The 138,998-nt window shown below is 56.5% G+C and overlaps 3 protein-coding genes across 5 annotated transcripts; 2 read left to right on the plus strand and 1 right to left on the minus strand.

Annotated features, from left to right (window-relative positions):
- Positions 1–27,193: 27,193 nt before the first annotated feature.
- Positions 27,194–86,722, plus strand: MAP3K1 (mitogen-activated protein kinase kinase kinase 1). The gene is made up of 20 exons (XM_037038551.1): positions 27,194–27,568; positions 57,652–57,802; positions 59,526–59,721; positions 62,434–62,639; positions 62,982–63,098; positions 63,674–63,822; positions 64,175–64,296; positions 65,058–65,139; positions 65,252–65,420; positions 65,935–66,207; positions 68,892–69,013; positions 70,397–70,488; positions 70,761–70,950; positions 71,207–72,455; positions 72,826–72,978; positions 73,589–73,751; positions 78,978–79,109; positions 82,304–82,446; positions 83,007–83,138; positions 84,217–86,722. The coding sequence occupies exons 1-20, from the start codon at positions 27,225–27,227 to the stop codon at positions 84,364–84,366; spliced, it is 4,335 nt and encodes a 1,444-aa protein (XP_036894446.1). The 5' UTR covers positions 27,194–27,224; the 3' UTR covers positions 84,367–86,722.
- Positions 86,723–99,331: 12,609 nt separating this feature from the next.
- On the plus strand, positions 99,332–105,571 carry SETD9 (SET domain containing 9). 2 transcript variants are annotated; one of them, XM_037038507.1, is made up of 6 exons: positions 99,332–99,483; positions 100,875–101,242; positions 102,423–102,546; positions 102,765–102,880; positions 104,064–104,169; positions 105,243–105,571. In XM_037038507.1, exons 1-6 carry the CDS (start codon positions 99,386–99,388, stop codon positions 105,328–105,330), a joined length of 900 nt encoding a protein of 299 aa, XP_036894402.1. In that variant the 5' UTR covers positions 99,332–99,385; the 3' UTR covers positions 105,331–105,571. The 2 variants fall into 2 exon arrangements, with proteins under 2 accessions (XP_036894402.1, XP_036894403.1); XM_037038508.1 differs by having other exon boundaries at positions 104,068–104,169; positions 105,243–105,329.
- A 6,534-nt stretch (positions 105,572–112,105) lies between these two features.
- Positions 112,106–131,736, minus strand: MIER3 (MIER family member 3). Of its 2 annotated transcripts, XM_037038481.1 has the most exons (14): positions 131,651–131,736; positions 130,714–130,738; positions 127,740–127,882; positions 125,266–125,400; positions 124,686–124,757; positions 123,697–123,817; positions 122,642–122,727; positions 122,380–122,452; positions 120,615–120,766; positions 118,705–118,786; positions 117,177–117,271; positions 113,156–113,283; positions 112,932–113,074; positions 112,106–112,842 (listed from the first exon to the last, which is right to left on the minus strand). In XM_037038481.1, the coding sequence occupies exons 1-14, from the start codon at positions 131,657–131,659 to the stop codon at positions 112,385–112,387; spliced, it is 1,722 nt and encodes a 573-aa protein (XP_036894376.1). In that variant the 5' UTR covers positions 131,660–131,736; the 3' UTR covers positions 112,106–112,384. The 2 variants fall into 2 exon arrangements, with proteins under 2 accessions (XP_036894376.1, XP_036894377.1); XM_037038482.1 differs by lacking the exon at positions 124,686–124,757.
- Positions 131,737–138,998: the final 7,262 nt, after the last annotated feature.

Below are 138,998 nucleotides of genomic sequence, written 5' to 3' on the forward strand. Positions count from 1 at the left end.
AAGCAAGAGCCGAGCGCTGAACTTTAGAGGAAACGACCCTGCCTCTGTTTTGCTTTGTGCTCGCTCGTGGGGAATCTCCTTAGATGGCGAGTGGGCCAAGACGAGGGGCCCGGGAGGGTGGGCCGTGGGTGCAGATGCAACCCTGCAGGCCAGGCCTTGGTGGCTGACGGCCACTCGTGGGAGGTCCTCGTGCCGGTGGGGTCCCTCTCTCTGCCTCCCCTGCCTGCCAGTCTCCTTCCCGGTGAGAAGTGACCTCCAGACCGTGTGGCCTCAGCTCCCGTGCTTCCTCGGCCTCCCCTGCCAGCACACCCTCGCCCTCCCGACTCCCAAGCTCCAGGGCCGCCTCCCCACCTACAGCAGCCTCCTTCACAGCCAGAAGGTGCAAGTGTTCCGCCAGGGCCCATCTCCCTCCTGAAGCTCCCCCACGCCTCGAGGGGTGCTCTGGGGCCTCCCGAGCTGCCTGTCCACAGCCGTGGCACACCGGCAACTCTACTTGTCACCTTGTCACGAGTGTGGTGCTCTCTGCAGACCACACTGCGACCTTCCTCGGGCAGGGCCCTGCCTGCCCACGCTTGTACTTCCTGGGCCCAGGATTCTCTTGGAAGATTTGTCACTGAGGCCGACGAAGCCCAGATTCCCAGAAGTTTCCACACGCAGACAAGACTTCCTGCTACGGACCGATGTCCCCGCCCCCCAACGCCTTCGATCCCACTCTGGTCCGGATGTGTGCCATCCCAGGGCACCGAGCCCGCTGCTTCCTCAGTCCGGGCCACCTGCACCCAGGTGGACCCCGGGGCTGCGATGAGCACCCAGTTCAGCGACCGCACCCTCTGGCCGGCGCAGCGCCCACTCCTTATAAGGAAGGCGAGGCAAGGCCTCTGCCTGCTGCTCTGAAGAGAAAAACAACAGGGCGTGGTCGGAGAAGCGTGGAAACCCAGCCAAGCCAACGTCTCCCAGAGAAGCCACTCCTGCAGCCGGACAAGCAGGTGTGGCCACCCCAGCCCTGCATGGAGCTCTGCCCAGCAGACCACGTGCAACCCAGGGACCCGCGCCACGTTGCTCTGTTGGGGGGGATGCTTGTCCAAAAACACGAGTGAGACGATGGGAACTGCAGCTGTGCCCGGCAGAATGCCCCGTGGGGATGCTTCGACACGGAGCCCTGTGGAGTGGCTGGGGAGCCTCCGGGGCGCAGGCGGCCCTGACACGCGACGAGAAGAAGCCGGCGCGTGTGCTGCATGTCTCCCGTGCTCTGCCCCACACCCAGGGAACAGACTCCGCCCCCTGCTACCCTCCCCCACGGTCTTCTCCCCGTCCTTCCTCCCACCTGGCAGGGCAGGGGAGGCGGGAGCAGGAGGCTCCGCAATCACACTGCTCATTGAAGCAGGGCCTGCAAGACCGGTTCGCAGCATCGACCAGCAGGCGAGGCCCGACCGGAGGCCCAGCCCTCGCCTGCGTCAGCCGCGCCTTTCCCTCGGAGTGGCGGCTGTCCGTCCCTCTGAGCCAGCCCCGGAATGCCCTCGTCCCCACGCTGTTTTCCCAGTTGTCTGCTCCGTTTATAAATTGTCCATTTATAGAAATCCGGCACCTGCCGCGAGCCCCTCAGCCGCTAAGTGCTGGAGCACGTCTCAGAAAGGGCCGCTCCTCGGCCCTGGAGTTGGGGGATTTGCAGAGAAATTCTGACGGAGGACACGCTCTGGAGGGAGAGCCGGCCAGCCGCCCAGAGGCAGCATTTTGCTCCACTAAACGGGGAAAATAGGAAAATAGGGAAATCGCCGTTCTCTTGGGAGAGACTCTGACATAGCTTTTCGGCTCCCTTGCCAATACTACCACTTAGCAGAGAAGGCCACCTGCTCCCCAAAACTTTGGTGTAAAAGACATTTAAAGACCTTTCCAGGGCAGGAAACCCAATATATCACTGTGTTGGTTGGTTTTCTTTCTCTTGCCAAGTATCGGTTTGCAAAGCGCCGAGAATTAATTCTCAACATTCCACCCTTCCCCCACCCCAAGACGCTTCTGCTCCTTGGGTCCTCCACAAAGCAAACGAAAATCGACGGCACACACAGAACACTCGTGGAGTGTGCCTCAAGGTTCCCAGGAGGTCAGACCAGGGGCCGTGACGGGCAGAAATGGACGGTGACCCTGGGGACGTCAGGCAGCCCCTGGAGGCTCCCGTCCTCCCCATTGTAACCCTTCTCAGCAGTAAGACCAGTGCCCTTTCAAAGCCGCAAAGGAAACCCCGATTGAGACCACGTGGAGGAGGCAGCTGGGCCAAAGGGGTGGGGGAGGACATTCCTGGCCCCCAGCTCTGCACTCAGCCAAACAGGAGGCCCCATGTGTCTGTTGGGGGACTGGAGGCTTAGTATTGCTTTTCAAAGAACGTTGGGCAGTCTGGGTATAAAGGCGCGCTGTGCAAGGGAGGATGTCATTATCCTCCATCATCACTGGAGGTCCAGCAGAGCTGGGTGGTGGTGAGGCCCGGTGAACGGAAGCGACGGAAGAGACAGAACTGGCGGACGTGAAATTAAACACCCGTGGAGTTACGAAGGCTTGCTGTGGGAGCGGGGGTTCCTTTCCACATCAGCACCCCCGCAGGGTGCAGCGCGAGGCTTCGCTGCAGTTCCGGGAAGGACGCCGGCCGTAGATCACAGGGGCCCGTCGCTTCTTTCCAAGGTGGAGTTGCACTGAGTCCCTGACATGCCCTCCAAGAGGAATCGTCCTCGTCACCTACTTTCCAGTCCCCAGGGGCCGTGCGTTCGCCAGCCGGGACGCCTCCACTCCACGTGGAGCCAGAGCGGGCTCTGTGGCTGGGATGGGCGCTGGCAGCCCCTGCGGCAGAAGGGGACGTGCCAGCTGGGAGCCTGCAAGTCCCTGTGAAACCCAGGGTCACCCCCCACAACCCCATGTCCTCCCTCCAAACGTCAGTCTGGAGGTGCCGATGGCCACGGAAAGCGGCAGCCCTGCTCTTCGGGGCTGGGGTTCAAGTGAGAGGGGAGACACGGGTCTAAATCCTCGTCTGCTTCCAGAAATAGAAAAGAGGAAGTCTTTGAAGCCAGGGAGTAACTGTCAGCACAGCGGGAGCGGGGCAGGAAGCGGCTGGGGGGCACTGGGAGGCAGCTCTTTCCCCCAGGGGCCTCCACACCCACCCGTAAGCAGGCGGCCCATGGAGACTCCCCTCGGTGCTGAGGCAGGCCTCGAAGTCCCCCTTCCAGGCAGCCCTGGGGCGTCCCCCCGGGGTCTCGCTCTGTCTGCAGTGAGGCTGGGCACTGAACCCTGCTCACTCTCAGAGCCTCAGCAGGAAACGAGTGGCTGAGCAAACATTCGTTTCCTGTTTTGCTTTTGATAATTTCACACTGCAGTGCAACCCAGCTTCTGTCCTTTTCATCCTCCTACGGTCGGTCCGTCGTGAACATCAGCACAGCAAACCCTTCACGACTGTCTTTCCCACTGGGGCTTCAAGTGGCGTCTCGTAGAGGCTGTTCGAGTTGGAAGGGGCTCCTTGGGAACACAGGGGGAGGGGACCTGGGGTGGCCAGTGGGACAGCTGGAGAGGCCCCCAGGGGACAGTCTGACAAGGAGAGGGGTCTGGTAGGGGGCGCGAGGCAGCCCAGGAATGGAAAAGAGAGGATGGAGGGAACACAGATGCGAGGGAGACAGTGGAGCCTCTGCTAAGCATCAGCCCCCAGGAGGGGTCCTGGCTGCAGCCCCACCTCACTCAGACCTCGGTGGGTGCCCCCGGGCAAGGCCCAGTCTGTGCCCCCCCAACACGGGGCCCTGAAACACACGCGCGGGAGGTGGGAAGGCCCACATGGGGAACTTCAGAACGAGGAGATCCTGTTCTGGTCCCGCAGCCTTGCAGGTGGGCCACCGGAGGAAGGTTGTCGACCTTCACTTCTCCAAACCAGCCACGCGTCTGGAAGCCCCGAAGAGAGGGTTTCGTCCGCAGTTGGCCTCGGAGGACACACATGCTGCTGTCCACTTGCGAGAGCCCTGTGTTTATTTCCTCTAAGAGTGACTTCCGGGTGGGCACAGTCTGTGTTTGTTTGTTGGGGTTGAGACCTGGCCTCAACTCGGATCACAGAGACTGGGTATTGTGCGAGCCCAACCCTCTGCTGAGAGCCAAGTGCCTTTGAACTCCACGGGATAAACGCTCTCCGCTGCCCCAGCGCCAAATTCCGGATGTTTCCGTGAAACGACTGGTCAAACTTCAGCCACAAGGAGAAATGGAATCACCGTCACCAGGCCGACAGGCTGCTTTTCCCAGGTCAGGGCCTCAGTCTGCCCAGGTTGGGTCCGTGAGTGACACTGTGGGGAGCAAACATGAATCGGGCTGAAACCAAACTCTCCTGGGAAGCTGAGGATGGAGAAAAGCAGGAGAGCGTAGCACTCCACGCCTGTTGTCGCGAGGACGATCCCTGTTACTGCGGAGCAGATGCCCCGCTCTGGTGGGGGCGGCTGGGGTGCGGAGCAGGGTGGACGGGACATCTCCGGGGGCCGCTCAGTTCCGCTGCAAACCTAAAGCTGCTCTCGGAAACGAGGCCTGTTGGCGCCACACAGTCAGTAAAACTGCCTCATGGGCACAGAGAATGGACTGGGGGCACCAGGCAGTGCCGGCGGGATGGGAGGAGGTGCCCCACTGGCACCCATGTCCAGCCTTGCAGCACGTGGACGTGAGCAGCCTGGCGGCACCGCCCAACCAGCCCGCTGCCCCCGCCTGTCCCTGGGTGGCCTGTGCCCCGCACCACTGGGTGTCACCTCTCAGTCCTAGTCTCTCCTGCTGGCACCTGGCGGCCTGACGCGAGTCCCTCCAGGTGGCAAACAGAGGTGGTCCCCGGCGGGGGGGCGGTGGCGTGCTCAGAAGGAGCTGGAAGAAGCTCGGCTTGTCCCATCCGTGGGCGTGGGCAGCGGCATGCCGCTCTTCAAGTCCTCGGAGAAGCCCTCCGTGCGGAATCTCCGCTCCTCCCCCACGCGTCCCTAGTCAGGTAATTAGATTTTAATTGGGCCCAGGGGGCGCAAGAGGCCTCAGCATTTCACACTCGAAGTGTGATCAGCATTTAATTTGTTTCTTCACGGAGTTAAATGAGGAGACGTCACATTACTCAACTGCGTGGTCAGGATGGGTTTTTTAACCATTTCCCTCTGTTGCTGAGGGAGAAATAATACCATAAAGTGGCCGTTGTAACCCATGGCCCGAAAGCTGGGCAGAACAGCCCAGCTGGGGAGTCCCCTGACGTGGCGACTTACTGTCCTCGAAGCCGCCCCTCCCCCCGACCTGCGCAATCTGTCTCTCCCCACTGGGCCCCGGGGGACGGGAGAGGCCTGAGGCCAACACTGGGTGACTTCCCTCCATCAGGCCAGCACCTCCTAGTAACCAGCACTCCCTGTGCCCCGGGCGACCTCCAACGTCAGGGACCTGATTCCAGGACAGGAGAGGAAGTGAGAGCGTGACAGTGGCCATCGCCGCCTCCGTGGAACCAGGGAAGAGCCAGCCTGGGCAGCAGAGGGCAGGTCCCAGCGGTGGAAGCAGAGTGGCCGGCTGGGGGAGGAGAGAAGGGAGGGACTCCGTAGTGAGGTGCCTGGCGATGAAGACAGAGGGCAGGTCCCTGTCATAGTGACAGGGGACCCAGCCCCTGGCAACCCTGCCAGCCACGTGGGGCCGCCGGGTCACTCACAGCTCCCCAGCAGGGTCAGAGTGGAGGGCGTGTCTTGTCCCCCCCCCGACCCCCTCCCCCGGGGAGACCGGCATCCTCGCACCTGAGCTGGAATTCTACCCGTTATTTTTCCCCAAAAGGCACAGAACCTGTCCGCTGGGTTCTGCCGCGCGGCCAGCCCGCCCGTGACAAGGTTTTCTGGCCTGTGGGCCGCAGCCCCAGGACGGAGGAGGCCACGCTGTGGGTTGTGACCAGTGCTTTTCTGTGAGAGGAAGAAGCACAGAGACCGTCAGAACGCACTGGCTGAAGTCAGGGCCCCGGGCCTCTGGTTGCTGGTGAGCACACGCGGTCGAGTTCTGGTTCTGGAGGTTGGATCGGAACCTCCACGCAGCCAGTCCACAGAGAGGCCATCACCCCGTAATCTCGTCTCCGGCCCATCAGTTCGTGGCCCCACGGGCACACGCCCACATCCTTAGTTCCTGTGGCTGGAGACCTGTTCGGATGACGACTGTCCTGGCCGTCTACCTCGCAGTTCACACACGCCTGCCCCACCTGCCCCGGCCACACGGGAATCTCTTGTGCACAGTCACCACGAACTTTCTGACAAATTTCAGCACATTGGTGCCCCAGTAAATTAATGTTTAAAATTTCAGCAGATCTGTCACTTGGCAAAGGAGTCGTTTGGTAAACTGACTCATAGCAAAATGGCCTCTGACCAACCATGTCCAGTCTTTCCATGCGCAAGCCCCCCTCCGCTGGCCCCTGTGCCTGTTCTCTCCGGGCCTCTCTGTGTGAAGCTGGGACTTGCCGAGTCTTCTCGGACCCTCTGCACCACAACATGACATCGGAGCTCGTGAGGGTGAACACACGGCGTGAATACATGGAGTGCAAGCTTCGGAGATGAAGGGACCAAAACCTGGCCACCCCGAAGCTGCTCCTGGGGACACTGATTTTAAACTGATTATTGAGAAACAAGACTCAGAAAGAACCTTTGACCCCCCTTCCCTGGCAAGAGATTAAGACAGATGAACCTGCTTCAGGAGGGGGGGCCGGGATGTGCCTGAGCCTCCCTTGAGGTGAGCAGGGCCCACGGGAGGACGCCCCGGCCCCGCGGGTCCTCCAGCACCTCCAAAGGTGTTTGCTCTCCACTGTTCTCAACTACCTGCCCATCGCCCGTTCAAACCCCCGAAACCTGAGACCCGTTCCTTGCCTCCATGGTCCTGCGTCCAGAAATGTCCCATGTGCCCGCTGTCGTCTCATGTCTTCGGCACTTCCACACCTGTGTGAGCTCCCTGTGCGCACAGGCTGAACCTTGACTCTCTCCTGTGAACCTGCCTCTCTGGGCTTGGTTATTGGCCCCGCCCAGGAGGACTGCAGGCTGGCGAGGGAAGGGATCCGTATTTTTGGCCCCCAAGGCGCAAGGCTGCCTGTGCTGGGGTCTGACTCTGCATCTCAGGGGCCCGAAGCCTTGGACCAGGCCCTCAGTCTCTGCGTGCTCTGCTCTCCCTGGTGCCCGCCAGCGCCGTGGGGGGCCTGCTTCCCGGGGTCAGGGAGCAGAACGAACGGACTCACATGTGCCAAGTGCTTAAAGTAGTGCCTGGAGCACAGAGAAGACCGAGTGCCAGTGTGTCCCACGTGTCACTTGGGCACAGAAACCCCCCGTCACACGCTTGCACAGAGAGCAACTTCGGAACCCTGGGTTTGCGTTTCTTTTTGCCGGTTGCTATTCACACCTGCAGCCCGATTTTCCTGCCCAACGTCATCGATTTCCTGCGCTGGTTTGGAGACACTCGCTTACAGCCCCAGCCCGTGGGCCGGGCAGCGAACATGGCACAGAGCACAGAGCACGGAGTGTGTGGACTCACAGACCTGGGGCCGGGGTGAGCGGGGCAGCCGGGCGGAGTCAGGCCACGCGCTCAGAAGACGGCGCGGGAGGGAAAGCCGCAGTCCCGGGCCGGCGGGCAGTGCACTCGACCTCCCATCAGCGCCTTTTCCTCGGTGGCCACGCCGGCCTCTCCCTCGCCTCCAGGCTCCACGCTGCTCCAGGTTTCCGGGAACAGACTCCTCTCCCCTCTCCCCCGCTCCCCATCCCCAGCTTTCCTGGAAGAATTCAGTGGTTCCAGATTTTTGCAGTTGTTTCCTGGGGTTTTCCCCCATGTTTCTTTCCTTTTCTTACTTTTTTCCCTTTCCCTTCCTGCCTTTTTTCCTCCCTCCCTCTCCCTTCCTCCCTTTCTCTAACTGGAGCTATAAAAGCCGTCTAAGGAGGCACACGGTTCCCTACATTTTGTTACGAGCACAACGGTTCCTTAGCTGGACCCCCACAGTCCCCCACTGAGCTCTGTCCCCTCTCCTAGCGGTTCGTGCTGCGCCTCTCCTCACGAGTCTCGAGTCTCGTGTGCTGTGTGACTGCCCCTCGACCCAGGGCAGAGACCCTCCTTGATGTCGCCCCCAGTGCAAAATAGGGTTTAGCCCCTCCCCCTCCAGGCTCCTCCCTCAACCCCACCCTCCCAGCCGTCACACGGCGACCTAGATCGTCTGGCAAAGGTCAGTGTTCCGGCTAATGTGACTGCCCTGCACAGCTCACCTGTGGGAAACCATCATCTCCCCAAAATCGGGGTGTTGCTGTGCTTTGGGCTCTAAACGCCCTCACCCAGCCCTGCTCCTCAGGGCCAATGAAGCCCTCCCCTAGAAGCTCGGGGTTCACTTCCCACCTCCCCCCACACCGCCAGTTTGTTCCCGGGAATGTGCATCCGTCCAGGTTATGACATAACCGGTCCTTTCAAATGGGGACAGCGGACGTCTTGTGGTGTCTTCTCCAGAAAAGGAGGCGACCACGCATGTTTCGACGCTCAGCCTTCCCAGGTGGTCTGCACCCGCAAACGTCCTCCCTCGTCCACCTGGGGAACCCATCGGGCACTTTGTCACCTGGGCCTCACGACACACCTGCCATCGGACAGCCCCATCCGATGTGCTCTTGTCAGTCTTGTCTCCAAACCTGCCCCGGTGCCAGTGACCCCTGCTCTCGCTTCACCTGCCGCCGCGGCCACCTGGAACCACCTGGATCCACCTGGAACCACCTGCTCCCCGACAAGGCTTTCCAAAGACTGACGCTTGGTCGGGTCCTGGGGGAGATAAAAAACTGAAACTTGTGGGGATGTCCCGCCCGCCCGCCCGGCAGGGTAACAGTTCCGCACCTGTCCAACAGATACCATTTAAATGCCTGGTCAGCATCCGCCTGGGAGCACGCAGGAAAAGCAATGTCGTGCTGATGACATTTCTTTGTGCAGAGAGACTGCGTGTGTTTCTCCGTCCATCCGCCGATGGACATNCTCCAAACCTGCCCCGGTGCCAGTGACCCCTGCTCTCGCTTCACCTGCCGCCGCGGCCACCTGGATCCACCTGGAACCACCTGGATCCACCTGGAACCACCTGGATCCACCTGGAACCACCTGGAACCACCTGCTCCCCGACAAGGCTTTCCAAAGACTGACGCTTGGTCGGGTCCTGGGGGAGATAAAAAACTGAAACTTGTGGGGATGTCCCGCCCACCCGCCCGGCAGGCTAACAGTTCCGCACCTGTCCAACAGATACCATTTAAATGCCTGGTCAGCATCCGCCTGGGAGCACGCAGGAAAAGCAATGTTGTGCTGATGACATTTCTTTGTGCAGAGAGACTGCGTGTGTTTCTCCGTCCACCCGCCGATGGACATTGGAGCGGCCCCACCTTTAGCTGTTCTGAGACACGCTGCTGTGAACACGCACGCACAGTTTTTGTGTGCATCCCCCAGAGCGGGATTCCAGGGTCATGGGATGGCTCTGCCCTTAAAACGCTGAGGAACTGCCCCAGGATTTCCCAAAACGGCTGCACCGTGTTGCGTCCCTGCACTGCGGGTCCTCGGGTCCTCGGTTCTCCGTGTCCTCGTCAGCACACCAGTGTCTCACACCGTGGCTGTCCCAGTGGGCACGAGGTGACCCTTCCCTGAGGCTTTGGTCTGCATTCCTCTAGTGGCTGATGACACGGAGCGTCTCGGTCGTGCTCATGGGCCACTGGTTCGCCTCCTTTGAAGGGCCTCAGGAGCTGAGTCTCTGCTCATTTCAGTGGGTCTTTGAACAATAATAGACTGTCCTTGTTTGAACACCGCCTTTTTCCACAGTTACATTTTTTTGTCTCCATCTTCTGGTGACAGTCTGCTACGGGGTGGGTGGGGTTGGTAGGCACACCGGCGGGGGGAGGGGTGGTCTGTTTGCTCCTGCAGGGCCCCGGGAGCCAGCCTTCCCCTAGGGGTCTCCACACCCTCTGATGGTGGTAGATCCACGCTGGCGCCTGCCCAGTGGACGACCAGAGCCCCCCACAACCCCTCCTTTCCTACTCAGGGCCTAAGGGAAAGGCCAGCATCCTGGGCAGAGCTCTCCTCACCCCCTTCCCCTGAGGGGCCCCACATGGGGGAAGGGGTCTCGGTCTCAGGTCCCCAACCCCTGAGGGCCCAGGCCACACCTCTGTCCCCACCAGACTCGGCATTGTCCTTGCCATTACTGTCCTGCCCAGGGGTTCCCAGGTCAGCGCCGGGTGAGAGCCCCCCAAGTGGCCGGTCCTCAGGCCCCACCCTAGGCCTTCTGTGTTGGAACCTGCCTGCTCAGGGGAGTTCCACTGAGCACGGAAGCAACCTCTCCAAGACCCTGTGTTGCTGAGAGGCGCTTGGGCCTTGGGGATGCTCTGCAGGTCCACTCAGCGGCAGGACATTGCCGTTCCTCTGCTCTGTCCAGGACGACACCTCTGGAAAACGGCGCCTGTCAAAAGGGCTTGGCAGTGACTCAGCTCAGTGAGGACTTACTGACACGGTCCAGAAGGGAAATGAGGACAGACAGACAGACAGACAGACACAGCTCTCAGAGAGAAGCAGTGGGTCCCATGGGCATGTCCGACGGGCGTGTCCAGGACAGTGGCCGAGACCTCCGATTGCGCAGAAGGCTCCACAGAGCAGCACGGCTCAGCCTCGTCGAAACACGCAGTACACACAGTGTGCATGTGGTTGACATGTATGCTCAGTGACATCACACACAACTGTGTCAAAGCACAGATGGCAACGTCTACAAAATCGTCCTTCACTTGAAAAATAACAAAGCAACGGAAATGATAAGTTTCTAATGTGTTGGACCAATGAAGCAGTATTTCGATGAACCCGCCATCTCACATTAAGTTCACCACTCGGTGTGCGAAAGCAGTTCCACGGGCATCGTTTTGATTCGGGGGCTCCGTGCACTTTCCCCTGCGCACGGAAGGACCTGGTGTGGCAGGGCACAGGCTACTGGAGTGTGTGCTGGGGTCTCGGTTCCCCGGAGCTCGTACAGCTCCCGGCACGGGGAGGAATTTTCAAGGCTCGGCTAACATCTCCTCGTGCTGGGCTGTGCCCCGAAAAACGAGGGAAGGACATGCACGAGTCCCCCAATCTCGGGCCAGTGTCAGTCTTTCGTCTGGGACCAAGCTGTGGCTGGTGGCAGGGTGACTGCACACAGGGCACCAAGACCTGACATCCGGCCCTTGTCACAGGAGGCAAAGCCATCGTTCACCACAGTTTTTATCTGTGCTTCTTATCATTCTTTTTTTATCCTGCAAGTATCCAGGCTAAGTCTGCAGGAAATAAATTTCCCATTGCCTCCAAGGCATGAGGGCAGATTCTTTTTGTTTAGTTCGTTTTACAAGAGAAAACACAACTAAGGCTCCTGAAAGACACATTGTTTCCATACGCAAGGTTGACATTGCCGTCTTCTGCTTGGGAAGGGCTGAAGGGGAGGAAACCCCTGGGCAGCGCAGCGCTCCTGGGGGCTTGGCTGACAGCGCTCCTGGGTGGGCTCTTCTGTGTCCGTCCACCAGCGGAGCAATGCCGTCCCACAGGAAAGTCAGAGAACGTCTCTGCGGGCAGGAGAGCTTCTTGTCCCTGTTTCCAGGACACTCAAGTTTCAGTAGCTGTTGAGCAGTTTAGGGGACCCCAGCCATCCCTGCCCAGGACGTCAACACTATGTTTTCTTTCATCCAGCTGTCCCTCCAACAGAGCCTGGTGGGCGCCTCGCACGCACCCAGGGCGGCGCTCAAGGCCACATCACCAAAGAAAATCCCTCAGTCCACAGACACACGGGTCTGCGTTCCCGCAGGTGAGGCCAGCACTCAGAGCAGCGCTTCCATGTGGTGACACGCATGTCCTTATGCAGGCATCATGGGAAACTCACGCACAGGGGTCCCTGTCACTCGCCGATGAGCAGCACAGTAACGTGCCAGAGCTTCAGGGCTCCCGGTGAGCGTGCGTCTGGCTGCGTGTGTGCGCGTCCCTCCCCTGTGTGGTTGGGTCAAGTTAGGTGACGGGTCTGGGGCCTTGGTCGCCACCGGGAGGTGTAGATGATAATCACACCTCCCGCCAGAGACTGACCCCAAGGTGAAACAGGTGACCTCTGGGAGCTCTAGCACTCACACACGCTGTGCACACGGCGGTTGCAGTTGTCACGCCCTGTTTTCAGGACAGACGCACCATTCCCTTAGCGGTGCACCGGGAACACGAAGAAAATCCTCCATCTCATTTATTTTTCTTACTCCTTTCACTGCCTATTTCTGTGTGCCTTACAGACAGGGTCTGGCATACATAACGCCCCTGTTTATGACAGAATCTTTTATTACAAAACCATAAGCATGTAATTCTGTAATATTGCAATGCCACAGTCAAGCATGCCGTGTAACAGTCACAAATGTGTCATACTGGTATATGTCACAGGTGCATCATACATGTGTGCCATGCATGTATGCCATTCATGTGCCCTACCGACCACACTCCAGCAAGCCTCACCTCTGCAGACCCCGTGTATTAGTAGAGAAGTCTACATACACGTCATGTCGATGAATGCATAAACACGTGTACAGACACGCGGTGAACGTGCATTTCTCTTACTGGCACGCCACCAAAGGCCCAGCGGCGCCTGAGTCACTGAAGGCCACCGCGTCCCCCGCCTACAGAAGGGACCTCGACGTGGCACTTATGGTGCGTGCGCTGCGTGCCTGACCTCCAGCGCCGGGAAGACACCCTGTGCCGTCCACCAGCTTCTGACTCTTGCCCCTGGCAGGCGGACAGAACCGACGCGGCGAGCACAGACCTCCCTGAGTTCAGGACCTGGGAGAGCAGTGCTCGCGCCTCTGACCAGGCCCGGATGCAGAGAAGCTGCCTCTGGTCCTCCAGCCCAGGCGCGTGTCCCAGCTACGGCTCGGCAGTGACGCGTCGACGCTGATGAGAGGCGTCGGAGCAAACGCAGCCCTGGCCCACACGGTCTCCTCCGTGGGATGGCGAATGAATGGTCTTTTCTGGTGTTTACGTCTCTGAAGCTCCAGAGCTGCCACCAGACGGGCGCATGGAAGCATCCGCTGTGCAGAGCAATCTGGTCCTCCTCGCGACTGACTCGCTTCCAGGTTCCTCGAGAGGAGAAGCCAAAGGTGCCACCAAACAGCAGCTGCTCAGCTCTAAGTCGCTGCAACAAGCTCCCTCGCAAGATCTCAGTGGGAGGGAGCTATTTAAAGCCGTCCACAAACTCACAGAGGATTTCACTCCACACAGTCTCTCTCGAGAGAGCCTCTGGAGGGTTACTCAGGATTTCTTTTGCTGAGAATTCGCAGGCTAATTTACATAAGCCAAAAGGAAACCCACGTTTGCTAGAAACTCCATCAGAACCTGCTCCATGAAAAGCAGAACCCGTGGGAAGGGAGTTGTGTTCCATTCTCACTGGCCAGTGAGACAGCAAGTATGGCAGGCCAGGCAGGAGCCACAACCCCAAAGGGCGGAAAGACTATTAGCGTATGTTCTCAGCTTAAAGCAATGCCTGCTCCTTTCATTCCCGCTTGTTTTTCTAAACCCAGTCATTGGCTCCTCTGCCTTTCTTCTGTATTTCTTGATGTGTAAGAGACAACAATCCAAAGTGTCTTTGCATGGTGTCCGCTCTGCATCAGTGCCGACTGGCGCCTGCCTGGGGCAAGTCTCGCCCTCCCCTCCCTCACTTTCCCTGTCCACAGAACGAGGGTTGTCCGCAACGCTACGATGCCCGCCTCACCAGCTTACCGTGGGCATCCACTAGCCGATGCTGGTGAAGCGTTTCTAAAGATGCAATGTTCTGGCTAGCGTTGCTTTGGGCATACTCAGTTATATAACTGGGGACACACTCGAAATTGTGTAATGAGAATTAATAAACCTAAGGTTTCTCTTCTCTCAACCGTGTTTGTGTCGACAGATCTGTCTTCTCAGAAAAACACTGACTGAGAACCACTGGTTTGTTTGTCAGTGCGGTGTGCCCGCCCCTGGGTGTTTAATGACAGATGACTCCTGTGGTATTCATCGTCACCCAGAAGTGTTGGGAACCATGAGGGGACAGATGGGCTCCTTATGTCTTTGTTCTTTTTGAATTTTTGAAGATCCAGGACTTTCTCCTCCTTGAACAAAACAAAACAAATGTGGGAAACTGGAACCCAACTGCCAGTCGCTTTTCTTCCGTGGACACCTCTGCGATCGTCTCCAGAGCCAGGGATATTCCTCCTTTTCCCCAGAGTGTTCTGGTGGTGGTCGCTGTTCTTTGTCTGGTTAGGAATTCTGGAGCCGGACGACACGCAAGCAGAGTTGATCTTCTGTGAATCGACCAAGACGTGGCCAGCGTCTCCTGTCTCCCAGCCCTGGCACAGGGTCTGTGGGCTGTCCAAGGGCCCAGGAGCTTGCGGGCAAGGCCAGTCCTCGGGCCTCGCCCGGGGCCTCTGGGAACAGGGCCAGCAACCTAGAACGCCCCCAGCCTTGTGGGCGACTCCGATGCTTGCTGATGTCATGGGAGCCCTGCCCTGGAGGGACTGAAGTTGGCTTGTCTGTAACGTGTGAAGTGTCCACATAAGCTCGTGTCACTGGCCTCTGGCCCANCGCAGGCAGAGTTGATCTTCTGTGAATCGACCAAGATGTGGCCAGCGTCTCCTGTCTCCCAGCCTTGGCACAGGGTCTGTGGGCTGTCCAAGGGCCCAGGAGCTTGCGGGCAAGGCCAGTCCTCGGGCCTCGCCCGGGGCCTCTGGGAACAGGGCCAGCAACCTAGAACGCCCCCAGCCCTATGGGCAACTCTGATGCTTGCTGATGTCTTGGGAGCCCTGCCCTGGAGGGACCGAAGTTGGCTTGTCTGCAACGTGTGAAGCGTCCACATAAGCTCGTGTCACTGGCCTCTGGCCCAACAGCGTCCATTATGCTACCTTGTACACAGGTGCATGCACCCACTAATTATTACCTGTGTTCCTGGGTCTGGGGTCAGAAACCCTGGAGCATCACTTCTGGCCCCTCCACTCCACAGGCAGGAAGCGGCCCTGGGAGTGGGAGGCCCTCTCCCGGGGACTCAATTCTCAGCGATCCAGCATCAGCCCGGCGGTAGGAGCAGGCCAGGGCCCACCCCTGCCCTGGGCATTTCAGGTCAAGCAGGGCGCCCCGCCTCCGAGAGCAGGCAGCGGGGGGGGGTGGCGGCGGCTCCAGGTTCATTCCTGCGCTTTTCGACACTGACTTTTGGTGGTGGCATTTTAGCTGCAGACAGCCCCATACTGTCCTAGTCAGAGTCTGCCTTCCCAGATCCACGAGCTCTTTTCTGCCAGGCAAGGTGGGTTTACCCTCACGTCTGAAAGGAAGGGGCTGATAAGCTGTTAAAAAGAATTTGTAGGACCTTGTACATTTTTAAGGGGTAGAGAGCATACTAGGAACTCATCTGAAAAAAATAATAATTCAGTGTCTCAAAGCATACTTCACAGATATTTGAGAAAAAGCCCATTTTAAAAATGCATACAATGTACTATTTTCTACTTAAAAGTGGTCTTTTTGTTCTTCCTCCATCCTTACCTATATGATGGGGGGCAGAAACATTCTGCCCTTCCCTGTGCCCGTCATCTGTGCCTGCCCCTCTGCGCCTGTCTTTCTTTCTGCCGGCACGTTTGTCCTTCCCTGCTTAGCGTCACTGAGCTCCACGGCCTCAGCCGGCTGCCTCCCGCTGGCGGGTGGCGTCTTGGGGCAGGTCAGAGAGGCGCGTGCGTGCCCGTGGCTGGCTGCCCAGGGCCGCCCTCACTCCCCATCGGATTTCTGAGACACCACCTTGCCCCAGGGATCGGTTCTGGCGGACACAAACTGTTCAGAGCACAGGACACAGAGTGGTTCTCTGGGGAGGCTGGGTCACCTGGCAAAAGGTAGAGGAAAGCAGGACGGGAAATGGGGGAGAGACGGGGCAGGGGTTCCTATCACAGCGCTGAAATGACGCCTCTGCCCAGGACTGCACAGGACACCTGCAGGCCCGGCCACGGGTCCCCTCGGTCCCGAGCTCAAGGCTGCCCTCAGGGGAGGACCCTGGAGCTCCGACCAGCGGAGACCCCGTGGAGGCCAAGCATGGCGCTGCCCCCAGCTCCGCTCCACTGAGTCCAGCATGCTGACACCCACGCAGCCCAGGATGGCCGTGAGTGTGGCCTGACACAAAATTGTAAATTTACTTAAGATGTGATGAGATTTTTTGTGATTACGTGTCACGACGCATTTAACGCACGGCCCAAGACAACTCTTCTTCCTCCAGTGTGGTCCAGAAACGCCGACAAGCTGGACCCCCTGCTAGGGGGGTCCTGGCACCGCCTCGCTCGCTGCAGATGGACCATTCTCCTGCCGTGTGGACGCGTCCCATGTCCCTTCCCGACTGTGCCTTCGGTCAACAGTCACACACCCTCTCAGACAGCGGGTCGGGCATTGAAGTCTATTTATAACCGTCAGCAGACAACTGCTTGATTATGGGGAGTCGCGGAATTTTTGCTCCCGCGACAATGGGGGCATTTCTTCGGTGGCGGGGCGTGGTGGCTGCTGGACTCCGCAAACATTGCCCCTCTGTCTCCACTCGGGGAGGCTGGGGTTACCCGGGTGCTGATGCTGAGCTCAGACCAGCACAGGGGACTGGCGTGTCGCTCAAAGTCCCTGGAGGCCGGACCATGGGAAACAGGAAGCCCCCGCACTCTGTGAGGAGCAAGAGCCTGCAGAAGGGCCCGTGGCCCCGGAGAGGGGCCTCCCACAACCCCAGTCCGCCGCCACGTCATGCAAATCCAGCAACTGGTTAGCATTCAGCATCTTCCAGTGCATCTTGAAGTGCTTTCTCTAAATTTTAGCATTTCTGAAAAACTGGAACACAGTTGCTGGTCACACTAAAATCGACTGGCCGTGAATGGGCAGCAGAGTCATTATGCCAGTGGGAACCCGCCCGGGCTCCTGCAGATTGCTGCGTAACACCTTCCTGCCTGCTCTGCCCCTGATGGGGTGGCTTCCCCCCTCCCCCAATTCTTGAATAATAGAATGAGTAATGATATTTAACTTTTAGAGAGTGTAACCAGGCTTTTAAATTTTCATTATTTTATTTTATTTTTGAAGAAATGGGAAGGGAGAGAGAAAGAAAGGGTGAGAAACATCAATGTGTGGTTGCCTCTCACATGCCCCCAACCGGGGCCCCGCCCACAACCCAGGCGTGTGTCCTGACTGGGAATCGAACCAGTGATCCTTAGTTTTGAAGGCCGGTGCTCAATCCACTGAGCCACACCAGCCGGGGCTTTTTTTAAAAAAATTATTTCTTTATTTTATTTTTAGAGAAAGGGGAAGGGCAGGTATTTAAATATTAAGAAAAACTAATATTAATAATAACATTAAGAACTGGTCAAATTAAAGAACTAATTAATATTAAATGGGCCGGATCCTCGCTGCCCAGGTAGCACTTGCTGTACGTAAAAAAAGGAAACAAAACCGACCAAAGGAAGTGGGTAGCAGGCTCAACTGAGCATCTCCACCCTGGGCGCTACGTGAAAGCCAGGCTGCAGCTCCTGCCCCTCAGTCCGGAGAACAGGGTGTGCTGTGCGCCCACACACACGGGGGTGTCGTGTCCGGGGTGGGGTGGGGGGTCGTACCCTGAGCTCTCACGGTCAGGCCGGCTGGCCCAGGTTTCTGCTTGTTCCCCGTCCTCTGTGGAACTGCGCACATCTTTTGTCTCACGGCGTCTTCTCCAGAAGAGGCTAATGGCTGCAGTGACTGTGATTTCCTTGTGACTTTGACAGTCATTAACACCGCTTGTAAATCAGGGTTTCAAAATTCCCACTCTGTTCTTCCAGTCGGGCTAGTGTAGTAAGTTTCGGAAGCATCGCTTGCCCCTTATTTTTCTAGGTGCAAAGGGGGGCAGAAGTAGCTTCACCGCTGTTCGTATGGAAAACAACACGAGAATAAACGCTGTGTTTGGCCCACCCTGCGTTTTGAAGGCCAGTCGGGAGGAGAAGCAGCTTTGGGTTGTGTGGACGTTTGGCCAAGCTCCAGGAAGGGGCGCAGCCGGTCCGCCTTGTTCGGGAGGCTTCTCTGAGAGCTGCTCCTCCGAGGTTCCTCTTTCGGCCTCTGCCACGGCGACTGGTGAGCGCAGTGAGCTGCAGACGGACGCAGCCACTGCCCTTTCCAGAGGAAGCCGGACCAGCCGCATCACGGCCTTGGTCCCTCCGTTGGCCTCCGGTCGCAGGTTTCGAGATGCAGGGCGCACGCCTGCTGGCGAGGCTGCCGTGGGCTCCAGGGGCCGGCCATCGGGCCTCCTCTGAGATGTGCAGAGCCTCCCACGGGCACCTGGGTGCGGAACTGCCCCGGACGGGAGGGGGCAGTGACCTCACCTCGAACCCCCAGCTCTCGCTGGGAGTGGGGCAGTGAAAAGCAGCAAACGTTTCATGCCGACAGACGCCTCTGAGAACCACGTGGGGTGTTTGCCTCCTCCACCCCAGGAGACAGACAAACGCCCCACCTCCTGTTCTGTTTACAGACGGACCCGTCCGCCCGAGGCCTGTCTGATCAGCACTCCTTTCCTCCTCATCGGTCCCTCTCTCTAGACCCGTTCTTGCCACACTGCCTCCCCCCCCCCAAATCTGGGGGCTGGTTTCTTGTTTTTTTTGGATGGCTGTATCTGTCTGGATTCTTCAGATGAATAGGGTGATTTGTTATGATGTATCATGAGGAATTACAAGATAAGGAATGAGAGTTGATAAAGTTTGATGGTAAGGACCTGGCTCCTGTGCCTGTGGAGACGGAGAAGCCAGAGATGCTGCCAGCCTGGAGAGTCTCCAGGGGCCTGGAGAGTTGGGGCCTCGGTCCGAAGGCAGGAGGAAGGTGCCCCAGACTGACGCAGGCCAGGCAGGAAAAGTGAGCTGTCTCTTCCTCTGCCCTCTGTCCCACCCAGACCTTCCACGGGTCAGATAGGGCCCAGTCCATCAAAGGCGGCAAATGCTTCACCCAGCCTACCGACGCGGTCCACAAATGTTCCTCGTGTTCAGAAACACCCTGTGGCCCAGTAAATTGACACATAAAACTAGACATCACAGTGGCCCTTAAGCCAAGTGCCCAGATTCTAGCTGCAAGGGAGGCTGGGAAAACAAGTCTCTGGACTTTTAAACTTATACACCGAAAGGCGGGTTCTGTCTTAAGATGAGAGATTATGCAAACCTGCAAAGAAAGGGTCAGATCCTAGGTGACTGAAAAGAATACCAAATGTTTTTTACAGACAAGAGCCCAATTTTCTGGAGTCCAGTTTTTCTTACTTTCAGAAAGCAGGCGGATGGGGTGAGAGAGCACTGAGAATTCCATTCTCCAGTGTGCATTTAATTATTTCTACACTGGAGCAAATGCCATAAACTGATTCTTTTTCATGGGAACTCAAGCCCCACTCTCTTTGGCAGAGAGTCCTAACTATTTTTGGAAGTTGGAAAGAAATTCAGAGAATCTGGCTCACTTTGGGTCATGTACAGTAATGTTATTTTTATGTATCTAGGACAGTGACTGGTCAGTGCTTATTTTTAATTGGCTTCGGCGACCCGGGGGTGGGCTGAGAGGTCAGGAACGAGGCAGGAGTGTCCCTCACAGCTGGCTGCAGTCCGGTCCTGTTGGCCCGAGCTTACCAGCAGATGCCTTCTCTCCCAGCGTGCCTGAGACGGCCCCCCTCACTTCCTTTGATTACAGCTAGAATGTTCTCTAAGGACTGGCAGAAAGAATGAGGACACCAGTGTTTGGGTTGTAGGCCTGCCACTCGATCCCTGTGGGTGTCCAGCAAGTTGCTGCTCAGAGCCTCACTGCCTTTGTCTGTGAGACGAAACCATAGAAGTGGGACCCCCAATCTGGCTATAAATCAGAACCCCTATGAAAAAGTGACTCTCCAGACAGGGCGTCATGTTACATCCAAATCGAAATTCTGGACTGGGGTTGTTTCGTGGATTCGCCCTACAGCTCCAGGGACTGATCCCGGCCGTCGGCTCGTCTGTTGTACCAGCTGCTGCCTCGAGTCCGGTGCCTCTCCCGCGGCTGCAGACGGCCGCTGCACTTGCAGGCGTCGCGTGCCAATACGGCAGATCAGAGAGGAGAAGGAGGGATCACTTCCTTGCGGAGCCGACTTCTCGGTTCCCACTCCTCAGCCCCAAAGGAAGGGGCAGAAATGACTTCAGAACAGGCATCCGAAGCCTCTGCCCCTGGAGTCAGGCTGTGTTTGTGAGAGCAGACACCCTCGGAACCCTGTCCATTCCCGACACTGGGCGACCCCTGGGGTCCTGCGATTGTGAGCACGAGCTTCGGGCTTCGGGGCAGGGGCCCGAGTGCCAGCTCCAACGTGACTCCGGAAAGGTAACGGGTGGTGGCCGCTCCCAAAAGTCCCGTCACGGAGCCGGTCCGGGTAACACCCTTGAGAGTCTTCCCCACCGGGGAGGTGACCATGGCCTGTCTGTGCGGGTGACTTCCCTCCTTCAATGCAGAAACACCCTGTGCACACACCTGCTCCATGCTTCCCATGAGGTTCACATTTCTGCCTAATTTCTCCTTCTTTGTACATTGCACTCTTTTCTTGTGGCAGGTCGGAAGTGTCCCACCCACCCAGGTCATAGACTGGGTCCTCCGGGAACCAGGGAGTGACACTTGTAGCTGTCTGTAACATAATTCTTCCGCAGAGGCTTCCCATCGCTTCCCCAGGGCCTCTCTCCCTGCAGCAGGGCAAACCCTGCGGGTTCGGTCCCGGGCACCACAGTGAAGCCTATGGGGCTGTAGGCTTTCTGCTGGTGGAGGCTCCTGCCTTCCATTTGTCAAAAATGCGACATCAGTGAAGTGCCGTAAAGCCACACGCTATAGAATGAGGTGCGCGGATCTGTATCTGCAGATTTCTGGGGTTACATCCTCTGCAGCTGGAGCTTTCCGTATCAGAGTCAGCTCAAAAGTTAACGTGGGGAGGGAGTTAGTTAGCATCCCTTCAGCTGCGAGGACTTTATAAAGCAAAGTATTTTCTTGCCACCTTTGTTGGATGTTTTTCCTTCCTTACCCGCGTGAATAGCTCCAGAGAGAGAAAGACAAGAAAGAGCCGAACTTGGAAACAGACGCACCAAGCGGGTGCAGGTGAAGTGCCCAGGTTGCAAACCGAGAAAACACAGGACTAAGATCGTCCTGCCAACCCCTGAGCACCCCAAGTGCCCACTGTTCACGTCGGACGGTTCTAGGGAAATGCAGGAGAGTCTGCTAGGAGACGCGGGGCCCGTGCTGGGGTGTGGGCCTGAGGGCAGCGACGGAGGGCACAGCGTAAGGAGGTGCCGCCGAGGCGGGCGGAGGCCTGATCCGAGTTCCTCGGCACCATTCAGAAGGGTTGTGTAACTTTGGCCCCTGACTGAGCTGTAACCCTGGCAAACGGTGTGCCGCACCGGCACGGCACACCAACCTGCAAGTGCACAGCGCCTGATGGGCACCAGGTGAATGTTGCGTGACCCATTAGGTGATGCCTCCTTGTTGCCCAGAGAACACCTGTGTTTCCTGGACGCGGTGGTGGAGTGCAGGGAAGAATGCTAAATGTAGAATTAGCAGCCCGCCCTGCTCATTTGCCAGCGAGCAGATTCGGGGCAAGACGGAAACTGCCCCCTGCGGTGCCACTTGGGAAAGAGGGAGCACCTGTCTTGGGGAGAGTTGGGGCCACACGCAGCGGGGTGGCGGGCCCCATGCTCGATCCCTCGCAGCATTGGCTGAGTCGAATCCAAAATCACTCCTTCTCATAAATGAATCGGTCCCTAATTTTAGTCTTTCCACCAAAACAGTTCTCTGGGTCACCTAGTGTCCCAGTGTTCCTTAAAAATTATGGACTCGTTCACCCTGGAGCAGCAGAATGCCCATTCTTTCCAAGGGCACACGGGGCCTGTCTAGGACAGACCCCTCCATCTGCAGAGCCCCCAGAAATGTGCAGTGAAAGACAATCACCTTCGATGTGGTCATGTCGGTGATTTAAAAACTGCAGCTTTACCCAAAGTGTCCAATGTTCTTTATGAAGCTGTACTTATCAAGGGAGGGGCCCAGAGCATATTTTTATTTTACCGATGGCTTACATTTCAACTTTCAAATAATAAAAAATGCTGTGGAGGGCCCCGTCAGTTGTCGCCCCAGCCCTCTGGGTGTTAAGAGCCGGCCTGGCCCCGGGCTGGGGGTCAGGTTAGGGGTGGGGGGTTGCAAAAGTGTTGTCAGGAGAAGGGGCCCCACGAGTGAAGGTCTGAAGGAAACAGACCTGACCCAGGGAAACCGGCACTGGGGTGGAGCCCGGGCCTGAGGACCGGGCTGTGTGGTGGGGGCTGAACAGTTAGTGAAGGGAAGCTGGGGGAGGTGGCGGGCTGGGCGCCCCACCCGACTCTGTCTCAGTGGGGCTCTGCAGCCTCCAGAGTGCCCCACACGGAGGAGCTGATGCCCTCTGCGTCTGCCAACTGAGTAGGAGAGGGAGCTGGGGGTCTGGGCTCCGGGTCACACGCGGAGTGCGGAAAGCGAGACAGCACCAGGACCGCAGTAGAGAGGGAAACTGACGACGGGGTCTGAAATTCGCGTCAGGTGGGCTGCCCAAAGTAGAGAGGCTGATTGTCTGAGGTGCGGTTTACCATCGGTGTCTCTTATGGTTCTTTATGCCCCGGGCGTGTTTGTTAGGCCCTAATCTGGCCTAACCAGCTTGGAGCCGTCCACTAACCTCATAGACCTCAGGGGCGATGGCTCGGGGGGCGGGGGGGGGCTTGTCTCAGACAGCAGCCACCAGCTGCAGGTTTCCTTTGACTGCTCGAGGTGCGGCGGGCCCAAAATGACACTCAAGATGTTCTGCACTGTGGCATGCACCCCAGATTTCAAAGGTCTAGTGCACCATAGGTGGTGAAAGATCTCATTAGAGATGACTTGTAAATAAATTGATTATACATGGAAATAAATAGTCACCTTTTGGATAGGTTATGTAAAACGGAATCTTTTTTTAGTTTTTTTTAAAATGTGGCTACTAGGAAATTGTGAATTATGCGTGGGCCCTGCACTGCACTGTCCTGGATCCCACTGCACCAGTGGGGGCCACTTGGTGGCCCCGTCAGCATCTTTGACCCCGAAACAATGCACATCAACTGCAAAGTGAAGGTGCAAACGTCACCCACGTGGCCGAGGTTGGCTGTGCGTGCCCTGGATGTGGCACTGAGCTCCTCGGTCCATACGAAGCCTCGTCAGCTGGCACTCGGTGTGTCAGGCCATTGGAACATGGGGGAAACAACAAGGACACCGGTTCAAAGAAAGTCAGTGGTTATCAGAGGCCTTGGGGAAAGGTCGGGAGTTTATAACACTTTTTGTAAAAACGATGGTCATGACTAAGCCACAGAAGTCGAACGGAAAAAGAATATCTCATCCCACATTGAAAACGGCAAACTTGGAGACCTTGGAGAATCAGTGTGGGGTGGAACCGGCAAGCAGGACTGCACTAATGTCAGACACATCAAATTTCCATGTCTTTACTTTTAAAGGTAAAATCCCAATTCAACTGTTTTTTTTGTTATTTACTATGAAGTTTACTTTCTTTGTTTAAAAGGTTTTTGTGAAGATTTTATTTATTTATTTTCAGAGCAGGGAAGGGAAGGAGAAAGAGAAAGGGGGAAACATGAATGTGTGGTTGCCTTTCACACGCGCCCCCCGCCCCCGGCACTGGGAACTGGCCCACAACCCAGGCACCTGCCCTGACTGAGAATGGAACCACAATGCCTGGGTTTGCAGGCCTGCACTCAATCCCCTGAGCCACACCAGCCAGGCGAAGTTTACTTTCTGATTTTAAGTTCGTGCAGAAACATGCGGAATGTATCTATTTATATATACAGGGTGTGGCAAACGCTGGTGTACAGTTGTTCATATGGAAAATAACACAACAGTTAATAACAACAACACAAGAATGAAGCCAGTGTTTCATTCTCACGACCATAAAGCTACCTCCGCCCCACCCTGTATATCTTAAATGTTTTACTTCAGCAAATACCAAGGTTTGTGTGGAAGTTGGGGATTTTTACCCAGCATTTGGCCGAGGGGCTTGGTCTTTTGGATGTGAGTTCACGACGAACATGGAAAGAGTCCCGTGTGCCTTTCTCACAAACCTCGTCTGCAACTTCCACATCTAGTTCTTTAACAGCAAAGTGAAAAGACATCTGCAGAGTAACTTCTTATAGACTTAAATGCTTTCTTTCTCATTTTTAACACTCATCATTCCCACAACTAATTCGACGGATTTTTCTGTCTCGTGCTCATTCCTTCTCAGCATTTAACTCAGTTTTCATTGGAACAACTTTCTTTTGGCACTCACATGCTCATGTTTTACTAGTTTAGTAATCAATTTAATGGAATTAAATTCCCTCGGGACAGTATAATCGGCGTAACCAGCTCTGGGAACAGCTATGGCAGAGCCTCCTGGGGCCCCGACTCACCTGCTGGGAGGACAGGTGTGGGGGGCCACGAGCCTCCGCCACACCAGGAATGGCAGGTGTCTGTTCCAGATGAGCCAGCTGAGTAGAAGCTGCTTAAGAAACTTTCTGCTATGATGTCGCCTACAGGTACCCTTGTCGGGGCCAGTTATCCCACAGATGACAAGAATTTCTGACTTGGAACATCTGGGAAGTTTGGCATCTGGAAAGAGCATGGGGAAACCAAGTCCCAGCCCCAGCTGCCCTGCACGCGTCAGCCTGATAGAACACCAGCTTTTGAGGGCTGTGTGCTCACCCTTCATGCTTCCCTACGACATGGGTCTCCCCAAGGCAGGAACACACGCACACGGCTGGATCTCGATAAATACCCACTAATAAAATTTGTGGATGGGAACGTTTTGTTTAATTCTGTAAGGATGGAAAACCACAAAAACATACTCTCAGAGAAGAAGCAAGGTCCTTGCATGTGCTTAGTAGGTGCTTAATGAATCTATGTCAAGACACCGGCTAAAATTTCCCCCAGGGCCTGTTACATCTGTTCTCGCTGATGTCAGGGGAGTTCGTGCACAGTGAGGAAACGCGCCCATGTTAAACTGGATCTTCCCAATGAATGTGCACAGGAACTGAAGTGTGGCGGGTGACTCCCAGAAGCACTCTGGGGAAGCAGCCATCTGGAAGTCACTGGCCCGATGGCTCTGGACCTGTCACAGCACCGCGGAAGCTGCTGCAGCATTTGTGTCAGAGAGGATGGAAGTAAAGGGCTGGGAATTGTCAGTGGACAAGCAACCTTTGAAGGGACACCAGCCTCCTCTATGTCGTTAAAGAAATCAGATGAAGGTAGTTTGACATGTGGCTTTCTGAAGGCAGATGAAGCAGGGGCCAACAGCTCCAAAGCCAGGGCTGGAATCCCACTGGCGGGCAAGACAGACTGTGGCAGCAACCGTGTGGAGTAGTCTCCCAAGAAGACTGTGTTCACACACTGCAGAGGAAGAGCACCCTTCAGTCAAGCACATCCGTTGATTATGTTTCTCTCTTTTTAAAAAATCAGTTTTCCAGTGTATATAGATGCAAAATGACAATCCAAATATTTACCCAAAAGATTAAGGAGAAAATGACTCAAAGCACTAAATACCAGGCGAAAGCCCAGCACAGAGGCATGCCCAAGGCGGGGCTGGTGGACCAGGAAGCCAGAGAACCTGGCTAGTGGGAAGTATGGCCTTGGGAACCCCGGTCACTTGGTCCCGTTTTGATCGCTACGGATAAATAAAGCGGCAAAAGGAAATGTCTTGCTGGAACCGCTTCTGCTTTGCTACTCTGGCCAAACTTCAGAATTTTGAAAGGCTAATGGAATCCACCTCCTCTTCTCGGTTACAGGTGCCTTAGTGTGAGCGCAAATGTAAGGGGTTTTCGATTTAAAGAGGAAAGTATCATCTTGGACCTCAGAATCGCTGGGTGTGGCCATCCGGGAAGACCGAGAAAGCACTCCGCTACTTTTCTCCGCTAGGAGAAAAGTGCATGATTACAGCCTCCATGTGCACTTGAAATTTTAACAGATTCACCTTTCAAAACTAGTCCCGTTGGATGTAACTACCTAAAAGTATCTTCTGGCAGATGTTGTAGGGTACTAAAAACAGAAAGCTAATACGAAATCGGGGCATTTCTAAAAATCCCTCGGGCATCCTCGTCCTCCCCCGGTGAGGAGCAGCCATTTGACCGGATTCCAGGAAGTCAGAGGATGATTCTGTGGTCAGTTAGGACTCTTATCTGAATACATAAATGGGGGACGAGACAGCGCGACCCTCCCTGCTCCGGAGGGACCCCGCCTCCGCAGTAAGTCCGCGTCGCTGCTGCGTTATCAGCTCCACGCACCCAGAGAAGGTAAAAAACCGTGAACACACAAATATCCGTTTTCACTGCGAAGCACCTCGAGGCCCCGCCCTAGGGATTGAAGGGCCCGCCCGCGCGGGGGGGGCGGGGCGCAAGGACGTGCGGATCCGGGCATCCGCGGCGGGTGGGGGCCAGACTTGGCTGAGAGGCGCCGTGGGGCACCTGCTGGCCGGACGCCGTCTCGCCCCAAACGCGCTGCGGGCGGCCCTGCGCAGGTGTCTGTCTCTCCAGCCCGGCCCGGGGTTGGGTCCCGAACCCGTGACTTAGGCTTGGGAACAGCAACGGCGTACACTGGGAAGTTTTGAACGTAAGGCGAGTCAGGAAACGGCGGACTCGGAACGCTTTGAGAAAAACCACTTTCTCTGGTCCGCGGCCGCGCTTCTGCAGGACGTCGGGCCGCTTCCGGCCGGGCGGGCGTAGGGTTGGTCCGCGCCGGTTCCCCAGCGCGCGGGACAGCTGACATATGTGAACACTGCCGCCAGCGTCCCCTCCACACACCGCGCTCTGGAGTCCTAGGGGCGGCCGGGCTGAGGAGCGCGGCAGCAGCGGCCCCTCCTGTCACAGGAGCGACCGGACCACCTGGCGGCGGCGCGCACAGCGGACCTCCACCTGCAGCCCGTCCCCCAGCCCGCAGTGCTCCAGTCCCTCGCGCGCGCGCGCGTCCCCTGTAGCCGAGGCCCATCCCCCAGAGCCCGGTGTCCGCGCCCCCGACCTCGGTGACCCCGTCCCGCCTCCGGCGTCCCCGTCTCCCCGACCCCGGCGCCCCGGACCCCAGCGTCCCCGCCTTCGTACCCGCGACCCCAGGGTCCCGCCCCGGCGCGCGCGCTCCCGCACTTGCGCAGCGGCCTACGCGCCCCGCCCCCAGCCCCGCCCTCCGCTCCGCGGACGCGGCCGCGACGGAAAATGGCGGCGGCGGCGGGGAGTCGCGCGTCGTCGTCGGGACTCGCGGGCGCGGAGGCGAGCGGAGGGTCCCTGCAGGCCGGCGGGGGCCGCGAGCGGGCCGACTGGCGGCGGCGGCAGCTGCGCAAAGTGCGGAGCGTGGAGCTGGACCCGCCGCCCGCGCCGCCGTCCCCGTCCCGGTCCCCGTCCCCCGAGCCCGCGGGCGGCAGTGCCGCGCAGCCGATGCAGGAGCCGCCGCCCCCGGGAGCCGCGAGCCGCGCCGGCTCCCACGCCCCCGAGCCGGGGGACCGCGGCGATCCGAGCCGCGCGGGGACGGAACCCGCGGAGCCGCCTCCTGCAGCCGCCGGGTGAGCAGCGGGCGGGACGGGGGACGCGGGCGCGGTGAGCGGGGCTGGTCCGGCCGCGGGGACCGGGGCTCGCGATTGTTCGCAGCCGAGTGACAGGAATACTCGGGCCCGGGGGGCGCTGCCGGGCGCGGGGCGAGCGGCGGGGCCGGCGCGGTGACAGGCGAGCCCCCGGCAGGTGCGGCCCGGGCCCCGGCGGCGGCGCGGGGACGCTTGTCACGGCCGCGGGGCCGCACCGCGGGGCCCCCGGGGACCGCAGGGTGCGTGGCGCGTCCAGGGCGTCCCGGCGTCGGCGACCGTCCCGCAGCCTCCCCGGCGACCTGCGACCCGGGTCCGGGACGGCGCGTCCGCCGAGCGCAGGAGCGGCACCCGCGGGCTGGCCCGTCGCCCCGGCGGCGACCGCGCGCTTTCGCCGGAAAAGAAGCCCTTCCCGCCGCGACCGCGACCGGGCGGCCGCGGGGCCGAGGGGCCGGGCGAGGGTGCGCGCGGCCGGAGCCGCTGCTGACCTTGATCGGAGCGCCGCGAGCTCTGGCCGCCGCGGGACGCGGCTTCGGTGTCGGCGGGGTTTCTCAAGTGACTTGGCACTTTTTTGGAACTTGATTGTTTATTTGTTTAAAACCACAGTGCATTGCTTGGAGGTTGCACTCTCCCCCCAAAATCCCCCCCAAAAGAGGATTCCCACCACGCCATGGCGACGTGAGGGGGAAAGGACGTTCGTGACTGGCAGTTCCTCGTGCGCGTGTTGTGTCGTGGGCTCCCCGGGTGTGTCCCGTGCGCCTTCCTGCTTCGGGCAGTAGAATAAGCTCCAGATAAAAATAGGAAACCCCAGATTCGGGAGATTACCTGTCCCTGTTCTCAGGAGACCACCGCTTTGGGACTCGTAGGCGTCCGCACCTGGTCGCCCGAGCGCGCTGCGGCTGCAGAACGGCGGCCGCCGGGAAACAGAATGAGCAACTAAATGCAAGTGGGGAAGTTGGGCTGCTCCGCGCGGGGTCAGAGGTCTGCCGCCCGGGCAGATAGATACGCCCGGGGACTGAGCCAGCCACCCGCGTTCGGTTTTCGCAGTTGGTGACCCGGGTCGTCTCCCCCACTTTGTTTGCAGGGTGCCCTGCTATCAGGTGAGTTTCACTAGCCGGAATGCTGGTTTGTTCACCCCAAATGTCGAACCTGAAGATTGTGTTTATGGTAAAAGGTGTCTTCTCCATCTTCTGAAATAAAGCTAATTCTGCTACCCGCCCCCATTTTCTTGTCAGTAGGGTTGAAATGTATTTGAATCTGTAAACCTGTTGGCATAAACACTTTTATTATAAGCTGTGCAATAAAATCTCAGTTGAACTCTACATTTTAACTTTTTGACAATGGCTATTTCATACTTGCGGGAGGAAAATTTAACGGATTTTGAACTATTTTTGTTTCGGTGGTAGAGGGGCCTGGGGACGCCTTCTGTCTGAAGAGAATCCTGTGGTGTTTATTTCAGACTTGCCTTCGGTTTTTAGTGTTTGGATGTAGACATTGAAAGTGTAGGCAGTACACTTTTAAAGTGCAAGTTATAGAAATAAAAGTCACCGAGAGCAGAAGACGCTGAGCCTGTCCCTCTGCTTCAGGGTCACGACTGCCAGCAGCGAGAGCGCGCCCTGTGAGTGGCGCCCCAGGGTTAGGGGCTTTTTCTTTCTATTTTCTCGGGTTTGAAGAGGAATTACAGTGCTGCTCTCCACTGGACAGGCTCTCGTGAGTCTGGTAGATAGAGGGACTCCACCCTGTTTTTGTAACTCGAAAAAACCCCAACTGTCGGTTCGCTGGCCTCCCGAAAGAACGAGGTGTGCCGCCCGGTTTGTGCTGGTTTTCGTCTGGAGCCCACGCTGCTCCGGAGGCCGCCTTTGTGGCTCTGGCCGCTCTCAGCTCTCACTTCCGGTTAGAAGCTGCGAGGCTAAAAATAACATGAAGTGATTTTTTTGAACTATAGGTATAGGCGCATTACTACCTAAAAATCCATTTCTAAAGAATTAAGTGGGTGATTTTTGTAAAACAATTGGAGATAGTTACAAAAGTTAGTCTTACATGAATTTGTAAGTTGTGTAGCTGGGAGTTGTCTCCAAGTTCTATTTTAAATCAGGTAAGAGAATTAATGCATTCTTCAAAGATTAACCTTATTAAATATAATTCTGAAAGAGAAATATGAGAGCTAGAATCGTTGCCAGCTTTTGTTTTCTTTTCATATCTGATTTTGGCAGGGTGACTGGTTACCCAGCATTCCTGACCACGCGACTCCCAGCGCCCCCGATAGCTCCATTTTGTGAGGTACAGGAAGCAGGACGTGGCCCCTCCGTGGTCTGCGCCTCTGCGCTCACGTCTCAGACACACTCTGCGTGCTGCAGAGACGGCCACTGGCTTGTTGACTTGAAGATTGCAAAATATGAAAAGAGAGGAGTGTTCTTTGCTCTCAGCAAGAGCGCAGGAGCCAGCTGCAGCCTGCCCGGCTGTGCGATCAGCCCCGGGCTAGCCCTGAGCATTCCAGAGGCCGCACCGGGTGGCCAGGCAGCGCACAGTTCACGGATGGACTCCCCTGGGGGGTGGGCGTTGACGGCGTGCGAGTTAGAAAGCACAGCCTTTGCTCTGTGGAACCTGTTTTCCCGGGTGGAAAGGCGGTCGGTTCTCTGTGGGGACAGCAGCAGAAGAGTGTGGCGTGGGGGAGTCTTGCTGCAGGGCTGCGCCTGTGACCGGGGATGTCCCACGGCCGAGTCTGTCCCGAGACCCGGCGGTCTCCCCCGGCCTGGCCTCTCTCACGCCGAGTCGGAAGTGGCAGCTGCGCCACCTTGGACAGGCACTGTGAGGAGCAGACCCAGGCTGGCTTCAGGCACTGCAGGGCCATTGCGAACTGGGGGGAGCAGTCAGGAACACACGGGGGGCACGTGGGGCGTTGTGGGCGGTGGGACTGGTCCATGCTGTTCCCACTGCCCGACGAGGGTCCTGGCTGTGCTGACCCGTGTGCCTGGGGACCTTCTGCAAGGTCACCCTCCTTGCCCTCCATGTGCGTCACCACCCCTGCCACCCTCCAGGGCACCGCCATTGCTGCTTGTGGGAGGTGGGCACTCGCCGGCGATGCCGAAGCCTGTTGTCCCCCAACCAGAAGACAGCTGGGGGCCAGCCCCCTCCGGCCGGCGGCACGCCCGCTCCCTACTGATTGGCAGGTTTTAGGGGGAAGTGGCTCTGAGCGAGGCTGCGGTTTCCATCCAGGGCCCCACCAGTGTGTTCCCTCCTGCCGTGCAGGTCTTGCCCTGCGTCTGTCGCCTCCTGCACAGGACACGGGTGGGACCTCCCGCTGAGGTCGCTGCGTCCTCGTGTCAGGAGAGGGGAGGGGTCATCAGTGCTGACTGTTGTGTGGGTTTCTTGATGTGTGCTGTACTGAATCGTAAGCGGAGGAAAGTGTAGACGCTGATCACACTCATTACACAGGAAGAGAAAGGGTCCGGGAGCTGGCCCTGCCCCTTTGTCCCTGCTCCAGATCTCACTGGGCACCAGGAGCCTCAACCTGGTGGCCCTGGGTGCCCAGCCCGTGTCTGGACGCCTGCAGCAGGGCGCCCAGCAAGTGCAGTGATGGCGGGCGGAGGGACGCCCAGGTCTGGCAGGAGGGCTCCTGGTGGCCTTGCCCGTGGAGGCGCAGGCCTGCCCGCCGGAGACGGGCACCTCTCTGACGCGGAAGGAGGGGCCGTGCTGCCCTGAGGGCGTGAGAGTGGCAGCTCTGTGCCTCTGCTCGTCACGGGGTCTGCTCCTGTCCGCTCTCTGCCCCTCCTCTGTCTTAGGGCAGATGCCTGCTACAGGTTTCCCATTTCCACACTGGTGAAAAAATGGAATCTCAATACAAACCATTTTCAAACTCTTTCTGCTTCTAGAGTTAGCAGGAACGTATGACTCTGCAAGGCCAGATATGAAATTTTTCTTTCTTGGAAGAGAAAATAAAAATGGGCACAGGGAGCAAGGAGCCCCATTTCCCCGGCGGTGGCTTTGAAACACAGCCTCTCCCGTTGAAACAGCAGCTGCCTGGCTGAGCCCACGAGGTGGAGAGATGTAAGGCTCCGAGGTGGAAGACCGTCTGGAGGGAGGACAGCCATGTCCTCACGTGCTCTGTGGTCCTCCCAGGGTCCTGTTTTGGTGGAGCAGGTCCGGTGCTGTTCCCGACCGAGGCTTTGGGGCACCCATCCGGTTGGTTTGGTTTACTGGGTGGAGCTGTTGCTACGGGTCCAGGATTGTTAAGTTCTTAAGGCCCAGTAAACGCATTTTCCTGAAAGTGCAGTCTGTCCCCTGGAGACCACTCCTGAGCCCACCAGCCCTCCCTGGGGCTCCTGCCCGGCTAGAGTTTGGCGGTTAAGTCCCTCCCTGATGGCAGGTCAGCGTGATGAGTGTGTGCCCACGGCCCGGAGGCTAGATGCAGGGCAGTCGGTAGGTGTAGGCCTTGCTCCTCGCTGCAGAGATGTGACCACTGCCTTCCTGTGGAGCCCAGATAACCATTTAGCCGTTGTATTACCAGGCACTCTTCCGGCTGATCTTCCAGCTCTCTGAGTGACAACTACCAGTTGCTAACAGACAGGGAAGTCTGTCTCATTCATTCTGTTGCCACCCGGTCCAGGCGCCCGTGAGTGCTAGGATGGGCCAGTTTTTCTCAAGGTGGTTATTTTAAAATCAGTGTGTCGGAGATTGCAATAACTTACTGTGATGTGATTTCAGTCATGGTCTGGCTTACAGTACGGTTTGAAGGCAAGAACTGTTTCTTAGAGGTTTTGTGCATTGCATGATATTTAGTAGTAGTAGTTGGTGTGTAACAAGCGGTTGGTATTGGACTAATTTTACATAATATAAAACTTAATTAGTTTAGTAACCAAGTGTATTACAAAGTAACTGGAGCCATGCGCACATGGGCAGATATTGAGAATATCGAGTTGCTGTGTTTGAAGACACCTGGTCGGTTGTTGGGGTTGATGGGTTAGCACCCCAAGTTTGCTGACCTGACAGCTTGTCCTGGCCGGCTCGCCACCACCCTGTCCTCGGGTGGTCCCAGGGCTCCTGTCTGTCTCCTCCACCCCACAACAGTCTCATCAGTGTCTTTGGATCCATAACTGACCATTCACAAGTGATTGCAGAGTTCATTTTTCTGGCCATGACTTTCCCTGGCCTGCAGACCCCTCCCTGTCTACACGACACACTGTGGTCAGACTCCTGAGACCAGGTCCGGGTTCCTCTCCACCGTGTCCCGCTGCGAGGTCCCTCGGTCACGAAATGGCCGAGCCAAGACTGCGAGTTACCGCGAGACCTTCGTGCATCCGGTGCCTCCTCGGACGCTGGTGGCCTGGCCGGTTGGCAGCCCCGCGCGGGCTGCTATGGGGTCTGCAGACCCCTCCCTCCTGGCCCTGCACTTTGCCCCGTCCAGTCTGTTCTCCATATTGTGTGGCCAGAGTGAGCGCTTAAAAATGCAAACCTGATTATAGCCACTTCCCTCTAGAACAAGAAATTTAATTTGCTTTTTAAAAATTAATGAATTTAAGTGGTTTAATTTAATCTAAAATTCCTAGGTGCTTTCCCTGTGGGTAAAGACCAGAGAGGTGGTGCCATGCCTGGCAGAGTCCCCTCGCGGTCTGGCCCGCCTGCCCTGCACCATCCCCACCAACCCCACTGCCCTGCGCCCTGCGGAGCTGCTTCCTTTTGCTTCCGAGACTCAGCCCAGCACCGCCTGCCACAGGGCCTTTGCACGTGCCTGCACTCTCTGCCCGGAACACCCCAGTCAGCAGGGTCATTGTTCAGGTCTTAGCTCACAGACGCGATTTGGTTATGTGGTTTGTTATCTTGCCCGTGCCTCTCCCAGAAGACGAAGACTCGGGCGGAGTCTGTGCTGGGGAGGGATCCAGCGTCCAGCAGAATGCCTGGCACAGCACAGCACCCAGTGAACACTTGTTGAATGAACGGCATGTCCAGCCTGGTGGGTTGCCTGTCCCCCCTGGGGTCAGACACAGGCGAGGACGCGGCTGAGACGGGCTGACCGGCGGAAGGCTGGGCAGTTGGTGTTTCCAGGTTGCTGCTTGAGGTGGATCCGCGGGGAGGTGTCTGGTCCTCAGACACGCCAGGTGCTCCAGGGAAGGGGACGGCCCCGCTGGCTGGGAGGAGGCAGCCACACTGCGCAGAGGAGAGGATGGCCGCCTGTGTGCAGCGCTGCGGTCCTGGGGGGTCGGAAGCGTGTGTGCACACGTGTGAGTAGGTGCTCACAGAAGGCCATTAGGTTTAACACAAGGTAATGGTTCCTTTTTCGCCTTCTCAGATGTTGTGTGAACTTGAGACGCCACCTTTAGGATTCTCATCCTAATAACTGTTCTTCATCTAATGTTTATTCATTATTGACAACAGTCCAGCTTGGGATAAGCAGAAGTTCGCATTTGCAGCTAAGAAGAGATTTGCTAAGCAAGTACTTTACGAGATTTCAGGAACCTTGAGGCGCCCAAACCCAGGTAACCAGACACGTCTGCAGGTCTGCTGGCGGCAACTGAACCGCGCAGCCTCCCTTATCTGGAGCAAGCTTCGCCCTCAGAAGTAAGGAAAGAAGGCGCAGAGCCGCCCGAGGGGCTGCAACTGAATCCGTGCTTTGAAGTGCTCTGGCTTTACTCGGAGAAGAGCTCTGAGGGCGCTCACTCCGGATTCGCTGGCGCTTATTCGCTGGAGATGTTATTCTTGCAGCCTTAACCACGTGGCCTCCGGGACAGGCAGCAGTTACAAGCAGCCAATGAGAAGGGCTGGCAGTGTGAGCAGGGACCTGCTCTTGCAGGAAGCCAGGGCGGGGCGGGGCCTCGGGCCAGCCTGCGTGCGAGAGAGTGTGTGTGCGCGCCTGTAGGCCTGCATGCGTGGGGCCTGGGGCAGGCACTTCGGTGGCAAACCTGCAGGCCTCTGAGGTTGCAGTTGGTCACTTCCCAGCGCTTCCCAGTGTTGCCTTTTGTGCACGGTTTTCCTTGTGTGTGACGTGAGTCGACGGATGGTTTTCTTACAGTGGCAACGGCAGCTCCTCACTGCAAGGTCATCCTGTTGCTCCCTCGTGGAATGGCAGCCAGAGAGCAGGACGTTCAGGAGGACTTCTGTCCAACACAGCTTCAGGGAGTGTGTGATCCCTAAAGGGGGGGGTCTGCATCACCTGGAGGGGTCCGTCCGCAGTCTCCTAACACTGAGCAAACCAGTGTCTGCCGGTTCACGTGTGGCTGGGTGTGCAAGACGGGGTGTGCTGGCTGGAAACGTCGTGTGCGCCGTTTGTTGGGAAATGAGTTTGGCTCTATTTACTGGCCATTTACGTGCTGCGATTCTTTAAAACACTCAGTCATGAATCGCCGCCAGTGCACTGACTTTTCTCCCAGTCAGACTGCGAGGGCCCAGCAGTAGAGGTCAGCGTTGCAACGCTGGCCAGGGCTGTGGACTCCCACAGGCCTTCTGGTTCAGTGAGATGCCCCTTGTGAAATCATTTTAATGTCTTTGTGTTCTAGGATGATAAATGTTTTGAAAGACATTTCACATTTCTGTTTTCTTTCTCCTTCGGAGTAATGGTCCTGTCATTTATTTTCCGGATTTCTACTGGGTCTCAAATTGCCCTCGGGCAAGAGGTCACGTGGTTGTCTCTGAGCCTTAGGCTTCGAAAGCTGTGAGAGATTAATGTGGGCATTAGTGTTTCTGAGAACGCCTTATTGTTCTAACCTAAATTCATTTTGAAGTTTGAAAATGGGTTCTGACTGTTCTGGTACAGCGGCCCCTCCGTGCAGTTACATGAAGCCCTCGTGATGTGTCTGGGGTTTGGGATTTGCACAGCAGGGCTGGGCTTCCTAAAGTGGTTGGTCAGTCCCTCTGAAAGCAGCAGAACCGCTGTTTTAGACATCGGTGTCTCTGTTGTCCTGCCGTCCAACAGGAAGGGCTGTCCTGCGCAGCCCACTGTGCAGCCCGCTGGTTTCTGAGCAGCGTTTCAGTGGCTGCTTTCACGATGACAGAGAGCGGTCCCATCGGTGGCTGCATTGTGGTCCAGCACAGGGGTGTCTCATCGACCGGGTTCCTAGCTTCAGTCACCTCCACTGTGGCTTCTCGGTCAGGCACTGTCACTGTCACACACTGTGACACTTCAGAGGCAGGACTGCTGAGTCAAAGGACGCCCACGTGCAGAAACCTGGTCCTGTAGCCGGTTCCCGGTGGCCCCCACTCCTGCCCTTCCCCCCGACCCCTCCCCGATAGTATCAGCCCCACACCATCCTGGCTGGTGGACGAAAGGGTGGTTTCGTTCTTGTGCTTCTTAGCTTTTCGGATCGTACAGCCTGCATGTCGACAGCCCCAGACTTCGGTCGGTCGTGCGCTCCCTCCCACATGTGGGAGGGAAACCGTCCTGCTCCCCTGCCCGTTTTCGAGCGCCCCTTGTCTGTTGGGGGAGAGGGGCCGGGAGGTGGGTCCTCTCCCTGCCCGCCGTTCCGGTTGGTTTCCCCCATGTCTGCGTTGCGACCCAGGGGTTTCAGTTATGGTCCTCTTCCGTGTCAGGCCCGTGAGAGAGTTGAGGGTGCAGAGACCCCATGCTTGCCCGTTTCCTCTGCTATGGGGCGGAGGCTCTGCTTCCGGGTCATGAGGACTGAGCGCTTGTGCCGCTCGCTGGCTGGTGCCCGGTGAGTGGGAGACTCCATCCGGGGAGGGACGGCTGCTGATGCTTCCTGCTGCAGAGTCGCGGACCCACCCGAAGTGTCAGAGTGGCCCAGGGCCCTGTTTTCTCCGGAGGACCAGCCCAGCACGCCGGCACTGTTTGTTGGTTAAGAGTTGATCACATTCAACATTTTCACATACCTGGAAGTTGTGTGTCACGGGCTTGCCTCCTGAACAGCCACACTGAGAGCAGGTCGCCGACCAAGAGCAGGGGCTGTGTGAGGGGCTTGTGGCTGTGAACCCCCTGACTTGCTCTCCTTTGGCGCCTTGAGTGTCTGGGCTGCAGTGATGGCCCGCACACAGCCGCCCGCAGAAGGGCTCCTCCGGGAGGGTCAGCCTGCCAGGCGCTGTAGCCAGTCCTTCCCGCAGACCAGCCCCCTGCCCAGCCCTCCGTCCTCCCTGCCCCCCCCACTGCTGCTGCTGCTGCTGCTGCTGCTGCCGCCACCTCTGCTGAACTCGGAGTCGACCCCCAGCTGCCAGCCCAGGGTCAGGCCATGTCCCCTTGTCCAGTCCCTGCAAGGCCTCCTGGGAGTAGCTGCCTGCCCCTGGACATGTCTTCATCCTCTCTCTGTGCCACCGTTCGTGTGTGCGGTGCAGGTCTGACTTGTGCAGGCCCCACGCCACCCTGGCAACCAGCAGCGGCCTGTCCCTGCCTTGGCACCCAGCCCCCGTCACTCGGTCCCCTCGGCTCACCCCCCTTTGTCGAAAAGTGCTGAGTGCGTCCCCTCTCTGAACGCTCGTGGCGCCTCTGCTGTGAAGCCTGTTTCCGTGGGGTCTTGCTCCCTTTGCAGTGAAGAGCTGCTGCTGGTCTGCGAAGCCCACGCGTGGCCGTGCCCAGAGGCCTGCCTGCCCCGTGAATGCGGCTGAGCTCTGGGCATGCGGCCCCGGCAGCCGACTCCAATCCGCTGCTCAGGCCTTCCAGGTTTTTCCTCTGTCATTGCTTATGCAGCTATGCCGTGCTGAACAACAGTGTGGACCCAGAGTTTTTTGTGAGTGGACCTCCTTATGAGCTGAGTCAGGTTTCCCCCTTCGTTTGTGTTAACATTACAGGGGTGTGTTCTCAGGGAGGTATTTAGGCACCAAGCAGTGTGTGGATGTCACCCAGGATAGTCCAGGGCCTCTCAACGCGGAGAAAAGTGGGCTCCGGCTGTGAGCCCAGAGGGTGACAGTGGCCCGGGCATGCCCGTCACGGTTGCATTGGCTGCCTGGTCGCCATGGGCACGGCCCCAGGGAGGTGGCCAGTCCAGACACTGCAGACTCCATGCCCTTCACAGTCCCAGTCCCTCCGTGTATGGACACCTGCCTCCAGGACCCAGACCCCCCACCCCCTGGGGACCCAGCAGGGAGGAGACCAGGCAGCTGTCCACCAAGGACAGGACAGGACAAGGCAGTGCTGAGCCGCAGTGGGTGTTTCTTGGGAAGCAGCCAAGTCCTGAGGAATGCGGGGGAGGAGACAGGTAAAAGGGACCTGCAGGCAAGTTTCGTGGCCTCGGGGCAAGGGCTGTGCCGGGAGCTCACAGGCCCAGGAGGGAGGGCAGGAGAGGCTCCGATGGAGGCAGGGTACCTGCAGGCGGGAACCTGACCCTGGGCAAGACTAGGTTCCGGGAGGTTCTGGGCTCAGGTTGCAGAACGCGTAGGGCTTTCTGCCTCCTGAGTGCGCCCACTGGCCGGTCCCTGGATCTCCGACTTGAGACAGAATAAAACCCTGTGTCGCCAGCCGGGTAACCACTGAGCACTGGGAAGTGGGTCAGGAGGCCCAGAGCCGGGGGCTGCGTCAGGGCTGGGCCCCTGCGTGGGCAGCAGCACAGCCTGGAGAGGCCTTGGTGCCCGGCCACCTCTGCCTCCCCGGTGTCGCCGGGCTGAGCCCGAGGCAGCACGGCGCTGCTGGGGGCCTGGGNTCGCCAGCCGGGTAACCACTGAGCACTGGGAAGTGGGTCAGGAGGCCCAGAGCCGGGGGCTGCGTCAGGGCTGGGCCCCTGCGTGGGCAGCAGCACAGCCTGGAGAGGCCTTGGTGCCCGGCCACCTCTGCCTCCCCGGTGTCGCCGGGCTGAGCCCGAGGCAGCACGGTGCTGCTGGGGACCTGGGCCCTCCCTTCGCCTCTCCACCCGCATGTTTCTGATCTAGAAAACGGGGGGGGGGGGTGACGAGATGACACTCTGAAGCTTGGTGCCCAGTCCGCAAACGCTCCATGAACAGTCACTGACTGCGCCGTGCCCGGCTCCTCCGGAGACCGGCCACTCCCACCCGCAATGGCAGTGAGGAGGCGCGATGGCAGTGAGGAGGCGCACAGTCGCCGCCCTGGTTCCCGTGGGGTCGGTGAAGGCCATGAGAGCAGCCTGTTTCCTCGTTACTTTGAAGTTCTTGCCACGACAGGGGAGAGCTGCGCCTGGGTGACCCCGGCAGTGCGCAGACCCGGTCCCCGCTGCCCCTCGGGGCCTCTGTGTTCCCTCCACGCGCCAGCGATCTCCCAGACTTCACCTGAAAGGTGTTTCTCAGTTGTACTTACTGAGAGAATTTGTTTTCGAACATGTGAACTTGGGGTATTTTGAGTCTGGGTACCAACTCTAAGGAGAATGCAAATGAAGAGCAGTGAAGGCTTAGAAGAGAGAGAAATCATATTTGTTAACTGACATTCAATGATGAGAAAGTATTTTATTTTTTTAAAAACATGTAACTGCTGGCAGAATTGTATTTTGCAAAGTGGAGAAAATAAATTAGGGCAAAGTAGTGAGCATGTTTGTGTTTAGTAAACATCCCTAGAGAGCAGTTTTGAAAATAACCTATTAAGCGTAGTTTTTGGTCACTGTAACATTACAAACTGTCTTTCCTTCCTCAACTTTAGTCTTATAAGGGAGGGGCGTTCCCCAGGGATAAGCTCCACGCAGAGCGGTCCTTTGACTTTTCCTGTTGTTGATGACGACCTTTTCCTAAGCACACGTGACCTGTTCACTTGGTGACACGATGGTATAGATACAGCATATACGTAACTAGTGACACTTCACTAATTGTGAAACTTCAGGCTTAATTATATTTGGGGAGTTCTTTTCACATAATTTGGACAGAGTTAGCAATTACTGGAAAGTGCGAATTCCACTATCCTTTTTTTCCTTTTTAATCTAGCAACTTGGGGCTCGAGTTCTAGAAAGTTTTGACTTCGAAATAGAGTTGGAATAAGACATTTCAACTGACCTAGTCCTGGGATTGGACGCCGCGAGCGTATTCACACAAAACTGTAGCTGGTCCCTCCGTGTGCACCCTTGCTGCACACAGGGACTCCCGCCCTACAGACTGCGCGTCCAGGTGCCTGGTGGTGACGCGGCCCGGCCCCTCCTGCCGCCCTCGGCACCAGGCACAGCCCTCACTCTGATCGCTGGGGCCGGTTATTCAGCTCCTTGGGAGCACTTCCTACATTCTTGATTTCCAGATGAGGCTGGTAAGAAACAGAGCAAAGTCCCTTTGCATCTTGGTTGCCTGGGCGCCATTGTGGCCTACTGTGACTGTGACTGTCCTAACTGGCTGTCAGCTCCACGAAGTGCGGCAGCTAGCCTGTCGTTTACACCACACAAACTGAAGTCATCTGCGGTTTTCCAAGTGCCAGCAGGACGTCCCCTCGCCTTGGGAGGGTGTGCCTGGATCGCTTTAAATAAAGGGAAGACGGAGGAAAGCAGAGCTGTCCCTTTGAGGGCTCAGGTCTGGAAAGGCAGTTTGGTGTCAAAGAGAAGAGATTTATGCCCGGGGATTTCTCGCCTTCTCTTCAGCCTCTCCCTTCCTGGGCCAGGTTTTGGTGGTTAGGGATGAAACCATCAGTGTCTGAAATCAGCTCATCTCTGAATGCAGCAACTTGCTGAAGAACTGGGTTCAGAATTACACTGTCGTGCATTGCTCTCTCCTTGTTGAAGGTGCCCCGGACGCTGAGTGTCACCGATTTTCATTTCTGAAAACCAGTTGGTAGAACTTTCTTATCTGAGAAGAGCACATGGTTGACCGTACACTGAGCCAAATGGGATTGTTTTTCCGTCTCTTTCTCACCAACTCCCAACACCCTCACACATAGCCACACCCAGTTATGCACTCACAGTCACACACACACACACGCCACACTCACACAGCCACAGTCATGCACTCACATATGTAGTCACACACCACTCATGCACTCTCACATGCCACACACAGCCAGTCATGTACTCACATACACATAGGCACACACTCACACTCATGCACAGCCAACATTCTCTCACGCACACCCCTTGCTAACCTGCTGTCTTCACCCTCTGGCCACTGGGGGTTGTGGGCGACTGGGCTCACAGGAAGCCCCCCACCAGAGACAGAGGGGTTGCAGGGTCCGTTAGGGGCTGGCAGTGCCCCCAAGGCCTGGCTGTGAGGACAGTCACAGCTGGTGTGGGCGGTGAGAAGAAACATGGAGAGAGAAATTCAACTTAATGAAAATGTGACTTCACGCCCCCCACCCCACCCTGCAAAGTCCAGAATGATTCAGTGCCAGAGTCTTGTAAGTGGTTTTGTTGTATTTTATTTATATGCAGCTTTTAAGAAAATAACCTGCGGAAAGTTCCGTATGCTCAGTGTTCTATTTTATCACACTGATAGGAGGAAGTCTGCCTTTGCTGGTGGCGGCCTGGGTTGCTCAGAATGGCGACAGGGGCAGGGACTGAGCTGTGACCGAGTGGGAAGCCCTGTGGACACTGAGCTCCGTGTCCCGCAGGCCCAGGCTCCTCTCAGTGCCCTTGTAAGGCTGGCAGGGGAATTCTGGCCTCCCTCCCTCTGAGGGTGGGGGTTCCCCAGAGAGAGCCCTGCGCCCAGGGGGCTGTGGAGGGGGGCTTTGTCCAAGGAGGAGGCGGCAGGCACAGCGGTGCCCGGGGCTGCAGTGCCAGGCGGCCGGTCTCCACACCGGCGGTTTTCGGGTACAACACCGTCAGAGTGCCACGCTCCCTTAGTGGGTGGGGTGCCCTGGAGAAGCCGGAGGAGCGGGGCATCGGGGAGGGGAGCCCAGGGTGGGCCAAGGGAAGAAGTGGGCGGATGCTCACGGGCTGAAAGGTGGAGGAAGAGCAGGGCACGTCCTTAAGGTGGCTCTACTCTTCCGAAGGGCCGAGCTGCCCTGGGAGGAGGAGGCCCCACTGGGGGAGTGAGGACGCCCGTCCCCGCGGCTGCCCCGCAGGGATGCAGCCGTTTTCTCCACATCCCAGCCATCGCGGCCCACGCCCGCCACAGAACATCCGTCTGACAGGCTGGTGTGGGGACCCCAGGAGCGACGGCCCATTCTGAGCAAGACGTGTGCCAGACGTGCCCGGTCCACTGTGGCCCTGCCTGCGTGGCGCTTGTTTGGGCTGGTCAGAGGCCACATGGGCCTTTTCCGAGGGGCCTTCCTGCGCAGTCCGAGGACGGCACTCTGTCCACACCCTCGATGGCTCTGCCTTCTCCGCCCTCTTCCTGATCGTGGGAGAGGACTGTCCTCGTGGCAATACCGTCCTGGCCACACGCCCCCTCGGCCGGCCTGTGGGCCGGTGGCCAGCCGGTCAGACTCTGGCGCTGAAGGCCCCGGCGTGCTGACCCCGGCGGGTGGTCTGTGAGCACATCCTTGGTGCTGACAAGACACCTGTGGTTTAAATGGTTGGTTTCCAGAGTGTGATTCGGGGCCCGTCCAGAAACCCACTGCGGGTGTTACTCAGGGTCCTGCCTGGCTGACCTGCTTGGGTGAGAGGCGGGGCAGCGCGGCTGCCCTCCGCCTGGGCACCTGCACGCGGCCGGCTGGGCCCCGGGGACCCACCAGGCCCCTGACCGTCTCTGAAGTTATGTGTGTGGATGTCCGGCCGTGATGGGGGGAGTGTCCAGAACTGTGGCCTTCACTCCTTGGTGGCTCTCGGGTCACCTGCTCACACATACCCGGTGTGGAGAAAGGTCCGCAACACCCTTGGCACCAGGACCAACGCTGATGCAAGTCCCCCGGCTCATGGCTGACTTTACTGAACACGCGTGAATGTGCATTTTAGTCCCACTGGCGTTTTTACTGTAGATGTGTCGCTGCGCCTGCTCCAAGTCTTGGAGGGAATCTGGCGTTCAGGAGTGGGTGCTCCGGCTCCAAAGGCACCTGCCCGATGTGCCCCGCTGGGCGAGGACAGGGCCCAGGGCCCCTCCTCCCACCCTGCTCTTCCCTGGTCTCCCTGCCATGGGTGCAGCCTCCTGGCTTCTGCCTTCCCCTCCCAGGGTTCCCCCAACGCTCTTGCTGTCGACCTCGGGAAAAGTGACCAGCGGAAGCAGAGGTAGGGATGCGGACACCACCTGTGCCCACGGGAAAGGCCGCTTCCACCAAAGTGTAGGCTCAGCTCGCGCTGGGCCCACAGTGCTGGAGACGGGACCCATGGGAGGCTGTCCCCAGCGCTTCTCTCCTGCCTCGGTTTCCCTAGAACTAGAGGTGGAACCTCAGGGAAGCTCATTGACGTCCCCAAGGCCTTCCTGTCCCAGGCCTGCCCGCGGCCCAATGCGTGAGTGTGGACGTGCCAGAGCCGGGACCGAGAGACACTGGCTCTGTCCCTCCGCTCTGCTCAGCACATTCTCCCCGAGCTCCTCCCAGGACAGGGGACAGGAAGTCACAGCAGAGTGTGAGGCTTTTGGAGCACTTGGTGGGGGTGGGGTGGCTGAGGGCAGCGTCCCTGACAGTTTCTCCCAGGAAGGGGGGCAACCCTGGGGCCTGAGTGAGGGGGAGGTGGGGGTTCCACTGGACTAGGACCCGGAGATGGGCCCCGGGAGAACGGGGCGGATTGCACTGTTCCGTTGTTTCGTCGCTGTGCTCCTTCCGTGTACCAGGAAACTCACCTCCGTTTCCGCTTTTCAACTCGGAAGTTTGCGGGTTGGTGTCAGCCAGAGGGATGGTGACTTGAGTCCGAGTTGTTCTAGGTGACGAGCATTCGCAGGCCTGATTGTGGAAGAGAGAGGCCGTCATGTTTTAAAACAGAAATGACGCCATAATATGGTTTATGCACGTGAAGGAGTCGGCTCATTTCCACCCTCGTGTTCTTTCGCAGGCGAACCCGTTAAAACCAGAACACGGTCACGACGAGTAGCTTCTGAAGCGTTTGCCGGGCTGAGCCCTAAGTCAAAACCTGCCAGTTTAAAATCAATGCCATTTGGTTCTAAATTGTAGCTTTTGGTGCGGTGACGAGGACTTGACGCGTTCACGCACGCCGGCAGAGCCCTGCTGGAGCGAGGGAGACGTCCCTCCGGTGGATGGGTGGGCAGCGCGGGCGGCGATCGGGGTAGGTGTCAGGTGGACGGGCCTTCTCTTTCAGTGAGGAGCGGGCAAGGGGCAGCTTGGGCAGCAAGGAGCGCCTGAGCGCCAGCGCGGAGGGCGCGGTTCTCCTGCAGAGGGGAGGTGTCTCCTGCCCTTCACTCCCATCCTGGGACGGGATGCCCTGTCCTGAACTCTGTCTCCAAGGGCGGGCGCTAGTGACTCCCGACAGCCACCTCAGCGGTGAGGGTTGCACAGCCCCTCTTCCTGTGGGCGGGGCAGGCGGCTGGCGCTCCCTGGGGGCGTCTGTGCCCCACAACCGCCACTCAGGACACTGACGGGGGAGCACGAGCCGTCGCCGTCTCAGCACACTGCCACCCTGCAGGCTCCCGCTGGTGCGTTGATGCTGGGCAAGTGGGAAGGGGGCAGATGGCTGGGGAGAAGCTGCTCCAAGGAAAAACTCAAGGGGGCTGTGGGACAGTGACACCGGTCCATGTCTGCTCCTGGGGTGGTGCCGAGGTTGCTAGGTCACCGCCGCGGTGTGGTGGGGCCAGAAGTCACTGAGGAGACCCCAAGTTGCAAGCCCTCGAGCCGGCTGGAGGTGACCCGCGTGGTGGTTCTGCTGGTTCTTCACGAGGAGCCAGTGTCTCACCGGTGAGCACGCAGGCGAGAACGCGACGTGCCCGGGTCGGACCTGAGAGGCTCCGTCTGGGGGCAGTTTGTCTGCACGGCGGTGTCTGGCCTCATCTGCTGCTGGGCGTCGGTTGTGTCCAGCTGCCCCAGTTGCTGGTGAGTGGAGGTGGGTGTGCAGGGCCGGCTCACACTCGCTGACGCGCACAGATCCGCCGCACAGCTCTGTGTTGGAGTCCTGGAGTGCAGAGTGGAAACGTGCAACGCAGCGTAGGACAAGTTCCTTGGTGTAAGACGCACACCTTTCCACGCAGTGTTTATGACTTTACTGGGGTGACGTTGGTTAATAAAACTACGGGCTCCAGGTGCGTGTTTCTATACCGTGTCATCTGTGTGTTGCACCGCGTGTTCACCCCAGGTCTCCTTCACCACCTACCCCTCACTCTCCTCTACCCCCACACGCCTTCCCCTGGCAGTCGCCACACTGCTGTCTGGGTCTCTGTTTGGTTACTTGGTCCTAGTCCCTTCACCCTTTTCACAAATGTCTATCTTGTCCCACCCACACATGTCCAGTTCGTGTCCTGAACACCACATGTAGTTAACCAAAATTAGTCACTTTTTTTGTTTTGTAAAAGAAATTGCATCTCAGAGAATAGCTTTCAAAACTAAAGAAGATACAGCAGAGGCCTCTGTCCCTCTTTCTCACATCAGCGGTCCTGGCCAAAGGCCAGACGTTCCCTGCAGACGTTAAATTTTTCATAACGCCCAGGCAAAGATGTTTTCACGGTCCTGGGGTTTGCGGACTAGCGTTCAGCCTGGCTCAGCAGCAACCCCACCTCCCAGCCACTCCCCATTTGCCAAAGCCGACCTGACCCTTGTGCCTGGACACGGGGTGGGCCAGGAGCAGGCTCTGCAGTGGCTGAGGGCCCAGGCCCAGGTGAGGGCCCGGCCTGGGACTCATCACGGCCCAAGCAGACACGAGCTGGGGGGCCCGCGCTCCCCTCTTGCTCAGGCTGATGCTTCTCGACCCGATGGCTCGGGCACTTACACCTGCAGCGTGGTTGCGTCTCTTCTTGGGAAGAGAGGCCAGTGGTTCCTGCGTTTAAAGCCCATGGTTTTGCTGGCGCACAGCCTCCCAGCCCGTGTCCTGCAGCATCTGCTCTCGGACACACCTCCTGGCAGTGTCTTCTGAGAGCGGGTTGGAGGCGTCCTTCTGCACAGCCCCGCCCCTCACGGTGGGGTCTGAACTGCTTTGGTGACAGTGACCATTGTGGGGACTGAGTCCGAGAGTTTCCTGTTTCCCAACCTGGTTGTTCCCAGGGTCTCCATTCGTGCACCTAAGCAGGGGGCAGTGGGAATGTCCAGAGAGGCCTGGCGCGTGTCAGAGCACTGGGGGACCTGCGGAGCCCCCCGGGTTCTCAGTCTGGTGCCCATGCAGGCCTGTTACAGCGGCTCTGGGGCGCGCGTGCCGGTGTTCCCCCTCCCTGCAGCACCACTCTGTGGTCCATCTGGTCTGTCTGCCGAATCCTCCAAGTCCGGGAAGGCGGCCAGTCCTGGGACCAGGCGCACGCTCAGGGTGGGCCCAGGACTCGGGCTCCCCTCGCCCAGCCCTGCCGTTTTTTTTCTGTGGCTCCCTGGAGCTGGCCACAGTGCAGAGTGCGGTTCGGGAGCGCACGCCCATCTGTCTGGAAGTGTGTCGGCCGTGCAGAGAGGTGCAGAGGATTGAGAGACGTGCAGGGTGAGCAGCCCCGAACCCCTCGCCTGCAACCCACGACCGTGAACACGTCCATGTGGCTGTGGCCCTGACTGTGTCGCGTCTTGAAGGACTGGTCAGGGGGCAGGCGGGCATTGGGCCTCCCAGCTGCCTCCGGCTGCCTGTGGGCGAGGGGCCGTGGTCGCCTCTCACAGAAGTCCTCCCCTCCAGTGCTCTCTGGTCAGCACTGTTCCCTCCTGAAACTGGAGGCAGGTGGTGTTTTGCTGTTCGCACCTGCTTTTCAACACACACGCGGTCAGAAGAAACTGGGCACCAGCCGCTCGTGGAGGACGGAGGGCAGAGGACATGGAAGCCAGGGCAGCCTGGTCCTGCTGTGCGACACCCACCACTGTGGGCCCCTCCGGGGGCTCGGCCTCCAGGCGAGTCTCCTCGCCCGCACAGTGGGACGGTGCACCTGTGCCTGTAGCCTGCACAGGGCATGGACCCCACCGGGTGCAGAGGAGGCGCCCCACGCCTGTCGCTTCAACCATTGTCATCAATGATGATGGTGACAGTGGCAGCCCCGGTGGCCACGCTGGCCCTGAGTTCACTGCGCTCGTGCCGCCGCTCCGCCTGCTGCAGGGCCACGTGCCATGGACCTCACTGAGGTGGGGACTGTCTGCAGAGGGTGTCACCCACCGAGGTGTCTGGAGCACGAGCTGTTGTCCTCTTTCCACAGCAGGCGTCGGGGCGTCGGACTTCCTTTCGAGCACAGCCTGTACACGGTCAGTCTAGAAACCGTCCAGCCATCGTTCACATGATGAGATGGGTTTGAGCATCATGGCTGTGAGCTGGCAGCCAAGGAGAGCGGACTGCAGTGCGCATGTGTGAACAGTGGCAACCTCACTGTACTGGTTGGGGGGGTGATAGATGCCGTGCAGTGAGCATGTGTGTGCTCTGTGGCCATGGCGTTCGAAATGACTGATGAGTAGAGCAGGGAATCCGCGTCAGGTGTTGCCTTGAACATTCCTCTGTGGAAACGACTCAGGAGACTCAGGAGGCCGCAGGAAGCAGCTGGTGATTGGCAGCTTCACCACCACAACACGCCCACTCACGTGTCCTGTCTGGTGCAGAGGTTCTTTGGTGAAACATCAAATCACCCAGGTGACTCAGCCCCCTACAGCCTGGATTTTGGGTCCTGAGGCTTCTGGCTTTTCCCAAAACTAAAATCACCTTTGAAAGGGAAGAGGTTTCAGATCACTGATGAGATTCAGGAAAATATGGTGGGGCAGCTGATGGTGACTGGGAGAACTGTGTGAGGTCCCAAGGTGCCTGCTGTGAAGGGGACTGAGGCATCATTGTCCTGTGTACAAGGTTTCTTGTATCACCTTCTGTAAATGTCTCTGATGTCCATAGTGCGTGGCTGGACCCCTCCTGGACAGACCTGTGGATTAGCTTAGCTGCGCCTCCTACCCGGTCTGTGCAGTTGGCATCACCCCCATTTCACAGAAGGGAATTGGGGTGTGGGGGACTGCCTGGCTTGGGCAGCAGCCACGAGGTGGTGGTAGGCCCGGGGCTTTAACACAGCTGCTGGGTGCACAGCTCCTGTCTGGTCGCTGTCCACACCACCTGTGTCCCCGAGCGACCTGTGTTTGAGGTGCCGTCCAAGGCCGTGGCCCTCGGGTCCCATCTTCTCTGCAGGACAAACATCCTTTTGGTTTGGTTGTGTGTGCGGCCAGACATCACCTGACCGATGCTTCCCGAATCCCCGTGTGGTCTCACGGGCGCCGCACCAGGATTGCCCAGTGGTCTCCCTGCGTCTGCTATGACTTGCTTCCCCTCCCACTCCCCGCGTCACTGCCAGGAAAGCGGCGTCAGGGTCAGAGCCACCAAGTGGTTCCCCTGCTCAGGCTCCAGGGCTTTGGTCAGGCAGGCACTGAGCCCTAGGCCCTTGGCCCTCGTCTGTCTCACGTTCCAAGGCCTCCCTTGAGAAGACGGCTTGCCAGGGCATTTGGCTGATGTCTTCTTTGTCTTCACTGCACTCCTCAGTCCTGGACCAGGGAGTGGACTTGGCCAGGGACAGATCTAGTGGTCAGACCGGGCCAGGTAGAAGGGTCTCTCCGGCTGGTGGTCAGTCTCCCCAGCGTTGAGTCCTCGGGGCCTCAGTTGCGCTTACAGGTGTGCTTGGTTCTGTGGTAGTTGGAGAGGTCTCGTGTTGAGACGTGGCAGCTGGTGTCGGCTGCTTCTCTGGGTTTTCGTGTCATGTGTGTTGACTCTTGGAGCCGGCAGGGATGGAGAGCTGGCCTGGCACAGAGTCCGGACTGTCGTGTCCAGGGCCACTCACTGAGGACTTGGGGCCAAGCGGCCGTGATGTGGCTCTTCCCTCGCAGGAGTCGGGAAGCGCGGTGGTTTTTAGGTAAACCCGAGCCAGTGTGTTTATCTGGCGGTTCCTAACCAGCAGCACCATACGCCGTTCAGTATTGCATGGAACATCGCTTTCCCCAAAGCAGACTCTTCTGCCTGGACAGTGGCCTTCCGGCTGCATGCCTGCTGGTCCTGTGCTTCTCTCTAAAATCATGCGGGCGTCACCTCCTCTGTGGGTCTTTGCAGGGTCCCCAACAGTGTTCAGTCACCCTGTTTACGATGTGTTCAGATGCCTTCGTTTTGGCCGAGGCTCTGTGCCTTCTCGGTGCTCGGCCGTGCGCCTGCAGGGATGCGGGTCCCGCCCTGTCTGTCTTCCCGTCTTTATCCCGCTTCGTGCTGTCCGCCGCTGCCTGGGCAGAGTGTTCACATCGCCACCGCACAGCCCTCACCGGACGGAGGGGCTCTCTAGCACTGGGTGCACGGAGAAGAAAGCTTGTCCCTCAGGAGGTTGTCCTTCCTCCCTGGGCGTCCCAGTTAACACGAATGGCCGCCCGCTGGGAGGAAGTGCGCAGAGGTGGTACCCGAAGGAGCCCGTTCCGGCAGAGGCGGGAAGGGGGCTCTGTGCTCGAATGCAGCGCCAGCCCCTCTTCATTTGGGAACATTAAAGGCCGTCCAGGGCTTTTCACTAACCTCGAAGACATGCAGAACATCGCCCTTTTCACCCCCCCCAAGTTTTATGAACTGTTAGGGGTGGGGACAGTGGCAGGCCACTGTGCCAGGTCTTCGCTGCTCGCTCAGTCTTGTGGCAGAATAGTCGGGGCTGTGAGGTGTCTTTGGAGACAAGGGACCGAGTAAAAATGTTGTCTCACACCCACTGGAGAAGGAAGGTTCCAGAGAAATGTGTACACTGGAGGAGCCTCCATCTGGCACCGACTTGGGATCTTTCTGATGGGAACCTCAAGGTGTGAGAGCAGCCATGTCCCCCGGTAGCTGCTCTGTTCAAAGATGTGGGCCCGTGCCCCTGGGTGGGGCAGACGCGAGGCCTCACCCCTGTGGGGGTGGCAGAGTCCTGCCCCACACCCCTGACAGAGGGTGAATCGGGCGTCGCCTGCCTTCTGGACACTCCCACCCCCGATCTGTCAAGGAACACAAAGGGGACTTCTGGACAGGAAACACGGATGTAGGCAAACACGGTAGAAATAGCAGTCTCTTCCTTGCTGACCTCTGAGGCTGCTCACGTTGCGTCTCTTCCGAGGGTCGAGTGTGAAGACACAGCTGAGGGAGGGACGAACCGTGTAGTGTCAGCGCCGACATCAAAAGGATGCGAGCCCGCGTGGGGCTTGCTGGGAGGGGCTCGTGAGAAACGGGACCGGGCCGGTCTCGCACCCTGTGTAAACTCTGCCTTGCAGAGCAGAGTGTCACACCTGGGAGGCCTCCCTGCTCACGGGCCAGGGGAAGGCGAGTGTGTGTCTGTGTCCTGGGCGTGGAGGGGCCGCGGTGTTGGGTCCCCATCACAGAGGTGAGTGCTCTCCGGAGCAAGGGGAGAGTTTCCCACAGGACCGAGTCTGGGTCGCCCCCACTGCTGGGCTGGCCGGTGCCTCTGCCTTCCACCATCGTCGTCTCGCAGACAGCCCTGTTTCTGTGATGTGACGCATCTCACAAAGTGACAGCGTCACTCCTGTCCAGTCCTGACCCTCTCCCCACTGTCACTTGTCTGCGTGGGGACCACCATCGAGTTTTCGTTCGTGACTTGCGTGCAGCCAGTCAGTGAGCCCCACTGAAGGCCGGACACCCCGGTGTTGCCTCGATCTGACTTCTGTTCTTTGAGGCCCTCGGTGGGCTGGCTGCCCTGGCCCTCTCTGCTCTGTCTCCTTGACGGCTCTTAAAAAAATACTATTTTCTGATTGCAAATTACTGATCTTCCAGGATCTTTATTCCTTAGGAACCTAACTTGATTCATCCGATCTTCAGTTCTCTTGAAAACTTGTGTCGGGCTTACTGGTCGCTGTGTGTTCTCAGTCAACCTGCATCCCATCCTCCCGCCCCCGCTGGCTGTGCAGCCGCTTGGCCGGGAAGCCTCCTGTCGTCCCACGAGTCATGGCATCCGTCTCGGGTTCACCCCGTCCCAGGCAGTCACCGGCACACTCACCAATGCCTGTGATTGGCATCTTCCCTGTCTCCCGGCTTGATTGAGGACATGTCATTAGTCTCAGTCCTCGGTAAACTGGTTGGTTTTTACATTCACGTGTTAGCACATTTCAAAAAAGAGCGATTCTTCTTCCAGATTTGTTCCACTGCTGAGCGGTGTCATCAGCAGTGTGTGCGTCAGACTCTGTCTGTGGCACACCAGTGACTTGGATGAGTGGCTTTAGTTGGGACCCGCCGGCTCCCTTTTGGGGAGACTGGGCTGCACCAGGAAAGGAGGAGCCTCATGTTGCTGCCCCGCCTTCCTCAGGGGCGGGGCAGGTGTGCACAGGGGTCAGACCTGTTGGCTCCTCCCCTGGGTTCACCCAGGAATCCTGGCAGGCGGCAGCCCTCTGCCTCGACCAGAGGCGCTCCTGCGTGGGCGCCCCCAGGAGTCCCGCCTTGCCGTTCCCCTCGGCGCCAGCCCATCCGGTGCTGTGTGTCGAGTTCCCAAGACAGGCTTTCACTGCAAGGCAGCTTTATCACAGTCGTTGCTCCTGTGACCCTTTGTGATCTGGGACGTTGCCTTTTAACTATAAAATCGCCTTGAGTAGAATCCAACAAAAACGCGACTCTTAGAAGAAAACCTGGAATCTTTTTCTTCTTCAGTTAAGGCCGTGATTTCTGTTCGTCTTGGTGGCGCCGTGTTGGGGTCGGGGCGTGTCGTGCACCTTGGTAAGAGCACGGGTGGCGTCTGACATGCAGCACATTGAGTCGTCGTCACCAGTGCAGTGCTAGGATCTGTAGTCCATCAACGTTTAGGGTGTGCGCCCCGGCACACGGGGACGCGGGGAGAGGCGGGACTGCGCAGTGGGCGTGGCTCTGTCCCCGACCGTTACCGGGCTTCTGCCGGGAGGCGCCCTGGTTGGACGGGAGGCGTGGTCTGGAGGCGAGGCCGCAGGAGGTCCACGTGCAGTTGCCGCCTTCGAGAGCCTTGGGTCCTGGCGGGTGGCTCGCGGCCGGCCTTCCCTGGGCTTCCTGTCATCACGCCACACAGTGGCCAAGCCAGTCTTTCACCAGTTACTTAATTTAGAAGTAGGAAGACCTTTTGAAATTTCTTCCTGTTTTCTTTGAAATTCTTTATGTGTCCCAGAAGGGCCTGTGGGTTGTGTCTGTCACCTGTGCCTTGCAGGACAGTGGCCCACATCACTTCCCAGATCTTCGTTGATTAGGAGGGACAGTCGCCCCCACCCCCCCCCCCCNCCCCCCCCCCCCCCCCGACTCGGAATCAGCGATGGGTGATCAGGCCCACAGTGTCTGGTGCCTGGGTTTTGTTCGCAGCCACAGGACCTTTGGGGACCCTGGCCTCCTGGCCGCCCGGGCCAGTCCGGGCGTGAGGCCGCGCGGCAGGACGAGCCGTGGATGCAGCCTGTGGTTTCCCGGCAGGTAGTTTCCTGTGTGCTCTGTGTGTTTCTGCGCCTCTTTGTGCCCTTCGAAGTCCTGTGACTTCTGCCCGCGGGTAATTTCAGTCTTCAGAGTCAGGTGGGATGATGTTTCAGTAGAAACCAGTCCATGACGTCAGCTCCGCTGGTCTCCAGGGTGGACGTGGCCGTGCGGAGCACTTTGTGAGCGAATCAGTTGCGAGCACCGAGGAGGCGCTGGACGGCTTCCGCTCCTTGTCCATCAGTCCCGTTATTCTTTCTGGCCTCGGGCTGCTTAGCTTCCTATGTGAATAGTTAACCAGAGCACGAGCTCTCTGAGGGGACATTCACGCCGTGTGCCCGAGGGTTGGGGTGGGGAGGCGTGCATACCGCCCCGACACACAGGCCCCCAGGTGCTGCTCGCCAGCACCCCAGCGCCCCGACACACAGGCCCCCAGGTGCTGCTCGCCAGCACCCCAGCGCCCCTGACACACAGGCTCCCAGGTGCTGCTCACCAGCACCCCCAGCGCCCCAGGGGCGCTGACCGCGCCGAGGCGTCCAGGTGAGGACGCAGCAGAGCTGTGCCGCGCTGAAGGCGAGACCTGGCGGCCCGGGCGGGGGGGGGGGCTCCTTCCTCCCCTCAACCTCGTCAGCAAGCCACTCTCGGGTCACACCGTACTGAGCACGCCCGGAATACAGCCCCTTCCCACCCCTTCCCCTGCGAAGTCCCCTCCTCACAAGTGCTGTGTCCCACGCAGAAGGATGTGTTGCCCGTCCTGGTACTATTGTCTGACCCTTCTTCGCAGAAGAGGGGAGAGGCCGGCAGTTGCCAGGGTGCGTGTCTCCAGGAAAGCAGAGACCGTCCTAGGGAAGAAGGTGCTGAAGTGCGCGTGTGGCCTCGCCGGATGTAGGTCACTGGATTTCAGGCTCTCGTACACACTGCGTGTCCTCGCGCCTGTGGGAAGCAAGGGACTGTGGGGTCCTTCGCGTCTGGCTGAAATCCTGCACTTTCCACATCTCGATGTCACCCCTTGGGCATTTGATGGCCACTTCGTGGCTGCGCCATCTGAGGGTTCACGACGGGATGCACTGGGTCGGCCCACGCGGGCTGTCGGCAGGGCCCTGCCCGGTGGCACTGCTGGCCCATGGGTGCCTGCCCCGGCCATTCACCCTGTCCCCTTGACCAGAGACCATCCAGGTTAGAGCACCCTTATGGACGGGCACAATTTGGGTCCCGGAGCCAGGTCCCACGCTGGGAGCACCCCGCAGGGCTCCTCCAACATCTCTGAGGGCACTTCGCCGGGTTTCTGCGGACTCCTCAGACGCCGGGGGACCTGAGCCTCTCTGTGCGAAGTCATTGTCACCTGCACCATCTGGACGCATCTGCCGAGAACATGCAAGCCCACAACGTCCAGCGCGGCTTCCCGGGATCATTTCGGCCTCTGCCGCCCTGCTGCAGCCAGTGCACAGCTCCGGACTGGGATGAGCGGCCTCTGTGGCTCTGTGGTCGGACGTGTTCGTTGCAGGGGCCACTGCGCCCGCCACCTTTGTGCGTGCTCGTCAGAGATGTCGTCCAATGGCCCCTCGCAGAGACAGGCTCAGACCGCAGAGACCTGCCACACCAGTTTCCCCAGCTTTGCACCCAGGCCCTGCTGCTGACTGGCATGTCACCTGCTGCTTGGTGGGCTGCTGGGAGGAGGGTGAACACCTGCCACTGCGCCTGGCCTCGTAGGACACGTCCATGTCCCTCCCTGTCACACCGCAGATGGACACGTCCATACTAAAGACGGACACGCTAAAAGCGGTGGTGAACCGGGTGCTGGGCAGTGAGCTTGGTGGAGAGTGGGGCTGACCCTCAAGCCCTCGGGGACGCAGCTTCGAGTCCCCGCCCTCCCGGACCCCTCCTCTCTCCTCCCTCAGTCCTGCGTCATAACTCCCAGTTTCTGCTCAGCTCTGTCTCCCCTCGTCCCCAAAGGGCCCCGGCCCCCCGCACCTTGCTCAGATCCCGCAGACCACCCGTGAAGAGTGTCTGTGGTCAGGGCGTGATGCGGACCAAGGGGTGGGCTCTGCCAGTCCAGCAGAGCCCTGGGCGTTGGGCCCCGTGGGGGGAGATGTCATGAGGGCCCCAGGCTCCAAGCGTGCGCTGTTCTAGCCGGTCTGGGCCAGTTCTGCCGACGAGGGAGCAGACGGGAGCAGCTCCCGGGAGGAGTGGAGGTGGGCACTGAGCAGACCTCTGTTGTCAGCTGGGAGAATCGCTGTCGCCAGGATGGGGCTGGGAGGTGCCAGCAGGAAGATGCCTGCTGTACAGGTGGGACGCACCTGTGTGCCTGAGAGGGACGTTTGGTGCTGGGGCAGGAGGGCGGGGCCGGCGTGTGACCCCGAGAGGTGGGTAGGAGGGCAGAGGCAGAGGTAGGGAAAAGTCCTCGGGTCCCCAGAGGGATGCCCTTGACTGTCTGTAGAGGGGCGGGAGGGGCAGCCGGATGGCTTCCCTGGGGAGGGGCCGTGGGGACGTCCCTTTGTAGTAAGTGAGTCCCCTCGTCTAGGAAGGGACAGAACTGGAAACCTAACCTGGGGGGAGAGAGAGGGCCTCTGAGACTCGGGGGCAGTCACAGGTGCATTCTGAGGAACATTCGGAGGCAGAACCAGCAGGAAAGGAAGGCAAAGCTTAATAATCTGTAACATTGTTTAAACTTCACGTTTACCTGGCTAAAAGCTTGGCATTTTTAAGTCTTCAGGGTAGTCCCAAAGTGGGCGTATTTACTTTGTCGAAAGGTCCAATCGACCAGGTATGGTTTTAGTTAGTCACAGGTGTGGTCCTGGGCAGTAGACTGGAGGCCCTCAGACTGCCGGGGATTTGCGACTCGGTTTAGGTGAGCTTGTGTGCTTTCCTTTTTTGGAAGGTGTTTCCTGCTATAGGTGTGGTATTGACCAGATAAGATGACAGGCCACCTCCGTACATAGTCGCACACACACCTGGTGGAGACAGAGCGTGTCCGACCTATGATGACTGCGTGTTGGGGCTTTGAGAAAACAACGGGAGTATGTCAGCAGGAATGTTTGTTCCTGGTTCAGTTTCTGTCTCAGAGACAAATGGAACTGAGTAGCTACGGTATTTTCCTGGCGGGTGGGGGGGTTTGCTGTGTGTCTCACAGACCGAGGCCCCGCGTGGGTGGTGGGCGAGACCGGTGCTCCGCACCCCGTGCAGGCAGGAGGCGAGCCCTGCACATCAGGTCACAGCCGCTGACGGTGACGGGTGCTCTGACTCCAGAGGTAAAAATGCAAAAAGTGTAGAGTTAATTATATGTAACTACTACTTACGAAGACGCTGGAACATGGGTTTATATTTGCGTATTAACTTAGGAACAGTGAAAACCATTCTCCTGGATAACATCTAAATTGCAGATGCAGTCTTAATTGAATACAGGACCACACAAAGGTGAAATGACATGAGTGCACATCACATCTGGAACGAGGAAGGTCCTCAGGGCTGCCAGCATGTTAGCGCCGTAGCATCCGTGTGGTGCCCAGGCCAGGGTCGTTAGATGGGGGTCTGTGGGGGTGAGCCACTGGAAGTTCCTCCTGGGCTGCAGGTTGGGGAGGGGCTTGGAGATGGCAGTGAGCACCTTAAGACAGGGGTCCCCAGCCTCCCAGCCCCACGCCCATACCGGTCCAGGCCTGTTAGGAACCAGGCTGCACAGCAGGAGGTGAGCTTAAATGCAGTGTGCTTGAACCATCCCGAAACCAGCCCCCTGGCCCGGGTCTGGAAAAATTCTCTCCCACAGAACCAGTCCCTGGTGCCAAAAAGGTGGGGCCTGCTGCTTTAAGGGACAGTACAAGAGGGAACTCGAGGTTCCTGACCAAGGGTGGTCTCCAGGGAGTTGAGGGGAGCTAGAGGGCTGGGTGTCGGGCAGATGAGCGCAGGCAGGTGAGAAGCAGCCCCTGCGGAGCCGGAGCAGGAGGGCACTTTTGGCAGTGAGCTGAGACCAGGCGTGGCAGGTGTCACGGGCCATGTTGAACCTATATCTTGGCCTCTGGTCCAAGTCCCAGGGAGGCTGGTGAGGGCACTGATGCGGAGGGCTGTCCGTGCCCCCCGTAGCGGGGGAAGGAGTGAGATTCGGGCTATAGCAGCAGCTCACTCGGGAACGTGCCGTTCCCACCCGCTGAGTTGGCAACTTGACTTGGAGGGTTGTGAACGGGTGTACGTTTTCCCGAAGGTAATTTGCCATTCATACCAAAAGTCTTAGTTGCGTGCGGTACCAAAAAGTGTACATTTCGACCCAGCAATCCTGTTTCAGGACACTGGTTCTAAAGCAATGAACTTAGATACGTGCGAAGTACGCTGCTACTCACAGTAAGAATTGGTGCAGAAGGTGGTCTTACCTTCACAGGTGGTGAGGGAGAGGCTGGCCAGCTGGTCTGGGGCCCCGGGACCGAGGGAGGCCGAGAGTGTCCTCCTCCTGTTGGGCCGGGTCCCAGGAGAGGGGACTGGAAAAGACGGGGTGGAGACACTCCATGGCGCCAATGGGGGGCGGGGGCAAGACTTCTAGAAGAGGTGCTCTTGCCCCTTGGAGGGGCGGGGCTTCTGGTGGAAGTGGGACTGACCTTTGAGAACTAGCCCCACGCTTCACCTCCCTGGACCGTTCGATGTTCTGGAGGGAACATGGTTACCATTTGCACAGGTCGGTGCAGCAACGTCCAGGCGCCGCCAGCCTGGGCGGCTGGTTGCCTGTGGGCCTGAGGTTCCTGGGCAAATGCTGACTGAGCAGGACGGGTCTGGGGCACACCTTCCCCTCTCTCTCCACCCCTCCCCCTCCCCTCCCTCCTCCCCACCCCCAACATGATGTTTCATGATCAGATCAGGAAAAGCAGCCCAGTGAAGGAGTGGGAGAATCAGTCTTTTCTAAGTAAAAAAGTAAATCAGAGAATCAATTTTTTCTTTCTTCCTCCCACCTCCTTTCCCTCACTCACCTTTTTCTGCTCACGCTGGGCTGTTTTTCAGACTTGTGCCCATGTGGCGGTGCATGCCGTCCCCTTGCCCGCGGGCAGGACCAGCCTCCTGTGCTCTCCACACTCCCCCCAGGCCATTGGTCTAGGAGCACACGTGACGTCCGTCTCCCTGGGTGCTGGAAGGTGCCCTGCTCTGCCTCTGTGATGGGCGGGGACGGGCCTGGAGCAACATGGGGGGTGAGCTCCGTCCCTGCTGCCTCCTCAGGATCTCCCTTCCCTTCCCTGCGGGAAAGGCCACTGCCCCGTGGTGCTGCAGGACTTCCCAGAGGGTCACTGAAGTCAGCTGTGTTCTTGAACGCGGTGGCCTCTCCTGGGGCAGCCTCGAGTTACCTGCCTCCTCAGGACCAGGTTCTAGAAGCTGCAGTGCGTCTCCTGTGCCGGGCTTGGAGCTCCCCCCACCCCGCCCCCTGAATGCTCTGTCTGCAAGCAGCGCTCCGAGGACACAAGTTCATCTCCAGGGGTCTGGAGACGCGTTGTGGGATCGTAGGAGATGTGCTTAGGTCTCCCCTGGCTCACCAAGTCTGTGTGCAGCTCGTTTCCGAGCCTGATTCTCTCTGTATTGACCTGAGTTGCTGGGAACCTGGGACAGACGTGCGTCTGACCCCTGGAGCACGTGGCTGCCCTCAGGAATGACGGCACGGGGTCCACGGCCGGCCCTCAGTTCTGCATTTCTGTGTCCAGCGGCTGCCCTCCCGCCAGGACCTGTCTGTTTGAAGGTGTTAAACGCCCATTCTCAAAGCCAGTGGGGTCTGCCCACGCAGTAAGCTCTCCCGGGGCTCAGCCCATGGCTCCCAGGGGCAGTTTCCTGCACCGTCACCTGCCCACTGAACTCGTCACGCAGAGCGGTTTGCTTTGTTGGTCCTGGCCAGTTCCTTCCTGCCTGTAACCCCTCTCCCCGTCCTACCCGTGGCAGCCCCGACATGGAGAGCAGAGAGACGCCGCGGGGCCTGCACAAGATGGACGACCGCCCCGAGGAACGGGTGATCCGCGAGAAGCTCAAGGCCACCTGCATGCCCGCCTGGCGACACGAGTGGCTGGAGAGGAGGGGCCGCCGGGGCCCAGTGGTGAGCGGGGCTGGGGGTGTGTGGGGGCACCAGCAGGCCCCCTGGGGTGGCAGGCGGTGGGGTGGTGGGCTCCTCAGCTGACATCGAGGGGTGGACGTGGCGTTGGGAACAGATCCGCTGACCTGGCTCCCTCGGAGCCGGGTCAGACGGGGGCCGGGGCACGAGGCCACGCTGCCCTCTGCTGGCGGCGTCTGGAAGCCTCTCCTGGGAGAGCTGCACTGGACTGAAAACTTGAAACACAAAAGCAGTGTTGCAGGTTTAATCTTGATGTTTTATCTCAAAGGTAGGTTCCAAGGAACTTAAAACCCCAGGAGTCTTTCAGGAAATCACAAAAGATGAAATAGCCTCATGGGGTTGAGAGAGACCAGCAAGTCGCCCAGGGCTTGGGGGAGGCGCCTGGGTTCCAGATGAGGACAGGCGGGCGTGCTCCACCCTCGGCCACGCTGTTCCCCTTTAACGTCTGGGTGCCCCTTGGAGACGTGGCTGTGGTTCCACGCTGCCACAGTGAACCTGCCGTGCTCTCTTCGCTGGTGGAGGGTCTGGCCTTCAGTGTGTGAGGGAAGGCGGGCTCATCTTCAGACCCACGGGACGGCTTCCTTGCGTTCTGGAGGCAGAAGAGGGCCTGCACTTGGTGCTCTGGGGCGCAGCGCCCCAGCCGGCCAGCACCACGAGTTTCGTGTGGCCTCCATGCAGAGGCGGCCCTGGCGTTGGGGGGTGTGTGTGTGTCGGGGCAAGGGGGTGGGTACGACCGCGAGGTCAGTCAAGCACACCGCAACAACAGCCCTGCCAAACGGCTGCCCGGCATCCGCACCCCACGGGCCGGTGTAGGTTCAAACGGGGAAAGTGAGACTTGCACTCCTGTCCCACCGCCCGCATTTCGAAAGCCCAGGAGCCTGTCTGGCTGGTGGCCCCGTGGCTGGGCAGTGGGAGAGCGTTCCTGTCGGCTCAGAAGGCCCCCTGAGAGGCATGCGCTGGCGGCTCTGCGCTAGCCAGACCCCCGGGGCCCCCGCAGCCCTCCCTGTGAGCCGCCCGCTGCTGCCCGCTCCCGCCCGCCAGGGCCCCCGGAGCCGACCTGGGCTGCTTGTTCCTTTCTCTGGAAGGAGCGTTTCTCCGGAAACGCTCTCTCCAGCGTTTCTGGAGGAGCAGGACAGAGCGCCTCCGGCCTCTGGTCCTAGCTGGACTGGGCCTGAAAGCCCTGGCTTCACTAACAGCAGGCCTTGCAAGTTGCACTTGCACATCAGAGGTGGGTGTTCGGGCTTCCAGCTGCCCTTTCGGTTTCCGAAGTCCCTGCTCGAACCACCTGCTGTGACAGAAGGTTGCCCCGGAGGAAGCACAGGTGGTTTCGCATCGACCAGTCCTGCCTGCAAGGCCTACAGCTGCCAGTGCAAGTGGGAGGGGAAACACCTGCCTCCGTCCAGCTGAGTCAGCACCTGTGGGCACTGTGAGCGCTTGCCTTTCACACTTGCGTGCTACCCTCGTGGCATGGGGCAGCAGGGAACGCCAAGTTCCCGAAGTGTGTGTGGCCACATGTCAGCCTGGGGACAAGCCTTCAGGGCTGACATCAGTGCGGGCACAGCAGGCTGACACTTACGGCTCCGTGACGCTAAATGCAGGTTGATGGTCGTGTTAAGTCTGTCCGCTGTTGCACAACAGAGCTCTCTGAGCTCAGGCTTACTTACTGTCTTTATGTTTCGAGTGATCAGTGTGTCGGTGTTTAATTCAGGTGGTAAAGCCAATCCCCGTTAAAGGAGATGGACCCGAGATCAACGCCTTCGCCGCTGAGACGCAAGCAGAGGGCCAGACGAGCCCTGCGTCTCCGGCTCCCAAAGGCCGCCGCAGCCCGTCCCCTGGCAGCTCGCCCTCGGGGCGCACGGCAAAGTCGGAATCCCCAGGAGTGAGGAGGAAAAGGGCTTCCCCAGTGCCGGTGAGTTGACGTGCTATCGCTGAGACAGGTGAAGTTTCTGTGATGTTTGGAAGGTCCGCTGTCCCCGTGTCGGAGCAGCTGCCCTCACAGTGTGGCCTGCACCCCCAGGGTTGGTGGCAGGCAGGTCCCGAGACCCTGTCTGGGGGTCCGTTAGGTCAGAGCTCATTGTGTGGGAAGCCGAGACGCCCTGTGCTCTCTGGCCGCCTGGACATTTGGGGAAGGGGCACCACTGCCTCCACACGGACAGGGTCACGCTGCAAGGACAGAAGTCACGAGGGCACAGACGGCCTCCTTAAGATGATGGAGTCACTCGGAGGAGAACAATGCAAGAGTTTTTTCGCCGTGGTAGAATTTGTGATTTCTAGCAAAAAATAGGCTTTCAGAAAACCAGCAGCCTCCCTGAACTGAGACTCGCACCCAAGATCATGATGTGGTCGAGCGTGGCTGTGTTCTGCCTACTTTGCAGTGAGCCCTGGCAGGGCAGCCCCACGTAAGGGCCAGCGTTTCTGGAGGAGCAGGACAGGACTGCACACGTCACCCTGGCCTGCCGTCCCCTCAGAGCGTGGGGCCCTGCTGCCCCTGGACCTGACTGGGACGGCAAGCACGCTGGCGGCCGGTTCCAGGCCAGCTGCCACCCAGCAGCTGTGCCTCTTGTGTGGCGTCGAAGGGGAACATTCCCGTGTTTTAACGACACTTTGTGCCACCGCCGATTGAATGCAGGGGTGTCAGGAGAACCCCGCCGTCTTCTACACTGAGCTGGACGTCACAGAGGTGTGCGGACAGTAGGGCCGCTTTAAACCTGACCTTCCAACCTCGGAGAGCTGACGAGAGGCGGGGGAGTAACGGCGACAGCGCCCGTGACGGGGCGTGGTTGCCCTCAGATCTGAGGCGGTTCACGCACGCAGACCCTTCTAGAACTGAGCTGTAAGTGAACACCTTTACGGGAAAGCCAGAGGCCCCGGCAGTGTCTGTGAGCTTCTTACTGACACACTGTGCGTTAGCTACTCTTTAGCTAATGTCCGGTCGGTTGTTCGTTAGCTCGGCAGTCCACACACCGGGCGGCCGGCTCGGTGGCTCTCGTCTGCCCCCGCGGCACCCAGCGCAGCCGCTGCCCAGCTGTCGGGGGCTCTCGGCTCCTGCTGCTCAGATCGAGCCGGCAGGGTCTGCACAGAGGCGTTCATGCAGGGAGGGCGGACCCTCCCCAGCACCTCGGCCGCGGACCTGTCATCGTGGGGACTGTGAGACGGTAACTTTCTGTCAAGCCCAAAACAGGAGTGTCTCAGAGGGCCTGTCCCAACACAGAGGCTCTCACTGAGCCGGCACATGCATCCGCGTGTGGGTGCCTGACGCCGGAAGCGGTCTCACGCCTGGAGCTAGAGTGGGCACGGCGCAGGGGATGTGCGCAGCAGGTGCCCCCCGGGATTGCACCCCCACGCTAGGGTAGACACGAGGCACGGGTCCCCTCCTTCTTGGCAGCGGCTGCACAGCGTTCTGCTGTCCAGATGAATCGTAGTTCACTCGGTGGTCTGCGCACGGACGGCAGCTGCATTCCTCACGCACCTCTCGCTACAGAAAACGCCGCGGAAGCCCGTCTCACCTGCACGCCACTCCGTGCCTCTGCGAGCACGTCCACGGTCTGAGTGCTCAGCAGGTGGATGAGCACGCGTGTGTGGGCTCGTTCACTGGTTCTGTGGTTACTTTGGAGTAGCTGCCTGTTAGAAACCAACGGCTGTGTTGAGATGCGGTTGGCGTACTGCGCCGCTGGCCTGTTGAAACTGTGCAGTTCCTGGGTTTTGTGTGTTCACAGAGGTGCACCTGTCACCACAACACATGTCAGTCTTCATCTCCCCATAAGGACACCCAAGCCAGTGTGGGCCCCTCCCTAGCCCGAGACGCCCCCCGTCCACCTCTGGTCCCATCAGGTGCAGAGTGAGTCTGGTGCATGGGGGTCCCATCTCGTGTGCCCCTCAGCGGCTGCACGCTGGGGCGGTTTCCACACTCTGGCGGCTGTGCACAGTGCTGCCGTGGACGCTTGTGGGCGCGTCCCTCCTTTCTCTTGGGTTCACACGAGGGAGTGTGGTTGCTGAGCCACGAGGTCTCTGGAGCCTCTCGAGTCCCCATCCCACCAGCACTTCTCTTCCCTTACCCTTCCCAGAGGCCTCGGGGACAGCTAACTGGACTTGCCCCGGGCCCCCGACAGAAAGACCGAGCCCTGGGGGGCCCTGGAGCAGCACAGGCCACCCCACTCCTGGGAGTGCCTGTCCCCTGTGGGGAGGCCACCTAGTTGGAAGAGCCACCCACCAGGAACTGAGGTGGGCTGCCCGCTGCACCTTTAGTGGGAGCAGTTGGCGTTCAGGTCCCGAAGAAAGACATCGTTCTACTGGCCGGCGAGGTGAACTTCTTGTGCTTTTGATTCTGGATTACATGGTGCTTGTCAAAGAACATAGGTCTCCGTGATTTGTAACACTCTGAGCTCTCGTCTCAGCCGGAGAGCTGTCGTGGGCTGCGTGGGGTGGCTGAGATTCCACAGGGTCACATGCAGTGAGAGTGTCAGATGGAAGCATTTGCAGAACACACTTTGTCCTGCTCCGTTGAGTGTTGAGGTTTTCCTCAGACTCGAAAGGCCAGGTGCTGCCTGAGGTGGGCCTTTCTGGGCAAGTGCACCTGTTCAGGGAGGGTGCAGGTCCCCTAACACGTGCCACTTTCCTGCCGTTTCAGAGTGGGAGGACCACGCCCCCTCGGAGAGCCCCTTCCCCCGACGGCTTCTCCCCGTACAGCCCCGAGGAGACTGGCCGCCGGGTCAGCAAGGTGATGCGGGCCCGGCTCTACCTGCTGCAGCAGATCGGGCCCAACTCCTTCCTGGTGGGCGGTGACAGCCCCGACAACAAGTACCGGGTGTTCATCGGGCCACAGGTAGAGTCGGCCACTCACGCGTGTTTGGGGTGTCTAGCGTGAGCTCGGGCTCCGTCACGACTCCGTGAGCTGCAGCGAGTCCCGAGTAGATTCTGGGCTAAGTGTGTGTGATGTGTCTATGAAGGTTCACGCTGCAACTCAGCGCACGTTAGAATACAGACTGGATCTATCTAATAAACTCACCAAACTAAGAGGTTAACTTTCGGAGACAGCTGTGGGCTCTTCTTGCACCCTAGTCGCTAGAGCCTTTGGCGTGCTAGGCTTGGGAGGGGCTCAGAAGCGATCGGCCGAGGGGTTCGGCAGGGCCGCGTGAGCCTCAGTGGCTGCCACTTCGCCCTGTAGAGCTGCAGCTGCGGGCGCGGGGCCCTCTGCACCCACCTGCTCTTCGTGATGCTCCGGGTGTTCCGGCTGGAGCCCTCGGACCCCCTGCTGTGGCGGAAGGCCTTGAAGAACTTCGAGGTGACTTGTGTGAATGCCGTAGTGTGAACTGTCAGCCACGTCACGGCGTGCTTCCTGAACTTCTCCCGGGGTGTAGATAGACGGTAGTTGTCTGGGAGGTTTGAGGGTGTAAATGGCTCTCTTGTCGTTCGTTGCAGAATTAGTGTCTCCTTCCTGATGGAAAGACAAGTGAACACTGGCTGGCTGTAAAAATATTGTCCCTGGCGAGCTGTGTGTGTTCTTAGTTTTGAAGCTCTTTTTTCTTTAAGGTTTTATTTACTTCTTTTTAGACAGAGGGGAAGGCGGGAGAACAAGAGGAAGAGAAACATTGATGTGCATTTGCCTCCCGGGTGCCCCCTTCTGGGGACCTGGCCTGCAGCCCAGGCATGTGCCCTGACTGGGAATCGAACCAGCGACCCTGTGGTTCGCAGGCCAGCGCGCAATCCACTGAGCCACACCAGCCAGGGCTTAGTTTTGAACCTCTTAAGTTGGCTTTGTGAAAACCTTCTGAAAGAAAAGACCAATGGTTGAACCTCGAGCGCTGCTCGTGTGCTCTGTGCGCACGAACACGGTCGGCACCGTCTCTCCGGCGCCAGGTGGAGAGCCTGTTCCAGAGGTACCACAGCCGGCGCAGCTCGCGCATCAAAGCCCCGTCCCGCAGCACCATCCAGAAGTTCGTGTCCCGCATGTCGAACTCCCACCCCGCGTCCTCGCCGAGCACGTCCACGTCGAGTTCGGAGAACAGGTCGGTGTGCCCACAGTGAGCAGATGCGGTGCTGCTTCATAACTTTAGGGTCATTTTCTACACCTGCTTGTTAAGTTGCTCTAAAACCATTGTCTCGGCTTTCGAGTTAAAAGCAGGGGTGAAACATGCTGAAGGCCGTGTGAGTGCGTGTGTGTGGACACATAGGGACGTTTTGCCCTGAAAGCCGCAGCGTCAAAAGTGGCACGTTGGACACCAGAGGAGAATTGGTGTCCGTGTCACAAGAGTGTGGCCGGTGTGAACAGTGAGCAGCCACTGTGGCCCTGCCGCCACTTGGTGGCGTGGCAGGCTGCCACCCGGCTCTGTGCTGACCGCTGCTGTCTGCGCATCGCAGCATGAAGGACGAGGAGGAGCAGCTGTGCCCCATCTGCCTTCTGGGCATGCTGGACGAGGAGAGCCTGACCGTGTGTGAGGACGGCTGCCGGAACAAGCTGCACCACCACTGCATGTCCATCTGTAGGTGCCCAGCTCCCCGGGCTGGGGGCGGGGGCAGGGGGCAGGGTGGTCCTGCACGTGGGGGCTGTGTCCCCTTCCCCCTGCAGCGCGCTCCCTCTGAGGACGCCGTGGGTCGGTCGCGGAACCTGCACTGGGTGCTGCCCAGGAGCCCCGCAGCTCCGTGGGCAGAAGCTCCTGGAAGTCAGGGTCTGGGGCGTCGGCAGTTACTTGGGCTTTCACTGCTGCTGGGTGGGGGCAGACCAGAACCCCTGCCCCCCGTGTTGTGCAGGGGTCACCTGCACCTTCTTTAGGATCCGAGCGTGGCCTGCGAGGAGACTGGCGAGGGAAGGACAGTGCACAGAGTGGGGCGGCGGCTGTGCGCCCATGGAACCCAGAGTTGGTTCTGGGTCGTCGCTCATTGATTACTGTTGCATTTCCACACAGACAGCTGTCAGCCCACCTCTGCCCCCCCCCCCCCGTGTGGCGGCGCAGTGTGAACCACCACAGATGGCAGTCTAGGGTCTGGGGTCAGATGAGCCTCGTTAGGGGAGACGTGGGGTCAGCTCCGCAGGCGGAGCAGTGCAGGGAGTTGAGGTGTGACTGCGACCCGCCTGAGGGCGCGTGCAGGTGGGGGCGGCCAGTGGGGGGGTTGGCGTGCAGGCGGCGCAGCGCGCACCGTAGCTAGTGACGTGGCAGCGTGGGTGGACCCGGGCACCCGGTCTGAGCCCTCCCTGCCCTGACGCACGGTGCCAACCCGTGACGCGCTGTCTCCCCCTCCCCAGGGGCGGAGGAGTGCAGGAGGAACAGAGAGCCTCTGATATGTCCCCTCTGTAGGTCCAGGTGGAGGTCCCACGATTTCTACAGGTAACGGTTTTGCATGAGTGGCGCGGACACGTTGGGGGGATGTTACAGCGTCCTCGTGGCGTTGTTCGGCCCTGTTGGGCATTGACAGCTGCCTTGCTGGTTTCCTGTTCAGTCACGAGCTGCCCGGCCCTGTGGACTCCCCATCGTCCTTGCGGGCCGCCCAGCCGCAGCCTCTGGCCGGGCCACAGCGCAGAACTCAGGAGAGCGGCCTCCACCTGACCCACTACGGGGCCCAGCAGGTCCCTCCAGTGCACAAGGACTTAGCCGAGCCCTGGATCCAGGTAAGCAACCTCGCCCCTCCCCTCGAAGAAAGGGCTGCAGACCAGCGATTGCCGCTGTTGGCCCGATGCACAGTGAGAAAGTGCTTCTGTCGCTCCAGTCGGGACTCTTCTGCCACTGAAATGTTAATTTTACCACCGGTGTTTGTACTGGGGCCCGCGTCCTCCCTGTGAGCTGCCTGACTGTGGACACGAAGTCGGGGCTCTGCAGGGACGTGTTTTGTCTGGGGGTGAGCACAGAAGTGCGTCCACTCCCATGCATCTGTCCATCCGGTCCATGGAGTTCACTCTTCGTTTTACCTGAACTGGTAGGTGTTGAGGACTTTTGACAGTGGCCACCCAAACGTGAGTGTACCTTCCTGCTCAGCGGTGTTGCTGGACGGGCCCGAGAGCGTGTGGTGCAGTGGCGGTCCGCGCCCTGCCCAGTTCTCCTTCGGCAGCGACATTCAGGCCGAATTCAGGTGCTTCGGGTTCCCTCTGTTCCTGCGCGTTGAGCGCCCTTTGTGTTTGGTTGCAGGTGTTTGGGCTAGAACTGGTCGGCTGCCTGTTCTCTAGAAACTGGAGCATCCGGGAGATGGCTCTTCGGCGCCTCTCCCACGACGTCAGTGGGGCGCTGCTGCTGGCCCACGGGGAGAGCACCGGTCACTCCGGGGGCGGGGGCAGCCCAAGTGCTGGGGCTGCCCCGGGGCCCCCTGCGCCCAGCACCTCGGCGGACGTGGTGGGGGCCTGCTGCAGCGTTCTGTCCATGGTGTGTGCGGACCCCGTGTACAAAGTGTACGTTGCGGCTTTAGTAAGTAGCTTCACTCCTAACCACAGCATTGCGGGGTGGTTGGCCGGGCTCTGATGGGTCACTGCTTAGCGTTGCCGAGGTCCAGGCAAACGTTTTCCTCCCGCGATCCCAGGAAGTTGCAGTTTCCCACTTATCTCTGCATCCACCAGATTTTGCTTGTTTTCCTCTGCACCCATGTGCTGCAGCAGTGTTACCGAACAGAGGTCTGGGGGGCGACATTGGACCCACCCAGGGAGGCCAAAAACTGCCACAGAACAACAGGGCCCCCCCAAGGACGGTGCACTGATACCTCCTGGGCTCGTCTGTCCGCTGCCAGAGGAAAGACGTCTCAATGCCAGAGACCTGTGAAAAGGAAAGGTTTATTCAAAGCTACACAGACTTAAAGTAGTGGCCCAATGTCCCCATTAATATATCAAAGTTTTTTTCAGGATAACCACAGACACCCACAGCACTTCCTTCTCCCCCTGCCCTAATATGGGGTACCGCAACTCAGGAAAAGCAGCACACATCTGTGTTTCAGGCCGCTGGCATGGTCAGCTGTGTCGCCATCCAGGCAGGATCTCTAATTACTCCAAAGCCATGTGGCACCTTCTCATGGTCCACTGGCGAGAGTTCTTTGTACCCATTTTCCAGGCAAAGTCTCTCCCGCTTCCCCGGCCCCACGGCCAAAGGGAGCGCCCCAAAGCCACCTGTTCCTCTTCTACCAGAGCTGCAGGGGTCCCCACTCTGGCCAAAACTGCATGCATGGTTCTTCTTCTCTTCTCACATGGCTGCGGGGGTCCCCACTCTGCCAGAATCGTGTGGTCCTCCTCCAATGGCTGCGCACCTGGGTTTAAATCCCCGAGCCAGTCCTCCTTTGCAGCCCCATTTCCGACTCCTCCCACAATCGGCTACACCTGCCAGGACTCCCATATCCTCCCAGCTTTACTGGGCGGCCATAGTGAGTCTAGGCAGGCGTGGCCCCCATGGCGTGGAGCCAGTCAACTCCAAGTTCTCATGCAGGTGCTCTAACCAGGGGGTGTTGCCTCCCAATTACATCCTGGTGGAAGTCACTCCCTTCTCCCTGGCTCAAAGCAAGGCCACAGCTATTTAACATATCTATGAAACCAGTTAAAGGTTATAGATATGTTAAGTGACCATTCTAGAAGTCATCTGCAAAACTGTTGCTATCCAAAACAGCTCTCAATGGTCCTCTCCATTTGTCCCTTCCCTCAACTGACACCTGTGGGGGTGGTAAGAGGTGAGGACATCTTATGTCTAACAGTTTCTGGACACCTTGAGTTCTGGACCCCATTCCAAATCTCTTTTTGGGGGCCCCCCTCCTGGCTGCGCCCTGTTACAGCAGGGCTTTGCTGTTCACTTTTTCACGTTTCCCTTACACACGACCGAGGCAAAGCACTCGATCAGGTGATCAGTTACCCTGACCTCTCTTCGGTGGACACTGACGAGAGCCGATTCCCGGTGACTTTCCTTGTGTGGAAGGTCAGCTGCGCTCCCACAGAGACGGAGTCGTCTCTCTCGAGGGGCGCCAGGAGCACACATGGTTCAGGGCAGAGTCCCCGACTTAAGGTCTGGGTCTCCTGTCTGCTGTCAATGTGACCTCAGGACCCTGAGACTCTCACTTGTAAAATGACGAAAGCATTTTCTGCTCAGGTCTGACATGGAGACCCCACACCACACCGAGCACAGCGGGAGGGCAACCCACGGCCCCCCACCTCCACCAGGGGTCTGCCCGGCTCTGGGGCCGCAGCAGCATTTCCCGTGGCGCAGGGCAGGTGCGGCTGTGGGGACAGGGTCCAGTGTGCTCAGAGTCTTCGAGCACCAGGTCTGTCGGGGGCTAGGTCTGTTTGCTGGTGGACCTCCGATGAGCTGGTGTGTGCTGGGCAGCACGGGGCAGGCGCATCACCCCCCGCGTCGGCCTCCCCACAGTCTGTTCTCCCACGCAGCCCTGGGGGGCCAGCACGCTCCACACGCTGACTGTGGTCTGGTTGTCTCTTCTGAAGGGCAAGGGCTTCCCCAGTTGTCTGCGAGCCCCCAGCGTGCGGGGACTCTGGGTCTCACCGCGGCCTGGTGCCTCCACAGTCACGGGGTGCCCAGCACGTGGTGGCAGAGATAGCCTCTGGCCTGACACCTCCTTCCCCGTCCTGCTCCCCCCCTTGCGTGATTTTTGCTGAACCCTTTGAGAGTTCTTGTAGGCGTCAGGACACTTCCCCACGAAGGGCTCAGAGTGCATTGCACACAAACACAGTCTCCCGTGCAGTCACCGTGCACCGCCCACTCCGGAACTCCGGTGCTAACAGCACTGTGGTGCCGTGTCCCATCTGCGTGCACCTGCCCCTGCCGCCCCAGCAGCCCCCCCGACTCAGTGCCCCCACCGCGTACTCTGTTGCTCAGCCATTCCTACTTTGGCCTTCAGGGGCTCTATCAGGTTGGCTCTGCTCTCGATCTCTTTTTAAAATAACTTTGACTTTCCATCTTGAACTTAGTTCAGTCCATAAAAAACTGCAGGAAGAGCTCACTGACCTCCTCCCTACTCCGTCTGTCTGTCCCATCGTACACTTGCGTCAGGGAGTCTCGAGATGCGTGTGGCCGTGCTGTGTCCCTGTCACTCAGTCGGCCCCAGGGTGGCTTTTCCTCTCGGACGCCCTTGGGGTGGCTGACCTGGGCCCTGGTCTCACCCCCAGAAAACGCTGCGGGCCATGCTCGTGTACACACCTTGCCACAGCCTGGCGGAGAGACTCAGACTGCAGCGGCTTCTGCGGCCCGTGGTGGACACCATCCTGGTCAAGTGTGCGGATTCCAACAGGTGAGCCCTGCGGCTGGGCCACCTCATGCCCCTGGGGGGAGCTGGTGAGGCCCCGGGACTGGAGAGCACAAGGACCTGCCCCAAGCTCTCCGTGTGGGGAGCCCTTGGGTGTCCCCTGACAGCCTCCTCTCCAGGCCAGCTGATGGGACAGTAGCTGATGTGCTCGACTGTCAGGCATCACTCCCCTTAAGAGCCCGGGTGACGCAGGGCAGGCCCAGTGGGGTCTTTCTATCCGATTGCCTTGTCACCAGGACCCCTCCCCAAAGGAAAAACAATGTCTTTATTCCCTGTGTAATGGAATTTCATTCTAATTGTGAGAGTTTATGTCAAATAACAACACCCCCCAACTCCACGTACCCCTGCACCCTCCTTAAACGTCGACAAGGGACCAGAGTGACCCTCATTAGAGGGTAGAGACTCGGGGGGGGGGGGTATGAGGTCTGGGGACAGGAACACCGAGCACGGCCGAGCATCCCCCAGACTCCTGGCCCCTCTTCGCACCCACCCTGTGGGTGGGAAGGCCCCTCCTCACTAAGCAAGCACAGCCACGCAAGTGGGCGTTCACCAGGCCTCGGCAGTAAGGAGCGTCCGGGGTCCCAAGTCGCCCCTGCTCGCTGCGCCGCGTCCCCCTCAGTCACGTGGTGTGGTGTGCAGGGCTCAGCACCCGGTGCTCTGCTTCAGCCCCGCTCCCAGCCTGCCCTCCGCCTGCGCTGGCACACGAGCCCGCAGGCTGGCGGTGCCGGAGGCTTTCCCGGGGCCTAGAGAGGATGCCATGACCCTGAGAACCCCTAGGCAGGTTAACAGTTTGTAAGACCCACTGAAAACTCACGGCACTGCAGTACTAGAGTGAGTTTTTCGGAGACCTTCAGTGCTCTGTGGCATTTGTCCCGTTGTCTGTTTTCTAAAATTTGAAACTCAGGTTGTTTATTGGGTCACTTCAATGAATGCTGTAGGAAATACCGTAAAGAGAGTTTTGTATTTGGAACTCATTCTGCTGTATAAGAGAATGTAAAGGGTTGGATTAGGAAGGTCTTATTTTCACTCCAAGAAAATCTAGTGGAAATTAAGGAACCAAAACATCTTGAGTCTTTTTTATTTTAACAAGATATGCTAATGAAAAGAAGCCTTTTCTCTTACCGGGTTTGACACTGAAATCAGCACTTGTGTCTGAGAGCCATGAGCAGAGACTCTGCTCGCAGTGCGGGGAGGCCGAACTCAGGCAGTCAGACCCACTGATGAACGCGGCCATTTGCAGCGACGCTGTGAGTGCAGCTTGGGCAGCAGAAAAGCAGGTGGTCCGGGGCCCACTGCTCCCCGCCTCGCCGGACTCTGCCCCTGCGCGTCCACCCAGCAGTGAGTCTGACCACATCCTTTCCTTTTCAGCCGCACTAGCCAGCTGTCCGTCTCGACGCTGCTGGAGCTCTGCAAGGGCCAGGCGGGGGAGTTGGCTGTTGGCAGGGAGATACTCAAAGCTGGTAATGACTGTTTACTTAAAATCGACATCCCCTGATGTACCGTTTTCCTTAGCAGACTGTCCAGCCTCCTAATCTCTGGTGCCGCAGTTGCGGGATTTCAAGGTGATTTGTAAACTGACTCCATCAGCGGGTGTTGGGCCCGAGTGAGAGCCCAAGAGCAGCTCCTCCTCCAGCTCCAGCCATGAGGGCGTCTGGCGCTGTGTGCTTGTGTTTCCTGGGAGGCTGCAGCGTCACTCCGTCTCGGTCACGCACTGCCACCTCCCTTTCTGCAGGGTCCATTGGTGTCGGGGGCGTTGATTTTGTTGTGAGTTGTGTTCTTGGGAACCACACTGAACCCAACGGCTGGCAGGAGCTCCTGGGCCGCCTCTGCCTGATTGACAGACTGCTGCTGGAGTTCCCCGCCGAGTTCTACCCCCACGTCGTCAGTCCCGAGGCTGCGCAGGCTGAGCCTGTGGAAGTCAGGTGGGCTCTCCCCTGCCTCCCCGCCCCGCTGCACACCCCAGCCCCCACAAACAGGACGCTCTGGCTTTGTGAAATACGCAGACGTTGCAGAGTGGACACGTGGTTACTGCCATTTGACACACACGAAGACCCGAAGTCTAGGCTCGTTCCTTGGCTTTTCTTTCAAGGGCAGCTGTAACTTGCCCCATCTTCCTTCCGCCTGTGTTGTTCTGCAGGGACTGTGATCTGCGCAGTAACCGGCACGTCTCCCTTGCAGGTACCAGAAGCTGCTCTCGCTCCTGAGCTTCGCCCTGCAGTCCATCGATAACCCCCACTCCATGGTGGGCAAGCTCTCCCGGAGGGTCTACCTGAGCTCCGCGAGAATGGTCGCTGCCGTACCCCGTGTGTTCTCCAAGCTGCTGGAGATGCTGAGTGTGTCCAGCTCTACCCACTTCGCCAGGATGCGCCGCCGGCTGATGGCCATCGCGGAGGAGGTGGACATTGCCGAGGCCCTGCAGCTGGGCGGCGAGGATGCTTTGGACAGCCGACAGGGCAGCTTCCTGCCGGTGTCGGGCCGTGACAGCCCCCCGGGAGCTGCAGAGCACAGCCCCACCGAGCGCATGGACCCCACGAGAAGAACTGGGAGGGGTCTGCGGGTTGCAAGGCTGAGCGCCAGCTCCGAGGATGTTTCCGACAGACTGGCCGGCCTTTCTGTGGGGCTTCTGGGCTCGGCCACGACAGAGCAGCCGAAGCCCGTGGTGCAGACCAAGGGCAGACCCCACAGCCAGTGTCTCAACTCATCCCCCCTCTCCCTGCACTCCGCCTTCGCGCCCCCAGCCCCCTCAGCCCCGTCTTCCTCCATGCCTGACAGCTCCAGGCCCAGACCTCACGGGTTCGCTCCCTGCAAAGTTCCTTCGGCATCCCCCCAAACGCAGCGCAAGTTTTCCCTGCAGTTCCAGAGAAACTGCTCTGAAAACAAAGACTCGGACAAGCTCTCCCCGGTCTTCACTCCATGCGGGCCCCCGCCCTGCAGCACCATCCACAGGCCAAAGCCGGCTCGGCTGCCCCCGGGCAGCTCTGGTAAACAGGGCGACGCCACCCAGCACAGCCTGACCCTTGACCTGGACAGCCCGTGCAGGGGTGATGACAGCTTGGGCAGCAGCAGTCACGCTGTCATCCCCAGCGACAAGACAGTGTTCACCCCCGTGGAGGACAAGGGCAGGTTAGATGTCAACGCAGAGCTCAACTCCAGCATCGAGGACCTCCTCGAGGCGTCCATGCCCTCGAGTGACACCACAGTCACTTTCAAGTCAGAAGTGGCTGTCCTCTCCCCTGAAAAGGACGAGAGCGACGGCACCTACCGAGATGACGTGACCCACAACCAGCAGTGCAAGGAGAAGCTGGAGGCCGAGGAGGAGGCGGCGCTGGCCATGGCCATGGCCATGTCCGCGTCTCAGGACGCGCTCCCCACCGTGCCGCAGCTGCAGGTGGGGGACGGGGAGGACGTCATCATCATCCAGCAGGACGTGAGTGCGGGGCCCGGGCCACAGCGCATCTGCACAGGGACGTCACCCTGACAGGCGGTCCCCGTTAGAGAGGGGCTTTAAAGGGCCACAGCGCATCTGCACAGCCGTCGCTCTGACAGGCGGTCCGCATTAGAGAGGGGGTTTCCGTGTAGGATTCATTATGGTGCTTGTGTCACCGAACAAAAATGCTCCTGCCCAGTTCAGAGGCGTTTCTGGTTGGGACTCGTCATGGTGGTCCCCTCTGCTGCATGTCTGTTACCAGCACAGTCCCTGGGTGGCGTGGGAAGCCAGACTGAATACGCACAGGATTTGGCCAGGCCAGTCCCTTTTCTAATGTGACGATAAAAAGATGCTCTCGTTTACCATGCAGACGCCAGAGACCCTGCCAGGGCACACCGCGGCGAAGCTCCCCTACAGAGAAGACGTGGAGTGGTTGAAAGGCCAGCAGATAGGCCTGGGGGCCTTCTCTTCTTGTTACCAGGCCCAGGACGTGGGGACCGGCACCCTGATGGCTGTGAAACAGGTACGTGTGCAGTGCGGACAGAAGCGACTGAGATCATGAGCCTGAGAGTGAGCGAGTGGCCCTGTGTGTTTGGGCTTCAGCTCTTCATGTTCTCAGAAACCTCAGTTTCAACGGAGATGGTGCCAGAGCCCCATGGACCGTGGAAGTGGGAGTGCAGCACGGGGGTGCAGGCTGTTTGGGGCTTTGTCTGTGTCTATTCTTGGCGGGTGGGGGCTAGGCTTTCCTCCTCCCTCAGCGAGGAGACTGGCACACGTCCTCCTGAGGGTTCGGTGGTTCGCCCTCCACAGTGTGGGTGCCCCCCCAGGACTGAGTCCCACTTCTGACGTCGTCCTCAGACAGTATTGGAGGACTGGCCAGCCCCCTTTTTCCTTTCTCGTGGCCATTTTCCTGATTGTTTCACTGGTTCTAAAGCAAGATTCTTACTCTCTAAAAAAGTTGGACCAGGTTTTCTGTGAAGTGTCGACGTCACGCCCGTGAGTGTAAAGGCCATCGGCTGTGAACAGAGGGGCTCCCGTGGGTCCGTCCGTTCTGGGTCGGGTTGCTGGTGGGCACGGCGCCCGGAGACTCGTCGCCACACCAGGCTCTGTACGCGTGGGGTTTCCTGGCGCAGGTGACGTACATCCGAAACACGTCGGCGGAGCAGGAGGAGGTGGTGGAGGCTCTGCGGGAGGAGATCAGGATGATGAGCCGCCTGAGCCACCCCAACGTGATCAGAATGCTGGGGGCGACGTGCGAGAGGAGCAGCTACAACCTCTTCATCGAGTGGATGGCAGGTGGGCGCCCTCAGGGTCCCGAGGTGACGCTGTGCGCGGGCTTGGCGCTCTGCTTGGTGTTCAGGGAACACGTCCGAATGAGCACTTACCTTTCGCTGATCGGCAGTTTCTCAAAGCCGGCTGCCCTGGTGCGGTGGGTGGCCTGTGAACACTGCGTTGTCCCTCACTGAGACGAGGAAAACATCCATCGCTTCTGCCTCTTACACTTTCTCGGTGTTTGTTTTAAAATGATTGTGTGGCAGTGTTTTATAGGAATGGGGGTCTTTTAACCTCCAGGTATAAGATCCACATTTTTCCATTAATTGGACAGGTACGAAACTGATTCAGACAGGACTTAGAGTTTATCTTAGGCAGCTGGCACTGGAGCGTGACGTCGAACCTTGTCCCCTGTGTCAGCCAGGGAAGACGGCACTGTGTTTCGAGTCTGAAGGGCGTGTGTCCACGTACCAGTCCCTGCTTTCCGGCGGAGGGGCAGTGACACACAGTGTGTGCACAGGCACAGGGTGTAGTGATTCCACACCTTACGAGGGGCCAGCACTCGATGTCCGTGACCCCCTGTCACCAGAGTAGGGCAAGGCCGTCCACTCCCGTCCCTGTCCTGTGCCTTGCATCCCTGCGACTGGCTCACTTTACAGGCGGGAGCCCCTGCCTCTCGCCCCCTGCCCCCCGCCCCCACCCCAGCGTCCCACAGAGCCCCCCAGCACCCTTTCCCCTGACAGTGCCCCCGTCTGGGAGCCTGTCTCTGCCCCGTCCTGCTTGTTCGTCTGCGTGTCCTTCAGCTGCCGCCTGCGGGGGGGGGATCCTACGGTTTGTCTCCTCCCGACTCACGTCACTGAGCACAACACCCTCCAGGTCCGTCTCTGTTCCCACAAGTGGCAGGATTTCACCTTTCCCACAACTGAGCAGTGCTCCTTCTTTACCCACGCGTCTGCCATTGGACGCCCGGGTGCTGCCATTTCTTACGCGCTGCGAATAGCACAGCGATGAAAACGGGGGTGCACACACATCTTGGCCAGTTGCTGCTTTCTCTTTCTTCAGAGAAATGCCCAGGAGTGGGGTTGCGGGGTCATACATAGTTTTCATAGTTTTGAGGACCCTGCACACTGTGTCCCACGGGGGCTGCCCCAGGCTGCACTCCCACCAGCCACGCATGAGGGTCCCCTTCTCCACGTCCTCGTCGGCACTTGTCGTGTGTGGGTTTATCGGTGACGGCCATTCTGACCGCTGTGAGGTGACAGCTCTGCTGATTAGTGACGTTGAGCCTCTTTTCACATGTCTAGTGGTCACCTGTACGTCTTCTTAGGAGACGCTTCCGTTCGGTCTTCTGCCCATTTTTAAAAGGTTTGTTAGGGGTGTTCTTCCTTTTCCTCTTTCTTTCTTTTTTGGGGTTGTTTGGTTTTCTGACATTGAGCTGTATGGGTTCTTCGTGTGTTTTGGATCTTGACCTCTCATCAGACACATTGGTGTGAGTATCTTCTTCCCTTGAGCGACCAAGCAGCTGACTTTGGTGTGGTTGTTGATTTCCTTTAAGGTGCAAAAGCTTTTGTTTGGTGTAGTCCCATTTTTTTTCTTTTGTTGTCCTTTTCTGAGGACACTTATCCCAAAAAAATATTCCTAAGACTGATGTCAAAGAGTTTGTGCCTGTGTTGCCTTCTAGGAGTTTTATGGTTTCAGGTCTTACATGTCAATCTTTAATCCATTTGGAGTTTATTTTTGTATATAGTATAAAAAGTGGTCCAGTTTTCCTAACACCATTTATCAGAGACCATCTTTGCCTTATTGTACGTTCCTGCCTCCTTTGTTGTAGATTAATTGACCACATAAGTGTCCGTTAATTTCTGGTCTTCCTAGTCTGTTCCATCCACTCATGTGTCTGTTCTGTAACAGTACCATACTACTTTGATTATTGTAGCTTGGAGTATAGTTTTGAAATCAGGGACCGTGCTTCTCAAGAATGCCTCATTCATCTTTCCCAGGATTGCTTTGGCTGTTGGGGGCCTTTCGTGGCTCCATGTGGACTCCAAGGAGATTCACTCTGGCTCCGAGAGCACCGTCGGTACTTCAGCGGGGGCTGCACCAGATCTGTGCTGCTCGGGGGGCCTGGGCATCTTACAGACACCAGGCTTCCCAGCCCGCGAGCACGGGCTCTCCTTCCCTCTGTGTCCTCTTCAGCTTCCTCCAGGTCTTAGACTTCAGAGAGCGGGCCTTACCCCTCCTTGGTTAAGTTTCTGTCTAGGTACCTTATTCTTTGAGATGCAGTCGTCAATGGGATTTTCACATCAGGTCTCAAGATACTTGTTTACTTCCTCTTTGATGTTTTTGTTATCCTGTTGAATGTTTTGTCTCCATGTGTTTGTGGTTTTTCTAGTTTCCTTCTTGTAATTGATTTCCAGTCTCATATTTCTGTGGTCAGAGGACATGCCCGGGTGACTCCAGTCTCCTTAACTTTACTGAGACTTGTGGCCTCACACATGGTCCGTCCCTGAAAACCTTCCCTGCACGCTTGAGGCAAATGGGTCTTCTGCTCCTTCTGGATGAAAGGCTTTGACCACACCAGTCACGGCCACGAGGCTTTTAAGGCCAGTCTTTCTCTGTTGGTCTTCTGTCAAGATGATTTCCCCATTGATGTAAATGGCTCATTAAAGCCCACTGCTGTTATTTTGTTTGTCAGTTATTTATCAGGCATCCTCACCTGAGGAAATGTCACCGATTTTAGAGAAGTGTGGGGAGGGGGTATCGGTGTGACGTGAAGGAGAAATGTCTGTTGGTTGCCTCCCACCCGCACTCCAACCAGGGGTTGACCACACAACCTTCTGGAATGCGAGAGGCCGCTCTTGCCCACTGTGAGGGGCCCTGTGACGGCGTCGCTGCCAGGGTCTCCCTCTGTGGCCCTCCGCAATCGCACGGTGCGAGCCGGTGGGCGTGGGTGGGCACGCAGATGCTGGCACTGTGCGCTCCGCCCCCTTTGGACTGGTCCTGTGCCACCGCCCAGTGTCCTCCTCCGTCTCTCCACGCAGTCTTTGCATTCTCTCGTCTGCTCGCTCTGGTGGAAGCGTAGCTGCCCGGCTTTCTGCCTGCCCCCACCCCTCCCTTCTGGCCCACGTGCCTTTGCATCTGACGCGCGTCCCTCGCAGGCGGCCTGTGCAGGGGTCATTTGTTCTTTTCCATCCATTCAGCCACCCTGTGCCTTTGACCGGAGCATTTAATCTGCTTAAAGTTACGTTGATTGTTGATGGGACGTTTTGCCGCCATCTCAGTCATTGTTTCCGGTCGTTTTGCCATCTCCCGGTCTTTCCTCCCACTCTCTTCTGGTGTCGGTGATTTCTCGGGGCCGCCCTTGGTTGGCTCCCCCTCCTTTTTGCCTGTGTGTCGGAGGTTCCAGTTGGTGGTTGCAGGAGCACTTTAACTCAGTCGTCACTTTCTCAACGTCCCCGTGTTTTATGTGGCTGGAATCTTTTTCTACGTTAGTTGTTGTATGTGCCCGTGGTTTTCTGCTTTTGTCCCATAACCTTCACACCAGCCTGGCGTCGGCCGATCACTGGTTTCACAAAGGGTCCACCTCTGTCGGTGGGCTCTTTCCCCTGCACGTCCTCGTTTTCACTTTTGGCCCTTCCTTTTCTGCTGACTGAAGCCCTCTGGGCACTTCTGTGCCGTTTAGTGGTGGTGCCCGCCCTTGGCTTCCGCTTGTCTGAGAGCCCCCCCCCACTCATGTCTGAAGAAGAGCCGCACCAGGTCAGGTGTTCCTGGGCACAGGTGTTTCCTTTTTCTCACTTTGAACGTGTTGTCCCACCCCCTCCCCCACCCCGTCCTGCAGCTGGTGGCCTTGTGGGTGTGGCCGCGTGCGAGACTAGCTGCTTCTAAGATTCTCTCTTCATTTTAATTATGACGTGTCTTGGTTGGGCCTCTTTGAGTCCCTCTCGTTTGGGACTCTGTGCTCCCCAGACTTGGCTGTCTGTCCCCTTTATCAGAGTAGAGTAGTTTCTAGTCATTATTTTTTCAAACAGATTTTCTGTCCCTTTTCTCCTCTCCTTCCGGCACCCCAGTGACATGAGTGCTGGAATGCTTGGTGTTGTCCCCAAGGTCCCTTCAACCGCCCTCGTTAAAAACCTCGCTCCTCTGCCTGCTCAGATGCAGCACTGTCCACGCCTCTGTCCTGCTGTCCTGTGCCGCCCTGACCTGCTGCTGGCGCCCGGAGTGCAGTTTTACCTCCGCTCAGTCCGGCTGGTGCGGCCATCCTTCCCCCGAGTTCACCAGCGCCCTTCTAGCCGCCGTTTTCAGCTGCGGCCTGGCAGACCGCTCACCTCGGTTTCATGAGGCTCTTTTTCTCGGGCTTTGCGGCTTTTTCATTTGGAAGATGCCCTTCTGTCTCATTTTGTCTCCCTCTGTTTCTCCTCCGTGTGTTTGGCAGATCAGCCGCACCTCCCAAGCCCGTACAAGTGGTCCTAGGTAGAAGGGGTCTTGGGGGCCCAGCGGCCCAGGCCCCTGGTCCCCAGGGCAGGTGCTTCAGGGTCTCCCGTGCAGGTAAATGCCCCTTCCTGGGAGAGCAGGGCTGGGACGGCTGGGGTCCCACGTGGGCGGGGGGGGGCAGTGTGGTCAGGGGTCCTCCTGGTGCTGCACCCCTCGTGGGGGACCACTGGCAGTGACACCTCTCCCACTCAGCAGTCACCACACTTGTGGTGTGGGTCCTGGTCAGACCTGTCTCTGCCCCTCCTTGTGCCCACGGCTTCTCAGCATCTGTGGGGTTGGCAGTGCCATTTGGCTCGTCTCCAGTCGTTCTCAGCAGTGCCTGGCCCTGCCTGGTTATATTGGTGTGTCTGTGGCCAGGGAGGGCCCAGGGGCCCCACCTTGACCTTCCCTTCCACCGTCCGTTCTTACTGCACTCTCGGTGTGGGCTGTGGCTGGGTCGGTGGTCCTGTGGCGGCTGGTGAGCATGAGCACTTTCCACAGAGGCTCGTTGAGGTTGAGGCTGGGAAGCAGTGGGCTGCCCTCTGCTGGGTCTGTGGCTCCGTCCACAGACTGCCACACGACAGGCTTACACCAGTCAGGGCTTAAATGTGTTAGTTTTTAACTCAGTTTCACTTCTGATGCAGAGTATAAATGAACATTTCAAAATGTGGGTGTGGATGTGTGCTCATAAATACAACCTTACGTTATTAAAGTGTAATAAATAGTTTTAATTCTGGCTTAAGTCTATGATAGTTACTCCCGTTTGTGTTTGCCTTGCAGGGGGGTCTGTGGCTCATCTGCTCAGTAAGTACGGAGCCTTCAAGGAGTCGGTGGTCACTAACTACACGGAGCAGTTGCTCCGTGGTCTGTCGTACCTCCACGAGAACCAGATCATTCACAGAGATGTCAAAGGTGGGAGCTGTTTTTTTTAAAGATACTATTTATTCATTTTTAGAGAGGGGGGAAAGGAAGAAGAAAGAGAGGGAGAGAAACATGGATTGGGTCCCTCTTTTGCGCCCCCCACTGGGGACCTGGCCCACACCAGAGGCATGTGCCCCAACTGGGATTCGAACCGGTGACGCTGTGGTTCTCGGGCTGGCACTCAGTCCACTGAGCCACACCAGCCAGGGCAAAGGTAGACGTTCTTTTGATGATTATTTACCAGCAGGAAGGAGAGAAGATGAATGTGACTCTGAAACCTGCACCTTTGGGGATGATTCCCCACTGGAGACCCACTGGGGGGCAGTTTCTCTGCAGTGACTCACCAGCGCTGTTGAACCGAAGGAGCCTGTGGGGTCTCGTGCCACTGCCTCCTCAGGGAGGCGGGGACTTCTGCAGTCTCACTGCCGTGTGCTGGCAGACCCGGTGTGGGCTCCAGGTCTCTGAGTCCTGGCCTTGATCTTAGAATGTACCTCCTCCCCAAAGGTCCTGTTCCCAGTTTCAGTTAGAATAATTGTGATATTAGAAACGTTTAAGGAAAATCCTTTCAAGTCTTTTGCAGTCCAATTAATAGTCGCTTTCATTTGTTTTTTTTTTAATTTTTAAAATGTATTTTGTTAATTTTGCTATTATAGTTGTCCTAATTTTCCCTCTTTGCCCTCCTCTGTCTAGTACCCCCAGTCCCTCCAGCATTTTCCCCCCTTAGTTCATGTCCATGGTCATACATACAAGCTCTTTGGCTTCTCCGTTTCCTATACTATTCTTAACCTGCCTATTTTGTACCTACCAATTTGTGCTTCTTTCTTTAAAGTATATTTTATTGATTATGCTATTACAGTTGTCCCATTTTTTCTCCCTTTAATTGCCCTCTGCCCTGTAGCCCCCCTCCCACCAGCATTCCCCCATCTTAGTTCATGTCCATGAGTCATACATGTAAGTGCTTTGGCTTCTCTGGAGCCCATACTATTCTTAACCTCTCCCCTTCTATTTCATCCATACCAATTATGCGTATTGCCTTTCCCCCATTCTCCTCCCCCTCCATGTGATCTCCATTTCTGTTCCAGTTGTTTGCTTACTTTTTGTTTTTGTTTCTTAGGTTCAGTTCTTGATAGTTATGAGTTTGTTGTCATTTTACTGCATGCGGTTTTGAACTTGTTGTTCTTAGATAAGTCCCTCTAGCAATCCCTGTAATAAGGGCTAAGGGATGATGAACTCCTTTAACTTGACCTGATCTGGGAAGCACTTTATCTGCCCTTCCGTCCTAAATGAAAGCTTTGCTGGGTAGAGCAATCTTGGATGTAGGTCTTTGCCTTTCATGACTTCAAATACTTTCCAGCTCCTTGCCTATAAGGTTTCTTTTGAGAAATCAGCTGATGGTTTGATGGGAACTCCTTTGTAGGTAACTGTCTCCTTTTCTCTTGCTTCTTTTAAGATTCTCTTCTTACCTTTGATTTTGGGTAATGTAATTATGATGTGCCTCTGGTGTGCTTCCTTGTGTCTAACTTCTTTGGGACTCTCTGAGCTGCCTGGACTTCCTGGAAGTCTGTTTCCTTTGCCAGATTGGGGAAATTTTCCTTCATTATTTGTTCAAATAAGTTTCCAGTTCTTGCTCTTCCTCTTCTCCTTCTGGCATCTCTATGATTCGGATGTTGGAACGTTTGAAGTTGTCCCAGAGGTTCCTAAGCCTCTCCTCATTTTTTTGAATTATCATTTCTTCATTCTGTTCTGGTAGGATGTTTATTTCTTCCTTTTGTTCCAAATCGTTGATTTGAATCCCAGTTTCCTTCCCTTCACTGTTGGTTCCCTGTATATTTTCCCTTATTTCACTTTGCACAGCCTTCACTTTTTCCTCTATTTTGCAACCATACTCCCCCAATTCTGTGGGCATCCCGATTACCAGTGTTACGAACTTTGCATCAGACTGGTTGTCTGTCTCCTCATCACTTAGCTCGTTTTCTGTAGTTTTGATCTGTTCTTTCATTGGGGCCATATTTCTTTGTCAGGCGCACCTGTTATGTTGTAAGGGGCGGAGCCTTAGGTGTTTGCCAGGTTGGGGCTGCACTGTGGCACTGTCTGTGGGGGAGGAGCCAGAAAGGGATCAGTGTGGCTCACTTGCTCCACTCTAGTCCCACTTTCCGACTGAACTCTCCTGCGAGACTGGGAGTTTCTCCCACTTTCACAGCCTCCGCAGAATTCGCAGCCAGAGGTTTGGGGTCTTTAGTTTTCTGACTTGCCAGCCCGCCTTGCGCAGACCGTCTGCCGCCTGCCCAACCCCACCCCTCCTGCTGAGCGGTGGGTCTGAATGAGTGTGTTTCTAACTCCTAGGTTGTCAGAGTTCCATGCAGTTTGATTTTTTAGCAGTTCTGGTTGTTGTTTTTGAATTGGTTGTTGTCCTTCTTTTGGTTGTGCGGGGAAGCAAAGTGTTTCTACCCACTCCTCCATCTCGGCCAGAAGTCTCCATAGATTGCAGCTTTGATTTTCTGACATGAGTGTCTTTATCTAGTATTTGACATAATATATTAAAGTAACTTAATAATGTTACTTTTTTTTGCCTGAGCAGTGTTGCTCAGTGGGTTGAGTGTTGTGCCACAAAGCTGAAGGTTGCAGGTTCTATTCCCGGTCAGGGCACATGCCTGGGTTGTGGTCCCAGTACCAGGTGGCCACTAGTTGATGTTTCTCTTTCACTCTTTGTTCCTCCCTTCCCCTCTCTCTAAAAACTGACTAAATAAAATCTTTTTAAAAAATGTTGATTTCTTATTAAGCTATAATTGTGAAATTATAGTAATTTGACTTGGTCTGTGTCAGTATGTTTCATCAGAACTTTATTTTAAAATGGGAACTACACCCAAATTTGAATGTTGAAGTAAGATTTTTGCTGGGAATCACTCTGTTAAAGGATTTCAACATTTAGTCAGCGTTTCCCTAAATCTCTAGAGGCCTCGACGTCCTCGTGCCCGGGCTGTGGCGGGATCTTCCCTCCGAGGCTCTGGGTTGCGTCCACTTGGCGGTGCAGAGCCCTGGGCGCCTGCAGCCACAATGCAGGGACTTGAGAGGGAGTCAGTTCTCTGAACCTCTGGCACATGGTCCCCTTCTTTCATTTGTCATTGTCCTATGAAACTCATAGCACTTTGCCCCATTTGTAATCTGTCCTCTGTGCTCGTGGGCAGGTGCCAACTTGCTGATCGATAGCACTGGTCAGAGACTGAGGATCGCGGATTTCGGGGCTGCGGCCAGGCTGGCATCGAAGGGGACTGGCGCGGGGGAGTTCCAGGGGCAGCTGTTGGGGACAATCGCCTTCATGGCACCTGAGGTGAGGAGCAGCTTTGCGTGTGACGGGAGTTCTGGTGACAGTGTCAGGCCCAGGTCACTAGCAGTGCTGTCCAGTGTGCCCTGCTTTTCCCTTTGTCTTAACACGATTCTTAAAGATGGGTCTTAGTGGAGGTGCTCACGGGCTGTTCTAACAAAGAACCATCGGGTCATTGGCAGCGGTCATGTTGCAGGAGACCCACAACACACCACACGGAAGCAGGTCTCGCGGGGTCGAGGTCGAAGGTCAGGCGTCGCTGGTCTGAGCGCCTCGAGGCCGGACTCCCCAGCTTCCTCCGGCCCGGCCCGTCACCGGAGGAAGCTCTGTGGTTGCTGCTCAGTGGGGCAGCGCCGAAGCTCTGTGGTTTCAGGCGACTTTGCAGCACCTCACAGTTCTCCAAGACAGTCTTGTGCCGCACGCGGGTTAGGCTCATCCAGGAAGTAAACGAGACACCGGGCGAGACACCGGGCAGTCCACGGGATCGCGGGTCGCATCTTCGCGCCACAGAGCGGTGCCCCGCCTTTCCCAGGGGCCCTTCCCCCGCTGACGCGCGCTTTCCCCAGGTGCTGCGAGGCCAGCAGTACGGGCGGAGCTGCGACGTGTGGAGCGTGGGCTGCGCCATCATAGAGATGGCCTGCGCCAAACCCCCGTGGAACGCGGAGAAGCACTCCAACCACCTCGCGCTGATATTCAAGGTAACGGAGGGGCAGCCCGCAGGGTCCTCCTGACTGCGGATCTCACAGGGGGGCGTGTGCTTCTGATCTTGAAATAAAGGAGAACAGGCCTGTGCGCGCACAGATGCGCCGCTGGGACGCCGCGTGGCAGGGGGGGCCCGGCGGGTGCGGCCGGCTGCTCTTCCCAGCAGCGGTTCTGTGCAGCTGCGGTGAGCAGCGAACGAGCGAGCGCCGAACCCCTGCTCCCGGCTGAAATGTGTACGCAAGTACACAGCAAACTTCCCAGTTGAAACCCCGAAACCCGTTTGAAACTCCAGTTTCCTGTCTTCTGTGTGTCAAAAGCGCGCCCCCGTGAGCCGCTGGGTGCCGGGTCCTGGGCCCTCTCCTCTCCTGACCACAGGAGTCGCGCGCTTTCCTGGTCTGCAAGGGGGGTGCGCTGGCTGCGCGTCGCGCTGCGTGGGGGCCGGGAGTCGGGCAGGCGCGTGTGCGGCCCGGCCCCAACCTCTCCCGGCCGTGTGACCGGCAGAGGCACGCATCCTGCCCGCTACCCCCCGCTGGCTGTCCATCCGTCCGTCTAGCGGCAGCAGCGCAGCACCCGCTTCCCGGGCTGGTTCCGAGGACAGGCAGAAGGAGCTCCAGGCGAGGTCCGCGCCCCGCGCGCTCGCCGGCCGCCCCTCACCCCGCCTCTGCGCGCCCTTCCCCCGGGGGGGCGGGGCAGTGTGCTTCCCGCGGGCAGTGGACTGGCAGGGGTCGCCTTCCCCCTCTGCCTCTGCGCTGCAGAGAGAAGGTGCCGGGCTGCCGTGGGGCCGCGAGCTGGAGTGGGGGCGGCCGGGGCGTGGGGGTCACGCGCGGGGCAACCGCGTGGGCTGCTGGGGTGCACGCAGCTCGGTTCCCTGGAGGCAGGAGGGTCCGCGTGGGCCCGTCTGGTCAGGGTGTGTCTGACCAAACTCGGACGCCCTAGACTCTGCGGGCTTCTTAGAAGAAACCTCGCGTCCCCCAGCGGGCGTCAGCCCTCCCCGTGCCGGCGGGTTCGGGGCGAGGACCCTGCGCGGTGCCGGCCGGCGCGGCCGCTCGAGCAGCCCTGCTCTTCCTCCCGCAGATCGCGAGCGCGACCACGGCGCCCGCCATCCCGCCCCACCTGTCTCCCGGGTTACGGGACGTGGCTCTCCGCTGCTTGGAGCTTCAGCCTCAGGACCGGCCTCCGTCGAGAGAGCTCCTGAAGCATCCGGTCTTCCGCACGACCTGGTAGCCGACTGCCCAGCTGCGGAGCGGGCAGGGTGCTCAACGGGAGGACTCCCTTGGGCAGCCACGTCGGTAACCTGCGGGGAGCCCGGACCTGAGCCCGTGATCGACAAATCGGGGCCTGCGCCGCGCTCGGCCCGCGGCGCCCTCCCGCTGTGCGGGACGCGGCCGTGCCTTTCCGGGGGAACCGGCCCTGGGCTGGCAGGAGGCGCCCACGCGTGCGTGCCTGATTGACGTCGGCGGCGTCCCGTCGCGTGTCCGAGCACTTTTTCCGCAGTGCTGGCCGAGGAGGGGCTCAGGGTCTGTGCTCCCGGTTCCCTTTCTCCCCCATGTCGCGTGTGGTCGCAGCGGGGCTCTGCCATCCTTCCGTTCCTGTCCCTGGCGAGACCAATCGGTGTCTCCCTCTTTTAGGTCAGAATATGCTGTGAGTAGCCGTGAAAAAATACATTTTTTAAAGTTGTAACTTCTTTATGAGCCACAGATGACCTTTATTTTTTTTAAGCCTGGGCAGTTGTGGTTCATTGTGCATTTTACTGTTGGCCCAGTTATTTCATTGTTTGAAATTATGGTTCTGTATTTTCATTTCACCTTCATTTTTGTTTAATATTCAGGGAAAGGTGATCTTTTCAAACCAGAAAAAAATAGAACTAGGTGTGAACTAGCGTTTATTGAATATCTTGCTATGGCAAGAGTTTTTTAATACGGAATTTTATTTGTTTTTAAAATTGGGATTTCTACTACCTTCATGGAGTCTGTCACTGCCCTTGGTTAAATGTAAGTGTAAAGCAACTGTCGTCTCCATGCAGCTCACAGCCGAGATCAAGGTCATCTTGAAATCTGTTGGCATCTGTGATGTCCTGGCTCATAGGCAGCGTCACAGCAGTCAGTCTCCCTGTGTCACGCAGCCCCTCACCACGGGGGGGCACGGGCTGCTGTTTTCCTTCTGGCCAGGAGGCTGCTGAGAGCTCACAACAGAAAAACTAACCTCATTGCTCAGCCACCAATGAGTAATGATGTTTTCAAACAAAAAGTTTGCTTTGAACTTGGAAAACGTTCATAAAGAAAAGTGAAATTGAGTCTCATTCACATGCCTATTCCCTGGACTTCGTACAGACACCTGGGTCCCCGTGCAGCTGAGTTCCAACGGGTGGACTCCCGAAGGGAAATGGCGGCTCTTTCGTCCTTTCTCGGACTTGTCGTTTTTTTTTGTTTTGGTTTTTTTTTTGTGACTCTTTAAATCAAGTACTGATTAAGTATTTAATACAACTTTTTGAGATGTTAAGTTTTAACTCTTCAGAAGCCAGTTGCATTGTTGCAGGATGAAACAATTGGTTGTTCTCAAAGACTCAGGATAAACTGAATAAGCTATATAGAGTGCGTTTTACATGCACAACACAAATTGGAAGTAAAACAAGTTACCAGATGAGTTTACAGGGATGCATTGCATATGACTTTTAAAAGGCAGTTTTTCAATGTGAATGTGTTTCTTAATGAAATTCTACATTCCTTGGTTTTGGAAGATTGGCAATATTTGAAGAGTTAAAAATTGTGCTGAAATGTGAAGTTTGGTAGCTCTAAATGTGTTGCACTTGACTTTTTTATTTTCTCTCTTTTGGACACTTAGAATTTTCACGGCTCTAATGCAATCATTTCCAAGTCTCTCCTGTGCAGGCTTCACAGATGCACTCTTGCCATTGTACGTCCTGGAAAGTCTCCGGTCAGGTGGGCCCTGGGTGGGATGGAGGCGCGAACTGCGCAGACGGAGGAAGCTCAGCGGTCAGTGTTAGCTGCAGGGCTCCGCGCCCGCCGCCATCCAGACTGGGTGCTGGGGGGTCGGGTGGGCATCCGGGGCTGCAGGTGGCTTGCAGTTCCCTCAGCTGGCTGGTAATGGTGGTGTTTGTTCGTTCGTTTTATTTTCAATGCAAATGTGATGTAATATTCTTATTTTCTTTGGATCAAAGCTGGACTGAAAATTATATTGTGTAATTATTTTTGCGCTCTTAATGTTATTTGGTACTCGAGTTGTAAATCACGTCTACTGCTGTGTACCCCAGTTTCTGCTACCTCAGGTGTCCCGTAGAGCTCTCTTCTACCAAAGCTCACTCCCGATGAAACCCGTTTGCCCATGTCTGTGTCCCTAAGACTTCCGGGGCTTAAGGGCTGACTTCTCTTAGCACCTTACTGTGTAAGCAAATGTTACAAAAAATCTCTGGGTTAAGAAAATTTGGCTTAAATGTATCCTTTGTTATTTTAAATATATCAAGATATTTTAATTAAAATTTTTACCCCATTGAACGAATTTTATAGTATTTGTACCTATTTTGGTGTTTTGTCTTTCTAGTAAATAAAAGTTTTTGAACAAAGGTGGTTACTTTTACGTATTTTGAAATAGCGTCGTACTCACAAAAGGCTGCAAGAACACCACCGTGAACTCCCTCGGCCCTCGCCCCAGGGCTCCCCGCTCGGGTTCCGCCTACTGCCAAAGGACCCACACCGAGGTCCCGTGCTGCTTGTCACATCCCGTCTGCCAGCCCCGGTCAGTCCCGAGCCGTCCCTCAGTCCTCCAGACCATCCCGGTCATTTACTTGCACATAAATATGCCCTGGGCCCCAGGCAGCCAAGGCCAGTGAATTAACGGGTTCTCACGTAACTCCCCTGCTGTAGCAGGGTGCTTGTAAAAATCATGACGTCTGTCCTCTGGTGTCACACTTATGGGAATGAGCACGAAGATTGAGTCACTGTGCTCTGTCAAGCACCCCTGGGGCACAGTGGCGGCGGCCCACCCCGACACCTGCCGCCCTGGAGCCCCCTCCCCACCCCCGCCTGCCCACAGTGCCCCCTGGCTCTGTCTCAGGTGGGACCTGCGGCAGGATTGCTGTGTTCCCGCACGTTCTGCTCAGCAGTTCCTGACGTGGTCAAACCACCAGAAACGTGACGCCCGACCTGCAAGACAGGAAACGCCCCTCGGTAGCTGTGGGTTGAAAGCCATTTTGTGTGGTTTCCATGTAAATGTACACTTCCATCTTTTTAGGAATCTGTTAACTTTGAGAAAAGCTCTTTGCTTCAGAGGAGTTAAGAAAAACTAATCCTGTTGTTCCTTGATTCTGCTTAAATGATACTAATAATTTTATAAAATGCACAAACCTGCAGCCTTCTTACATGGAATCCAGAAAAATGGGGGGGTATCACGCTCAAATGAAAATGCCAACGTGCATTTGTGAGTGGATGTTGGGATTTGCCGGTTCTAAAATTGAAGGCTCAGAACTGCCCTCACTGGGGAGAACAGTGCCCAACAGGAACTTGCGAACATCACCGCCTTCCTGCATCCTGACCGTTTGGGGGCCGGTTGAGGTGTCCTGTGTGATGAATTGACACAAGGGAGGTGGTGGCGGACTGGTGACCCAGAGCCCGAGGTGTGTCCTGGGTCTGACCTGGCCACTGCCAGCCCAGTGGCCCGTGACTCGGGACCCCATCTCTGTAGCCACCAAACGGAAGCAGCAGCACTGTCAGAGTAAGAGAACCTGTGCCCGTGGCCCTCTGGGTGCCGTCTGTGTTCGTGGGACAAATGACTGACCCAGAGGCCACAGACCCCAGTGCCTCTGTGGCCAGGAGTGTCCTCAGCAGGGCTTGGGCTGCCCAGAGACTGTTGGCCAAATTTGTGTGTAAGGGTGGCCAAGTTGTCACGTGGGGATAAAGGGGGTAAGCCCAGTGTTGCCAAAGCCTCTACATTTTCAAAACAAGCTGGAGATCTAGATTTTATGTGCTTTTTCCTGACGTTTAAACACATTCAAAGTTTTTATTAGGAACTACGGCGCTAAGCAGAACTGACGTGCTGCACTTGGCTGCGTTTGGACCTCTGGCCTGGGTCCAGGCTTGTTAAACGAAAGAAGACAGACAGTCGCAGGAAGGGAGTGGCAGCCTGGGGAAGCCAGGGCCTGGGGATGCGGGACGGAGGCACCGATGGCAGATGCCAGAGAGCCAGCCTCCGAAGACAAAATGCCGCCTGGGCCCCAGGGACCAGCTCACCACAGATGCCGATGACCACATGGCGTCACAGTGGGCCAGCTGATGCTGCGAGACCCTCGGCCTGCGTGGCCTCTGTCCTCACCCCGAGCCAGGCTCGCTGCCAAGCTGCCCACCGGCCCCAGGGCCTGCACCTCACAGCCTTGGTCCACGGCCCTGTCTGATCTGGAGGTAGAAAACCAGGCCAGGCCGGGGGTGGGAGGCAGAGCCCTGGTGACCAAAGGCTGGTCCACACAGGCCGGAAATTCCTACTTGGGTCTGTTTCTGAGATGACAAGTATTGTTTTCTCTCAGAGTCAACTTGCTTAATGAGATTTCTCAACACCTGCATAGACCCACCGGGAAGGTGCAAGGTGTAACTAGGGTGATGCAGGGCAGAGAAACACTGAGGTTGAGGACAGAGTGGAAGCCCCCGGCGGTATCCTGAAGCGTGAATCAAACAGGTGGTCCCAGAGGCCGCCTGGGCCGCACCATGTGCAGGGAAGGAATTGGCCCTGGGCAGGTGGCTTTGTGGCTCTGAACACAGGGCTGCCTGTGTCCTTTAGAATCAGCAGGTCAGGTTCCCTCAGACAGGCTCCCAGCTGAGGACTTGCTGGTCAAAAGGCAGATCCATTTTAATTCTCCAAGGACCCTCCACGCTGCTTTCCACGGGGGCTGCCCCAGGCTGCATTCCCACCAGCAGTGCACGAGGGTCCCCTTTCTCCACGTCCTCTCCAGCTCTTGTTTCTGGATTTATTGATGGTGGCCATTCTGGCAGGTGTGAGGTGGTCTCTCATTGTGGTCTTAATTGCGTTTCTCTGATGATTAGTGACATCTTTTCATATGTCCATTGGCTGTATGTCCTCTTTGGAGAAGTGTCTATTCAGGTCCTCTGTCCATTATTTAATTTTTTTTTGGTTTTGAGTGTTGTGTTTTATAAATGTTGGATATTAATCCCTTATCAGATGTATCACTGGCAAGTGTGTTTTCTCATGCAGTGGGTTGACTTTTTATTTTGTTGATGATTTCCTTTGCTGGACAGAAGACTTGTTCATTTGATATGGTCCTATTTGTTTATTTTTTCTTCTACTTCCGTTGCCAGAGGAGACACAGCAGGAAAAATAGGGACGTGAGAGACATCTAGCTTTTACTGCCTGTGTTTTCTTCCAGGATTTTTACGCTTTTGAGTCTAACGGTTGAGTCTTTGATCTATTTTGAGTTATTTCTTGTGTGTGGTGTAAGAATGTGTCCGGGTTCACTTTTTGCACATATCTGTCCAATTTTCCCAACGCCATCTATTGAAGAGACCCCTTTACCCCACTGTGTGTGCGCCTCCTCTGTGACAGGCTAGTTGACCATAAAGTTGTGTTTTATTTCTGGGCTCAATTCTGTCCCACTGATATAAATGTCTGTTTTTATGGCAGTACTGTGCTGGGTTTTTGTTTTGTTTTTTTACTACTATGGCCTCATAGTTTTTGATATTAGGTAGCATGATTCCTCCAACTGTTCTTTCTCAAGATTGCTGTGATACTCATGGTCTTTTGTGGTTCCATATAAATTTTTGGAATATTCTAGTTCTGTGAAATACACCACTGGCACCCTGGCAGGCATTGTGTCGATCTGCGGATTGCCTGGAGCAGGAATACGGGCACTTGAACGATGTTACTTCTCCCACGGATGGGCTTCCACTTACTCGTATCTTCGGTTTCTTTCTTCAGTGTCATCATTTTCTGAGTACAGGTCTTTTTTTACCTCCATAATTAAATGTATTCCTATTTTAACTTTTAAAACTTTTATTTATTTACAGAGAGAGGGGAAGGGTGGGAGAGAGGGAAAGAAACATCAATGTGAGAGAGAAACATTGATTGGTTGCCTCTCATATGTGCCCTGACCAAGGATCGAACCTGAAACCCAGGCACGCGCCCTGGCAGGGAGTCAACCCAGCGACCAGTCACTTTGTGAGACAGTGCGCCCAGCCAACTAAGCCGCAATGGTCAGGGAAGTATATTACTTATCTTTATGTAATTGTAAATGGGATTATTTTCTTAGTTTTGCTTTCTGCTACTGCATTATTAGTGCATAAAATACAACTGATCTCCCGGTTTTTGTTTTGTGTCTTGCTACTTTACTAAATTCATTTATCAGCTCTAGTAGGGTTTTTTTGTGTGAAATCTTTAGGGTTCTCATCTGCAAATAATGAGTTTTACTTCCTTCTTTCCAATTCGGATGCCTTTTATTTCTTATCTGATGGCCGTGGCCCCAGTGCCACGTTGAATGCGAGAGGTGAACGTGGACATCCCTGTCTTGTTCCTGATCTCAAGGGGAACCTTGTGGTTCCTGCTCAGTGACATGCTGCAGGCAGGGGAGTTGGCATATGTGGCCTTTATTATGTTTAGGAATGTTCCCTCTACTCCCACTTTGCTGGGAGTTCTTCTCACAAGTGGGTGCTGGATCTTTTTTTGTTGTTGTTTTTTTTTGTTGTTTTTTTTTAATATACTTTATTGATTATACCATTACAGTTGTTCTATTCCCCCTTTCATTCCCTTCCCCCCCGCACACTCCCTCCCCCACCCTTCTCCCCCCCTTAGTTTATAACCACGTGTCTCAAGTTCTTTAGATTCTATATTTCCCCCACTATTCTCGCCCTCCCCCCTATCTATTTTCTACCTACCATCTATGCTATTTTCTGTGCCTTCTCCCCCCTTCTCCCCCTCCCACCCCCCTGTTTCTAACCCTCCATGTGTTCTTCATTTCTATGGTTCCACTCCTGATCTAGCTGTCCTCTTGGTTTGCTTTTGTTTTAGGTGTGGTTGTTAATAACTGTGTGTTTGCTGTCCTTTCACTGTTCATATTTTTCATCTTCTTTTTCTTATATAAGTCCCTTTAGCATTTCATATAATAAGGGCTTGGTGATGATGAACTCCTTGAACTTGACCTTATCTGAGAAGCACTTTATCTGTCCTTCCATTCTAAATGAAAGTTTTGCTGGATAAAGCAATCTTGGCTGTAGGTCTTTGGATTTCATGACTTGGAATACTTCTTTCCAGCCCCTTCTTGCCTGTAAGGTCTCTTTTGAGAAATCCGCTGACAGTCTGATGGGTACTCCTTTGTAGGTGACTGTCCCCTTATCCCTTGCTGCTTCTAGGATTCTCTCCTTCATTTTAGTCTTGGCTAATGTAATTATGATGTGCCTTGGTGTGTTCCTTCTTGGGTCCAACTTCTTTGGCACTCTCTGAGCTTCCTGGATTTCCTGGAAGTCTATTTCCTTTGCCAGACTGGGGAAGTTCTCCTTTATTATTTGTTCAAATAAGTTTTCCACTCGTGGCTGTTTCTTTCCCCCTTCTGGTACCCCTATAATCCGGATGTTGGAACGTTTAAAGATGTCCTGGAGGTTCCTAAGCCTCTCCTCATTTTTTTGAATTCTCATTTCTTCATTCCTTTCTGGTGGGATGTTTTGTTCTTCCTTCTGGTCCATTCCATTGATTTGAGTCCCAGTTTCCTTTCCATCACTATTGGTTTCCTGGACATCTCCCTTCATTTCAATTAGTTTAGCCTTCATATGTTCCTCTAATTTGTGACTATAATCTACCAGTTCTGTGAGCATCCTGATAAATAGTGTCTTGAATTGTGCTTCTGAGAGGCTGGCAATTTCTCGGTCGCTTAGAGTTATTGGCTCTGGGACTTTGAGTTCTTCTTGCACCATCTTTTGGGCTGTTCGTGCTTAGCAGGATCGGAGCCCTAAGGTTTTCACCAGAGCAGGGCAACTCAGTCGCTGGGTTGTGATGCTGTATGTGGGGGTGGGGTTAAAGAGAGACAATGGCATCCCGTCTGCCGCCTGGGCCCTCACCAGTGCCGCAGCTGCTGCCGTCACCGGGCCCACGCGTTTTGTCCCACGGCACGCGAGTGTGCCACCACCGTCAGCCCTCGCCCCCTGGGGCCTGCGCAGTCCGTCTCACTGTGCACGAATGTGCGCCCGTGGTCAGTCTGCCCCACACCCCAACTGGTTCCGGCTGCCTGCGTGCCTGGGTCAGGGCCCTGTCCTGCCCGACCCTGCTCGCTGCTGGCTCCGCCCCTCTTACCGTCCCCGTTGAATGGTTAGATGTAGTCGGACTTCCGTATAATTCAATTTTCTGTCCTTTGGTTGTGTCTTTGTTTCTCCAAACCTTTGTTGTATTCAAACTTGGTTGTGGGAGAAGGCAGTGTTTCCACCTATGCCTCCATCTTGGCGAAGTCCCTGGATCTTATCAAATGCTTTTTCTATGTCTGTTGACATACTAGTGTGGGTTCTGTCTCCCCCTTATGTATCGCCTATATTGGTTTGCAGATGGTCCGCCAACCTCGCATCCCCGGAATAACGCCCACTTGATCATGGTGTATGATCTCTTTATTTTTAAAGTTTTTAAGGATTGTATTGATTTACTTTTAGAGGAAGGGGAAAGGAGGGGAAAAGAGAGGGAGAGAAACATCGGTGTGTAGTTGGTTCTTGTGTGCCCCCAACTGGGGACCTGGCCTGCACCCCAGGCCTGTGCGCTGACTGGGAATCGAACATGCAACCACTCAGTTTGTAGGCTGGGACTCAATCCACTGGGCCACACCAGCCAGGGCTGTGTATGATCTTTTTAAGGTACTGCTGGATTTGGTTTCCTAATACTTCATTGAGGATTTTAGCATCTATGTTCATCAAGGATATTGGCCTATAATTTTCTTTGTACTGCCCTTTTCTGGTTTCGAATCAGGAGAATGCTGGCCCCGTAAGAACGTGGGAGCCTTCCCTCCTCTTATACTTTTTGGAATAGTTTGAGCAGCATAGGTGTTAGTTCTTGGAATGTTTGATAAAATTCACCTGTGAAGCCGTCCAGTCCAGCACTTTTGTTTGTTAGGAGTCTTTTGATTACTGCTTCAATTTCATTAGTTGCCATCAGTCTATTCAGATTTCCTTACTTGTCCTGACTCAGTCTGGAGAGACTGAGGGACTTGTCCTGACTCAGTCTGGGGAGATTGTACGTTTCTAGGAACATATCCATTTCGTCTAGACTGTCCAGTTTGTTGGTAGGCGCAGACCTTTGAGACTGGTCTTAGCGACACCTTTCTGGGTGTGTCTCCTCAGGAAAGTGGAACAGAAGGAAAAAATAACCAAATGGGACTATATCAAACTAAAAAGCTCCTGCAAAAACACAACACAAAACACAACCCACCAGTAAAATAAAAAAGACGACCAACTGAATGGGTGACAACCTGACTGATGAAAGGTTAGTATCTGAATGTGTGAGAACAGGAACAAGCACAAAGGATGCACAGACAAAACTAGAGGGGGTGGAAACGGGAGGGAGGCGGGGAGCACTGGGGGGAAGGGGCTGGGAGTAAGAGACAGAAGAATGTACTTGAACAACAATTAAAATTAAAAAATGTGAAAAGAAAAAAATGTATGAGAAATGTTCAAAGCCCTGGCTGGTGTAGCTCAGTGGGTTGAGCACGGGCCTGTGAACCAGACAATCACGGTTCGATTCCCAGTCAGGGCACATGCCTGGGTTGGAGGCCAGTTCCCAGCAGGGGACTCTGGAGAGGCAACCACACATTGATGTTTCTCTTCCTCTCTCCTTCCCTTCCCCTCTAAAGATAAATGAATAAAATAGTTAAAAAAAATGCTCAAAAAACCCCCACAAAAACCCCAACCCCCAAATAATCCTATTCAAAAATGGGCAGAAGACTTGAATAGGCATTGCTACAAACAGATGGCCAACCAACACATGGAAAGACGCTCAGCGTCACTCAATAGCATCAGGAAGATGCAGATTAAGACCCCAATGAGACAGCACCTCACACCTGTCAGAATGGCCGTCACCAAATAGGCAACACAGCACAAGTGCTGGCCAGGACGCAGAGGAAGGGGGCTCCTGTGCCCTGGGTGGGAACGCAGGCCCCGCAGCCACTGTGGGAACCAGTTGGGGGGGGTCCTCAGACGCTGGAAACAGGACTGCCGTGCACGCCGCAAGTGCACCCGTGGGCCCCTATCCAAAGAAACGGAAAGAAAACACACACACACACAGGAAATGGTAACAACTGGTGAACCTACATAAAAGAGAACAGTGGTTCTTGGCATTTTTCTATTGGTTACAAATTTTCAAAGCAAAAACCTGGGGAAATATTCTAAGTTTGTATCTATTTTGGCTTGGCTTAATTTCTCTTTGCACAGTAGCCTGATTCCTTTTCTGTTTCTGTTTTGTTTTGCTTTCCTTGCCTGCGAGCGTCTGGACTCTGGGCGGCTCAGCCTCCTCTGACCACGCAGGGCCGGGGGATGCGGGCCGTTGCAACGTCCAGCAGAGGGCAGCAGAGGGCAGCAGAGGGCAACTTTGCTCCACGAAGGGCGGGTCTCCACAGCCCTTACCTCGGCCAAGCACTGGAAAAGAAGACTTCACCTCCTGCCTTCTCAGAAGCAAAGTGGTCATCTCCATCCCTCTTGGGAAAGTGAAAAACCTCAGGCAGTCAGGGACTTCTGTCTTCCCAAGCTAAAACCTAGACATGACATGTGCATTCACACAGGACATTTCTGTTCTCCAGTCTTTGACAGTCACAGCCAAGGAGAGGCTGCGTCCACACAGGTGACACCTTCTTCCTTGACTCCTGCTTGCAAGACCACCCCCACCTGCCCACCCACCCATCTGCCCACCCTCCATCCATCCTGCCAGCCACCATTCCTCTGAGCTTGCCCAGCGGTTTCTACACGCTCACACTCTGCTTAAGAAAGTTCAGTGACTACCCGTCACCTCCAGTTTCCCTCAGACTTCAACATTTCCCGATGATCCGACTTCACTCTGCCCAAGAACTTCATTTCCCGTGGCCTCTAATGCAGGGTCCACCCTGACCGCACCACCCATCCTCCGGCCCGCTGCGCCCAGCCTCGCCCCTGCGCCTCTCCTCTCAGACACACCTGCGCTGGCAGTTGGGCCCAAGCCGCAGCCAGGAGCCCACAGTAGAGGGACTCCCAGCCGAGGCCTGCAGGCCCCGTGCACCATGGAGCCCGATGGCCTGGTTCCCATCTGGACTTGCATGGTCACGGCAAACGTCTTCCACAACGTGGACGTCACACAGCTTGAGGACGTGGCCTTAGCCACTTCAGAGGGGCCAGCAGAAACCACTCCTGGCTTCTTGCCACAACACCGTAGGTACGTCCCGCAGCACAAAACCACCTGAAATACTTGGTGTCCAAGCTCCTCGGCATGCAACACACTGATACTGTGTCGTTGTAAAACAGGTTGGTTTTACATGTGTGCTTATCAATGTATTAAAATAACAATTTAAAAATATTGTACACGTTGGCAGGATATCTTGTAGAAAGTAGCTAAATCCCCCCAGTGAGAAAAATGGCGTTTTTTACATTTTTGCAAATCTACTTTATTTCTGGCTTACTCCAAGAGAGCTGGACTCTCCTCTCTGCTTCCGTATTCAGTCTGTTCCCTCGCAGGCCATGGCACCCCGAGAAAACGCCACTGCACCTTGTGAGCACGGGCGCGGACGAGACAAAGGGCACGGGGGCTCCAGCGTGCAGACAGCTCGACCCCTAGGGTCCCGGCTCCGGGCGGAACCACCGGCTCTGCTCTCTACCCCTCCCTTCCACCTCCCCACCCAGTCCCCCAACACACACCCTAGCTCCACACTGAAACTCTGGGGTAACTGACACTGAGTTACCCCAACTATGTTTCCTCAACTCGACTGTAACCTTCTGAAGCTGCACACGGTTCCCAGAGAATGGGGATTTGTCATTGTCTTGCCCACATTAGACAATGTGCTATTCAAACACCCCCCTTCCTCCCCGACCCTCCCCTACACACGTGTGCACACACGCACGGGAGTCCTCTCTGGGAACACGGAAGAGGGGCTACAAATCTACCCCTGACCCACACAAAGTGAGCCTGTCCCCGCTGCTTCCGCTTAGTCGGAAAAACTTCTCTCGGTCAGAGCCACAGCTCCATACCCTCTGCTGATTCTCCCCACAAAGGGGCACCGGGGACAGCCGTGACACGGGGCCCCATCGCCTGTGCGCACAGCAGACAGCTCCTCCACACCCAGCCCACCCCTGCCCTCTCCTCCCGCAGGTGGGCGGGAAGAGGACCCCTTCTTCTAGCCCAGGAAGACCCTGAGCCTCACTCCTCCTCAGCAATCCTCCCTTTCCCTACAAGGGGGCTGACCCACTCTGGGCTGTTTCATTTATTTAAAAACAGACCATGTTTACTGATTTTAGAGAGGGAAACATTGACTGGTTGCCTCCCACACGCACCCCGACCAAGGACTGAACCTGCGACTTTTTGGTGTTTGGGACCGTGCTCCAAGCGACTGAGCCTCGGGCCAGGGCACGCTCTGGGCTGCTGCACAGCTTACCTCCCCAACCCCCACCACTCCCCCGAAACTCTGCACAGGTGCAGGTTAAGTCTCCTCGGAGGTCACTGAGAAACTGTCACAATGAGTTTGGGTTCTTGTCTCCTGATACAAAGTAATTTGGACCCGGGATGACAAAAGCAAAGGTGGATGTACTGGGACTCTGCCCAGGGCAGGAATGCTGAGGGTCCCAGGGCCTGCGCCCTGAAGGTGGGGCTGAGGGGAGGTAAGGCTCAGGAACCCAGGAGTCCCTGGGGCTTGCCAATCGGGAAGCAGACTGGCAGGCTCCTCCTCTGTTGGTACACTGATGTTCCAGGATGGCTAGGTCAGCAGACCAGAGCAAAGCAGTCTGGGAACGTTCAGTACGGATTATGGGATGCAGGAAGGGACTCTCCTGACCAGGTACTGGGCTTGTCTCTGTTGGTGGCCTGGCTTTAGAACTGATGATCAAACTGAAAAGAAGCCAGGGCAGCTCCCGGCCATTGTTTCATAGCTGCCTACCGATGCCGCTGTAGCTCTGGCTGACATGCCGAATTGGATGAAGCGGGTTTGGGGAACACTTTATCCTGCCTGTTCCAAGCCCAGAGGCCGTGGAATTCAGCCCCGTTCTGCTGGGGCGGGATCCTCTCCCCGCCTGCCAGGCCGCCTCCTTCCACCTCCTTCCACCTGCACGCTGGCTTGGCGCCCAGGGACCTGGGGCTCGTTCTGGAAATCGCCCACAGGTCTCCACCAACCTCTCTAGTTAATAGTGCTGGGACTGCCTATTTTAAAGTTGCTAAAAGAGAGTAAATCTTTAACATTCTCGCCTCAGGAAAAGGAAATGGGGTAGCTACATGTGATGACAGATGGTAACTAGACTTACATTTACCAAAAGAGACACAAGACACAAGAAACATTGTTCACGGGACAATGACACCTCAGTCCCCTTCAAAGTAGGCACCTTGAGACCTCACACGGTTCTTCCAATCACCACCAGCTGCCCCATTGTATTTTCCTGAATCTCACTGATAGTCTCAAATCTCTCCCTTTTCAAGGTCATTTAGGTTTGGGGAAAAGCTAGAAGTCACAGGGCGCCAAATCTGGGCTGTAGGGGGCTGAGTCACCTGGGTGATTTGATGTTTCACCAAAGAACCTCTGCACCAGACGTGATGCGTGAGTGGACGTGATGCGTGAGTGGGCGTGTTGTGGTGAAGCTGCCAATCAGCAGTCACCCTCAGCTCGGCTGTTTTCATCATATTGCATCTCTCCACGGAGGAAAAATGTTCAGGTAGTGCTCCATATTAACTGTTTGGCCTGGAGGGGTGTAGTCGTGATGGGCAACACCGTTCCAGTCAAAAAACAGTTAACATGCTCTTGATCTTTTGACCTTGTCTCGCCTTCCTCAGACGTGGAGAACCAGGTGACGTCCATTGAGACGACTGGACTTTGTTTCCAGGTCACAGCTGTAGACTGAGGATTCATCTCCGGTTATGACCTTCCTGAGGAAATCAGGCTCATCGCTGGCGGTTCGAATCAAGTCCTTAGCAACTGCCGCACGATGTTCGTTCTGCTCTGGTAGCAGAAGCTGCGGAACGAGTTCTGCCGTGACACATTTCAGGCCAAGATCCTGTGTCAAAATCTGGGACACAGTAGTTTGTGGATCCCCAGATCAGCTTCCAGTTCTTGCACTGTCGGTCACCGGCCTTGGCTGGTGGCAGCCCGAACACACTCAGCATCCTCAGGGGTTCTGCTTGCTGCAGGCCTCCCAGAACCTGGGTCACTCCCAACAGATTCTCGACCGTCTTGGAAGCGTTTGTGCCACATTTTACTTGTGCTGCACTCACTGCGTCGTCCCCGAAGACCTTCTGAATGATCCGAATAGTTTCTGCAGATGAATGTTCAAGCTTAACGCAAAATTTGATGCAGACTCATTGCTCTACTCGCTCAGTCATTTTGAATGCAATGTTTTATATCTGAAATGAACATGTTACATGTCAATTATAGCTCAGAAAATATAGGAATATCGTCTAGGCCAAAGGTCCTTTGTCCTGGATTACACTGCATGATACAAATAGAAAATAAAATAGCACTGGCTGTGTACACAAAAACTGCTTTTTTATTTTTAGGGTAAGTATATAACTATGGTAAGGCCTAGTGCCTTCGTGTTCCCCTTGGGTCCAGAGACCATAGTCCCTTCTTTTGCGGGCACTGCAGATCCCAACCGGGAAACCGGGTAACCTGCAGCCGGGACCCCCACAGCAAATGCTGCGGGCCCGGGGCGCCAGCACGCTCCGTGGCGTCACAATTAAGTGGAGACTTGGGCGGCGTGTTTTCCTTCCAGTGTGGAACGGAATACACGCGCCACGGCCACCTGCCCTGCCTGCAGGGCACCGAGTGTGGTTGGCCCCCTTGGACTTGGGTGCCGGGGCCCGATTCCGCGCGGTGGCCGGGCGGGCCCACGGTTCCCACGGGGCTGAGAGGTTGGGGGGTGGGGAGGCCACAGGAGCGGGAACTGGGCTCCGGCTCCTTCCGCTCCGCGTCCCTGGTGAGGTGGCCGTGGCCACAGCGCCAGCCACCGGGACCCCGCGCGAGTGGAGCGCGGAGCCGAGGGCGGGACACGCCACCGCCCCTCCCCGCCGGGGCGGGCCATCGTCCCGGCGCGGCTAGGCCGCCATGACGGGCCCTCTGCTGCAGAGCCTGGGGCAATGGTGGCGCCGTTACAAGTACCGATTCGTACCTTGGATCGCGCTGAACCTAAGCCGCAACCCCAGGTGAGGAGACGAGGCGGCGGCTCCGGGCTTCTTCCTTCGGCTGGGAAACGCCACCGCGGCCGCGGGACTGGACACAGGCGGGCCCGCCGTGGGGTGGGAGCCTCGCGCGGGCGGAGCTTCCGGCGGCCCAGGGGCTTGGCGCCGCGAGGCGGTGGTGGGTGGAGCCCGAGATAGGCTGGGGCCTGGGTGGGCGTGGCCAAAGCGGGCCTACCCTTAAGTAGGCGGGGCCTTCCGGCGGCCGGAGGGCCTGGCGCTGCAAGCTCGTTGTGGGTGGGGCTGGTGGTGGGCGGGACAGAGTGGGCGGGGCCGCGGCTGAGGCTGCGGGTGTCGGAGGCGGGTCGGGGGCCCGACCCTGGCGTGGGTCTGTAGGTGGGCGGGGCCTGGGGCCTTTTTCCCGTCGCACCCTGCGCTGACCGGCCGGAGTCGTCGGGGTCGCCCGTGGGCACCGCGCGCGTGGTCCGCCTGGCCGTCCGCGCTGGTGGGCTGCGGGTCTGAGTGAAATGGAGCGACGTTTGAGAAAGAAGAGAGCGCGGACAGCGGGAGGGCGCGCAGCTCTCTCTTCGCCGGCGCAGAGTTAGGAGCTTGGAACCCCTTAGAAAAGCCGAAGCGGGCTTAGTCTTTACGGTGCCAGCAACCCAGCCCGGCGCGGCGAGAAACCGCTTGGGGTGCGAGAGAAAGGACAGTGGGGGAGGGGGGCGGGAGGGGGGCGGGAGGGGGGCGGGAGGGGGGCGGGAGGGGGGCGGGAGGGGGGCGGGGGAGGGGCCGGCTCCGGCGAGGGAACAGCTGGTGGCGGGCAGCGCCACGTGAGGTCCACGAAAGCAGGCGATAACCAGAGTGTTCAGACGCGCCCTTAGCTTCCTTGTTGTGCAGAAGTAAACATTTTACTATTATGGAGATGAACTGATGCAGTCATTAAGGAAGTACTCGTGGAAGAGAATGTGACAAGTTGTATACCGTTCCCTTAAATTTGTGTTTGAAACTACAGGCCTAGAAAGAGCCCACTACATGGGCGGGTTCTCACGGCGACCTTCGCGGGTGGCCGTGGGCGCTGCCTCTGCCCCTCTCCCTCGTCCCCCACCTCGCCCCTCACTGAGGTTAGGACCTGGGGCGAGTGTCTCATCGTGCTTCCGTTTCTTTGTCTGGGAAATGGAGACAAGGAACGCAAGGCCCCAACCGCCTTTGGCACACACCGGGCCTTTCCATAAATTTGGCTGTTGTAAACTTGGTGGGTATTATTGGAGGTTAGGTAACACGGCCCCCAGACGACTCTCCTCTGAGTTTCCCCGCCCTTCAAACACGAGAGAGTAATCTTCCTGAAGGCCCAGAAGGCATCCACACAGGCTGGCTTTTATCACTGAACGGGAGTGAGTAGAAACCTTTGCCATTTTCAGGACCCTCCGATATGTTCCAGAGGAACTTAAAGACAAAGTTATCTCAGACGAAGACGTCCTAGACACATTACTGAGGGTTTTCCAGGCTCTGCTCGTCAACGATTTCTATAAACAGTCAGGTACCTTGACTGTGCTGCCGGAGGCTGTGCAATCCAAGTATCAAGACCTGCTATCAGCCCAGCCTCCAAGGGTGAGCCTGCCTGAATGCAGACACCATCAGGGACGGACCTTTAGACCAGAAGAAATCCTGTATCAGACGCTGGGTTTCAGCGTCGCCTGTGCAACTAGCTCACTGGTCTCTGCCGGAAGAGGCGTCTTCGTTACTAGAGGATGGGCACCGAGAGGCGCAGTTGTATCCATGTACCCTGGTAATGGCCCAAGTAGTACTTTGCCAAGGGTTTGTTATATAAATATAAGTTCAAAACAACCAAAACAAAACACCTGACCTTCGGATCGCAGAGTAAAGGGTTGAACTGCAAACTCAGATGTCCACAGATTTTTAAATCCTGATTTGGAGATTAACTGTTTGTAGATTATCTGATGTGTTAGAAAGTACCCATAAGTATTTGTTGGGATAAATGCATGTTTTTCTTATGAGGAAATGTTTCTAGTGAATTTAGGAAAATAAGGTATGGTCTGCTTTGATCAGACTTAATACTCAGAAAGCACTAGCGAATAAATCAGTTTGGCTTAGATAATTGATAACTAAAGCTAAAAATGATATGGGTTAAAACAGGAGAGAATTTAATCCTGTAAATCACCAAATAAAGACATTCCTGCCATTGCTACACTTAGAAACCATAGCAGCTTCTTTGCACAAAGTAATGAACTAGAATGCTCAAATATGTCATTTGTTAAACTAACATATTACTTGGTATAATGGAAAATATATGTGTATATTTAAGTCAAATAGAACTATATTTCCAAAAAGTCCTTTCAAGATTTCCTAATTCTCATCCCTAAGCAAGGGTGTCTCAATTTCTTTCTGTACAATTAACTCTGTAAAGACTAAACAGAACAAGCCAGCAACAAATTCATATTCAAATGTACAGAACAGGTAACATGCCTGGAACCTAAAAGGCGCACAGCACATGCAGCCTCCCCTCCCACTGCAGCCCCCCAGAGTGGACACGGCTGAGTGCAGACCCCTTCCTCCCACGCGTGCCTGCAGTATTCAGCCAGCTGCCAGCAAAGACATTTCCTGAGTGACGTGTTGACAGACATCTGGCCACACTTTACTCAAACACACTGGCACACACACCACAACTCTGTGGAGCAGAGCCTGAAACGTGTTCGCATTTTTGCCAACCAAGTTGATTTCTTTAGCTGTGTGGGCACGTGGGTCCTGTGCTCTGTCTGCTCTTGGGCACGTTTAAAGGGGGAAAGAGCTGAAGAGAATGTGATGGTCTGGATTGGAGGTAAGAGATTTTTTAAAAAGCCAGAAGTTAAAACAAATTTGTGCATGTTGTGACTGTGTTCCAGAGAAAGGTCCTTAAGGTGTGTGCGATTTTTGCGTGTTGCTGTAATGTCTGTCTTGTTGTGTAACAGGTACAGTGTATCAGAAATACGACCCAGTCTTTTTCCAGTCCATTGGGAATCCGTTTATTTTTAGATGCTTGGATGGCATACTCATTGATGGAAATGACAAAGGAATATCCAAGGTCGTGTACAGGTGAGGTGGTGCCCATGCTCAGATTTAATCACGGGAGACACAGGCACGGCATGATGACTGTGGCCACTGGCCTTGGCAGTCCTGTTGATGAGACTGTTTTCTTGAGGAGAAATTGCCCGTTTCCAGGCAATTTCTGGAAGTCTGCAGGCCTGATTCTGTAGAGCTGAATTTTAAGGCCCAAAGCAGACTCCCCTGGCTGGTACTTCCACCTGTTTTAGATCTTGTGCTGGAAGGGATCGCCTTGGCCCTTTACAAATGAGCGATAGCACCTGGCTGACGGCAGACGTTCAGAACCCACTGGCTGTCGGGCAATACGTCAACAACTGTTCAAACGGTGAGTTGGCTTCGTGGGGCCGGGAGACCGACCGAGAACAGCCGTGTGACGGAGTGCCTTCGGACCCTTCACTTCCATGGCTTGTTTTTGTTCTATTCCCTTTCTTACGTCTCCTATTAGAAATTATAGTTCCTTGATCCGAACTTCGTTTTTTACAGCTTTATTGATATAATTCAAATACCAGACAATCCACCCATTTAAAGTGTGTAATTCACAGAGTTGTTCGACCATCGTCACAATCCACTTTGTCATAGAAGTCGATTCCCATTTCCTTCTGAACCCCCCCCCCCCCCCCCTCTGCGGCAACCACCGATCTGCTTTCTGCCGCGGGGGGTCTGTCTGTCCTGGGTGCCTCGTGGCCAGAATGTAGAGCTGGCATCTCAGCGATTCGGAACCGTAACCCCCTGAGGCAAACCGCAGAGACCGAAGTCGGGGAAACTGATAGCATTCCCTGGGCTTCACCTAATTCACCGGTTTGGTTCTGCAGTAAATATTTGTGGTGGATAACTGCCCTTGTAACCACTGCTATCGTCATTTTTTCGTGGTTAACTCAGAGATGCTGTGGTCTGTACCTCAGAATGGCCTTGTAGCTGAACCCCGGGACTGGCCGCCCCTTCTGGGCGCTCGGTCTGGGAGTCGCTTACCTTCCTGGGGCTGCGCTGCCCCAGGGTGAGAGTTCGAGCGTCCGGCTGTGCCTGGCACAGGCTTGGGCGTTTGGAAGGCAGGGACTCGAGCACCTGACTTTTCTACTTCCCCTCTAACCTTTTGAGCCTGTTTCCTGATCCTCAAAAAATGAATTTAAAAGCACAGATAGCCCTGTCTGGTGTGGCTCCGTGGATTGGGCACCGGCCTGCAAACCAAAAGGGTTAGCGGTTCACTTCTGGTCAGGGCACACGCCCAGGTTGTAGCCAGGTCCCCAGTGGGGGGCCTCTGAGAGGCAACCACACGTTGATGTGTCTCTCCCTCTTTCTCTCCATCCCGTCCCCTCTCTCTAAAAATAAATAAATCTTTTTTAAAGCATACACGCACACACATACATGTGATGTTTTGTATGTGCAAAGCCTACTCTGAGCATGCTCTGATCACGGGGAAGTCTGTACGTCAAGTGCCGTAACTCGGCACCGTTTTCTGTGCACTTGCACAGTACACGCTCGGCTTCTAAACGCAGTGCCCTTGTCCCCAGAAAGACCTGCCAACGTCTGTTACCAGGAGCTGGACGTGCCCACGGCGTTCCCCGTGGAGCTGAAGCAGTACCTCCCGAATGTCGCCTATGGCTGCGACCAGCAAAGGTTTGTCTTCTTGGGGAGCCTGGCCCCGCTCCAGCCTTAGGGTGCGCCTAACAAACATCTCTATCTGAAAGAAGCTATATAACATTCAGGGTGAGGGTTTCTAGGGGGAAATTACAACTTAGACGTTCATGTCCGTCTTTCCTACCGACGAGTCCTTCAGAAACACTCTCACCCCAGTCCCTGGAAGGGTCACACACCTGATGTGAGCGCGCCTGGTTCCCACACTGCCACCTCCACCCGTTCCGCTGTGAGATTTGAAACTTGTGGGAAAACAAGAGTAAGCCGGACATACTTAAATCACAGAATACAATTTAAAAAAACAGTGAAAAAATATTCGAGATTGACATTCCTATTGTTGCATTAATTTTTGGTGCAGTGTGCTGAGAAGACTCAAGCAACAGCTTTAATGGGTGGGCCCGCGGGGCTCTGCCCTCTTCTCACCATGTCCCCGAGCTGCCAGGTGCCAGCAAACTCCATTGCGAGGGGTCCTAGTCAACTGTGCTTTAAACACCAAGCTGTTTGAAACCCAGACCACTCCCTGCACGTGAGACCTGGTGACCATTCGCTGAGTGTGTGTGTACGGGACAACCAGGCTTTTAGCCGTTGGGGCACAACAGCCGTCCCACGGGCCTGGGGGACATGGAGTGAGCGGGGGCATCGAGGACGACAGTCTTGTCGAGTCCGTGGAAAGTCCTTTCCATCCAGTTAATTCTAAGCGGTTTCCAGCTCTGCAGAATTCGAAGACACCAGTTAGTTTCGAGTGTTAAACTATAGTGGCTGTCGCTTCGCAGTGCCTCTGGCGCCAGTCTCAAGGACCTAGACACGGCATGGCCAGCTCCGCGCGCTCACCAACCTGCCGTCTCTCCACGTGATACCGAGTAGACACGGTCCGCTGGTCCGCTTTTAAACGCCCTCTCGGGGCCAAGAGCGATGGCCTCATGGACGTCATGTGCAGGAACGTAGGGGACAGTACGGGGTGCAACTAGCATGACATCGACGAAGCCCACAGTGGCTGGATGAACACACGTGCTGGTGTGTGCCCATCCCGGTAACATGCGTGTTGTCGTTCGCAGCCCCCTGCGGTGTGTGGTCCTCGTCGCGCTGAGGGACATCAGACAAGGAGAGGAGCTCCTTTCCAACTACTACACGGTCGTCGGCTGACTCCGGAGGGGGAGGCAGCCGGAGCCAGCGCCCCTGGTGGTCCTCCCCGAGTCCCCCGTGCAGAGCCCGGTGTTGAGAGCTAATCGGAGCAGGAACTTTTTATTTTTGCTGATACTTTGTTTCAAGTCCATGATAAAAACTGTTGGCTGCATTACAATTTCAAATTTCCTATGCAATTCCAATTTTATTTCATTTTCAACTAAATACACAGCAGCTTATTAAAGCCTACTGCCTGAAATTATAATTTCAGTGTTTCTTTCATTTATTTATCTGTGGTGCTTTATAAGATTTCAGCCACATCTCCAGCAGTTCTTTTACTGTTGATGTGTATGAACTTCTGTAAAAATTTTTACAGAATAAGGCCAAACATGTTTGTGTTGCACAGATTAGCTGGAGTTTGCCTGTGTAGGCGTGTGTCTGAAATTTAAAGACTGCTTTAGCTGAAGGAGAAACCCGGGGACGGGCCCCTTTACTATCTTTGCATCATCTGAACATTTGTCACACACACACAGTTTACAACAGCACCTGGGGGGGTCCCTGGGCAGGGAAGTTCTGTGAAGCCAGTGGTGGCGGGCACACCCAGCCTTCCGCTTGTTGCCCTGCGGGAGGCTCATCATTGCCTGCACCCCCCCTGCACCTGCAGAGGAGGGCTTTCTGGGGCGATCTCTGCAGGGCTGGACCCCCGGGCCATCCGGGTTCTCCTCGGTGGACCCAATGTGTCCTGGGGCAGCCTGCAGCCTGGCCCTCCAGTGACGGAGGGTGAATGAGCCCCCCTGGCCCTGAGGCCACTGTTTCCAGAGGGTTCTCTCAGTAATAACGGCTTTGCTCTCCATCAGCCAGAGTGCCTGCATCCGACTGTTCCCAACTCAGCAAGGCCGAGGGCGCTGCTCCGTCCTGGGCCCTCACACCCCGGCATGGAGCCCGCGTGGCCAGGCGCTCACCCCCTCCCTGCTCCCCGGCAGCACCCGTCTGTGGTGGTTCTGATAACCTCCTGCTCCCTCCAGAGCAGGTCCCTGGGTGGTCACTGGGTGCAGCTCTCACAGAGGTGTGGAGTCAGCTCTTGCCCTGCCTTCGTGGGAGAGTCCACTTAGCCCTCCGGTGCTGGGTAAGGCTGCGTCCTTCGCACACTCGCACATGCACTGTGCCCCACCCAGCCACACCTGCCCCAGGACACATGTGCACAGCCTCCTTGCCTGCCAGTCTTCCGAGTCGCCACAGAGCTCATCCCTGCGTCACCTCACCTGCCACCCCTACTGAAATTTCAGTTCCCAACTGCCACCACGACACCCGCCCCCCCGCCCCGGAGTGTCCCTGTTCCAATTCCCTCTTTCTCCCTGGGGCATTTACATGTGCAGACACAGACAGCCACGAGACGCTCTCATGATTCTTCTCAGACTCGTGTGTCACCAAGACCCTGTGACACCAGGGGGACCCAGCCTGCGAAAAAGCCCAACCCTTGTGGAGCGGAGCCTGGTGCCCTGATCTGGGCAAGAGCCCGGACACCGGCTCCCACGGGCACGCCGAGCGGGCAGGTGGGCCGACGTGTTGGAGAGCGAAGAGTTACAATGTCAACGTCTTCTGGTGTCAGCAGTAGTCCAGAAAAACATGCCTATTACAGAGGTCAAACATGGTAAATGTTAGTTTTCTATCTGAGCTCTTTATACTGCTCTTTGAATGTTTAAAAGTTTTATTTTGAAAAAGTGGGGGAAAGTCACCGACCTCAGAGTGACCCCACGCCCTCGAACACTTACTGAAGGTCCCCACCCTGGGAGAGGCGCTGGGGAGTCCAAGACTGAGACGCAGACCCTGCTCGGAAGACGCTCACAGGGTGTAAAAAGCTCACGCAGGGCAACGGCTGCACTGCACGCGTGGCGCCACAGGCATTTAACAAAGACGAACCCTTTGCCCTGGCCGGGTGGTTCATGTGGGTGCAGCGTCACCCCCGCACACCAAGAAGTCACGGGCTCGGTGCCCCACCGGGGTGCATACGGCAGGCAGCTGAGTGAGGTTCCGCTCCCTCATCAAAGTCTTTCTCTCTGCCTTCTTTTCCCTAAGAATCAGTATGCATATCCTCGGGTGAGGATTAAAAAATTGTTTTTACAAGCAGAACCACATCTTTTTCTCACCACCACGTTTCAGATTACAAATGGCCGCTCTCAGTGCCAATGCGCTTGCGAAACGCTCATGAATCCTTCACCAGGGAACAACAGGGAGGCCGCCTGGGCTTCTCCCCATCTGTGCCCCGAGACCGAGCAGCAGGGCGGCGCAGCCGCGTCTCTCCAGTGTTGGCCCGCAAGTCCCACCCAGAAAAACGTCCGCAGTGCTGCCTAGTACCGTGCATTCAGTGCCCCGAGGACCCCACACCACCCAGAAAAACGTCCGCAGTGCTGCCTAGTACCGTGCATTCAGTGCCCCGAGGACCCCACAGAAACGGGGGAGGCTCTGGGGAACTTGCCTGGATGGTAAGTATGAACTGGGCCCTGCCCGGGGAGCCAGTTTAATCAAACGTGTGTATGACGACAACGTCCTGCTTGCAGGTGCCACCAGGCCTTGGTGAAGTTGGAGCAGCGCAGCCCGAATGTCACCACTCCGCTCCTTCCTGGGGAAGCCTGAGCCCCACGCAGCGCTCTCGGGCACTCGGCTGCCTCCGGAAGCACAGCTCCCTCCCCACCCTGCCAGAGGCACCCCCAGAGCCTTGCACACACATCGGGCTCCTGGGTGTCTGCACGGGCGGAAGGTGGTTCGGGACAAGGAACGAAAGCAGAGGAGTCGAGTCTCATGTGCCCCTTCCCCTGCTCAGTCGACACAAACTGTGAACATTCCGTGCACTCTGGCCAGATCGCACCAAGAGCAAACTGCCGAGAAAGCTCCAGTCCGAGCGAGTGAGCTAAGGGCACAGACTTGGGAGAGCAGGCCCGAAGGACTTCAGTTTGAAAGACAAAGACGGGGCAAGTATTTCCAGAGTCCCCTGAACTGTGAATATTATAAAGAAGACTAATTTATCATGAACACAATGTCAAATAATTAACGTGATCAGATTGTGGACATCACATTTNAGTCTCATGTGCCCCTTCCCCTGCTCAGTCGACACAAACTGTGAACATTCCGTGCACTCTGGCCAGATCGCACCAAGAGCAAACTGCCGAGAAAGCTCCAGTCCGAGCGAGTGAGCTAAGGGCACAGACTTGGGAGAGCAGGCCCGAAGGACTTCAGTTTGAAAGACAAAGGCGGGGCAAGTATTTCCAGAGTCCCCTGAACTGTGAATATTATAAAGAAGACTAATTTATCATGAACACAGCTAAACATAAAAGTTTAAAAATTTGTCCCTACAATCCATGACAAATGCATATAGAAAAACTACAAAATAAACATGAAATGAAAAAACCCCACCTGATTTAAAAGACAGATAATAACGAGTGAGTGAAGGTGTGGAGAAATTACAACCCTGTCATACAAGCTGGTGGGGATGTAATGTCAAATAATTAACGTGATCAGATTGTGGACATCACATTTCCTAAAAGACACAGTTACCTGCAACCGTGGGGGAAACGCAAGACGTTCGCTAAATGCTTCCTGAATTAAACCGAAAGTGTGCTCCTCACTGTGGGGCGCCTACAGCATCATCACAAACGGAACTTTACAATCAATTTACAGGAAACACTTTACCAACTTTCTTACTTACCTATCAAGCACCTTCTTTCCTAAGACCAGTCCAGCTGTAAACATCCACCCACGTGTTACGGCTTACAAGTCATAAGATCAAAATCCGTGGCAAATATTCACACAAACCAAGAACAGAAAGATCCCCAAGTTTTTATTTCTGGCGCTGTACAGGTATTAAAGTACAACAAATACAAAGTAATGCTCAAAAAATCGGTGTTCATGTACAAATATTAAAACCAATGCAGCAAGAGCAGCCCCCTCGAACCTCTGGTACTAAAACCTGTTCTGATTGTCACTGTCAATCTCATACTCACAGGGTGCGCACTTCCAACTGGGACCGTCGAAACCACGGTTTTTCTCTAAGAAGAATTTTAGTATCTACCATATTTAACAATAAAAGTAATCGTTTCCTCCTCTTAGTGAAAAAATTAAGAACTTTTTAAAAAACATAGTCATGTCAATATTCTTATAAATTACTTCAATTTCCACTTGTAGACAATGTGCTTTGAAACTCTGGGCAAACAATCTCCTTGGTGGTCAGGTTTCTTCATTAGTTTACATTCAAAGTTGAAAGACTCACTAGAGACTTTGGTTAAATTAATAGAATCACCATGCTCCATCAGAGCTGATGTTCTCGAGTATTTATGCCCCTCAATTTTACAAATTAAAAGGAAACCATTGCACAATGCTTTGACCTAATTGTATGCACGTCAGTATTGTTTAAAGAATGCTGTGCGTCCTTCAAGTAAACCCAGCAGCTGACTGTGACCAGAGGAAACTCGGGCGTGGGGGAGGCCCACGCGGAGAGACATGCTGCCGGCAGAGTGGAGAGAGCTAAGGCCCCAGCACCGGCCACGCCCACGGCCCCTCCGAGGCTCTGTGCGCGAAAATGCGCCGGCCGACACTGCAGCTGCTCCTCGTGGATTTTTGGTTTGTTCATGTGAAGATAATGCAGCAAAACAAAAACCAAAAACAAAAAACAAACAAAACCCAAAAAGAATTTATCACAGTTTGTTATAAGAATTGTGCTTAACACCTGATAACAAAGGCATAATCATTTCTTCATACGACTGCAAATTGGTTATTTTCGTGCTCTCAAACGCAATTCTTCTAATAAACAGTAACAAATTCTGTGTTAAGACGCTTCAATGGAGAGGCGGAAAAGCAGTAAACCCAACTTTCAAAAGGCAACTCAATAAATAGCTATCTTACATGGGTGGAGCGTAGTGGCGTCTACGTCCCAGCGAGCATGCAGAGATGGCCGCGCACGTGGCGGAAACAGTCAGAAAACAGTCGGATCGAAAAAGAGAGGAAGAGTTTACACATATATACAAAAATCTTGCAAATTATTGCCTTATTTTAACAGGGAATTAAAAGTAAACGTCAGCAGCCAGCCAGCCAGCACTCTCTAAGAGGCTGAACCAGACCAGCATTCAAACATCTACGAAAGTAGCTGGAATTTATTTTTCTCTCATATCATTTTCTGGATTTGGTCAAAAACCTTTATTCAAATAATAACTAAAGTGTTCATTCAACTTGCTGACATCGAAACTTTAGATAAGAAACACTGTTTCCATCTGGTACCAAGACCCCAGTGACCCGGACAGACGGAAGCCGCCCTAGGGCAGCCCCGGAGCGCGGGCGCCTGGGAGGGACTGGGACCCGCGCCCTGTGGGCGTCCCTTAACACGGAGCAGCCACTGCAAACCCAGACAGGAAACTAAAGGTGTGACAGTGGGGGTTACGGCCAGAACCTTACTGAGTTACAGACGCTGCACTGATTCTGAACAGAAGCGGCGAGGCCCAATCCCGCACAGCCCGCAGCCCCAGGCGCAGACCGCGTGGGTGGCGCCCTCTGCAGGCGGCGCGCGGCGCGCACGGGCGGGAATGCTGACTCTGCGGTCCCGGCCAGACCGACTCGGGTCCCTCCGTCGCCTGCGGCGTCCACTGCGCTGAACTGCATTTAACGGTGAGCGTGCTGTCCGGTGTGTAAACCGCAGAACCACACGCTGCAAAGGGCAGCGAGCGCGCGCATCACCCCAGGGAGGGCGGCGCTGCGGTTCAGAGTCTGCCACCGCCACTGGCCACAGGCTCCTGCCCGTCACTCGGCCTCGTGCCGCAGTCGCCGACAGAGACCGGCGGTGCAGCCAGGCACCGAAGCTGCCTGGAAAGCAAAACAACCAGTAGAAACCGAAAACTTTAATTAAAGTGGCAAAATTTAAAAGGAGGAAAATTCTGTCTTAAGTGACACATAAAAGCAAAGCTTACTGCGTCCCAACGCTGCAGCCCGCGTGGCCTGACTCCGCCTGGCGACAGGAGGACGCGCGTCTGCGGGGCTGGGCGGCGGCTCTCACTCGCAGGTTCCTAGTCCGGGCAACGCGAGCTGGAGACGGCATCCACTTCAGAGAGTGACGCACTTTCCTCGTCGCCGGTCCCAGCCAAACAAGACGCCTGAAGGTCCTTGGAGGCTCTCCTGCGTCACAGGTGAGACCCAGAGTCCCTCCGCGCGGGGCGGCAGCACTACCCACACGGCAGAGGGTCCCGGCCTGAACCCGTGAACCAGGCGCGCCCCGACGGGGCTGGCGGGGCCCTGCGGCCGACTGCCTCCGGGGACTGAACTGCCGACGGCCAGCACCACTTTCACAGTCTGGACAATGGCGGGCAAAACCCCACCTGGATACCACACCTTCACACGCCGAGTCTGCAGCCGACGGACGGAGTTAGTGAAAACCTCCCGGCAGCAGCGAGCAGCCCCGTCGAGGCTCCGATCCCGGGTCCGGGGGGGCGTCGCGAGGGGCCCTCGCTGCTTGTAAACCGAAGTGCTCCAGTCGAGTAACATGAGAGAAGTTTCCGTTTAAAAAATCCTTGCATGTCTGTGCAGTTTAAAGAAACCTACCCCTGCTTTTATTGAATTAAGAAAACCAAAAAATGCTACATTTAGCAGGGCTTGGGACCAGTCCCTGTAAACACTGTGACCCCACTGCATCCGCTGCGGCAAAGGGGCCGCCGCGCAGAGGGGCCGCTCCGCTCGGTCCAGACTCCGGTGCTGGTTTTGGGCAGGTGGCCTGTCTGCAGGTCTCACCTCAGGAAGGGGGGCGGGGGGGGGCGGGGGGGGGGCGGGGAGGGAAGAGAAGGGGTGGGGGGCGGGGCTGGGAGACGAGGCGGAGAGGCGGGGCTTAAAGCTGCACCGCAGAGTCCAGTCTTCGTCCGACTCTGCTGATCACAGTTCGTCCCACATTCACGGACTGAAACAGGGAAATATTCTTGATAAATCAAGATATAGTTCTTATACAGACTGACATCACTGATGTCATAGTGAAGGCGTTCACACTTCCAGTGAAAGACTAAGCACACCTGACCCGCCGCGGAGGCGGCGCCCCGGCCGCGCCCGCTCACTCGGAGTGCAGGGCGGCGTGCTGGTGCAGCGCGTGGGCGCCCAGGAAGCCATTGGTCTCTGCGGCGGCCAGGCTGCCGAAGTCGGCCACGGACACGGCCATTTTGGCGCCGGCGATGCGGTGCGCGTGGTTTTCAAAGTCCGCACCCAAGTTGCTGCCGGAGACCTCACTCAGGAAAGGGTCGGGGACGGCGAGGCCCATTTTCAGCCTCTTGGCGGGCCTTTCCGACCCCTCGCCGCACAAGTTCACGGGGTTGAGCTCCGAGGGGTAAAAGCCAGTCTCGAATAAGTTAAAGCAGTCGCCCTCCCCACTGCTGGGCAGGGCGAGCAGCTCCTCGGTGCCCACCGGCACGTGGCTCGCCTGTGCCCGCGGCGCACTGCCCAGCGCCGGGAAGCCGTCGTCCATGCAGTTCCCGTCCGCAGGGCCGCAGCCGGGCGCAGCACCCCCCGCCAGAGCTGGAGGGGAGAAGAGAGCGCTCTGAGCCCTCGGCCGCCCTAAGGCAGTGGGGCCTCACCTGGCCACCACGCGCCCCGCCCCGCCGTACCTGTCAGGTCCCCAGCGGTGAAGGAGCTGAGGATGTTCAGTGGCGGCTCGGGCACCGGCTCAGCGCGGCTGGAGGCTAAGGCCGGAGAGTTGACCGCCCCGCCCAGAGCTTCCGTCTCGTCCACCAGGCGATCCATGTAGTCCCTGGAGACACACCCGTGACTGCAGGGCCGCACACCCATCGGCGGGTGTGCGGAGCCCCGGGGACCAGCCCACAGCACTTACGTGACGCCCGGGTGGTGGTTGTACCGCTTCTTCCCGAACCTGGTCTGCTGCGCGAAGTAGTCATAGCGCTCGGACTTCTTCCACATGTAGTAGAACGCCACGCACTCGGCCACCGTCCGGGTCTTCACCTGGCGGGCGAGTGGGCTTTCAAACGCAGACCCCGCGCGTTCTTTACGACCGACTCTTTTATACAACACTGTAACTTCAACCCGTGGGCCATTTTCAGAATTATGACATTCTGAACACTTGAGGAAGCTACTTCCAAAAGCCCTATGTTTGTTTATTCAAGCCATGATGTACCCATTTATGAAATAAAGTGTATCTCGACATTGCCTCACACCTTTATGGAGAACCCCGAAACACGAGCACCCCCGCCTGCTCCCACTGACCTCTCCCGGGGACCCTGACTGCGGTGGGTCCCCCTAACACCGAGGGACCGAGGGCTCTGTCCAGGTTGGGCTCCACTGGAAGCTACCAACTACTCAGCCGAGACGCAGGCACCCTTCCTGGGAGAAGGGCTACTGATCCGAACATGACCTGGGATCCCCTGGAACAAGGGGTCAGCACCCTACTGCCCCCGGAAAGCAGCACGCCTTCTGATCTGCAAGCTGGCTTTCCGGCCACAGAGTGCGGAGAGAACGACAGTGACAACACGGGAGCCTCGGCACCCTGGCCGCACAGTCACCTCCGCTCGGCCCCGGGGGGGCGGGCCGGGCACCCAGAGCTCTTGGGGACGGAGACCTTCCCTGTCTCACTCACAGATATATTTCTAAGTGCTTAAACCTGTGCCTAGTAAGTGACAGAGGACTTAATTATTCATGAAATAGGGAAACTTCGTAAGTCACTGCAAAACTGGCCTTTGGGAGCAACCCAGACTCCTTTAAATCTCTTAGGTTTTCACTAAATTAAATGTGGCATCTCATCATTAAGAAAACATTAAGTTTTCATACAAAAGACGTGAAACTATTTGACAGTACATGGGAAAGTCCAGCGAATGCAGCAAGAACAACGACAAAAAGACACAGAGATCGAGAAAAAGACAAGACGTTGTCCCTGTTCACGGAGGACAGGACTGACGGCACAGAAAACCCAGAGCCGCCTACGAACACCTGGCGGGAGAAAGGGCTGGGGCAGGGTCGCTGCGCACGAGGCCGACATGCGGACCTGAGCGTCAACACGGACAGCCCAGGTCTGAGACGGAAACCGCGGCGCCTCTCCTGTCCGCACCGCAGAAATGGAACACGCGAGGACACACGTGGTCTACGTGAGCCAGACCTCCAAACTCGGACTGAAGACACCGAAGACCCGCACAGACGCGGACCGCAGTTTCACGGACGGCAACGTTCACCACTGCTACAGTGTCAGTTCTTCTGAGCTTGATTGGCAGACTCAGTGCAATCCTGAGCAAAACCCAGCAAATCGTTTATTAAATGCTGACGAACTAGTTTTGAAGTTTTCGTGGGAAGCCAAACAAAACCCACCCATGGTTTCCAACACAACAGGAAAGGAGGGCACAGCTGGAGGACGCAGAGCCCTGACTTCCAGGGACGGAGCTGCAGGGACCAGGGGCGTGGCCTTGGTGAGAGGCAGACGTACCCCAGGTCAACAGGACGGAGCCGACAGCCCCGAGGAAGCCCACACACGCACAGCCGACTGACACTCGAGACTGGGAAAGTGATGGAGGGAGGCAGTCTTTCAACAGACGGTGCTGGATGGCAGGACACCCACGAGCAAAAGGAAAAAAGAGTCGGGCACAGACCTGCCATCCTCCAGGGAGAGGGATGCGGGTTAGACGGCCGGGGCAAGACCGCCAGGCTGCCAGAGGCGGACTGCAGCCCACTTAGGAGACAGCGCAGACAGAACAACAGACAGCCCTACCCACGCCACAGCTGTGCGGTCATAACACTCAGTGCACACTGGGAGGGAGGGAGGGAATCCAGGGGGACTTCACGGAAATTAAAACCTTCTGCTTCGCAGACACCACTGGTAGAAGGAAAAGACCATCCACAGACGGGGAGAAAACACAGGGTCTGGCACAAATAATGCCTTTTTTATGACAAATCTTTTTACGACTTTACTTGTTTATTTTTAGAGAGAGGGAAAGGGAAGAAGAAAGAGAGGGAGAGAAACATCAATGTGTGGTTGCCTCTTGTGCACCCCCAACTGGGGACCTGCCCTGCAACCCAGGCACGTGCCCTGACAGGGAATCGAACTGCGATCCTTTGGTTTGCAGGCCGGTGCTCAATCCACTGAGCCACACCAGCCAAGGACAAGGTCTTTTCAATACAAAATCCATAAGCCATTCTGTAACATAACAGCACCCCACTCAAGCACACTATGTGACATTTTAGGTGATACATTTAAACTAAAGCTATAAATTACGACACCTGGGTCACTGCTCCAGCAGGCCCTGCTCCCGCCAGACCCCGTATTTCCAAACTGTGCGCCTGATGCGGGGCCGGTAGAAAAACACAGAGAAATCCTGAAACTCCACAGTAAGGAGAGAGACCCCACCTGACCGAAAAGCGGGCTGAAGACTGCGTCAGATGGCAGGGGCCCAGGTGAAGAAGGTCCGCATCCTGTCGTCAAGGAAGCGCCTATCAAACCAACAAGACCCTGCTGCCCACCGGCTGGGGCAGCCTCGACCTGGAGCCAGGACCCCAAATGCCGGCACGGCCACTGCAGAGGGCTGGCCAGCGGCTTCCCCGCCTGTGAGCCAGCATCATGACCACAGCACTGCCCTTCCTTCCTAGCTGCCCAAACCTGGGAGGTACCGGATGCCCTAGGGCGTGATCAGACTGACAAGCCTGCACCCCCACAGGTGGGATGAAAAAAAGCACCAGAGGAGACGAGCTGTCGAAGCCCCAAAGGGCACGCAGAGGCCTCGCGTCCACACCCCCGAGGGAAAAGAGCCGGTCTGAGAAGACGTCACACCACCCAACTCCACTGAAACACCAAAGACCTGAGGGTTCCTGGGCTGCAGATGACCAACACACAGCAAACTCCAAGGACACCTGACGCTTCCAAACCGACAGAACACAAACAGGTGCTTTAAAAACAGGGCTGTTAGAGGGGTTCCAGGCTCACAACAGAATCAAGCAGAAAGCTCGGCGAGCCCCCCAAGCCAGAGGCCCTCCTGCAGCGGCCCCAGACCTGCATGGATGGCACGGTGCCCGGAACCCTCATCTGCGTGGGGGCTCCTGCACTGGGGATCCTGCGGCTGTGGACGGGGGCGAGGGACGCTCCCCCACGGACACCCTCACGCACATGGACGGTCGCGCTCTGCGGGGCCACTGCTCCCTCCCACTCACAACGGGAACCAGCACCCTCGTCACCATTTCCAGTTCTGCCCTTGTCAGAGTCACATAGTGACCGGGGTCAAAGGGACACTGCAGGTGCGCAAGACGCATTCAAGGGCCCTCCCTGGCCTTCTGTGGCTGGACAGCTGGCCTCTGTTCAGAGCGGCGTAACTGTCCATCGTGTGGACGGGCCACAGTTGTCTATCAACTCAAAGGGCCTCTTCACTGCTTCCCAGTCTGGCCAATTATGACTGACATGGCTACGACCATTTGTGTAAGAGTTTCTAGGTGGCCCTAGGTTGTCACCTCCTCGGGGCCAACCCCACAGAGTGCAGGCCCCTGCAGGCCCCTGGCAGCCAGGCTCCTGCCCACCCCCGACACCCCGTGTCACTGGAATGCTGAGTCGCCTCCAGGAACCGACGTGTCTTCAGCAACTGCACTTCTTGCAGGAGAAAAACACTCATAAGGCCACACACCTCCCCACAGTTGGGGAGGGAGTGAAAGCCGAGGAAGCTGGCAGAGGAGAGAGGCTCCCTGGCACCAGCCGCCACGCCCATGAGCAGAGCCCTGGCGGCCACCGTGGGTGGCTGCGGGGTGGACACGCTCAGGGCAGGGAGGTTTGGGGGCCGCCACCCGCCTCCCTGCCCAGGTGCCCTGAGAAGGAGCCCCAGCACTCGCGGTGACCGCTGAGCAGCCTCTCCAGCAGGGCCTGCCCGACTCACCTTGTTCTTTTGTATGAGGTAGAAGTCCTTCCCGAAGAGCACAAGCGCGTGCTCAAAGCCGCGGCACTCGTCCTCCGTCCACGCGGTCGTCCCGGCTGGGGGTTCAGAGCAGAGGTCGCGGCCTCAGCACACTCGGGCACGAGGCAGCAGTCTGCGCTCAGCGTGTTTGCCCCGTAGAAGGCCGTGAACTCACTCTCTCTCTCTCTCTCACACACACACACACACACACACACACACACACCATGTTCTATGTGTTGGAGGTTTCTGTTAGAATTGCCAAAAGGACCAACACTATAAATCTTACCGAAGAGCCCACAATACCAAAATACAGACACTGGGATGTTTTGTCCTGCATTCGGAAAGAATTCAGTGTTTTTCTGTAATTTATGCTGTTCGGGGTGGTTGTTTTTTTAACACTGTAAGCATATATATATATATATATATATATATAATTATATTATATAAATATAATATATAAATATATATTAATATAAATATATAAATATATATATTTTTTTTAATTAAAGGAACAGGACTTTTACTCAAAAAAAGCAGCTTTTTTTGGCCTCACATCAAAACCGTGAGTCTTTAAACAGAGACCACAGCCACCAGCATGCGCCCTCTGCAGCCAGGGCCCTAGGGGCTGTGCTCTGAGGACGTGAGGGACGTGAAAAGGGCTTGCGCCCTTGGGAGCCCAGCCCCCTACTACTGAGGCGGGGGGCAGGGGGGGGGGCGGGCAGTGTGCATTTAGGGACACAGGAGCAGCCCCTAAAGCCATATATGGGAGCTCACGAGATAGGGAAAAGCAGGTTGAACTGGGAAGGAAACCGGTAGCTTAGTTTTTGACAGTTACAGGAGCTTAAAATAATGTTTTCTCAAAGAAGCAACTTTTACAAGGAAACATTTCAACGGACTGTCTCGACCTGTAGCTTCAGTTTATTTGTCTTCACCTTCTGAGTTTTTCCGGCCGTTCCTGTCACGTTACTAAGTTCTATCTCACTTGGCAACACGTAACGAAGGCCAGGGACGTGTGACCGTCTCTGAGATGATGAAAACACTGAAATACAGTGAACCACTTTCCTCGACACATAAAAGCAAAACCTAAGCCCTGGAAAAATGCTGTTACATAATTAGTAAAAAATACACTTCTTACAATAAAGTCAACGGCACATACTAACTACGTGTTTCTTTTTAAAATCTTTATTCTTCTTCTGTTTCCTGTCCATCCCCCTCCCCCCCAAAAAGCAACTTTTCCCCCAATGACATGATAAAATTGTTCTTCTTAACTACTTGGGGTACACTGTCATCCTTGGGGTCTGCTCTGCCCTGTAACTAGCTCTCCCAGAAAGCAGAGGGGAGGGGCTAACTCTATTGGAACGACCTCTGGCCTGTCTAAAAACAGAGGGCAAGGGAGAGAGGGCAGACGGACCATCCTCTGCTGCAGGGCGCTCTGCCCGTCACCCGGCTGGCTCAGTCTGACCCTGTGCGGGCGCCCCGCCGTCCCCCTCCTGGCCCGGGGGCCCCTCACCTTGAGACGCCTTTCCGTTGCAGCAGTACCTCTCGATGGCTTCCTTGACGTTGTGGTTACACTTGAGGAGCTCATACAACGCCTGAGAGAGAGAGAGAAACCAGTCAACAGAAACAACCACCAGCTCACACTCACCAGCACTAAGAGCCAACCAGCCAACCAGCCAGGTGCATCTGAGAGCCCTGAGAGCGACGGGATGAAACGCCCTCCGACCTCGGTGCCCGGGAACGCATGTGCTGGGACGTTCAGTCTGCATGACGTCCTGCAGACAGGCGCCCGGTGCCCGGGCACCCGGCCAGCGCCACGCTCACTCCCCGCCACTGCTCAGGGGGACCCCAGTGTGGTTCCTGACTTCCTACTGCTGGGTCTCCTGCGCTGGGGGGCTCCCCTATTCCGCACCGTGCTTCTCAGCCAGGGAAACCCAGAACTGCGGTGCTCTCTCCTCGGAACCCCCCTCCTGCAGGGCCGAGTCTGACGCCAGAAGGTGGCAGCCGCCCCAGCTGGACGTGCGAGGGCTGCAATGACTGGGTGTGCCGTGGCCTCGGTCACTTCCATCCCCACGAGGGTCTCTTTTTTCAAATCACGGTTTCTTCCCATTGAGTCTGACTGAAATTACGAATATACTGAATAGAAGTAGACAGACCTGAACTGAAGGTTAGGTAATAACCCACCTTCCCAAGTAAGTTTCAAGACAAGCAAGGACAACTCACTACGGGTAAACCTTTACTGATTTAATGCGTTAACTTAACCTACTGAAGTATTAATATCAGTAAGCTAATAATCAATACGTCAGTAGTCAATCGTTAAAAACAACCACAGCTGCTAAAAAAGTGTCTGACAAATTGGCTCCCGTTTCCAGGTTGAAAAGAACAAAACCACAGTGGCTGTGAGCAACGGCTCCCCCTGACGGCCTAGCAGCCTGCGTGGGCCCAGGGCCGGCACTCCCCCCGTCCCCCGCCCCCCGCCGGAAGGCAGCACTCCCGGGAGAAGCACCGCAGACCGCGGCTCGCGTGGCTGGACGTGGAGCGGCAGCAGGACGGGGTGACGGGAGGAAGCGCGTCCCGGCCACTGCGGGGCCGGGACACCGGAGAGAAGCACAGAAAGTTGCTGTGTTGGGAGTTTCCGCAGCTCGAGAAGAAGCGTGGGAACTCCGACACCCTCTGGATCTGTGACACCCAATCATGCGGTGACAGAGACCCCGTCTGGGACAGCGCCGGGCACACGTGCACACGGGAGGGGCACTAAGGCACTACATCCACCAGGTGTGCACCGCATTCACCGGGAACGCTGTGGCAGACAAACAGGAGACGGAGACTGTGCCCCCAGTGGGCAAGGGCTCGCACTGGAGGCGCCGGCTCTTCAAAGCTGCCGCGTGGAGGTCAGGGAGCAGCAGCGTGACTTCTCTACATGTGTGTCCGCGTTGCCACTAGTCAGACTCACCTGGGCTGGTAACACCTGGCTCAGGGGCAGGAGGGACACGAAGACGTTGGGGGCAAGACGGGGGCCATTTAAAAAGTCCTTCGTAGGCAGCACCCTGCGGCCACCCCGCCCCGCCCCGCCGGGAGAGGGGAGTTCAAGAACCACCCAGAAAGACCTTCATCAGAAATCCGCAATTCCCGAGAGAATGTCTGAAGAAATGGCACTACAGCTACGGAATGGATATACGGTCGTCAAGAACGAAGTGTTACAGAATTCTCAATACTAAAGAGCATGGATAGTACCTACGCAGGATGCGTAGAAAAGAAAAGAGACCGGAAAAAAGGACACAATGTAAGTCTCGAGATTTTTTCTAAACTGGTACTTTTGAGTTTTAAAAACCTACCAGAAAAAGAAATATCCAAAAGTAAAAACAAAGTAAAACAACAAAGAAAACTAGACGCTGGTAGCCGTGTGCGTGGTGGTGGGCCCACCTGCTCGTTGTCCCGCGTGACTGCGCCTGCTGTGCCTCGGGCGGCCACCTTCTCACCCCCGGTCCTTAGTGCGGCCTCCACGAGGTACTCCGTCACTCTGCTCTCCAGGACCACGCCGGGGCGCCAGAGCAGCTGGTCCTCCTGGTCGGGCCCTGGGGACACAGGAGCCGTGAGCGTGCAGAGCTGCGGACGGCCCTTCCCAGCGGGCTGCTCGCCGGGGCCAGGGCTCGCTGCGCCGACACGGGCAGCCTGACTGTCGGGCACGGCGTGCCTCCCCAGCAAAGCTCCAAACCAGCTTCTTAGCCTGATCAAGAACCAAGTATTCCGGCGGCTGCACTCAGCCCCACCCAGCAGCCTCTGCTGTGAGGCCCAGTGGTGCCTCACGTCCCGACGGGCGCAGGAGCCACCCACGCGGCCTGTGAGCAACCCCAGTGGGGCTCTCTTCCGAACTGCTAACACGGCTCTGCGAAGGTCCAGAATTTGAAAACCGCCAGACAAAAATAAACAACTGAACTATCTGCCGATGATGACATACCCAAGAAAGGCAGGTTTTCCCTTTACTGACTTGCTCCCAAAAAGTTGAATTCTCTTTTTTTTGTAGAAGGCAGATCAGCCAAGACCGAGAGTGAGAGAACTGAACGGCCCACACTCTCAGGCTGACGCAGGAACCAGCAGGCCGTCGCTGAGCCGGGAGTGCGCCTGGGGTGGCCGCAGGGCCGCTGTGTTGTCGGGGCGGGGAGAGAGCCTGCCCGCCTCCCCTGCCCCCCATGGCGCGTCGCCCCAGGGGCCACCTGTTCTTCAGGTTCCTCAGGGGTACCACGAGCACTGGGCAGAGCTGACAAAACAGCCGCCAGGGGCCACCGTGTGCCAGGGACCGGGGCCAGTGCATCAGGCCCCCAGCACCCAGCCAGTGGGAAGGCCGATACAGGAATACAGGTCGTGCCTGCACTGAAGTTTCCGGACCCAGCTTCTCTGCTCTTTGGTCAAGACTGACCGCGTGAAACGGCTGGGGTTTGCCCCTCGGAGGACAGAGCAGGCCCACCTTCCCTCCCCAGTGTGTGGCACCGGGGGGCAGGGCGTGGAGAGGCGGGGGCATCTGAAGACAACCAGCCACCAAGGGCCTCCCAGGACGGCTTGCCCCCACACTCTGAGAACAGGACAGGGGATGCCACTGCCACCACCACCAAGGCTGCCAAGCCGGGGGGGCGACGGGCCGGGCCCCTTCCGGCCTGCCCCAGGAGGAGGGGAGAACTCAGGACCTCAGCTGAGCCACTTGTCAGGAAAGAGGCCACACCCACGCAACTACACCGGCCTGCCCGGGCTCTCCTAGGAAAGGAGACCCGGGTTTCTGGTTCTCCCCGCCTCCCCTCCCCCCTTTCAAACCTGCCAGAGCAGGGGTCTGCCAACCGCGTGAGGGGAGACCAATCACACCGAAGGGGACTGTGAAACTGAGAGCAGAGCCCTCACATCCCGCCACCCACGCTTCCAGGGCTGGGCAGGAGGTTTCCCGTGGTCTCTCTTTCCCTCAAGAGGTTTCTTCCCGAGAGGATCAGGTCCCAGCATTCCCGTTCCCCGCCGTGGTGTGGTTCCACCCCACCCTGCTGCAGCAGGGTGGGGGTGGAGGGGTGGGGCGGGCTCTGAGGCACCCCGCACCCCCCCACCCCCACGAGGCAGTGCTCCGGAGCCAGCTGGCATCAGGCACAGAAATAGCCGTGTTACGAGGCAGCGTGGCCCACCGAGCACTGTGGAAACCCATGCCCCTTACCTCTCTCCTGCCCAGCATACTCCCCGAGGTAAGGGGGGATCTCCGCCTGGTACTGCAAGCCGATCATGATCTCCTGCAGGGAGACGCAGAAGCAGGACAACTCACTACAAAAACAGACACGGGGGGCTCCTGGCTCACTCATCGGTTACTGCGGGTCCAGAGAATCGGCATCCCGTGGTACCAAACCCCTTAAATTATTTAAAAAGCCACTTTAACACGTCAGTCCAAAGGGTCACTAAGTTTTGGTGACCGCTCACCTTACCTTCCTCAAGTCTTCAGGTGCGTCCCCACTGTCTGCTTCGATGCCCTCTGCCTCTGACTCCTTGTCCCCGTCACAGGTCGTGTTCGCTTGAAGGAAGGAAACTCAATTTCAGAAGGTGTTTGCCGCCTAGTTTTGTAGCCCACGCAAGAGTTCCTCGCACCTGGTGTAACCTGTCCTTCATTAGAACACGCTGACTCGATGAGGCAGAGCGAACACACTAGCCCCCCCACCCCGTACCCTTCCCGCACTTATGACACCAAACGAGGCACGGGGGACAGGGAGAGTGTGTGCAGGTGCCCCCAGACTCCGCGCATCTCTGGGCCACACATTACACACACTGTGATGGGGAACCACAAAAAACCCTCACGCTTCAAGTACATCTACGTTCTGTGCTGGGCCGCGGGTTGGACGCCCCTGGGGGGTGTCCTTACGGTGATTCAGTGCTCCGTCCAGGAGTTCGGGAGGCGCAAGGCGGCCTTGAGGGCTTCCCTGAAAAGGGAGATGAAGCACCAAGGCCCAGCTCTGCGCATCGGCCTGGGCTGCGCACTAAGTGTCTGCATACATGCGTGTGCGTTTGCACTAGGGAACTGAACAGCTGTACCACAAAGATGCCTGGGAAATAAGTTGCACGTGAGAAATTACTTCCGTGCAAAGACCATCTAAATATTACTGATACGCTTTAAGGGATAACACCAAGAACTAAAAGAAAACAAATAATTAAATCACTAAAAGTAAAAAATAAGTTTTGAGCAACCAATAGTTTTTAAAGACAGGAGAGTCGGGGCCTTTCACCATCAGCGAAGGCCCACAGCTGAGCCAGGACCAGCTCTGCCAGGAGCAAGTGGCCACTACGCAAAACCACGCACGCGGCTGGTCCCCAAACACGGCACCAGTGAACCTCGATGCCAATAAACAAGTTTATGTTCTTACTCAGGTCTTCATAGTGTTTTATTTCAACTAAGTAAAAATCGAAGAACGTTCTGACAGGCCACTGAATGTGATAAAACGCAGGAGAGCAGCCACAGGGCCGCCGGGCAGGCACCGCCGCGCCTTACATCGCAGCGGCCTCGGGAAGAAGTCGGAGGTCTCGTGGGAGGTCACGGACGGGGTCAGGTCATCTGCGGAGGACTGCGTCTCCTCATCGTCCCCGGACAAGAGGTCTTTGGCTATCTCCTCCTGTGAGGGCAGGGGTGCGGCGCCAGAGTTAGAGATCAGCCCCTCGCCAGTGTTTAAAGACATCTTTTCGTAACTTATTCACAGACATTACTGTGGTGTTGTAATTAAGAACTAGTTGAAGCTCCTTCGGTTTTGAGAAAGTCTGAAATTCTATAATTGACTTCAAGTAAGTGGTAGAAGCAGTTAAGATTTAATTACGTTTAATCGTGACGCTACTACACACGGACAACGATTTGCCTGGTTCGTGCGTGTGCCCAGGAAGAGCTCGTCTGAAGCTGCAGGCTGACTTTCAGCGACTTTAGAACAAAAATAATCTTACTAAGCGGTTAACGATTAAATTCACTTCCTGCGAGAATAATCAGCCCTTAGTATCTGAAGGTTTGGGGTCCACAGTTCAGCCAACTATGGACCTGAACTATCTGGGAACGTGCCTCTGTCTCTGGCGTGTCCTCGGCAGCCAGGCCCAAGGCGGCAGTCTGCCCGACGCCCAGGCCCCTCCGCGTGCCGCCTCCACACGCAGTGGGTGTGCTGGCCATCCCACATCAGGGGCCTGAGCCCCTCGGATACTGGTGGTCCCGGGGGTCCTGAGGCCACCCCCCACCCCCGCAGATACTGACTGATGACTGAAACAAAACCGAAACGCCTGGCAAGCCCACCCTCCCACCACGTGGAAAGCCCACTAGTGAGCAGCCCTGACCAGCAGCGATGCCACCTCAGCGGTGACAGGCCCGTACAAAGGGCCTTGCAGGTGGCAACCGCCCTGTGCCGGGGCCTGGCCAGTGCACGCTGTCTGCCGAGCGGCCACGGTCACTGGCTCTGGGCGGCACATTCACACAACATTCGACTGAGAAGGGGGAACGTAACTCACAGGAAGAGGTTCCAAGATGTGGATTCCTCTCCCTGCCTGAGATCGGAAAGGCGAGGGAGGCTCCCCGGGGATCTGTTAGCAGAGACAGCGCTGTGTGAATGCTCCTCAGCAGGCACCGGGCCTTCCCCACGAGCAGCCTGCCAGCGACGGGCCCGAGGCCCCAGCTGCCGCGGCCACTGACCCTCGCAGGGCCCCAGGCCCGGAACCTGTCTCCAACCCCCTGCTTGAGCCAGCTCCGTTTGAAGGCTCCCAGGGGTCCACTGACCAGTGCTTCCAGGTGTTCAGAGTCAAAAGGGGTTAGAACAAAATCTATGTTCAGGCAAAAGACGTCTGCGCAGGAAAGACGGAACATCATGGAAGAATCCACAAACATGCAAAACATTAGGAAGCCACCACCGCTGTTAACATGGTGTGATCAAAGCCAAACAGCATTCAAATTGGTCACCAAAGTGGAAAGAGCAATGGACAGAGATGAAGTTTACATTTCAGAATTCTAACGCCCTTTCATTTAAGGAAAACGCCACCAAAAACAGCCAGTGGCCGTGGCCCTGGAATCCCTCCTTCCGACGCCCGTACTCACTTTGTCCAGGGTCATGTCCGGCAGCTCGTCCGCAAGGCCGTTTGGGGAGCTGTCCACGCTGGAGTCTGCAGTGGCAGGCAGTGCAGGCTCGCAGCCGTAAAAGGCCAGCAGGTCCTCCAATGGCATGCTTCCCTCCTGCAGGGCCGGGCATACGTGAACGTGGTGTGGGGCACACGGTGCAGAGCATGCGCTCCCAGAGTGTCACAGCAGGGCCACCCTCCAGTCCCCTTTCCGTGCCCCTGCCGGATGCCAGGCTAAAGCCTGAGCACCACCGTTAACACAAGCACAGCCACCCCACAAGGAGCCCCCTGGACCCCCTTTCCCGGGACCGCCTCTGCCAGGTTCACCTGGAAAACGATTCCACTCAGCCAGTGACTTCCTATGACCTTCCACCCACTTCTGCGCAATGCACAGCTCGCCGCTTGCTCACCCCGCACGCTCACTAGGAGACTCCTGATCGGACCCCCGCTGAACACTCACTGACACCAGTGCCGTTGACTGTTCCTGTTCCAAAGGCAGCGATCCTTTCCCTTCCTACCCCTGGGTCTGCCTCCTGTTCTGCCTTCATTTTCCTAAACCGTCTACTGGCGGCTGTGTTACCAACACCACCTCATGGGTGAGGAAGTTGAGGTTTTAATTACCAGTGCTCACCAAACGGAGCAAAGTCGCTGGAATGGGGACTCAGTGTTCCTGTGTGAAGGTGAGTGAGGAACTCTGCTCCTGATCACCTAAATCTCCCCCAATTTCCTCTGAACACTCACTGAACACAGATCAAGGCCGCTCCTACCACCTCTAAAAGGAGAATAGAATTCTGCCCGACCACGTGCTCCTCTACCGGGCCATGCACCCCCAAGCAGTCGCTGGGCTAACACGTGGCGCAGAGAGCCCAGTCCCTGCCGGTCTGTGACAAACAGCGGCCTGTGCAGCCCAAGCAGAGCCCAGCTGACACCACCTCCCACACCACATGACCAGGCTGCCACCTCCTGCAACAAGCACGGGGTGGCAGGTGTGCCCTTGGGCACATCTGGACCTTGCGCCCGCACCCTGGCAGGGTCCTGGATCTGCACACGAGGAGCAGCGCCCCCCGAGGAGACGTCCATGGACCACCCTCCCTAGAGCTAAGCAGGCCCCTGCCCCCCAGAGCGTGCACCACGAACAGCTCTTGTGCTTCTCAGTGCACAGCACTCTGTGCGCCCACCTGTCCCCACACTCGGCCCGAGCTCCTGGATCTCAGAGGCCTGGTCAAACTGCTCCCTGCCCCAGAGCAGGGCTACTGCCAGCTGCGCTCCAGGCCCTAGGTGCTCTGGGTCCCCCCCCCCACCTTGGAGGCAGGAAGGAGCTGCCAGAACAGGGCAGGGGCAGGACTCAAGACTCGGGTATCCTCTCTCACCCACAACTGGTATTTTACCGTCACCCGTAAAAGCAGCAACACTGTTCCTCCCATGTGTCTCCTACCGACTTTATCTCTGTCAAACACATTTGGCTTTTATAGACCTACATATTTTTTAAATGACTGAATCTAACTGCAACGGCAATAGATTCATCTGCCAGCGAACAACTCTGTTTGGAAAATGCCAGGCCCAGCAGAGCAAGCCCAGCCCAGAGGACTCCGCGCCCACCCCACGTGCAGCGGCGGGAACCGCAACCCACCCACTGGGCAGGGTTGGCAGAGGAGACCTGCTGTCAGAATGTGCTGTGCCGTCTTTGAGGGAAGGGACGTGACAACTCAGAAGATGACGACTACCCCGCGGTACTCCTGAAAGGTTCTGTGATTCCGGCTGATCACAATGTGCAATAAGGTCAACGCACGGGGAGCTGACCTGACGCCTCCCGCCCCCCAGGCACCCCACGCAGGCCTCTCCTGGCATTCCCGGGGCAGACGTGAGTTTCAAATCCAGCTCATTTGAAGTCACACTGATTTTGACTTGAAAATCCAATCAAAACATTTATTCCTGCCAACTTTTAAAAAGATGACGGGGGCTCGGGGAGAAAATTAGATGTTACTGACTTACATTTTAAAAGAGAAAAACTTCTTCTCTTTTGATGCTCTCAGAGTGCTCTATGTACCAGACTGCACATAACCCGCAGGAAAGTCCTCCTCCCTGTATCCCCTGCCGCTAACTCCAGCCCGGCCCTCAGCTGGCAGCCTGGGCTGGCACACGGGTGCTGGGCAGGGGCTCAGGACCAAGGCCTTGCGCCCCCCCCCCCCCCCGCCCCCCCCCCCCCCGGAGGGAGTCCCCACAGTCCATCCGTCATCGGGTGCACCTCCTTCACGGTGCAGGCGTACACTTAAAAGTTAAGGTCACAGAATAAGCTTTAAAAATTAAATAAAAATGTACTTATTAGGCTATCTTCCAAAATAATGAGAAAACCAGCGACACTCTGTAAAAGTTAGATCAAAACCAGCAGAGAGGGAAATAACTTCCAACAGAATTTCAAAAACCTTCATTGGAAGTTAAAGCCACACCCTGTACCTTCTCTAAGTCTTCGATCTCCGAGCTGAAGTCCTTGCCCCCATCCATCACCTCCTCCTCCTCCAGAGCCCGGTCCTCATCGTAGCCCTGTGCCAGGGTCTCTACGGTGGGGTCGAAGTCGTGGTCCTCGGAGGACAGAGACCCTGCGGGAGAAACGAGCTCAATGGCATCGCAGGGCTGCTGGGCTAATCACAAGAGTACGCGCCTGTGTTCCTCCGCCAGCACCTCCTGCGGTCTGCGCGCGTTCCTCCGCCAGCACCTCCTGCTGTCTGCGCGCGCGCCCCACGGACGTGTGGGCCCCGCCCCTCACAGGGCGCAGAGCTCGACCCTGTGCACAGGTCTGGGAAGATCTCACGCCCAGGAGCAGCAGGCGGAGGAAGTCAACGATACTTGCATAAGGACTCCAACCCGCAAGGATAAGACGTGCAACAGCAGCAGAGTGAATTCTAAGCACAGTGCTCCTAAATTAAACGTTCTCAGAAAAGTCAAAGTTGCTTATGAGGTTAGTTTAATACAGTTGTATAAAACCAATGGATCAAAGATTCCAGAAGAATCTGCTATATACTAAGGCTAAACACTTTGGGAGAAGAGAATGTTACCCAAATTCCTAACCTCAATTAAGGGTGCAAAATACACCAGTAATCTGGTTTTCGAACCAGCACAGGCCTCTGTGAAGCAGCTGCGCACACGATGCTCCGGCAGCCTTTCCGCCTCCCGGGCGTGAACCGCGCGGCACTGCAGGCACACTGCACGCACACTGCAGGCACACTGCACCAGCTTGCTTTCCCCCCGTGACTTAAAGCATCCTGAGGCTCACATGAAGGGAGCACAGAAAACTGTAGGTTTTGAAGGATGTGGCCCGTTGTGAGCTGCTTGTGTGATTGTAACACATTTAAATGACAAATACGAAGTTACAAGATACTCTGAAAACAAAGTGAAAAGATAAATAAGATCTATAATCCCGAGAATGAAATCAAATGATGAAAAATGGGACTTTTTCCATGTGTTTTGCTCCAGAATCTAATTCAACTAGACCACTGACTCTCAGAGCCAGGAAAGCGAGAAGTGTCAGAACCCTGAGGTGAATGAAGGGAGAGGCGCACAGATGCATATTTAATACAAAAAGTTTGATCTCTTTTTAGTCAAGCTGTTTAATATTTTGACATTTCAAACACTTAAGGACAGTGTGAGATCATTAATAAAATACTGATCTAGACCTAAGATTTTTCACTATGGAAAAAAAACACAGACATCATTGAATGGTCTTGATTCTGAGTTTGGATTAACTCTGATCATTTGCTCCAAAAAATATATACACATACTTTCTATGAGACTTTATTCTTTAGGAGGTTTACATCACCTTACTTTTTTAATGTTGAAAACATTACCTGCTTACTTTAAAAACCTGTGGAAGTATAGGTGGATTAATGTAACTTTAAAGAAAAAATATTATATAGCTGAAAAGCAGAACATCTACCCTCACAAAAATTTTTGAGGCATTCCTGGACATGTGTCAGGGTGGCCCCTACACCACTGGGTGCCCACCGCAGGCTCCCTGCAGAAGTGGAAGGGCCAACTTCTTGTCTGTAATGCAGGAGGGGCCGGCTTTTGAGGCCTCAAGAGTCTGTGAGCTCTGAAAGTCTCTTTAAAATTGACCACTCGACTGAAAACAGATTATGAATTTGTTTCGCTTGTTGTTCAGACTGCAGTGTCGGAACAGTAGCGGCACGAGATGGAAAAACCCCATTATCATCCAGATGTTTGGCATCGTGCACATAAACGTTCTTTTCCTAGAACCAGTTATAACAAAGAAATGTTTGCCTCAAAATTACAAAAACATCCTAAAACGATTGTTAAGTGTGAAGATGTATGAGGTTATTTTTAAATAACCACAAATTTCTTGTCCACAGTGTTAACTACTTCACAATAGCCCAAGTGAGAATTCAGTGAGACCTCGAAAGTGGACCCAACACAGCGACCTGTGGGGGTGGCGCTGCGTGCAGGGCCTGGGCACCCCCAACCCCTGTGAGCCAGGTGCCTCTGCACGACAGTCCCCCGGTCCTCCAGGGTCAACCAGGGAACTACTCGGGGTCAGAGAGCTGGCCTGCAGACCCAGAGGAGGAGGTGGCAGCCCAGAGGGGGCTGGAAGAGGAGAGACAGAAACAAAGTTACCTGCAAGTTCTGGGCAGCACAGGCCAGGCCCTCACCAGGGACGGCTTCAGGGGTCCCCAGGCTCTGAAGGGCGGCAAGGTGCCAAGGCTCGGAGTTCTGGGCGAGTCCCCAGGCCTCCTCACATCCCCGAAGGGCTTTGTGGCCACAAAAGGCTAAGAAACTGCTAGACAGTGCTGCTCGGGGCTCACCCCAGACCTGCCCCTGCTTCTCATGTCAAACTCGGAAATCCGGTGTTTCTTTTGGTTGAGGTAGCTTTACCTAACTCTCGAATTTCAATTTTAACACACTCTGTAGATACTTCTCAACAAGGAAAAATGTATGCGACATAATCAGGGAGGATGGGCGTAGTGCTTAATTATCAACAGCAGCCCCGACGTCCTAACAAACAGAATAAAAAGTAACATCCACACCAAATGTCCGGAGTTGTGGGAAGATGGCTTCACCTTAAATGTCTCCCACTTGGAAAAAAAGAACACGATGTGCTAGAATTAAAGAACAGTTGTCTGTTATCAGGTTTGTAACATGGTATTTTTTCAACGGGCAAGAAAAGTGAAAGAGAATAGTATAAAGGCATGAAAATGGAAAAGATGATTATTATGATTCAACTGTGTTGCCAAAAAGTTCTGTTATTCTGAACTGATCACAACAACTTAATTACCAAAGTGGGCACTGAAACTCTCAAAAAAAACAAACAATAAAAGAAGGCCTGGAGGACAATCTTCTGTGGGAAACCCCCCAGCGGCTGATCTCCGAGCCCCATCAGCCGGGGCACCAACAGGAGAGGTGAGAAAATAGGACACACCTGGGCTGGAACTCCTGCAAGAAGCCTAGGAGAGAGAAGAGAGCGTACGGTTAGCGGGGAGGCCAGGGGAGCGGGAGAGCCGGCGGGGAGGCGGCTCGCCCCAGGGCGAAGAAGACCCACCCGCCGTTCCGGCCGCGCTCGCCCCGGGCCCTCCCGGCCCCTCCCCAACCCCGGGCGCGGACCCGAGTGTAACAGGCGGGTGCTGCTCCCCCGGGCGTTCAGCGAGTTACAACCAGAGCACGGGTCCGCAACCCCGGCGCCAAGCCGCATCTCAGGTCCCCGAAACCCCCGGGTCGGTTCCCGGTCCTGTCCTCGTCCCCCAACACCTGCGCACCCCGCACCCAGGACCCCTGTCCGGGCCGCGCGGAGATCGGAGCGCAACCAGACAGTACCCCCCAAACAGGAACACGAATGCATCCTCCGTGCAGAGCGCGGAGACGCTGATCCCTCCCGGGGGTCCTGCCCCCCGGCCTCCCCGCCACCCCTCCAACCCTGGCTCACCGGTCCCGGGGGACGCGGCCGGCAGCCTGCAGGGGACAGGGCCGCCGAGGGCCCCGGAGTGCGTCGCGCAGGGTGTCCGCCGGCCCCGCACCTCGGACTCCCGCATCCCGCCCTCCGCTCCCCTGCGCGCCCGCAGCCGGGACCCCGCAGCCGGAAGCCGCTCCTCCCGCCGGCACTGTCGCGGCCCCGCCGACGCCCCGCAGTCCGCCCGCAGGCAGCGCCCGGGCTCCGCGTCCGCCCGCGGCCCCGACTCTGCACCGTCCCCGGCCCCAGGCTCGCCGCCCGCGCCCGCCCGCCCGCCCGCCGCGGCCTAGTCCCACCGGTAGCCCGCGCCCGCCCGCCGCCACGGGAGACGCGCGAGGCCCGGGACACCCAGGCCGACCGGGGACGCGGGGACGCCGGGCCGCTCGGCCGCCTCCCGCCGGGCCCCGCTCACCTCCGCCATGTTGCTGCCTTCAGGGCGAGTGAGCGAGCGGCGCCGAGCAGGCCCCGGATGGCGCCCCAGCCAATCGCCGCCGCCGCNGGCGCGGGGCGCGGGGCGCGGGGCGCGGGGCGCGGGGCGCGGGGCGCGGGCCGGGCACGTGCAGGGGCCGCGGCGCAGACGTCTTTTAACTCGGGAGACGGAGTCGCGCGGCGCAGCGGCGGGAGGCCCGGCCCGGGACGACGGCAGCGCCCCGGCCCCTGGACCGTCCCCAGACCCGCCTGCCCGACCTGGGCGTGCAGCAGCGTGGGGGGGCCTCGGAGGACCGCGGCGTCGACTGGGCCAAGATCCGGTGACGGCCAGACTCGCGCAGCTGGAGGAAGACACTCGTGAAATGCGAATCGAGCTCGAAGGAGAGGAGCTACGACAGTCCTGGGGGCTGTCAGTCACCTGACAGTCCGGTGGTGACTCTGAGGGACACGCCTGAGACACCTGGGGGCAGGAATGGGAAGCCCGTCAAAGCCCCAACGGAGTCTCAGAAACTCCACCTCCCACCTCTCTCCCGAAAAGCCCAGCACTTGTTTACGGTCAAAATGGCAGCCAGCCCTGCAGGCCAGGGTACAGTGGTCGGAGGGGGGAAGGCGAGGCTTCCCACGCGGACCCGCTCCTACACGTGCCTGTGGCCCTCGGCTCTGTCTTGGGAGCCCCTAGTCTAACTCCTGGCCGGTTCGACTTCATACTGAGCACCGTCGAGCAAAGTACACAAAAATACTAGAAAAGCCTCCACCCCCGATGGTAAATGCTGCAAGTTCAACAACGCGAGCCGCGAGTTACCAGGGCTCGGGAGGCCAGAACGAGCTCTGCATGGAAAGTGAAGTCCGTGGACGAGCAGGATGGTGGCGCACAGTCACAAAGCGAGGTGGGGCCCCACCTGCACAGACGGGGTGCTGGGTGGTCTCAGATGCCAGGGCTCTTCTCCCATCTGGTGCTGAAACCCAGACCAGCACTTGATAGAGGGGAGGGTTTTGCTGTAATACCGCCGGTTCAGAGCTTTTTAGAAGCCCTTAGCACAAACTCTGAAAGGCCTGAGTTTTAACCTGGGGTGATCTCTGGCTCCCCCAAGGGTGCACCCTCAGGATGAGCAGGCAGCCAGAGCTATGGATGGGAGAGAAGGTTACTATCCACGCTTTTGCCAAGGTGTCTCATGATTAGTTACTCCACTGGTACAGGTTATTTATTTGTGGAAAATTTAGGGGGAAATCAGTTCAACCATTTCCAAACATCATAGAGACATGGAAAATTACACTTTTCCTGCTGAGAAAGATATCTTTCGACCTTTTGTCCAGTCAAATAACCCCGAAACAGCTGAACTTTGGAGCCAGAGGCTTGGCTCATTTTGTACACGCTGTCCTCAATGAGGCATTTAGGATTTGCCAAGTAAAAAAAATGGCTTGAAACTAGGTACAAGGGATTAACCTGAGAAACGTGGCCGTGAACACACCCTGTGGACGGAGCCACTTACGGTGCCTGGGGCTTGACCACAGCACCCACACCACAGGCACATTGTGTCCAACTGCCTGCCCGGTCCTCACCTCATAGTACGGCCAGTCCAAACGATGCACTTGGCCTGAGGTCCCACTCTGCTGCATTTTAGAACTACACAGACTCATGCACCTGCGTGAGTTGGTACACTATCTACGGTTGCCCCTTTTAGTAAACTAGAGGTTTTGCATAGACATTTGTAATTTTGACTGCTTACAGTCTCTCCATCACAGTGCACAGAGTATGAGGTGTATGTCCGGGGTATTAAGTAAGGGTTCACAGAAAGATTGGCGAAGCTGATGTAATTCACGGTGTAATGGAACAGAGCTATCTCCCCAGCCCTGGTCACCAGAGGAAGCCTTCACCACGCAGTGCCACACAGCACATTCCTCTTCTGTGACATGTGTGAAGTCTTCTTTCTGTGCCTGGGTCTTTTCTCAGTGACGAGAGTTCCAGGAACTGGTGCAGACACAAAGTCCCTTATTCCTCGTCCAGGGAGTTGAAATAACAAATTACTTTTACCGGGGGTGTTATTATCCTGTCCCTACACATGGCAGGTGACATTCTATAGAAAGGAAGTTCTGTGCTGGACCCTGGGCACTGTGGACTTGCCTCGAAAGTCCTGGCCCCTCAAGAGCCCCCAGTGTGAGTGAGTAACCTCGCTCTTGGTTGATGAGAGGGACTCGGAGCAGAGGAAGCCATGGTAACTCCCTAGGAGAACCCAAATGTAGCAGGTCCTCCAGCCACCCTTAGGAATGAAATAAATCCAGACAAGAGGCTGGATGTGTGATTTGAGATGTCTTACAATGAACACATACAATAAAATAAGTAAATGTACAGATAGAAAATGAGGACTGGTGGTACTACTTAGGCTGGGAGGGCAGTGCGTCAGGAAAAGTGAGGACAAGGACATGCAGGTGACAACTTGTAACAATACGAGTTGGCCCTGCCCTTGGCTTTGAGCCGTTTGCAGCTGACACAGAAACAAAATGGTCACGACTATCAGTTGCTCAGTTCTCATACTTTTGGGGAAGAAACACCCTGATTCTTCAGTGGAAGCAAAACTTTCAAGGACACTTAAAAAGACGTGTGTCACCTGAGCACCCCAGGAACAAGAAGGCAGAGGGCAAGTCCTCTCCCAGAACCTCAACGCCCCCCCCCCCGGACCGGCAAGTGTGTTTGTGGCCATCCATGCATGCGAGACCCCCTGAAGGCAGCTTCCACAGGGCCACGGCAGCGCAGCACTGATCGGCCCCGTGGACACTCAGTGGCTGGTAGCGGAGGGTTTATTACTCAACCGTCACTCAGTCCTCTCAGCTCAGCAGCGGATCACGCTGTCAAATGTTAGCTTTTATGTTCTTGCATCGACATTTTGATCGCCTTCTATTGCCTTGTTGTAAGCAAAGAATTAAAAGCTACCTGACTGGCAAAAGGATTTGTTATCCAGCCCTTACTGCCTTTCATTATAATTCACTTAAATTTTTATGAAAATTACCAAAAAAGCCTTTGTCAAGGCTTATGATATGACTATTAACCATACAGTTATTATTTTTTTGCTGACCAACACCTGTTTACTCCCAACACACTTGGAAAAGGGAGGGAAATGAAAGTATTCTTGATTTCCATACCTTCTTGCCGACATAGTGTTTTTACTGAATTTACCAGGGTGACGCTGGCTAATAAAATTATATAGATTCCGGGTGTGCAGTTCCACAACACGTCATCTGTACACTGTGTTGTGTGCTGACCACCCAAGTCGAGTCTCCGTCCGGCACCACTGACCCCCCCTTGCCCCTCCTCGACCTCCTCCCACCCCCTTGCCTCTGGCAGGCGCCTCCAGTTGTCTGAGTGTGTGGGTCTTGCTTTCTCTTTGCTTAATCCCTTCACCCCTCCTGACAGCTGTCAGTCTGTTCTCTGCATCCCCGAGTCTGTCTCCACTAAGTCAGTTCGGGTTGTTCCCTGGATTCCACATATGGGTGAAATCATACAGTATTTGTCTTTCTCTAATTGGCTCATTTCACTTAGCTTAATGCTCTCCAGGTCCATCCATGTTGTCCCAACAGGTATGGTTTCCTTCTTTTTGTGGCTGCGTAGTGTTCCACTGTGTAAGTGTATCCCAGCTCTTCTTCTGAGCCACTCACCTACTGATGGGCACTTGGGCTGCTCCCAAATCTTGGTGATTGTAAATAACGCTGCACTGAACGTGGTGGTGCTTATGTTCTTTCGAATTAGTGTTTCAGGTTTCTTTGGATATATTCCCAGAAGTGGGATTGCTTGGTCATAAGGTAGTTCCATTTTTAATTTTTTAAAAAGATTTCATTCATCCATCCATTCATTTTCAGAGGAGAAGGGAAGGAGAAAGAGAGAGAAACATTGTTGTGAGAGAGCAATGTTGACTGGTCGCCTCCTGAACCCGCCGCGGCTGGGGATTGAACCTGCGCCCCTTTGGTGCTCGGGATGATGCCCAACCAACCAAGGCACCCGGCCGTGGCCCCGTGGACTTTTGACAGGCTGTGCATCCACTTTTGCTTCAACTTCTTTTAAAATTACTGTGACTGTGAAATGTTCTGGGAATATCAAAGAGCCACTTCGATTGTCTTTTTCCTACTCGTTAGTCTTGCATAAGTAAAGACGAACACAGTGTGACTGCCGCTGAAAGCGCCCCTGAGTATCCAGGACACGCACGTTATTTAATATCGCACTGCCCACCACTGCGAGGTCCACTTCACTCTAAAGCCCGGGCTCTCTGCCCATTAAGGTGTTGATGAGCAAACCAAGACCCATTAAATAACAGAGAGAGCATTTCAGTGAAATGCTGGTAATTATGAATGACACGAAGCAATGTCTCTTGGGGGGGAAAACATGCTAACCTGAAAGACCAACTTCTGGAATAACCCGTGAAACTGGGTAAAAAAAAAACATAGGCCTCAGATTAATTTACCGTCACAAAAACACATCTAGGAAGGTAGTGTGAGGCCCTCAGTGCTTGACCTTGGGAAGCCTTGAGAGCGAACCCAGCCTGGCTTTGTTTCTGGGTACGTGCTGGGCTCATGCTGGCCGAACACCTGCCGACCCCTGGCCCGCGCGTCCTCGGCGAGTGTGTGCTGAATTAATGACTTAGGACCACATGCAGCGGCCGCCACTTCCTGGGGGAGAGACGGTGGAAACAGGGTGCACACCCTGACACGTGCGTTTCAGGTTCTGAAGCACACCCCAACATTGGTCTTCACACAGAGGAATGTCCCCCCGATCAGCGGACTTGCCTCCCCAGTCACTTTGTCAAGGTGGCCTGAGAGCCAGCCTGTCTTCCAGGAGAACTCTCGGTGGAAAGGAATTTTAGGAAGTGGTTGCATCAGAAACAGGTGCCGGGTTCGTGTGCTGGGGCTGCCGTGTCAAAGTGCCCAGGCTGCGGAAATGCAGCAAAGGGAATGTGTCCGCTCCCGGGTCCCGGGGCTGGATGCCCGGCCCATGGTGAGGGTGAGGGCAGGGCTGGTTTCTCCCGTGGCTTTTCTCATTGGTGGGCAAGGGCCTCCTTCCCGCCATGTCCTTGAGGGGTCTTTCCTCGGTGCTCACGTGTCCCCGGTGTCTCTGTGTGTCCAAACTGTCTCCTGTCATCAGGACGTTGGGCAGAACGGATCAGGGCCCACCCGACTGGCTTCTTTTCCACTAAACCGCGCGTTTAAGGGTCCTACCTCCAAATACAGTCACGTTCTGGGGGCCTGGGGAGTCGGGACTTCACGGGAACCTTGTGGGGAGACGGCGTAGTTCCTAAGTTGTGCTATCCACCTTTTCCTCCCCATCTGGACCGCACACCCACAGCCCCACTGCCACCAGGCTCTGGCCACCGCCTGCTCAGAGGGCACCCCAGCTGCAGAGGTGCCGCCTGGCCATCTGTGTGGCCGTGGGAGGGCTGGCTGGTGTAAGCAGAGACCTGGGGGCTCTAACTCCAATCGAGGCTGACGTCCGTGAATGGGAACCCAGAAGACTAGGGCTTGCCAAGCAATTGCATCCCCGCCAGCCCTCCCTTGGAAGGGGGACTGTGGGTACTGTCCCTCCACATGAGCTGTCCTGAGATGCCCAGTGTGGTCGAGCTGACATGCCTGCTGAGTGGCCTGCTGGGTCTCCGGGGCTTGGCCATGAGCCTGTGACCAGTGCAGACATGCACCTCCTCGTGACCCTTCATCCTTCCCGGTGGGACTGCCCTCTCCTCACTCTGGCTGCCATGGCTCCCTGCCTCCCCAGTGCTCCTCAGTACAGCACCACTCAGTCCTCGCCTCGGACTCCGTGTTCTGGGAACCCAGGCTGGAACATGCGTGCTCTCCCCTGTAAATGAGACTGAAAAACAAAGCTGCCCACTAGAATTGGACACAAACATTGACGAGGAATCTCGGGGCTGATCTGAGCTGAGCATCGTTTAATCAAAAACATGCTCCCGCCTCACATATGTGAAGTCCAGAGGACTCAGCATCATTCTGTGAAATACAGGATTACAACGTGTAGCGTGGTCCATTCCCACTGGAAAAACAGAAACCACTCTAAGATTTAATACAAAGGAAATTAATCCATGAGTTAGCCACACGAGCCATGACGGAGAGGAGGTGCCAGACAGAGGAGTGAGAAGCAGCCCAGAGGTTCGCAAAAGCAAAAACTGCTGCAATGACCAAGACAGGACGTCCCCGCGTGGCCAGAGCTCGCAGGCCAGTGCCCAGGGGACACTGGTGCCGCGCGTCGGCCACCTACACACGAACGTGCAACCAAAGACACAGAGAGGGACGTGTGTCCCAGCCTTCCGCTCCCTTCCTGGGACTTCCCGCCAAGGCCTCCCATTACCTGGATCAGGGAAGGAGCCAGCTGACCTGGAGGCCGGGAAACGCGGCCGGCGGAGCTGCCACGGCCACCCACGGCAGGTCCAGGGGAGGACAGCGAGAGGGATGGAGGCGCTGGCCGAGGGCTGGCCCGGGGCACAACGGGGGTTGACTTGGAGAAATGGTCGATGGCCAACGGCTTGCGGGGCCACGGAAGTGCCCCTCGGGAGGAAAAACACAGCACAGTCGGAGCGTGGCGGGTGTTGGAGTGAAGCAGGCCTGCGTTTAAGGTCAGGAGCCTGGGGCTTCCAGTCGTTTGTTTGTCTGAGCCTCGGCTTCCTCTTCTCGGTCTGTGCCGGGACCCTCTTAGAAACAGCGGACAGCAACTTCAGAATTCTTCCCCTGAGAGGTGAGGACGCTGGAATCGACCTTCCGATCCCTGCCCCAGGAAGGCCCCCCGGCATGAACTCCTGGGCACCCTGCCCTTCCGCAGGGCTCTGCCCACTCTCTGAGCCAGCCACATCTCCGGTGGACAGGGCAGGAAGGAGGGGAGGAGGTGTACATGGAGGTCTGAAGGAAGCTGCAGGGTGCGCCGAGGGACAGGGACCCAGCGCTGGCTGTAGCGGCCCCTGGAGTGCCGCTGACCAGGTCTGGGAATCGCCGCGAGCGGCCCGACATCAGCACAGGCCGCTTTGGCGTCTCCCCGGGCCAGCGCTTGTCCGAGTTTGGGGGCCGGTGTCTGCAGTGAGAAACACATTCTACATGGTGGCCCAGCACACATGTGTGTTTGCACGTATACACACGTGATGGAAACAGAGTTTCACACACAATACCTCTGCTTTTTGGAGTGGCATGTACGCTGATATCTTTCTATCTCATTAGACTTTTCTAAAACAAAGGTTGCAAGTCCCAAAGCTGACCTCTCCGTCCTGGCTACTCCAGTGTCCGCTGCGCTGTGCCGAGTGACAGACCTACAGCCAGGGGGCAAGTGAACTGTCACTGAGCACCCAGTGACA

This window comes from Sturnira hondurensis, unplaced genomic scaffold (assembly GCF_014824575.4).
Source record: "Sturnira hondurensis isolate 20B ecotype Veracruz unplaced genomic scaffold, ASM1482457v3 Scaffold0024400, whole genome shotgun sequence".
NCBI lineage: Eukaryota > Metazoa > Chordata > Mammalia > Chiroptera > Phyllostomidae > Sturnira > Sturnira hondurensis.

Excerpts from the sequence above, each read along its gene's own strand:
- MAP3K1 (XM_037038551.1), top strand. The coding sequence starts at position 27,225 with ATGGCGGCGGCGGCGGGGAGTCGCGCGTCGTCGTCGGGACTCGCGGGC. Across the intron at positions 69,014-70,396 it reads AAGTGTGCGGATTCCAACAG|CCGCACTAGCCAGCTGTCCG; the intron begins GTGAGCCCTGCG and ends TTTCCTTTTCAG. Across the intron at positions 73,752-78,977 it reads CTTCATCGAGTGGATGGCAG|GGGGGTCTGTGGCTCATCTG; the intron begins GTGGGCGCCCTC and ends TTTGCCTTGCAG.
- SETD9 (XM_037038507.1), top strand. The coding sequence starts at position 99,386 with ATGACGGGCCCTCTGCTGCAGAGCCTGGGGCAATGGTGGCGCCGTTAC. Across the intron at positions 101,243-102,422 it reads AGTTGTATCCATGTACCCTG|GTACAGTGTATCAGAAATAC; the intron begins GTAATGGCCCAA and ends GTTGTGTAACAG. Across the intron at positions 102,881-104,063 it reads CGTCAACAACTGTTCAAACG|AAAGACCTGCCAACGTCTGT; the intron begins GTGAGTTGGCTT and ends CCTTGTCCCCAG.
- MIER3 (XM_037038481.1), bottom strand. Across the intron at positions 122,728-123,696 it reads CTTCCCGAGGCCGCTGCGAT|CGAACACGACCTGTGACGGG; the intron begins GTAAGGCGCGGC and ends CCTTCCTTCAAG. Across the intron at positions 113,075-113,155 it reads AACCACCACCCGGGCGTCAC|GGACTACATGGATCGCCTGG; the intron begins GTAAGTGCTGTG and ends GTGTGTCTCCAG.